Consider the following 144,179-nt stretch of genomic DNA (forward strand, 5'->3'; position numbering starts at 1 on the left):
GAATTTAGAACTTGTCAACTGAATCTTGGTTAATCTCATTTGAGTTTAAAGAGACTAGATTACTGCTTCCCTTGCCTTTCCTAGAAGTGAGGCCTAACTCAGTCTTATTTCATAGAACTTGGTGAACATAGTCTGGGTCCAAAGATGGCACTTTAAAGTAGCAGAAAGCTCTTTTCTTCAAACCTAATGGCGCCCTCAAGTGGCACATCCCATTCCAAGATCCTGAATCTAACGTCAACCCTTTCAGAAGCTTTGTTCCTTAGAAATTAGAGAAATTACTTTTTCAATGATCAAAATTATTGATTAGGCTTATTATCTTTTAAGATGACTATCCAAATTCTTCTTTATTAGCCTTTGACCCCTGGAGCACTTGAGATGTTTCTTGCTACCTGTTGCCATGAGAAAAAAACTTGGACACATGCACTGATGCTATAGAGCATGGTTGACGGTTTCTCAGAACATTCTCATGGGAAGGGTGAGTTCATTCTTAGAATCAGAGATTCATCATGAGTTGATGTTGGGGCAACATATTTTAACTGAGAAAATAGGTAAATGCTTTGAAACTAAGCATAGCGTGACCTTCTTCCTCCTACACATACAGTTTCAACAAGGCACAATGATTTATACTTCACAAGGTAGTCAATAGTGCTGAATTTTCTGGTTTCCTCTGAAGTGTCAGTGGTCAAGTTACTGGTGGGATGATTGAAACACTTTGGTCATTATTTTTCAAGGCTAACTCTGAACATAAAATCTTTGAAGCATTCTAAGTAGATGGAGTCAGAGCTTCCCACAGGCTGGCAAACCGTTCACTAACCTCCTCACATCCCCCAGTGTGATAGTGAGGCAGCTGATAGGAGAGATGGAAAGCCAAGGGCTGCGGCTGGACAGTCCAGTATCTGTTTCATGGGTTTTTATTAGTCACTTGGCCCAAAGCATCAGCTTCTTAGAGACTTAGAGCTCTGCACCTCCCCTCACTCAACCAGGCTGAGGGCTCTGGTTAAAAGTCAGCAGAGGTCTAGCTTGGCACGTGCGCACATGGTCCGGGGTCTGGGAGGGCAAATTGCTTCACACATCAGTCAGGGGAAGAATCTAGAATGAGCCTCAGGCTTACACTTTCCCAATAATTTCTGCATTTTATACAGACCCCACATAGGGGTCAAAGCAATTATCTAAGAGCTTAAAAACCATAGGAATAAGAAAGAAAATCTTTAATAATGTCTCTTCATTGTTTTGAGAATGGAGGATCAGTTTCAATTGGGTGTCACGGAGATTTATGCACAAGTAAGGAGGGTCATGGGTTTCATTGACACCTGAAGGGTTTTGTTATTGTTGCTGAGCTCGTTATTATTCCCAGGAGAGCAGAGAAGCTACCACTCCCCTAGTTACAGGAGTAGAAGTCGCTACACTGACTTGGTAGATGAAAAGGTAGATGAAAGGAAGCTGAAAGAGCCAAGAAAGAGAAAACACAAGTTTAAGTGTGTTTAGTTGGCACAAAAGAGAAAGAGTTCCCTGGGTCTCATGATCTTTCTTCAGGGAAAGAAACTGTGTACCCTCCTCTTGCCACACAGAGTTGTTTCCATAAAGTTAACAGAGTGGAAGATAGGAGAGGTTTCATCATGAGGGGAGAAGGCTCCTGTTCCATTCTTTCACATAAATTTGTGTGCATGGGGGAGGGGACAGCACCTGTAAAGAATAGGACATCCCTTCTAGCTCTTCCACGAAAAGCTAAGCAGACAGTAGGGAAGGGATTGAGACCCAGAGACACTCATTGGGATTTAGGCTCATGATTCACACTGGCCACTGGAGGGCACCCCTGTGCAGTCATCACTACCCAGAAGCCCAGTGATGATTGCTATTCATACAGATGCAGCTCCATATGTATTGCAGGGTTTCTCAACATCAGCACTCTTGATATTTTGGACCAGATAATCTTTTTGGGACGGGGCTGCCCTTTGCACTGTAGCATGTGTAGCAGCATATTTGGCCTCTAACCACTAAATGCCAATAGCCCCTGACTCCTTATTCTCTACCCCCAGTCACGACATAAAATGTCCCCCAATGTTGCCAAATATCCTTGGGGGGAAAATCACCCTTGACTGACAACCATTTGTGTATGGAGTGTTGGGTCTAGGCATCTGTCACTCCATTGTTCTAAGGCTCAATTCTCTTTTCCCAAACTCTTACTTAGCCTGGGGTCAATAGACAACTGCATCAAAAGACACAAAAATTGCTCCGACCAACATCTGCCATCCTTTCCCAGTTAAACTCCAGATAGGCTTCCAGTCTGATATGATACAGGTGTACATCCTGCCTTCTCCCTCTGCACCTGTCTGTGCCCTCTCTTCAGAGCCTCCTCCTCTAGCTCCGCCAAAGAGTGCAGACTACTAGGAGGTGAGATATTTTGTCAATTAATTTACACTACACTTTATTTTCATCTGGAATACTTCAGCCCATTATCAGGCTGAAGGATGCACATTTAAAATGAGAGAATTGCTTGAAAGAGGGTGTGCTTTAAATCTAGTAGATGAATTTCTAACAGCAGAATTTCAGGCACCATGAAATCAATAAAACGGGGATACTAATAGTCTTTATCTCATAAAGTTATCACATGGATTAAATGAATAAAGTACTTATAACAATGCCCGGCGAAAAGTAAACACTCTTAAAATACTAGTTTTGTTGTTGTTATTATTGCTATTATTATTCTCATTATCTATCCAAGAGACATGTTTGGGAAGATGTAGCCTAGCTTATTGCCTGAACTGATTTCCCATTAAACTAGCCTTGTCTCTAACATCCGACCTCCATGCTGTGTCTAGACACCCGGAACAGACCCTCCCACAGAGCAGAGCTCAAGGCTAAAAACTAATCCACCTTGAAATTCTCCTTTGAAGTCAACTTTGAATATTCCACTCATTGAACATTCAATGAGTCTAACAATCATTGAATAAATGAATGAGTGAGCCATAGAGAAAATGGAAACAAAGATTTGTGAAGCACCTACAACATGTAAGGTGCCATGAGGCTATCTAGAATATCAGACATAATTGTATAATTAATAAAGACATAGGCACTCAAATCATCAGGACACAGCAGGGCTGTGAAACCAGTGGACAGTTAGCCGCTAATGATTAGGTAGCTAGTAACTAAAGTTTTTTGGGCAGTTGTTAATTGTAGCCTTTAGTTATTCACTCGCCCATTGTCAGCTGTGCTGCTCGGGCAATATATTACCTGCCTCTCACTAGCTTCTGCATAGATAACATCCCTGATTCCTGGGTCACCATAGTAACTGATGCTTGAGCTGTTTTTCAGGAACTAAGAGTCGACCTCTGTCTGGTTCCAAGCGGGCCTGCACAGGTGTCTGATAGGTGACCTCCTGATGTCAGGGGGCTAAAATCTCCACCCTCAGATCATGTTAATGCCACCATACTTCATACCACCCTGCCCTTCTCCTCATAAGTGTTCCTAATCCTCATTTTCAGGGAGGCAGATCTGAGATTTGTTCTCCCATCTCCTCGCCTGGCTGCCTTGTGAATAAACCCTTTCTCTGCTGCAAACTCATTGTCTTGGTGATGGGCATCTTGTGCAATGGTAAAATGAACCTGGCTTGGTAACAAAAGTAGAGGAAAATATAAGCTGTATGGGAGTGATGAAGAGGGAGAGGCGACTTCCCCACACAGCACTTTGGTGGGGAAGGCACTTTGGGATTTGGGGGAAAGAGCATTCTGAGCCTTAATTTTGGGCCCTGGGGTGTTATTTTGAGATGTCTATTAGACATCCAAGAGAAGATGGCGAGTAGGCTTGTCTTAGTCAGCTCAGGCTGCTATAAGAAAATAGCATAGACTGGGTGGTTGAAATAACAAACATTTATTTCTCATGGTTCCAGAAGCTGGGAAGTCTAAGATCAGGGTGCTGGCAGATCCAGGGTCTGGTGAGAGCTCACTTTCTGGTTTGCAGACAGCTGTCTCCTCACTGTATCCTCACATGGAAGAGAGAGGAGGACAAGCTCTCATGTCTCCTTAATACCAGCACTAGACCCATTTCTGAGGGCTCCACCCTCACGGCCTAACCACCTCCCAAAGACCCCACCTCCTAATACCATCATGTTGGGGGTTAGGATTTCAACATATGAATTTTGGGGGGACACAAACATTCAGTCCATAACGAGACTTTTGGAAAAACAAATAAGGCTGAAACCCAGGGGGGAGGAGAGGTATGATTTTGGGAGTAATTTCCACATAGTACCATGTGGAAACCATGAGATGGGAAAACCATGGGATGAAAGAGTTTGTAGATGGAGAACAGAGGAGGCAGGGCTGAGCTCTGAGGCACTGCAGCACATGGAGACTGCTTAGAACACAAGGAGCCAACAAAGGAGGCGGCACAGGTGTGCTCACTGAAGGAGGAGGCTACCCAGGAGCCTGTGCCTCAGGGAAGTCAAGAAACGAAGGGTTTCAAGGAGGATGGAGTCGACCTGAATGCCACTGAAGGTAGGGCAAGATGAGAAGGGAGATGTGCCACTGGATGTAGGGATGGGTGACCCTGATGACCATGATAAGAACAGAGGAGCAGGGATGAGGAAGCCAGGTGAGACTCTACCAAAAGGGGTTTCCGAGGTGGGGAGGTGGAGAAAGCGAAAAGAGATACTCTTCCCAAAAGATGTCCTTTCTCTCTGTTACAGGAAGGGAGGCACATTGGGCCATAGAAACAAGGTGGAATTTGGAGTCAGGGGACTTGAATCCTAGGATGGAGATTCCTCAGCTGGACGATCTTGAGTAAATACTGTTCCACATCCCAGCATCAATTTCTTCATCTGCAATGTGGTTCCACAATATTGCCTGTTCCACAGGGTGTTTTGTCTTTGTTCTGGTTTTAAAATATTAATATACCTTTTAGGTCTTTGATCTCAGAAACTGAGCATAGCTTCCCTGCCCAACAGATTTTCCTGAGGAAGAAAGAGCCAACTCACGTACTCGTATCGTAGGAATCAAGATTTAGTTACTCTCTTAGAATATATCCCCAATTTGATCATGAGGACTTCTTAAAATTCCATGAAAACAGACACTGCATAATACGCTTAGAAACTACTCATTCGGGGCCAGCCCTGGGGCCAAGTGTTTAAGTTTGCACGCTTCGCTTCAGTTGCCCAGGGTTTCACCAGTTCAGATTGTGGCCATAGACATGGCACGGCTCAACAAACCGTGCTGAGGCAGCATCCCACATAGCACAACCAGAAGGATCTACAACTAGAATATACAACTATGTAGTGGGGGCCTTTGGGGAGAAGAAGGAAAAAAAAAAGAAAAAGATGGGCAACAGAGGTTAGCTCAGGTGCCAATCTTTAAAAAAAAAAAAAGAAACCACTTATTCATTTATTCATTCATTCAACAAATAGTAACTGAAAACCTACTATGGCCCAAGCACTCTTATTGGCACTGGGGTTACTGCGATGTCCACACCAAGTCCCCGTCACATGGAGTTCCCACATAGCACGGGAAGGCAGGCAATAAATAAGGACGCATATACATCAAGTAGAGACAAATCCTATGGAGAAAAATAAAATAGATTAAGTGGGAGGGAGGTGTTATTTCCCGTAGGTGACTGTGGAAGTCCTCGCCAATTAGAGGATGTTTAAGCAGAGACCTGCAGGCAGTGAGAGAGGAGCAGCATAGGAGAGGAAACCGCAAGTGTCAAGACCCTGAGGAGGGAATGCACACAGGGTGGTCAGTTAGTCTGGGGCTGACCTTTCCTTATGACTCATATTTGGTGTCTTGTGACCCTCAGAACTTCCAGTTTCACAAACTGTTATTTAGAGAAAGGAAGTAAAGTCTAGTAAAATGATAGGTTGCTATCATTTGACTAAGAAGCATTGCAATCTCTTTAAAAAGTATATAATTGCCACTCCTTCCATATGGCCTTTTGAAGTTTGCTAATGCAGGACTACAGTATTTCTCATTCTCTAGTAATCCCTAGATGTCCCCTCCCTGGCCTATCACAAGGTCCCTCCACCCCCATCAATGTATCACAAAGTCCACACCCCTCCCGATGCATAAGGCAGTTCTCAGGCGCTGAGGGGGCATGTCTTAGGATATGTGGGGTATGTAAAAGAGAGGCTGTCATTTTGACATGTTAAGGATCTGGGCTGTGGTGTTCACCCAACTTCTAGACACTTCCTTCCCTCCTTCCTGCAGTGCAGACCTCATGGTAAATTCTGAGGCTGTCGTTTTTTTTCCACAGAGGAGTAAGCAAGAGGAAGGTGGTAGAGGGTTGGAGGTGGACACAGGTCACGTGACCTTGCAGGGCATTGGGAGGATGTTGGCTTTCCTCTGAGAGATGCCTAAAATTGCAACCTATTCTTGTCTTCTTACCTGTGTATCCCAGAAGCAGCACTGATAGAGGTCATTGTCCCTATGCTACCCAATTATCAAAGCTTTCAAATCTCTTGAATCCTAGTCTTCCACTTCACCTAACTAGAAAAATCCCAACCCTGGGTCAATACTATACTTTGCCTCCTCTGTGTCTGATGCAGTGGTCTGCACTGCAGGAGAACATGACACAATTGAGTAGGTTGAAGAAACACCAATCTGTCTCTCTATAAATATATAATATACAGTCACCATACAATTTATTGCTCCAACTGGGACATTGTTGAGAGTGAACGGATACTACGAATAATTATACCAGGACAATAGGCATAAACCAGGACTGTCTTGGACACACCAGGAGTAATGGGCAACCTGCTTATAAACAATTTTACATAACCAAAGGGAAGGGAAGGACAATTAGACCAAGAATAATTCCAAATCTTTAGGCCCATGTTGAACCCACCTATACTTAGCAGACACCTTTCATCCCATTTCACAGAGAAAATTGAGGCTCCCTGCGCTTTGCCTTATAAACTTGACACATGCCTAAGTTCATCCACCTTTCCTCTCCTCTTGTTCAGGACAAATCTCCTCTTGTGTCTGGACCCTGTTCTCTCCTGCCTCTTCCAGGACCCGCTTCTAGCATCGCCTCTCTCTCCTGTAATCGCCCATCTCTCCTTCTCTATTTTTCCCCATCTGAAAGCAAGTTGCAATCCTAAAAATCCCTTTCCTGATATTATGTTCCCTCGCCACGCAGTCTACCTTCATTCCTACTCTACCTAAACTCTTTGAAGCACCATCTGCACATGATGTCTCCTCTTCTTTGTGTCCCATTCATTCAGCGCAGTATAATTTCTGTTTCCTGCTGAGTTATTAGAGCCACTGTCATCAAGGTTAGCTTTATCCAAGTGGCCAAAACCACTGGACGATTTTCATCTTTATCTTACTTGAACTCTCTTGATGCCTTTAGCATTCTTGAGCATTCCTGATGAATTCTCCTGTATCCCTCAGCCTCCATGAAACTAGACTTCCCTGGTTCTCTTGGTGCCTCTCTGAGGCTGCTCATTTGTCCTCTCCTCCATGGTCAATTGCCACTACTACATTACGATGAACTAATACCGTATGAAGATATAAAATGCTTGGCTGTTCCTACTTCCTGCAGATGGCACCAGAGACACAGGATCATGAGGGAGTGGGCCAAGAAGGGGCTGTGGAAAAGCTGGTGATGCTCTTTACTTCTGACTTGAAAATCCTCGCTGCTCTTGATGAGGAGGAGCCACGTGGCCGTGGGGTCTTTCAGCCTACATTTTTTTCAAGTCTCACCCAGTTGTGGGGCAAAGGTAAGACTGAGTCGCATGTGTAAATTGCGTAAGGCGGATGCCAAATGCAGCAGTGAATGGTTCTTTGGAAAGCAGAGTTCAACAATTTAAAATCAATTTTCTGTTCTAAGATAGCCAAAAATAGTTTCTTGTGGCTTCTCGTATTTCTTTAACTAGGGTTACTAGAACGTGGCTTTGTGTTAGAAATGCAAGTTTGGCAGAAACGTGTCCTCCCCTAACGAGGCTTGGTGCCTGTTGGTATTGTGTCTGAGCCCCAGGGGCTGTCAGCGGGGAAGGGTGGCGGTGGCAATCTCTGAGTTTCTAGTTGCTGAGAAGTCCACAGGCGTCCTGTGAACACATTAAATGGCCACAAACTACCCTGGAGCTTTGGGGCTCAGCACAGGGCTTCCGTGTCGGGTGTGACTCCATGCGGGTCCTGTGGGTGGGCTTGTGGGGAGCAGCTTACCACTCAGAGCTGGCTGTGTGGACCCCTCATCACTTGGTGGGTGGCTCACGTCAAAGCCCATGGCCTGAAGAAGACTCTGTTCTGAGCACAAAGCAGGAGACGAGGCAGTCAAAGTGAAGGGTTTACCAGTGTGGGAAGGTTACAAGACTTCCCATTGTGGCTGCAGACAAGAGCCGCCTTTGTTGCTCTGTTACTGAAAGGCCTCTGTACAAGTTCGTTTGTCCAAGGCATTGTGGAATCTCAGAGCTGGCAGGGACCTCAGAGACCAGCTAGCCCAGCCTTCTCATTTTTTTTTAATATAAGGTTTGCAGTGCAGATGGTGGTTTGACCCTCACAATTACAACAACGTATGTGATTTCAAAATTTTTTACATTCCTTCAATGTTAAACTATTTGTCGCTGACAGCAAAATAAGACATGATAACACGAACGTCTTTTGAAGCTAAATTCCTCATGTGTGTATCACACCTTAAGCTTTCGGGTCATCCCCCGTTCCTTTATTAACCCTTTGCCAACTGACTCCTGTCCACACTGCCTGCAGGAACCGTTCTGCCGGCATTCCCAGAGCCCATTCTCACGCTGGAGCCAACAAGCTCTTCCCAGGCACACTCGTTCCTTGAAACTCTTCCCTCTTTTAACTTCAGAGACCTGCACTTTCCTGGTCCTTCTCTCTCTTTGACTATAAGCCAGACTTCCAGTGAATTTAGGTCCCATGACCAATCCCTGGATAAACTGAAATCAAGGTTCAGGATGCTCCTAAATTCCAAATCTCTGAGCTGAGGTCTAGATTCTAGAAGTAGGTGTAAGATAGGCCATCAGCCTGACCCACAATATTGTCCTATTACCAGGGTGGCTGAAGGAATAGTTTGAGATACTAATTTACAGTTTCTGTCTTTGTGGGCACCGTTTCATTTGCCGTTCAAGGAGGCAGTTATTTTTGTGCCTGTGAATGCCATTCCCATAAGGGTGTTGGCTTTTTGGAACACAAAAGCTACGGTGATGGGCAGGCTCTGTCCTCTTCCCCCTCCTGCCTCCCTCTGCAGAGCCCAAAGCAGAGCGGAGAGAGGAGATTCCTCTCCAGACTGAGAGATTATCTTAGACTGGAAAGATGGGGATGAGAGAGAAAAAAAGAGGGGGGACCACCAGGTGGGGGTGGGGTGGGGAGGCTGGCCAAGGATAGAGGAGCTGCATGGAGCTGAGCCTGTCCTTGGACCTCCCAGCCTCCACCTGAGAGGACCTGCCCAGTGCCTGTGCTCTCAGACCCAGTTCACTCTGTTTGTGTCAAGAGAGGACTTTGAATCACCAATGACATGATGAAGTGAGGTCCTCACTCGGCCCCCAATTTGTTTCCTCACAATTCCTAGGACACTCATTACTCAAGAAAGGGGTGGAGAACTAGACACAGAGTGAGGGTGCTGCTGGTGGGGAAAAGCCCACGTGTTCTTGATGGGGATAAACTGAACAACTTGAGAAGTTACACAGACTCCTGACATTCTGAGACACCACCCTCCTCCTTCTCAGAGCTCTTTCTTTTTCCTCTTATCCCTGGAACAGCAGTTGCCTCCAGAGGAGGAAAGAACAGAGCTGGAAGCACCAGGGCTTTGTGTCCTTTTTCCTCCTGGGCTCTTACACCACCTCCGTTGATTCATTCTTCAAAGTCCAGCTCAAATACCAAAAAGGGCTCTTCCTCTCCTCACGTTCATCACATGTGGCCTTTTGTTCTAGTTAAGGCCGTTTTAGTGAGGTGCTCTTCCTTGCAAACAAACTAGTGTGGTAGAGTAATATTTTTTTAAGAGAAACAAATCTCTGCCTCCCTCCATACCCAGCTATTTCCTTTTCCTCTTGGTCTTTGCGAATCTTTGAACAGCATTCTTCAAGGAAGGGATAGCTCCTTTGCTTAACGGCAACAGGAATAGTTAGCAGTCCAAAATGCTGCCAACCATCGTGTGCCAAGTGCATTACAGGGATGATCTCATTTAACTTTACAACATCCCTATGGAGGTAGGTACTATACCATGTCCATTTTTCAGGTAATAAAACTGAGGCACAAAGGTTAAGTGACCTGCCTTGCTGAATGGGGGAGCTGGGATTTGAACCTCTCACCACTCACCCAATAGGAGTTACAAAGCCTGTGTGAACAGCTACCTCCCTGAATGACGGGCTGTGACCTAAACTGCTCATTAGCTGTATTCTTCTTCCCTCCCTTCCTTACAGTTATTATTTGGGCCTTGGGGGCTCTTTGACCTACTAGGGGAAAGGGGACTGAAAGACCTTAGGCTCCTGCAGAGTCATACTGGCCCCACTCCAATCCTCCTCTGGTTCGCAAGTCCCCTCCGCTCCCCCACCAAATACACCCCGGCTTCAAAAGTATTAGGGGAGGGTTCTCTTTCGGGGTAGACTCTCCCATCAAGTGTATATCTTCCTATGAGTCAAGGGACAGCAGAAGACATTTGCACTTTCAGACTTGGAGAACACTTCCCCTTTTCCACTCTGAGTAGCCGTCTTGAAATAGTTGCACTGGGGCTAGATAGAGCTCTCCTCTGGCCCAGATGGAAGATGCTGCATGTGCTCCAGGCCACTGTACTCCTGTCAGTCTGGCACAAGCTTTGTGGGTCTTGCAGGGTAACAAGGGACCTCCTGGTTGCTGGAGGTAGTTGATTCAGCTGCTGTGATATTGTGACTTACAAGAAATATATATTTGATCACCACCCACAGTTCCTGGCTCAGAGCTCCCCAAACCCTTGAATTTTCCTAGGTGATAAGAGCCATAAAGGTGCCTTTGGTTAGGTTAATAGGTGACTTTTGCACCCCACCTAAGGATGGGGGCTGGTTGCCAGGGAAACCAACCAGGTGATTAGAGGCTGAGAACTTTCAGTCCCACACACCCGACTCTGAAGAGGGGAGGGAGCTGGAGGTTGGAATCAATTGCCAATGGCCAATGATTTAATCAATCGTGCCTATGTAATGAAGCCTCCATAAAAACCCAAAGGACGGGGTTCAGGGACCTTCTGGGTTGGTAAACACATGGAGGTGCTGAGAGAGGTGTGCCTGGAGAGGGCCTAGCAGCTTCTTGCCCCTTCCCACATTCCTTGCCCTGTGCATCTCTTTCATCTGGCTATTCCTGAGTTATATCCTTTGAAATAAACTGGTGATCTAGTAACTAAAATGTTTCTCTGAGTTCTGTGAGCTGCTGTAAGCAAATAAATTAAACTCAAGAAGGAGGTTGTGAGAACCTCTGATTTATCGCCAACTGGTCAAAGTTCAGGTAACAGCCTGGCTTGAGACTGGCATCTGAAGCATAAGTGTGTGTGTGTTGGAGGTGGGGGCGGTCTTGTAGGACTGAACCGTTTACTTGTGGAAACTGATGCCACTCTGGGTAGATAGTATCAGAACTGAGTTGAGTTCTTGAGACACCATCCTGCTGGTGTCCGAGAATTGTTTGTTGGTGTTGGGAAGCAGCCCTCCGCCATCCCCCTGTCCCCCCACCCCCACACATATTGGAAATGGGAGCAGACACCTAAAAGAGCTGGAATTGCACTGCTCCCTTTACAAAGATGTTCAGCTTTTTAAGAAATTCAGAATCCTTGACAGACGCCCTAAAGAGATCCTGGACTCTTAGATAACTTCCTAGAACTCAGAGCTCTTAATCTCGGCAGGAAACTCTAACGAGTCTTTGTTTTCCCCTTCTTCCTTTGTTCTGTTGACTTCCCAGGAGACTTGAAGCATCCTGAGATATTCTTCTAACTACTGGTATTTCTGAAACTAGCAGTGACTTCTGAGAGTCTGCCTCATTTTTGAACTTCAACTCTTGCTGAGGTCACAGCCATTGCCTCAGAGAAATTGGCTCAAATTGAAACATCTTTAAACTAGTCTGGGAGTAGGGCAGGTTCCATGAGAATTCTTAGCACTCCTAGATAGCCCCCTTAACGTGGCCAATGCAAATCCCAGTCTATATCTCAGATTTGCAATAGTGGTAACTTTATTTTTGAACAATCAAACTCATGATTTCATATCCTATTTTGCTGAGTGGCTAAAACTCCATCTTGGTCTCTTCAGTGTCCCTCCCTTCTTACCACTCAGCAACGGACTTCCTGGGTTTGGGGACAGATAGCCAGGAGAAGTTGTCAGAGTGATAACACTGGTGGGTCCTAAAGAAAGGCAGGGCCCCATGGAAGCAGTACAATCCCCACATCTAGATTTATGGGCCCCAGAAAGACAGTAAGACCCCAGGAGAGAACATGTCTGTGTGGTTAGTCTTGGCAGCCAAGGCCCTACCCAGCCTCACAGAGAGTAGCTACACTAGGGGTGGGCTGAGAACATTCAAAGTGGCTTGGGAGAAACAGAAAAGGTTGCTGGCACCTGACAGGGCCATTCAGGTGGGAATGAGGCTGGCTCTATAGAGTCTGTGTGGACTGACATCCAAAGACCACATGGGGGGAGGAACGTCTCATAGGGCATCAAGAGCTGATAACTGCCACACTCTTTCTCCCAGCCATCTCTGTCTTGGCACTACATAAGTCCCATGGAACTTCAACACAACTTAGGGGTGGAAGATGCAGGGGAGAAAACCTCAGTTGACTGAGATACAGTTTTGCACCCACAGCAAATTGGGAGGTCAAAACAGAAACCAAGTTGAGTTTTGGAAAAATATAGAAAATTGTCATTTATGCACACCTGAATTCGTAGAGTTGTATACTAGCTGTAGTGAAGTGTGGATTTATCAAAAGAACCCAAAAGAATCTCATGGAAACAAAATTCAGGAAGTACACCTGGGCTTCATGGGAACAAGAAAGCCAATAGCCAGCTGCTGGCTATGGCTCTGACTGTCCCTTCTAATCAGATTTTCTCTGACACATGGTGCCAATCTCCGTCTGCAAAGACTGAGACAGAAGCAGTTGCTTATCTGCTGACTCATGGTATCTCTTCCTCCATAACTTTGGCGGACATGGGTCTTTGACTGGTGCTCACTAAGGAACCATCTCCACATGACTTACGTGTCATGTGACTGCCACAAAATCATTGCATTCTTAATATCTCCTGGTTGATAGTTTGAGAAAGGATTAACTCTGACACTCTTATTCCCCAAGGTCACACCCTTTAGACCTAGAACTCTGACTCTGGTCCAAACACATGGGGTCGGACGGTGAGGGGTCACGTAAATCAGACGTGGCTGCTTAAGCCGGTCACATCATCAAAGACTTATGGGTCAGACAGTTTCAGAAAAGAGAGTTTTGGATCCAGCTTCTAATTCACCTTTACTAAAATTAGTGCTGTATATGTTTTATATGCCTCTCTATATTGTAACTTCCTTGAAAGCAGGGGCTCTAATTCATGTCTGTTTGCACCATGACATCTTTAGTGTGCCTTTTGCATTTGGAAGAGTGAAAGGAGCATTTGTTGAATGAAGGCACATCTCTATATTCAACTTCTGTTCTCTGTATCTTAATTTTTGAGTGAACAGTCTTCAGGTTAATACATGAATAGAATAATGTTGCTTGGCCCTGGCAAGTGAGTGCCAGTCAAAATGACTAGATTTGAGTGTGACCCTTATGTGGGCAGGTTTCCTGACCAGACACTGTGCAGAAACATCCTTAGAGTCATCATATTTAGAACTGGGCTTTCCCTAACTGAGGATCTTAATTTTTCATTATTCTAGAGCCATCTTAACTGCTACAGAAATTGGCTAGAAACCACAGTCTTTGAAGCATTTAAGTGACACATAAGAACTAATTTAAAGTAGAGGAGTAAGTGGCATTCTACAGGGAGATAATTCCTAGTCTCTTTTTGACACTTGGAGCGATTTTTATAAATTAAAAGCTCCAAGTTTATTAGCAATCACCACCCTGATGTTAGTAAAGAAATTCAAACCTTTCGAGTTCCTCTGTGCGCTAATTAAAAGAGCTCTATTTAAAGGGCAGAGCTGTGCTGATGCCAACGATGACAAATTAGAATCATAAAATTTTGAGCCTGAAGGGAATTTACAGATCATTTAATCTAACCCTTTCACTTTATAGGGGAAGAAATTGAAGCTGGCACAGGGTAAGTGACTTGTCATATAGCTAGGGGCAGAGCCACAACTCCCACCCATCCAGTCCAGGGTTCTTCAGCCCCAAGAAAATCATCACTACTATGGGCAGTGGCAGGGTGCTGGAGATTACTAATAGGGATAACATGAGCCATTTTTAGCAGTATATATGGCTAAGCCCACAGAAGGAAAATAAGACAGTCTTCCATCCTGAAGGAAAAATAAAAGATGGCTCATTCTTAGGAGTCTGTGTCTAGCCAGGGATGCTCAGAGACTGACCAGAGAAGCCCAGTGGGCCTGGCTGGGCTCCCAGGTATAACAGTGAGTAGAAGAAGGCCTAACCTTATAGGAGACTTTTAGAACTTTCTCTGTTGGAGTTTGCTTTCAATGAATAAAGGAGGTTGGTCCTCCCAGGGCATGTTGGATGTTTGTGCTGACTTATTTCATACTTGTAAGTTTTCTTCTTTCTCGGAGTGCTCTGGATAAAGTTACTTATCTCTTGAATAAATGTTCAACTTCAGTTTGATAAAGTATGCACTGTTGATATCATAGTAAAACACTGTAGAGATTCTTAAGAATAGATTTGTACGGCAAAATGTGGCTTTCCTTTCCAGGTGAAGTTACTCCACTCAAATGATACAGCATGAGTAAGACAGAGTGAGTAGGAGCTGTTTTATAATGTTAGGCCTCTTCTCCAGACTTCATCTTAGGACTTTGTATAACGCAAATACTTTAGCAGAGAAGTTTTGTTTTTTACATTAATCTTAAAAATAAGCTTCTACACTTATGATATATCATCTGTAGAACACATTTGGAAGAAAGACAATACATAAAAAGGCACAATATAAAATTACCAAAAATATTACATTATGAAAAGGCAATTCCAATTTTCAGTGAAAGCAAACAGTTCTGAAATCTTTTTTGAAATACTTTCTTTGCACAGTTACCAGACTGGTCTTTATAAAACACAGAACTGATATGTCTCTTTCCAACTGAAAACCACTAATGCTTCTTCACTGTCTGCAGAACAAGGTTCAACCTTCCTAGGATGGTTTGTAAGGCCCCCCGTGGAATGGGTCCCTGCCCACGGGCATCCCGTTGATCAGTCAGCCACTTGCTCCCCAAATGTTTGTTGAGAATTTCTTGTCATCTATGCGCCCACAAAACAGAGTCAAATGAAACCAAAGCTTCCCTCCAGGGAGCACCTCTCAGGAAGTGGATACCCAGCCAGAAATCTGGAAATTAATCTGGATTGTCCTTTGTCCTCCACTTTTCCCTCCTCGGATAGTCCTACTTTTAAAATGTCTCTTGAACCCACCCACTTCTCCCTCTTTGCTTCCCTTCACCCTGGCCATCCCTTTGAGTCCATTCTCTGCATTTCAGCCAGAATCATTTTCTAAATTGTCGTCTGATCATGTCATTTCTCTGTTTGATCTCTTTATGGCCCTTTTTGGATAGTCTGAACTCTTCAACTTGGCTTCCAAAGCCATCATTTATTCAGTGCCTACATGTGCCGGGCACTATTGCAGGCACTGAGAACTGAGCAGTGATCAAGACTCACAAAAGCTCCTGACGTCAAAATCTCACATTTTTGGGGGTGGTGTGGTATTGGGGCTGAATAATAACAAGGAAAACAAATAAAGAAGATAATTAGAGATTATGATAAGGGCCTTGAAAGGAGTAGCCAGCCACTGGTGTGTGCATTTGCAAGCATGTGTGTGCGCACACGCACTTTAAATTGAAAGTTTATGGAAGGCCTTTCAGATGAATACAATGGCATTAGCCTTCTGACTGTCCCCTGGCCTTTCACACGTCTGCAGCTTCTACCTTTGCCACCTGTCCTTTCAAACCTCTGTAGCTTCTACCTTGGCTGCCCACTCCTCACACTGTGCTCAGGCAGAAGGGACCTGTGGTTCCTTGCAGTTAACTCTTTCTTTCTCTCTTATCTCTCTTCTCTTTTTTTCTCTCCTCTTCCTCTCCCCTATCCCTCACCAACTTTTCCTAGAAACCATTATCTTCCTTGAATCACCCTTACTCCACTCCCCTTGACTAGGTGCATCAGTTAATATTTCTCAGTTAATAAGCAAGCAACTGTAATTGCTTGCTTAGCAGTCTATCTCATTCACCATTGAATCCCCAGAACCAAACACTTGGTGTGTTTGTGGATAGAGTAAGTGCACATAGGATGGGACACTTATATCCAAGGAGAGACGCTTAATAGGTAGATTACTCCTTCTCTCCTACCCCTGCTGGGCCCCAGATAAGCTTCTGTTGTACCAACTTTCTAATATCATTTGGATGTCTCTTCTTTCTGAGCAGCTTTCTCTGATGGATTGCAAGCCCTTTGTCTTATTAATTCCCTACCTCCAACTCCTGGTTGTACTTGGCACACAGTAGGTGGTCAAAAACTCAAAAAACCCACAAAACCAAAATCAAACAAAAACTCAGAAAGATGTAGTTTGGAGGAAGGAATAGGAACCAATTCTAAGGTAGGTAAAATGAATAAAATAATCACTCTCCTGGGAAGATGACAGAGAAACACAAATGCTTCCCTTCCATGAAATGTATTTTACCCACCTTACTGCCAAACTGTGGCTTCCACCCAACGGTTTCACCTTTCATGCAAGCACACAAAACCAGGAAGTTGCTCTGATCTTTGTTCAACTTGCTTTGCTACATGCATATGATGCTGAAATCCCCCTTTCCCTTGCTGCAGGTGGAGATCTTTCTTTTTCTAGCTACAAGTCTGACTTGTGCTTCTATTTGCTTTTTATTGTTATTTTGAGGCACTTACTAGGGGCCACAAAAGTGGGGGTCAATTTGCTGGTATGTGAGGACAGAACTGGCTTCAGGCTATCAGACTAGAAGTTTTAAACTTGCTTCCTTGTTTTTCCCCTGAGGCAAAGGAAATTTCTAGCCACCAGCTGGGACTGGAATTGATTTAGTGCCAGAGAGGTGAAACGTGGGAAAATATATGGATATTGTTTATGAATGTTACTTAGTCATTCTCAGCAGTAGAGTTTATGATTTAGAAAACATTTCCTGGTTTTGAAAACTTAACAATACAACCTCAAAGTCTGTCAAAATTGGAGTGGGGGGATTCAGTAATGGGAAGGCCAGGAGGACCAACATGGATAACTAGCGGGTTTGTAATTGCTTGTTTCAGCTTTATGACCATATCTCTACATTCTGCTTTTCTTGAGTTTACTTATTAATGGCTGTTTTTAACTAGAGAAAAGGGTGCTTACGCATATCTGAGAAAGTCCATAGGGATCCTATTCATCTCTGAATCAGCTTCCTTTCTTGGTAAAAGCAGTGGACTAGTGGTTGGGAATGCTTGGTTTTTGTCTTACTCTGCTTCCAACTGTTGACTCTACAGAAGTCCCTATGCTTCTCTAGGCCTGAACTTACTCAACTGTTAAATGTGGGTCTATTAGGTTAGTTTAGTTTGGTTCAATAAATGCTTGCTTGCTTGCTACCTACCTATCTTAGGTTCAGTTCTCTAGAGAGAGGCTTAGGCAGGGATTCCTGTGCAAGTGAATTACTGAGTGAGCACTGCCAGCAAGGAACAGTAAGGAAGTCAGGGAAGCAGGATAGGGCAGGGGAAGAAGCCAAGCAAAGATGTTGTTACAGCTGATCTAATCTCAGCCTGATCCCAGAGAAAGCTCTGGAATATGAATGGCAACACTGAATTCTACATACTTCATACATCCCTTTCAACCCAGTTTTTGTATAGGTAACCCTCCAGGGCAGGGGGTATAGCTTCACTGGAATTTGTCGATAATGTGGTTAATCAGCTGGAGGATGGGTGTACATGCCTATTACAGGGGATCTAAATGGGGCACCAACAGAATCTGTTATACACAGTGTGCCAGGCACTGTGATAAGTATTGGAGAGACAAAAGTAGAAGAGATATATGGTCCCTGATCATAGGAAACTCATGGAATAGTGCAGAAGATAGAAGAATAAACAAGTCGTTTCAATACAACATGATAAATGCTAGGATAAAGTGATGCATAGAGTGTTGTAGAAACAAAGAGGAGATGCAGACATTGCAAGTTCCTCAGGAAGCAGACTCTAAGATGGTGATTAATATGCAGGAACTTTATTTGGGAATGTTTTTGGGATCAACATTTGAGGAAGGGAAAGGAAGAAAAGAGAAGGGAGCTGGATTGCGAAGAGAGGGGAGTCAACCTGCAATGTAGTCTCAATGGAAACCTCAGCTGAACTTGAGGGGAGTTCTGAGGACGCTGGGGGCTATCTGCCAGCAGCATTCATATCAGCAGTGTAAAAAGCCCTTTATTCCTGAAGGGTGGTGCATCATGGACTCTACCACAGTCTACCCCTTGCATCACCCGGATCCTCTTCTTCATGTAAATCCAGGGAACAGTGCCTGGGTGATAATCTTCATGTTCCTCCTTCTCCGTTGTAGATCCCTTTACCCTCAACTGACGTCTCTGCTGGTCTCAGATGGTGTGATTCAGACTTTCATTCCTGAGGGGTCTGAGCTCTTGTCAACACGCTCTTCTTAGGACAGGGTGACTGCACTTCTGTATTTACTGCCAAAGAAGTACCAAGAGGCATCCAAGGGGACCACATGGGCACCCAACATATGCCTCTGTGGACTCATTGTGTAACAATTACCTGCCAAGTTGGGGATGACTCCTGTCTGCTAAGGAGACTGAAATGTTCAGGCAGCAGCTATAGCTTATGGTACAGAGGGAATCTTGTCATGTCCCCTGATGGAAGCTCTCCCCTTTGAAAACTAAGGGCTTTGAAACCATAGATTTATGGTTTATGGGAATGGAAACACAAATACCTCAAGTGGGTCACTGAGAGTGATGGTGAGCAAGGCCACTTCCAATCTATCCCTTGTTCTCAGATCCATATATTATACCTCCTGGAGACATGGTAGGAATTATACAAAGATCTTTAATTTAAAGACCGTGTAAAGATCTTTCATTTAAAGTGTGTATTATGTTCTGGAGGACAGAACCCCACCCTGATAGGGTATTGCTTCTGAGCTGGTGATTCAACTGTTCATCAGGCTGTTCCAACACTCTATCAGGCCTGCAGTTGCAGTGGTGTAGTAGGTGATAGGACCGGTGGACCCCATAGTCTTAGGCCCATTACCACACCTCCTTTGGAGTGAAGGACGTGTCTTGGACTGATGTGATGCATTTGGCATCCTGTGTTAGAGGCTCTCAGACAGTGGTGCTGGCTGAGGCCCTATAGGCAAGAGAGGCAAATATATACCCAGAATATGTGTCTGTGTTTGTCGAAATGAATCACTGGTCATTCCAAAGAGGAAGAGTTTCATTGAAGTCAATTTGCCACCAAGTGGACAGTTGGTTTCTTCAAGGGAGGGGAACATACTGGGGACTTGGTGTTGGACTCTGTGGGGGGCATGTTGGGCATTCAGCAGCTGCGGCAGCCAGGAAAGCCTTGGTCAGAGGGAGCCCATGCTGTAGGGTGCACGCAGACTCCACTCTTGCCACTATGGCTACCTCATCATGCACCCTTTGTGCCAAAGTAGAGGGGGCAGCTGACAGAGGCTGGCTAATGTCAACTGACCAAGTCATTTTGTCTGCTGGGTTGTTTGGTGCCTGTTCTGTGGTGGCTGTTTTCTGGCAGACATTAACATTGACAAATAGAAATGGCAAGCAATAGGATATATTGGAGTATATGAGGAAGCCATTTGGTGTAAACCTAATTCGGCCTGATCTTGTTTCTCCAAAAGGGCCTGACCGAGGCCGTTGAGCATGCATTGTATATCTGCTTTAGACATTCCCTATGGCAAGAACAAAGGCTCTTAAGATAAAGGTGCAACTTCTCCCCACATTGGCATTTCCTTAAGGATAAGCATCTTTCCTTAGGCTAGGAACTGATTGCTGCACTCACCTTTGACCACCATCTCACCTGTGACCACCCAGCTCGAGACAACAGACTGCCACCCTGCTGTGTTCACTGAGACAGCAGACCTACCTGCTGTTCCCATCAATTGCTGTGCTGACAGAGCAGTCTCGCTACTATTGTAAAAGGGACATTTCGATCATATGTGAAACATCCTTTTTGGGGGTATATAACTACTCTCTGCACCCCAGGCCATGGTCCTCAGATTTTAGCTCAGAATAAACTCTCCCAAATTTTCATTTATATATTGGTTATGGATTATTTTCGTCGACAACATGCAGTATAAAGATCTTCCCACTTCATAGTGACACTCATGCATCTGTCCCAGACTTCCTGTCCTTGCTCTTTCAATCTTTTTCGTTCTAGGCTCCTGTCCATGTGCCCGAGCCATTTGCCACTACCTGTGAGCCTTTATATATGCTAACCTCAGGCCACTTCTCTCTCCATATAAAGCGGATGATGAGGTTTACCACAAAATCCTCTGGGAGGATTTTCCCTCACTAGTGTTTTTCTTGCCTAAGAGGAGCTGTATTAAAGCTTGAGTCCGTTTGTAGCTTGCACCTATATGATGATGCTGATTCAACCATGAACCAAGCTCAGGTGTTTTGCTCCTCCATCAGCTGGTAATAAGGGATCCTCCGTGCAGCCATAGGTGTGAGCTGAGCGGAAGGTGCTCGTGCGAGAATGGTGGTGACATGGCGGTCTGGGCTACCCTTTCATGTAGCTTGCTTGTGCCTTCTGGTCCTCTTCATGCTTAATCCCAGACGTACCACTGCCATCCCTTTAATCTCTTCTTCCACCATCTGTCATAGCAATTGTGTCATGTTTGCCTCACTTAAGAGTGGGTCAGTACATTTTCTATGCTTCTAGGAGCCACCTTAGTAGGGAGTTCACACCATTTCCGAGAGTCTTTGCCAGTGTGTTATATCCTATATCCCTGGAGAGGACTTCCAAATCTATAAACTCTCCCTTATTCAACCTGATGTTCTTGGCCCCTTGACCCATGTGTGTTCTCCCAGCTACAGGCAGTGCTTTCTGGGTAGGTCCTGCAGCTCCTGTAGGGTCTCATCCTTTTCCTCCCATATCAAGCTCAGCATGTCCCTAAACGGGTTACGTGGTGACTTAAACTTTGTTTGTTGTCTAGCGGCCAGCAGGAGAGATGCAGACACATCTTCAGGGGTCACCTGTTACTTGTGGGGAGAGACCTCTGCATCCTCTAAGCAAGGGGCGTGCCAGCCTTACTAGAGAAATAGGCCCCTTCTGCAGGGTTCAGAGGGGTCTAGGGACCTACGATATTTGAATGCATCAACCCAGATGCCCCTCTTTCCTATGTCAGGGTTCCACTCTTTTCCAGCCAGGGCCTTATCCTTCTTAGAGCAAGCCTGTCTTGGTTGGGACTTGAACTTTATTTGGAGCTGATGACTCTGACTCCTGGGTGGAGTCTCAGCTTCCTCTGCCTTCTCGCTATAGGAGGTGAGAAGGACTTTACATGCTACCAGGGAAGCCCTCCGGCTTTCACACTTAGCTTGTAATAGTCAGTTAATCTCTCCTAGGTTTTCCTTATCTTTTCCCAAAGGTTCATTCAAACTTAGCAATAGACACCCAATTGCATTGTCCTCAGAGTTATTATTTGCCCTGTATTTTTCATGGCTTGATATTTCCTACTGGCTAAAGGGTTCCCTTCCGCTGTTACACCAGTTTACTACCAGCAATTTGGGATTAACCCCTGTAGAAATTAAGGAAAGAAGCATTATTGGGTAGACGGAGAAGTCGAGATGCAATTCAGTTTCATCAGAAGCCTCAGCCATGCCTCTTGAGAGTTCTGAAGAGGGACTGACTCCTCAGAGCCGTCCTGAGTTGGGGCGAGAGAACACTGAGCCTTTAGGCCCCACGTTGGATCTGTGGGCCACCTCAGGGAGCAGATGTGGTCTTGGGCAAGGCAGCTTTCTTTGGAGGGTCAGTCCCTGAAGGGAGATGACAATATAAAGTAAAATAGTCATTACGTAATAAATTTATTAACTTAAACTTCTTTTAAAAAGTTTTTCCCTAGCATCTTTTTATGGTGAAAGCTATGTGGAGCTTAACATCATAGAAATTTTCTCTGAGTTAACTCTTCAGTTAAAATTTCAAACCAGCAACCCACAGGGACTACTTTTTCTTGTAGCTGGGGAAAATGACTACTGTATAATAGAACTTCTATCAGGAAACTTATGGGTAAGATTTTAAAAAGTCTTTGAAAACATATAAGCATTCAATTACTGGAGAGAAAAACAGTGGAGGAAAAAAGAGAACAAAATAGCTATCCATTTGATTACTATTATTTCACTAAAATAAAATCATGTGCTGTTTCTAAGAGTTGGTATCTTCTCCAATTTTACCAGCATTTCTTAAATATTCTCACTCTGAAATCTTTTTTTTTCTTTTGTGCTGAGGAAGATTCACCCTGAACTAACATCTCTTGCCAATCTTCCTCTTTTTGCTGAGGAAGATTCGCCTTGAGCTAACATCTGTTGCCAATCTTCCTCTATTTTGTGTGTGAGTTGCTGCCACAGCATCGCCACTGACAGATGAGTGGTGTAGGTCCACGCCTAGGAACTGAACCCAGGCTGCCAAAGTAGAGAGTGTTGAACTTAACCATTAGGCCACCAAGGCTTGGACCTGAAATTTTTTCCTACGTGTAGTTCATAAATATAGAAAAAGTTTTCATGCCCATGTTTCTCTCTCTCTCTTTGTGAATGGCCCTGTTTTCTCAATAAAACACTATGCGATGAGACTGATTAATTGTGATTCTTTCTCTTTCAGGTGAGAGTGAATTTGAGTCCAGGTGAACAAGTGCTCCTTACTGAGCAAAGGCTTCGTATGAATGACTTGCTTTGGCATATAGTGGAACTGTACTATGTTAAGGATAATCTCTCTCTGGTTATTGATAAACATTGTGAGACAACTGGCCAAATCACTGGTGGGATGCACAATTTGCACTTTCAATATGGTATCTATGTAGCAGGCCATGGTGGGCTTGATGTCCCTTACCTAGATGGAGCGCTCCCCAATTTCTGTGAATGTATGGAGGATGTGGTGTTTAACCAGAGGGAGATCCTTACATCCCTTAGATCTTACCCTGGTTTTGAGAAGGTTTGTGAGGTGTCACAAGGGTACAGTGATGAATTTTTTCCAGGGGAGGATGAACCCATCAATTTCTTTAGCTCCAGATCCTGTGTCACCTTCCCAGAATGGAGGGTGCAAGGGGAGGGGCTACTGGAATTTGCTTTGCAGACTGGAACTCAACAAGCCTTTCAGTCAGGAAGAGAAGGAGATTTTGCTGCTTTGGGAATAGTTAAAGGTCTGTTGAAGTCTCATGTAGGAAGGAGTGAAAGTAATACTCGGCTCTCTTCCTTTAGCTTATTTAGTGACAACAAGTGGCACGTTATTCAACTCAGATTCACTGGAAAGTATCTGGACTCCATGATAGATGAAGAAGGGGTGAGGACGTTGCTGCCTTTGCAAAGCAAACTATTTGTATCTGAAGGCCCCCTCTTTGTGGGAGGTCTTGATAACCATAAGGGAGAAGAAGTTAAAAGGTTAGAACTTGCCTGTGTGCCTAGGAAATCTGCTCAAGGGATCTCTTTCAAAGGGTGCATAAGAGGCTTAGAAACCACCCCAGAGAAGAGAGCATTAAAGGATGCCCTTGTTTCCAAAGATATATCTGCTGAGTGTAAAATCAAAAGTAATGAGAATGTAAATCACTCCATAACGACAACAGCAAACCTACCTCAGTCGGAAGTTCCCCTTTCCACTGCCGTTCCTGAAGCAAGCAAGCCTTCTCTGCAAGATGTGAGTGGCTGTTTCTTGGTTCTGAATAACTTGGAGGTTCAAGAAGCTGGGCAAGCCTTACTGGAACAAAGGCATGTGAAGGTGGATGTGGAATTTAAGGATTTGGGTGTACATCATTCTCAAATACTATTTAAAGAAAATGCCTATTCATGGGCTCCTTCAGTTAGATGTTTCCCATGAGCGAGAAAAGGAGAAGGCTTTTACTACATTAGATTTGGGGCAAGGAAAGGTTTGGTATGTCCATGATGGTTCAGGAGAACCTAGGGATTATTTCACGTTTTTGGTCTTTTCCAACAGCAAGAAGGAAGTGCTGTTATATCCGCAAGGACATGTTCCACGTGTGTTATTCCAGTTAATCATCTCCCATACCTTGAGCTTCCTGAAGGAAACTTGCTTCTCCTATTTGAGAACTCTAAGAGAAGACTGACTCCAAATATGATACACGTGTCAGACCCTGACACAGACTCCTCGAGTCTTAGTCTTTCAGTTCTTGGCAACTTCAATTCAGGTCCTGGGTTTTTAGAAAACACCAATGATCCTGGGAGAGCCATTAACGGTTTCACACACGGGGATTTAAGAGGTGGCAATATTTTCTATGTGCACAGGGGCCATCAGAACTCCTGGATCCTTCTGAGAGCAAGTGATGGAGAGCTGGTTAGCAATACAGTGATGCTACGGGTCATGGCTGTTCCTTCGGACTTTGAAGTGGTCAACAGAACTGGTGTGGTTGTACCGCAGAGTGGCATGGTTCTGATTACACAGAGTAACTTGTCAGCAGAAGATAATGGTTGATGCCGTGAGATGGAGACCCACTATACTATCACTTGTCCACCTCAATATTGACAGATTCAGTAGCAGGGGTCAGGTGGCGAATGGAAACAAGTCAGTACCTTTTCTCAGCATTCCATTGATTGGGGTCAGGTCCGCTACCATAAGATATTCAGAGAATTGCAGCTAGAAAATGTAACGGATCACTTTAAATTTAAAGTTAACATAGAAGGGAAAATCAGTGAAGAGCTGATGTTTCCTGTTACCGTACAATAGCTAAAGTTTACACTTCTGAAAAATGTTCCTCTGGAGATCAGTAAATTAAACAGACAAGTATTGACTTCCGATCATTTGCAGGCTGTGACAGAGGGTGTGGAAACAGTTGAGAGGGAACTACATTTTAAGTTACTGACCTTACCTGAAAAAGGAAAATTGCTATGTGGCAATAAAATTCTAAAAAACAAACTTGGTGTTCAGCCACCAAAACATTACAGACTGTAAGATAAGTTATGAGCCACAGGAGAGGCCCAGGGAAGACACACAAGATACTTTTAGGTTCTTGATTGTCGCAAAACACATAGAATTGAAAGATTATACTTTCATAATAAACTTTAAAGCAGATAAGATGCATATTATTGTAACCAACAGGATTATTTGTAAAAGAAAGAGAAGGGAAATTAATTGAAAAGTCAGGATTATTTGCTCAAACCTTGAATAATCAGACCTTCCAATACAAAATCACCAAGAATCCTCAGCATGGGAAGCTGAAACTGATTGACTTTCCAGATTCTCTAGGAAGTCTTGACAATATCACCATATTCATTGATCAAGACATAGTGAACGAGAGGCTGGTGTATGTCCACTATGACTCTGAGGCTCACTGTGATGAATTCCTTCTTATGGCCTCCAGCATGAGACTAGGCCAAGAGGGAATGATGAGGGATCTTGACACGGAGCATTTGTCTACAGAAATCAAAGTCACCATTTCTATCAAGTTAAAGAATGATGAGAAACCAGTGCATGTGGTAGATAAGGCCTTCTGTGTTGTGCAGAATGGCCAGTGCTTATGGACTCTGGCAGATCTCTGTTACCATGACCCTGATTCAGATTTTGATGATGGGCAACTGCTCTACACTCGGTGGGGCATCCCAAATGGGGACTTGGTGTGAGCCAGTGCCCCCACTCAGAAACTCTACCAGTTCAGGCAAGACAGCCTGCAGGAAAGGCATGTGCTCTTCAGGCATCAGGGTGCAGAGTTGGCCTGCTTTGTGCTGTTTGTGACAGATGGCGTCCACTACACATTGTCCCTTCTTGAGGTCAGTGTGTCAGACCCCTACGTCCAGATAGCCAACAACACAGGGATGCTGGTACAGAGAGGAAAGGACAATACCCTCACAGCAGCCAATCTCAGTGTCACCACAAACCAAGATGTCAGAACAGACCATGAGATCAAATTCCACATCGTGTGGTCCTCAAAGCATGGCAGAGCGCTGGTCGACAATTCAGTGTCCCACTCATTTTCCCAGCATGATGGGAAGCAAGGACGTGTGATTTACAGGCATGATGGCAGTGGCAACTTTGATGTGTTCAACGTGATGGTAAAAGTTAGACACATATTTACAAGTGGGTGTCTATGTATGAGTGTACTTGGAAAGCCACCGACATCACACCCAGATTCTGCACAGCAAGACCCTTGTAGTTGAAGAAGGAAAACCAGTAAAACTGAGCAGAGGAAGGCTCTAGGGACGTAGTCGTCCTAGCACCAACCATTCTCACTCTCTCAGAACCACAGAGGAGAACGATCTATTTGTTTGCTTCTGAAAGTTATTTTTGTATTGATTTCTCTCCTGGTATTTGGAATGACTTCTTTAAAAGTGTAGATGGCACTGAGAAGAAAAGCCGGAAGACTTCACTGATATTACCAATTTTCCTGTAGTTGGAAATGGAATATAAGTAATACTAAGCCTTATTTTAAAGCTGCGTGCACATGGGCACGTGAATATGCGTGTATGTTGAGTGTAGGAGGAACTGGGAATGAGGAGGGGATGTATATATTATAGTAAATTAAGAGATCATTTATCATAGCGACACTGCCAATATTTCCTTTCAACTGAGTTACATTCGTAACGTGATGAAGCAGCGTCGAAAAACTTAGAGTAACTTAAACATAAAGAGGATTCCTAAAGCATCAGAGGATACTGCATTACACAGTTTATTTCCTTAGCTCTGAATGTGGCCTTGTTTAGTTTCCTGAAACTGATGGATAAAATTGGCCTAGCCCAATGGAAAGCCATGGGTGAGACCTCACACCAGAGGCCACCTGGTTTCCTGGGGCTCCTACTTGGAAATTTCCAGCAGGCCCAGACCTGCTGATCAGAGTTAGGAGAGAGTGTTCTTTTTAGGGTAATACTGTACACAGGGTGCATAAAATGTGATTTATGACAACTGGCCACAGATGCAGGCTTTCTGAATCTACCTTCAGGACTGCAAACAAGTTTGTTTGCTAAATTGAGCCAACAACATCAAACAGAAATCAATTCAGATCAGAAGCCGTTTACTAAATAATGAGTTTTGACCAAGGGAATACCGGGCTCACTAGCTTTTCTCAATTCTTTTTCAGGATCTTAGAGAGTTTATGTGTAAGTTTCACCACAAGGTGGCATGTCTAGTTCAGTGGCTATAAATTGGGAACAGTTTTGAGATGGATTTTGCAGAATCAATAAATTCAATATATATTGAAAATGCCGAGCTAGTTAAAGTGGGAGAGAAAAACAAATTTTCCTCTTGAGTCTTGCAATTTTAGTGATTCAATTGCTGTGTCCACCATATTTTATTCCTTCTCCTTGGACCATTTTATTTCTGTCACCTCATCTTTCTGAGTCCTGGGTTTATTGCCACTGTGAATGATGCCTTGTTAATATGTTAGTAGCTATTCAAGCACTGTTGACCATTACTCATCTTTACGACCAGGGCTGAAATTCAAAATACTGGCATGATCACCGGAGCAGACCCAGTTTTAAACTGTGTATCAACCCTGATTGTAACTTAAGCCATTTGTGGACATTAATAGAAAAAACTTTGATTCATCAAGGGTCTTGACTCTTACCTATCTTAATGTGTTTTTGTGTTTGTGTGTTGTGTATGTGAACTCAAGGCTGTGCGTGAGGATAATATTCCTTCAGAGGCACTGTTCATTGTCAGAACTCTGCCAATGCACGGATACTTCCAAAAATCTTTACCAGAAGAAAGCAGCTTGGGTGAAGATGAAAAGTCCCGTTGACATTTACACAATAAGGTATTGATGATGGTAATATTTGTTACATGCAGACAGCTCTTGACCAACAACAGGACCATTTTTCACTGGATGTGATGAATGGTTTCCAAGCTGTGAGGGGAGTTGAAATCTGTCCCTAAGTGGATTCCTCTGGAGGTACAAAATATCACAGTCCAAGAAAGTGGGTCCAAAGCACTTCTGGAAGATTACCTCAAAATTCCAAGCAAATATTTTGAGGTACTTGACTCTACTCAACTCAAACCACCAAAACATGGTCATGTTGAAAATTGTCATTTTCCAAGAGTAAAGCTAAGGAAATTTACCAGGAAACAGGTAATAGCTCTCAGTTAGTATATTTGGGTATGTTGGATAAGAGAAGGAATTTGGCTATTTATTATTTAGATTCATAGACTCTTGGGAGTGATGGGGCTTCAGAGGGTATGTAGTTCAACCTCCCAACAGATGCCAGAAGGCCTTCCCCAATAACCCATAGAGAGGCCATCCAGCCATTGTTTGAATATCTTCAGGGATGGAGAACTCATTACTTCCTGAGATGGGGCCTTTCATTTTACAAACACTCCAATTGTTAGAAAGTTCTTTATGCTGAGCTGAAATCTGCCACTTAGAAACTTCTGATGCTGCTGGAGTGCATACTGTGCCACGACCTATCCAAAGCATAGCCCTGGGGCGGGGACAATTGCAATTCGGGCAGTGGCCAGCACAGACGGCAGCGGCTTCCAGCACCGGGAGCGCGTCGCCATTCACTACCGGATGAGGTAGAACTTACAACGAACACAAAGGCCTCTTCCGCCGGGGCCTTCTGGGCCTGGGAAGCGACTCCGGTCCAGCCTCAAGTCTTACTCCGTAGCCGGCACCTGCTAAGTCCCCTCCTCCTGTGATGGCCCAGGGCCTGTCCCCATTCCCGGGAAGTCCCTTCCTCCTGTGACTACCCGAGCCTGTCCCCATTCCCGGGAGGCCGGTCACCCCCATGCGCTCCACTCCTTGATCCGCCCCATGCTTCGAGGGCGTCCAGCCCCGCCTGGGCTCGGGAGTCGCAGAGATGCTGGACTTCCTGAGCCTCATTTCTAATTGAGCCCTGTTTCTTCATCTGCAAGGGGAAACCTAATCTACCTTTTAGGTTTTGATAAAGAATTAGTGAGCTAACAATTCGTGTAAAGGATGAAGCATAAGATCCAGCACATAATAGGAGTCTGCCCAATACGTGGAAGCTGTTATGTTTTGGGCCCTTTGGGGGAGTGTGGACCCTAAAGTCCAGCCTCTCCCTGCCTAAAGTGAATTTTATGAACACCTCTGCATAAGGGGTATTTCTGCATTCATTTATTTGTTCAACAAATATTTATTGAGTGTCTACCCATCATGTGTTGTGCTAGGCCCTGGGGATATAATAATGAGCAAAAGCAGACCTGGTCTTTGTACGCATGTTATAACTTCAATAAAAAAGTTTATTAACAAACAAACAAAAACAAAAAAGCTTAGCACTATCAATGGCTAAAATGGCCCAGGCCCTGCAGTCCAGCATCCGGACATAACTGCTAGTCTGGTGTGCAATCAGCATAAAATACCCAGAGTCAACTCCAGGCTGCTGTCAGGTTTCTTTGCTTTGGGCCAGAATGGTATTATTGTGAGACTTTGCTTTATCTGAACAATTTCCATTACTTTCTTCTTAAATATTGAAAAGTAGCTTGCAGACTCCCATCATTTCCTTTATAAGCTCCTAGGAATACACATTCTTCAGGTTGGAAACCATTAACAACCACCTGGCACCTTTGGGTATCTTTGCCCAGTTAGCTAAGAACTCATGTGCACTGCTTCATTTTGCTTCTAAGGATTTCAACTCATCAACTGATTTCTAACCACTTATTCTGTTCAAGTTACTGTGTGAGGAAACCGTGACAAGTAGACACATTCCTTTCCGTCAAGAATGCTGTGGGGAGTGAGGCACATGAACTTTAATGTAAGGTATACTCCTCTTATCTTTCACATAGCATTTTCACAGTGGTGCTGTGAGAGTGCAGACATGGCACATTTGACTCAATTGAAGAGATTGGGGAAAGCTTCACCGAGATAATAACATTCAAGCTAGGCTTTGAGAAGAGAGAGAAAGAGCAGGGAGCTAACAGAGGAGGAAACAGAAAGAAAAGCAATGCAAGCAAAGTAAGAGCATGGCCAAAGGCATGGAGGCATTGAAGTGAAAGGCATTCTGGGGGACTGGGGACTAGTCCACAAGGCTCGCAGATGAGGAGTGGTAGAGAGTGCTTGGGGTCAGAATGTGGAGAGTCTTGAATTACACGTCAAGAGGGTTAGACTTAACCAGGTGGCATTAGGGTGCCATGGGGAGAAGCAGAGAATTCTGAGGGTTAGAAAAGACCTTAGAAATAAGAGCTTCGCAACTGGGGACCCAGAGAAGGTGATTCTTTAGTGACTCCATGCAGGCATCTCTTAATCATAGCCTCCCTCTCAGAGGCTGGACAAACCACCCAAGATAACCACTCACTCTGGTGTGAGTTGAATTTAGTACCATTCACCTTGTGCACTCTAAGTGAGGGACTGAGTGCTAAATTTTGGTTCTGTCTTGGCCAATTCATTTTTGACTATGCTTTGTAAGAAGTGTGTATTTAAGGATAGTTGGCTGAGATCTGTAGGTGGAGTATGTGTGTTCCCTGTAGTATCTATGTTATCATGTAGCCTTGTTCACAGTCAAGGTTGTGTGTCTCTGCTCTTCAGGTGGCCCCTTCACACTTTCTCTTCCTATGTAACTCCTGAGGTCTCCAAGTTTTGAGACATCATCATTTTCACTTACAGTGACACTAACCCCTAAGTGGCTATGGCCTTTAGTGGCTTGGAGAAGGAGATTCCCTGGCCATGTTTGCCATTCATTCATTCATCAAGTAGTTTTTTAGTGTCTATTATCGGGCCAGTTCTAAGTACTGCAGACAAAGCAGTGAACTAACCCAGCAATAATCCCTACCTATATGGATCTTTTTTCCTGGTGGGGAAAGAAAGAGGCAGAGAGAAACAAAAAATAAATAAATAAGTGAAATAAGTGGCATGTTGAATGAAGATTAATGCTATGGAGAAAAATAAAGCAGGAAAAGGAGATAAGACATGCTGGGGTCTTCAGTGGTGTGTGTGTCTGTGTGTGTGCGTGTGTGCATGTGTGTGTGTGTACTGATGTTCAGTTTCAAATAAGGTGGTCAGGGAAGGCCCCATTGAGAAGGCATCATTTGAGTAGACACCTGGAGGAGGCAATGGATGGATGAGCTAGGTGGATATGGAGGAAGAGGATTCAGCCAGGGGGAAGAGCAGGCAAACAGCTCTGTGGGGAACAGCAAGGAGTTTAGTGTGGCTGGAGCTGCACACAAGGGGGAGAGCAGTAGATGAGGTTAGGGAGGTCCAGCATGGGAGGGCCTTCAACTTCACCTTTGACCCTGAGTGAGATGGGAAGCAATAGAGGAGGCAGGAAGTGAGCAGAGGAGTGACGCAAAATGCCCTGAACATGATTGGTGGTGGGGAACCAAATACTTTTTAATCTTTTAAGGTTTTCCACAAGTTTGTTATATCCTTTAATTTTAGGTCAGCAGATTTTTCTAGTGTTAGACGTCTAGGAATGGACACACCCCCACCAAACCCTCTCTTTGCCTTTAGAGTAATACCTTTTAAATGACGTGTAATTTTTGGGAGTGCCACTCCATTGAGGAAATGATGCATTTCTCCAGGAAAGATACTAAAGAGGCAACTTCTATTCAAATGCCATGTTCCTAAATCATATTAGGTTAAAATTTCTGCCACCCTCTGATTAGTGCTATCTTCCATGTTTGTTTTCAAATAGCTTAAAACAGCATGTTCCAGGAACACGTGATCAGGCCTAAGGTCTGAAATTTGTCTGCCCATGGAACTCAAAAGAAATTCTCATAACACTTGTGTACAAGTGGCCACAACTTTCCCTTGAGACTCTTCATGAACTTTTCAACTCTTGTCAGAAACACCTCTGAGAGATCAAAAGTTTCTGCTCAAAGGAAATGAGCCATAGGAATGGGCAGTTGAACGGTTAAAAATTTTGGCTGTATTTTATCAAAACAAACACAACCTCAGAGACTTTTTCAGAAGTTCAAGTACTCCTGTTGGGCTCTGGAAGTTCTCTGCTATTGTATGTTTGGGTCACAGACTCACTGAAATCAAGTTCTGTTCTAGCTTTAAAATTCTCTTGGTCTCTGATTTTGATCCTGTCCTCTTTGGTATTTCCACCAGAGCCTTAAAGACATGAAAGGCATTCTGATCAAATTTGTGGTTATTACAAATCCAAGAGGAATAACTAATTCGTTGGATGACCATTTCAGAGTGAAAATTAGAAAGATGAAATCTAACAGAGATAAAAGTAAATGTTTACATCGGGTTTAGCAGAGTGAGGGAAATTTGCCTTGATGGAATAATTTGGTTCCAATATATTTCATTATATTCTGCCCACAGGCGATGTATGGTAGCTAGCCATGGGTAGCATCTGTTAAGAGATACACCAAAAAACGATTGTATTCGGAAGGAGGAGGAGCAGGATTAGGAGGTAGCAGGTATAACCTCTCATACAAAGAACATTTAATGCAATAATGCATGCTTAGCTCAGAAAAGAGAAGCTCAGGGAAACTGAATAGTTGCTCTGGTCCATATATCTCCATATGGACGAAAGAGTGGAAATCCAACAAGTGGGTGGAAGCTTCAGAGCCTAAGCCTAACATTCTGAATTGTCCAACAGAGCAATCCACAACTTCAAAGATTAGTCGCTCTAAGCAAACAAACAGAGTCTGAATTTTAATGGGTGTCGTTCTGTTGGAAGAAAGGCTGGATTATATCACTTACCTACAACATATTTTAGTGTTAGAAATAGCCTTTGAACTGGAGTCTTCTGATTACCCGTCCCTCATTGTCTTTATGACCCAACATTGCTCCATCACTCTGTTCCTCCTTAAACTTATTTCTAGAATGCAGCATTCATAAAAACTATACCATCCATTGTAGTTTGCACTCTGATTGTCAGAATCAAACTTCATGAGATGAACATGTGCTCCTATGCTTTAGAGGGATATACAAAATTAGGATTTCTTTTATAGCAATTTATTCATATTTTTAAATCACATTTCAGTTAAGTTGGTGATTTTTTCTATTGTTGATTATAGGTGGAAAATGAATTGATTTACTATGTTCATGATGATAGTGAGGAGCTTCTTGACAATTTCACCATCTTTGCAAATAGCTCAGATCTTGGAAAACAGAGTTTGCCCCAAACTCTTTTTGTGGTTGTTGAATCAGTGAACGATGAGGCTCCAGTAATAACAGTCAGTAAAATCCTTCAGGTAAGTGTTCCATGCTCTTTGATTTATCATAATCACATTAGGGCTACTGATTTGATTTTCTTTTGTATTATTTCTAATTTTAAATAATAAAACATATGACTATGTATGCATAGTTGACATATTCCTACTGGTTTTACATAAATGTTAGTTATTACCAGGCCATCCTGTTGGGCACTGTCAGGAGATGATGAATCACGATGAGTTACCGTCATATTGTATTTCTTGAGTGGGTACCTCTCACGCTGTGTTCCCTGTGGCATGGCCTTTTCTACTAGGTTTGACAAATAAAAATGGCAAGCAATAGGATATATTGGAGAATATGAGGAAGCCATTTGGTATAAACTTAATTTGGCCTGACCTTGTCTTTCCAAAAGGGCCTGACCTTGGCTGTAGAGCATGCATTGTGTATCTGCTTTAGATATTCCCTATGGCAAGAGCAAAGGCCCTTGAGATAAAGGTGCAACTTCCCTCCCCCTCCCAATGTTGGCGTCTCCTTGAGGATTAAGCTTCTTTCCTTAGGCTGGAAACTGATTGCTGCCCTCACCTGTGACCGCCCAGCTCGAGACAATAGACTTGCCTCCTGCTACGCCCTCTGAGATAGCAGACCCACTACCTGCTGTGTCCATCAAGTGCTGTGCCGACACGGCAATCTTGTGACGATTGTGGGAGGGACATTTCAATCATATGTGAAACACCCTGTTTGGGGGTATATGGCCACTCTGTGCACCCCACATCTTGGGTGCCCTTTCTTCCTTTGGGAAGAAAGGCCCCGGGCCATGGTCCTCAGATTTCAGCTCAGAATAAACTCACCCAAATTTTCATTTATAGATTGGTTATGCATTATTTTCTTCGACAGTTGGGAAGGTGTTTGCACACAGGAAACTGCTATGAGGCTGGTAGCTCGGGGGTTAAGGGAGTGGACTCTGTGGTAGAGAGTTGTGGGTGTGAATCAGCTCGCACTACTGGCTGTGTGACCTTGGGCAAGTTATTTAGCCCTAATTTGCTGTTGTATAGGTGGGCTGAAATGGAGACAGAGTTGTGAGGATTAAATGATAAAATGATATAAAACTCTTTCATAGTGCCTAACAGCTGGTTAGGGCTTAATGAATGGCAGCTATTATTACTAAAAAACTCCAAGACCACACCAGTTTTAGAATAAAATAAAGTCACAATACAGTCATGCATCAGTATTTTGCTGGTTCTGGGAACTTCTATCACCCTTCACTCTTTCTGAGAATCCCCTGGGGGTGGTTCTTTAGCACTTGCAGATAAATATGTCTTGGCTGCCACATAATGTCCACCATTTTGGTTTTCTCCTATACTGGTTTCCTGTTGGGGCTTTCATTGCCCACACAAAGGGGCTGATGTACAGGAAGCCATCTGGCTCTGATGGCACCACCTCCTGCCATACCAGCACTACCAGCGCCAATGCCAGTGAACCCATTGGTGCCAGTTTACACTTAAGTATCCCAAAGCTTTCATTTAATAAATTTTCCTGGTTTTAACTCACCACTTCTTGCTGTTTCTTCTTCTAAGGACGTGGGCACGAATCCACTATTCTAGCGTGGAGAATGATTGTAACTATTATAATAGTAAGTGCTCAAAACATGTTGGCTATATTATGTGCCAGTTACCGCTCTAAGGGCTTATAGCTCGCTGAGATGTGTGTCGCCATTTCCCTCATTGGACAGATGAGGGAATTGCATGACAGCTGAATGACAGGCTCAGGAGAGAGTGACAGCATGGGAGTCTGATGGCTTGTTCATGCTTCTGTTCATGGTGTCCAGCAATGTCTGACACACAGGAAACAAGAAATATTTGTTAAGGCAGTAAGTAAATGAGAATATAAACTGTCAATCCTCTCCCTACCCGCCACCCACACTGGCCCATGTTTCAGAGACCAGGCTTTTGTCTTGGCTTGTTATTCCTTTGGTATGGCTGCATTTCTGGGAGAATCCTTGACCCCTCACACAAATCAGCCCCTAGTGGATTCATTCATTAGCTATATCCACACATGGGAATCTGAATGTGTTCACGTTCAAATTTAGCTGAGACAAACCTTCCTACATACATATTGGGCAACTTCAGCCTTGTTTACACCACCCGTGAAGGCAAATAGTTAATAATAGGTTCTTTAGAAGTTTAGAGGAAGTTGATTGACCAGAGAAGATGCAGAAGAGGTAGATATGAGTAGAGGTCCAGTGGTTCCACCTGCTCATGGTACCTCCCTTGGGTAGAGGAGAGCTTGAAAATGCAGTGGGGCATTTTTTGTTGTCAGATTGACTGAAAGATGCTACTGTATTTAATGCCTGAGGGCCAGGGATGCTTAATATCTTTCACTGTAGGGGACAGTCTATGAAATGGAGAAATGTCCTACTCGAAGTGCTGATAGTGTCCTGTTGAGAAACACTGTTACCCAGGGGTTGCCAGATTACAGCCCATGGGCCTCATCAGACTGCTGCCTGTTCATCTGTACACTGTGCAAGCTAAGAGTCCTTTTTATAGACGATCATTGGCAACCAATTTGATAGTAGAGAACACTAACTTTGAACTCATGTAAGCAAAATGTTATCTCTCAAAAAGAAATTCCATTCTTCTCATATTGCAAAAAATTGTATGTTCTTATTACAATTTGAATTTTATCAGTAAAAACTTGTGGAAATTAATTTTTTTTCTTATTACATAAGTACCTATATGTTATCCTCAATTTTGCCTCATGACCCACAAAGCCTAAAACTTTTACCTTCTGGTTCTTCCCAGAAAATGTATGCCAACCCCTTCTGTAGACCAGCTCTATGCAATAGGACTTCCTGTGATGATGAAAATGTTTTGTATATGTGCTGTTCAACACAGTAGCCACTACTCACATGTGGCTACAAAGTATTTGAAATGTGGCCAGTATGATTAAGGTATGGAATTTTTAATTTTATATAATTTTAATTCATTTAAATTAAATTTAAATAGCCCCATGTGCCTCATGGCTATTGTATTGGGCTGTGCAGTTCCAGGCTCTAAGGGGAGATTCTGACAGGCAGAGGCAAGAACGTACAGGGGATAGGGAGAAAACCAACCCAGTTGGAGTCGAAGATCCGTGTTTTACGGCATAAGATTGGAAATGAGGGCCTTGAATACTGTGAAAGGATTTGGACTTTATTTTGTGGCCATGGGAAGAATATGCAGATATATTCTATCTGTCTAGAAGGCCTGGGAGAATGGAGAACTTTCAAAGCCACTTCATCTTCATAGTGTTTAAAAAGGGAAAACAGAATATCGTGTTCATTGTTTGAGGGAGTCCCTCTCCCTTGCTTCAGACAGCCTCTCATTCTTTTTGGAGTCTACCTCCAGATTCTTTCCAGAATTGCCTTTTAAAGTACATTTGTTCTCCCCCCCTCCATTTCTGAAGCTCATTATAATCGTGGCTAAAGGGTAGGAAGTCTATGTAGCAGTCTCTGAATGGCCTTCTGGCTGAATTTAGTCATGGGTCTTAAAGACCCCATCACCGTTTTTCATGAGTGTTAGTTGTTGCATAGTAACCAACTAATGTAGATCAGTTGAGCTATAGGAAACGTATTTATGTATTATATATTACAGAGTGTATATAATATTTATGTCTGTATGTATCATGTTTGTTTTACGTATTTTTATATATAGTCCTTCTGTTGAAAAACAGAGGATCAAGTTGAACCCTAACAGATGACGAAACAAGCCCAGGGAGCAGTGGGGAGCCGAAGGTACTGTAACTGGTTGGTTATAGGGTCTCCTGACTTCTACTCCAAGAATCCTTTGCTCCTGCTTTCTTCTACCCTGTTTTTTTGGGGGGAGGGGGCGGTGGAGTGGGGAGTGGTTAAATAAACCATTTAACTAACAAAACAGTGGATAGGATTGGCGCTAGTCTAAAACAGTAGATCTTAAATGTTATTTTCTAAGTGGTAAAGGATCTAGACCACCGAGCTACAAAATGGTGCAGCAGATCCTCCATGTCTGGGTGGTGGTTGACACAAAGAGAAAAAGGGCCTTTGGTGAGAGTGGTGGCCAGGCAGGTGACAGCGAGGGACAGGAAGAAAGCAAGGAGAACAGCACAGCAATAAGGAGCAGTAAGCCTTTGACCTTAATTTATAAAACACCCCTGTGCCAATTAACTGATTGCGCAGGCACACCAGGGAGCCCACCTGGGGCTAAGCTAAGCAGAAAATTTTACATTGTTAAAAATCGCTGGGGTTTTTTAGATCTATTTTTATTTGCTCATAGAAATTGGATCTAGGAATAGGTTTTTTAGTGCTTTTAGTTATCTTCTAGCTTATCTCATTATTCAGCCTCTACATTTTAAGTGAAAACTTAGCGGTGTTTATACCTTTGGAACTTGTCACTTTATATCTGTAGTGTACCTCACAGTCATTACCCAGGTAGCCTGGGGACGGTATGTTCTAGCGGGTCAAACTTGTAGGCGCCCCCCTGTGTTTTCAGCTCCTTTTCTCCCTCTCCTCACACAGATTCTGGTTGTGTTAACACCTTGTTGTCACATGCCGTCAGGTCCTCTCCGACTCCTGGCAACCCTGGGAGTGAGTGATGTCTGCCATGTCCTGTCTTAGACAGCCATCTTCAGCTCCTGTAGACTCGTGCCTGTGGCTTCCTTCATGGAGTCAAGCCATCTCATATTTGGTCTTCCTCTTTTCCTGCTGCCTTCTACTTTTCCCAGCATTATTGTCTTTTCCAAAGAATCCTGCCTTCTCATGAGGTGCCCACAGTAGGACAGCCTCAGTTTTATCGCTTTTGCCTCCAGTGATAGCCTAGGTTTAATTTGCCCTAGGACCAACTTGTTCATCTTTCTGGCAGCCTAGGGTATCCGTAGACGTCTTCTCCAACACCATATTTCAAACAAATCAATGCTTTTCCCTGCCAGCCTTCTTCACTGTCCAGCTTTCACACCCATACATAGTAACAGGGACTATGAGGGCGTGGATAATCTTGGCCTTGGTCTCTAATGACACTTCCTTACTCTTGATGATCTTTCCTAATTCTTTCATTGCTGCCCTTCCGAGTCTCAGTCTTCTCTTGATTTCTTGGCTGTATTAATACCTACTGAACTCATTCTCAGCAAAGTGATCTGAGAAGTAGGTTGTTGGATAGAGTGAGGAATTGTACAGAGCTATAAAAGTTTACGTTTATTGTCTGCTTACCGAGTAGAGTACTGGACATCTTCCATAACTGGTGTGATTTTCGTAGCCATACAAAGGAACCGCTGTGATTAATCTCCTCCTTAAAAAGTGGGAGCACAGGGAACGTGTGGACTTGAAGCCAAGTCTGTCCATGTCTGACTCTCTCCACCATGCTGTGCTGCTTTCCCCCATTACCCCTGACTGACTCAAGCTCTCTCAGTGCATCACGTAATCAAGGGCTGTCCTTACAGTAAGAAAAAAGCTCCAAAGCTGCTGTGCCCCTTGCTCCTACTAAAGTGGACTTTAAGGGAAGAGGCCCACAGCAGCTGTGTTGACACATATGCATCTGCACAGGAACCTTGGTGGAGGATTTGGGCGTTTTGTCATGTGATGCAGAACCACAAGAGGAGAAAGATCCAGCGGAGGGACCTAGGATCTAGAAAGCTACAAGAGAAGAGCTGGAGTTGGCTGAAGGAGAGAAGACCAAGAAATAAGGTAGTAAACTCTTAAGCTTCTTTATGAAAAGGAATTGAAGCCCCATTGTAGGCTTGGCTTTCGGTTCTAAGGTGCCATCCATTAGAAGATGTACCATCAACTTAATAATAGCTTTACTACATTTAAATGTAGGCATCAATTTAAATATACCCATCAAACTGTGATGGGGAAAAAGTGTACCTTAGACTTTGTCTTTGTCTTTGTCTTTCCTTAAAATTAGGGAAATACAGTCTCTGCCAGGAACGTTGAGCTTGCTCAGGCAGTTTGCCCAGACTCCCTCCCTCATCCTTGATTCCAGTGTTTCTATCAAGAAAAAAAGGAAGAGTAGCTAGGGGCAGGGGCTATTGCCTTTATTCCTACCTTCTTCCCTGGATAGGTGGGTCCAGGCCAGGAAGTGGGCTACTGCTCAGTTTTGATGGATGTAGTCATTTGATACTGGCTCTTTCTGAGTTTATTCATTCATTTATGTGATAAGAAACTCATTCTCTGCCTTGAAAGTTCTGGATTAAAGTTAGGAGACCAGAGTTTAAGGTTTAAAAACTGCCCAACATGAGCAAAATTTCTCTGGGCCTCACCTTCCTCAATAGCAAAACCATGAGCAGGTTGTGGGGTGAGGAGTGTGTGTGTGTGTGTGTGTTTCCCTTGGTCATCTCTCAGTCCGTCCCAGTTCTAATGTCCTCTGGTTTTTAGGACTGTAAACCTTGCTCGATATTCTCTGGGGGAAGCTGTGCTTGGCCAGATGGAGAGGCTGTAGGGCCGCCATTTTCTACTGGATGGATTCACTCCAGTCTAGACTAGGGGAAACCTTTTCTCTCCTCTTTGAGAAACACATGAATAGTTTTGTTTTTAAAGTCAGTGGGTCTGAAATCTGGAGGTGACTAGGCACCACTGTGGAACACATTAACTAGTCACATAAAGATGTAGAAGTTTTGGCAGGATTTGCTTGATTGTTTTAAAATGGCAGAAATCTTAAGAATTTGTTTCTTCAGTTGTAGGTAAAGGTCATGGTGCTCTATCAATGAGAATCTCTCCATACTCAGGTGTTCGGCTCATTTGCCAAAACCGATATTTTTCTTTGTTTAAATTATAGCAATTGTGAATAGAGCCTTTCGAGATCTCACTGATTTTCAGTCATATGGTGCAGAATGTAGTTGCAGGTCTCCTTGAGAGTGGGTGTGTTACCCACTCTGGGAGGTCTGATCACCCTCTGGCTCCCCAGGCTTCTGGAAGCAGTGTGTCACAGAGGCTTCCGTGAACAGGCAGCAGAGAGAGCCTGCTATTCTCCACCCCGTGACCCTGCTTTATTCTCCTTTTACTGCCCATCACTGTCTGATATTAAGCAAATAATCTACTGTTTGTCTCCTCCCATAAATGTAAGCTCCATATGGAAGGGACATTGTGTTTTCCCTGTGGTACCTCAGTGCCTGGCACAGTACCTGAGACACAAGTATCGAATGCCTAAGTGCCCTCACGGAGCTTCTGCTCAGTGGGGGAGGCAATAAAATGATGTGATAAACAGTGATGATCTGCTGTGTCTTTCTGTAAAGCATTTAAGGGGACAGAGAGTTATGGGGTTAGAGAATGGTGACATTGCAGGGAGGGGGTGAGGGAAGGTCTCTCCAAGGAAGGGACATTTGAGTGGAGGCCTGTGTGTCAGGAGTTCCCGAGACCTCCCCTGGTCAGTTGATTACCAGGGACTCATAGAACTCAGCATATTGTCAGACTCGGATAAGATTTATTACAGTGAGAGATACAAAGAAAATCAGCACAGAGAAAAGGCATGTGACTGAAGCCCAGAGGAAACTAAGGCAAACTCCAAGTCTCCACAGTGAAGTCACACAGGGCGCACTTAATTCCTCCGGGAACAAGTTGTGACAACACACAGGAAGTATTGTCTACAAGAAAGTTCCTTAGATACTGAGAGCCAAGATTTTGATTGGGGGTTGGTCTGGTGGGCACCTGCTGCCTTGTATGTACCAGAATCCCAGACTCCCAGAAGGAAAGCAGGTGTCCAGCACAAACCACATTCTTCCTGCAAACGGTTTAGATACAGTGAGCCACTCTTATCATTCAGAGCAAGTTTTATATCAGTTCAGGAAACTGTTTCCCTCACACCAGCCAAGGGCCAATTTTGCAAGCAGGCCTTTCCAAGGAAAGTCAGTTTTAAGTCCGCCGTGTTTCCTCTTTTTTTGAATACAGGATGGGGGTGGGGGTGATCAGGTGGGAGAGCAAGGAGCCATATGAATGTTAGAGGGAGGAGCATTCCCAGCAAAAGAATAATCCAGAGCAAAAGTAGTGAGTCTGTAGAGGGCCTGGTGTGTTCAAGGACATGAAAAGCTCAAAGTGACTGGACCAGGTGGAGAGTGGTAAGATATTAGGTTCCATGGTGAGAGTTGATTTCTGGGCATGAGGACCCCGACGCCTGACTGTTTTGTTCCATTGCCCTCCAGAGATAATGGTGGGAAGTGGGCCAGCATTTATGGAGCCCCTGCTGTAAGCCAGGCTCAGTTCTGAAAGCATCACATGTGATTTCTCGTTCATTTCTCTCAACAACCCTTGGCATAGAAGGAGGATCACAGTAGATGTGGGGAGATGTGGGGCAGAGAAAGGGTAAGTCGCCTTGCCAGGGTCGTACAGTTAGTAAGAGAGACAATGGGATTTGAGCCCAGGCTGTCTGAGCACGGAGTCCGCACTCTGCTATCCACAGTGGGAGGGATCTGGAACAGTGTTTTAAAACTCAGGTTGCAACCTATTAGTAAGCTATGAAATTAATTGAGTGGATCAGGACCACTATTTAAAAAACAAATTCAACAGAATAAAATAGATATTATTGGAATGCACAGTGTGTAATGAGAGTAAGTATTGTTTTATGAAACTTTTCCTTCAGATGCATATATAAATATGTTGGATTTTAAACATGCACACATACAAATATGCATATGTGTAGTAAGTTACCATGTAAAGTGTGTTCCTTACTTTGGGTGCTAATTAAAAAATATTGTAAGCCACTGATCTAGCAAAGCTAGATGTTTTTATATGGATAAATCACTTTTTTTATCACTCTTTTGTTTCCAGGACCTCCTACAGGTTGAGTAAAGTCCTAGGAGTTCGTTTACAGAAATTTATATTTACCAGGGCCCCTAGAAACAGGTATAATAGGATTATAACAGAATTGATGTTGCCTATAACAACCCCCCTAATACCCCTTTATCAGGATAGTTTCCTATGTGTCAGAGGTCTCTGTGTCGGGGGGGCACATCGAACTGTTGTCCTCAGCTTTGAAGTCTCCCTGTGACTGCCCAGCGCCATAGCCCCGCCTGCCGGGTTAACCTGCCTGCCCAGACGCTGCCCAGCTGCTGTGTTCTCTCCGACAGGAAAGGATTTGAGATGGAAGGACAAGGTACATTGTCTGCAAACCTGGCTGATTTACTTTACGATCTGCTACTGTGGCCCAAAGTCATGGTGTGAAGGGGAAATACAGAAAAGGAAGAACAGAATAAATTATAAAATTCTAAATATTTGAAGACGGGGGAGTGTAGACTAGGGCATATAGTTACCATAATGCTTTCCTTTTATATATAGTACAATGTGAATGAAATTGCTTTAAGGATTTTAGAATAATGAAATCTTGTGCACTGAAATTTTATGATATAATCACAGTGTCTATTATCAATCTCAGCATAATTTAGACTTGATGAAAAAGGGCCAAGAGGCAGCCAGGAATTGGTCTTGTTAGTTTTGAGGGCCTGTATAGGCAGTTTATGAAATCTAAGACATCCTTTACTTTCTTCCCTTAATTATTTTTTATTGGAGTATGAGATCTCTATCGTATTCATGAGAATATATAACTATGGCAGATGAGCCTAGAAAACTTCCTGGAAATACTGTGTGGGGGGACATATTGCAAGGTGTTCTCACAACTTGGTCACTATTAATACAATTAAAGAATTGTCACACATCAGGCTTGTTAACTTTCTGAAAACTAATGTGTAAAGCGCGTGTCATCACAATAGCAGAGCTGTGGGAGTGCGTTCTCCAAGAACAGGCAGTGTCTCCAAAGCTATGGTTCCTAGTTACTTCTTGCCAGGCAAAGGTTCAGATGTAGGGGATTATTTCACTCAGTGGTTTTTGTAGATTTCAGAGCATATCAAATGGTACTAATAGCCATCATTTACATGATCGTTAACGATAGCCAATGCTTACGTAGCATGTACTCTGTGTGTGGCATTGTTCTAAGCACTTTACTTGTATGTACTCATTTCATCATCAACAGCTCTATGGGACACAATTTTTATTGTAAGGATGAGGAGTCTGAGGCCCAGAGAGGCTTAGACACTTGCCTGAGGTCAACAGTGGAGGAGCTGCTGGCAGGCAGGAAGTGGCAGAGGTGGGAGGCAAAAGTTTGCTTGTAACAATGACATTCTACTACCTCATCCTTCACAGTTATAGTTCAGAAGCCCAAGGACCTGGTGAAGCAGATAAAATGAGTATCACTCTTATTCCCACTTTAAAAAAGAAAGAAAGCTTCAGAGGTTAAGTGACTTGCCCAAAAGAAGCAAGTTAGACAGTGGCAGAGTTTGGGGCAAAGGCAGTTCTAAATATGAATTCATAAGGTCTCAGTGTTATTTAACGTTCTCCAGAGAAACGGAACCAAGAGGGTGTGTGTGTGTATAACGAGATATATATATAAATATATAAATGGATGGATATACCTCCCTTTATATAGAAAATAAATACCCTTATTTGTATAAATGGATTTATTATAAGGAATTGGCTTATGTGATTATGCAGGTGGGCAAGTCCCAAGATCTATAGTGTCAGTTAGCAACTGGAGACCCAGGAGAGCCAATGGTTTAGTTCCCAAACATGGGCCAACAGGAGGAGCTGATGTCCCAGTTCCAAGGCAGTCAGGCAGGAAAGAATTCTCTTTGCTGGAGGGAGGATCAGCCTTTTTGTTCTACTCAGGCCTTTAATTGCCTGAGGCCCCCGCGTGAGGGAAGAAATCTGCTTTACTTAGTCAGCTGATTTAACTGTTAATCTCATGCAAAAATGTCTTCGTAGAAACACCCAAAATAATATTTGACCAAATATCTGGGCACCTTGTGGCCCGGTCAAGTTGACACATAAAGTTAACCATCATGGTCTCCAGATTCTATGCTGTCTTTGATTTTTCAAACGGCATTTTCTCAAGACCTTCCGATTATCCCACAGGACCACTAGCTCTCCTTACTTGTCATCGGAGCTTGGACGAGGTGGCAAGAAGGGTCCTCTGCAGTCTAATTGGGAGAAGGAAGTGGGAGTGTAAGAGGTAGGGCCGCTGATAGCATCTCAGACTCTGGATGGGAGTTCAAAGGCAGAATCTGAATGTTACCCACTCTCTCCCCGCATTTCAAGTCCACTTCTTCTTCTGAAGTGCTTTAAACCACATTTCCTTAAGCCATAGGACTTGTGGCTGGCAGATCCCCAGAGCCATTCACTGGTAGGAGAGATGATTTCTTTCTTTCTTTCTTTTTTTTTTTAGGAAGAATAGCCCTGAGCTAACATCTGTGCCCATCTTCCTCTACTTTACATGTGAGACACCTACCACAGCATGGCTTGTCAAGCCGTGCCATGTCCACACCTGGGATCCGAACCAGTGAACCCCAGGCCGCTGAAGTGGAACCTGCACACTTAACCGCTGCGCCACTGGGCCGGCCCGAGGAGAGATCATTTCCATCTTGACAAACTGGAGTTAGGAATTGGAGTTAGACCACTTCCAGTGAATCCTTTGCATTTTACTTTGAAATATGTTCTACTGAGTACTTTTGTGTTCAGGCAGACCAATGATTTTTGCGCATACCTGATAAAATATATGTGTGTCCACAAGGGGGCTTCATTTTCTTACTTTTCAACTTTTGCTTTCAATAATACTGTACGTTTTGTTTTGATGGTATTTTTTATACCAAAAATAGAAACACTTGCTTGTTTCTGATAAACACTTGTCATCAGTAAAAAGAGAGCTAGGGACAGTAGAAGAATTAGGGGAGCACAGTCTGAAATGATGACTGACAGAGCAGAAGGGTCGAAGGGTGGGGTAGTGAATTCATGAATATTTCACACTCCCTCCTATGGAACTCAAAACAACAGTCTGGGGTTTTAGATGGATAATAATTAAGATTATACTGGATTATAATTAGGTTTATAAATCCCATTAACCTGCTGTTTAAGTTAAAGGTGAATTAAAAATATATTATCCTAATTAATGTGTTAATTTTTTCAGATATTTATTCCTTAAACCATTATTTCTTTGGTTTTGGATTACTTTGAATTCTGAATTCAAGTTTGGGGGCCGTTGTTTTTCTTCTCCCCATCTATCTGAAGTTTCTATTACCAATGACTAGGAACCGGATGAGGCCTCACCCAAACTAATGGAGCTGTTAAATGAACTAAATTTGGTTTGAGTGGCGATGAAGACCTGAGGTTACCAGCTCTTGTTTTGAGTGGCAGGTTTTCCATCTGTTTTGGAAGATGGTATTTTCCAGAGGCAAGAGGGGGCAAAAGCAGTGTTTCACAGAAGAGTAACTACAATGGAAAACATGTTTCATCCAGCTTTTGTATGCATGGTGTTGGAAAAAATTAGTATCTGCGAGTCACGGGAAGAGGAATGGCGATACATTTCCAAATCAGTCTGAGTTCTTGAAGAAATGGGAATCAGATACACGGATGGATTTTAAAATGTAAAAAGTGAAAAACTAGAATGAGCGGGCTTGGAATTTTGTGAAACAGTCTAATTTGTGTATTTTATAGAAACTGTAGCTTTTCCGTGGAGTAACTGAAGGCCAAAATTTTATAATTTAAACCTTAAGTTGATTTGCATTTCTGACAGATATTAAAAAATTGGTGTACTTAGAGTTTAGGGCTGAAAAATCCTGAGTGGGCATATTCAAAACGCCGAGATATAGGAGCAGCCACTGACAACACAGTGACTAAACAGATATCTACTCACCACAAATTGTGGAGGAATGCCATGGGATTAAACAAAGTCTGCAGTACTCATTACAGAATGGCCCCTAGATTAGTAATCGTCACACTCGGAATGACTTTTAAGAAATATTAAAAAAATCACATCCATCCTTGGAGCCAAATATGATGAGGAGGATGGGTAACATAAAGCTAATATTTATTGAATGCTTACTCTGTACCAGGTGAAGCTTGTTCTAAGTACTTTACATGTCTTAAATCACTCATTATACAAAATAGTTCTATCATTCCTGGTTTACTGATGAGGAAATTAAGGCACAGAGAAATGAAAAAGTGTGCCCAAGGGTACATAGCTAAAGTGGCGTATCCTGACATGAAAATGTAGGAACCCTATATACTTTGTGATCTCCCTTTCTCAAATTCTGTTTAAACAGTTATCAGATGATGAGTGGGCGTAAATTATTTCACAAAATGCCTGTTCTACTGAGGAAAACAGTCCTTAGAGCAGAAAGATGATCTGCTAAGTCATTTAGGATTGAATTTCTAAACAAGTTTGGTAACAAGCTCGGGAGATAATAAGGTTCTAGTCAGAAAGCAAAGAATGCCACACAAGCTTAGGAATGTCATAGTGTTTCTGTGGGGAAGACGTTTGTAAATACAGATAGCAATGTAAAAATTTAGTTAGTGCTAAAGCCGCCCATTTTTAGTGTTAGTGAAATATCATGTGACTACATGATTATAGAAACTCAAAACAGCCTAATTCCATCAGATGTGCTTGGATGTCTAAGTAAGTATTTTAAACTCAGCGTGTTCAAGACTGAACTCCTGATCTTAACTTCCCAAAGCCACGCTCCCTGCAGCTCTCCTCATTTCAGTTGATGGTAACGCCATCCTTCTGGTTGCTGAGGCCTGAACCACGGAGTCCTTCTTGCCACCTTTCCTTCTCCCACACCTCACCACATCTAAGTCATCAGAAACTGTCGGCTTTACCTTCGACATACCCCCAGAATCTGACCGCTTCTTAACCACCTCTACAACTTTGACCACTCTCTTCTCTCATCTCTCTCCGGGATCTCGCATTAGCTTGTAACTGGTCTCCCTGCTAACACCCCGGCCCTCCCACAGTCTATTCTTGACACGCAAGCCACAAGGATTCTGACCTAAATCAGACCAGGTTACTCCTCACATGAAGCCATACGATGATAGCCCATTGCACTCAAGTAAAAGCGAGAGCTCTTACAGTGGCCTTCAAGACCTTCCTTTACTTTTGACTCATCTCCTTTTACTCTTCATCTTGCTTCTCCTGCTCCGGCCATGCTGACCTCTTTTTCGCTCCTCAAACAGATGAAGCTTGCTCTTGCCTTAGGGCTGTTCCCTCTGCCTGGATGTTCTTCCCCAGATATCCATGTGGCTCCTCCAACACCTTCCAGTTTTTCTCAAATGAGCCTCCTACTTAACATTCTCCTGCTCCTGAGCCCCTTATCTAGCTTTATTTCAAATTTTTTCATAGTGCCTGTGACCTTCTAACAGACTATATCATTCATTTCTTTATTGTGCCCATTGTTTCATCCCTGTGTTCCTTCATCCTCTCCTGCCGGAATGAATGCTCCATGAGGCAGGACTCTTTGTTTTGTTTCCTGATGGATTGCAAGCACCCAGAACATTGCCTGGGACACAGTAGATGCTCAATAAATGACAAATTGTTGAATTAAGACATTTAGGCAATTTAGATAGATTTTAAATGTAACTGGAAAATAGAGACTGTTACTCTGAAACTATTGTAGATAAGCTATCAGCACAGCCAATGTTGCAAGGCCATAGAAGCCAGCTTTTTGGTTTCCTGCAAGAAAAGTAAGATAAAGGAGAATTTTTAAAATGTGCAATGTGTGTTTTTCCCTCAAATATTTATTTATAAGCTGATGAAATCTTTTGCTTCTTAAAACAATCAATAGAAATCCTTAAATCAGCCCTATGAAGTAGATTTTGTGATTTTCTGAGATTCCACATAGAATCTTAGCATATGCTTCATACTTAGCACACGCCAGGCATACAGAAGGTGCTTAGTAACCATCAGCTTTTATTGTTACTATACTTTATATAATGCATTATATATGCATTAAATAGTGCAATTAATTATTAGGTATTAATTTAATTTAAGTAATTAATTTTGAATAAATAATTATGAACAGTATTTTTTATTGAATCCTCATAGACCTCATAAATTAAACAAACATTGCAACATGCCCTGCATTTCATCTGGCATTAATTATGTGTCTGTTTTGGATTAAAAAACTTCATGCTTTAAAAACACTGGTGAATGCCTTTAGTTTTTAAATCTTCCTGCAAGGTCCAGGATATCATTGCTATCCAGTTTACCAGTGTGAATTGGTCTTTGCAATTGGAATTGTTTCTCCTCTTTTTAAGGTGTGGGTGAATTCTGTCACTGACATTACCAGTGGTGACCTTTGTGCAGGGGATGGGGACTCCTCCCCACAGGACCTCACCTGCTGGGTCACTCCACCCAGCAGTGGGCATTTGGCTCTCAAGTCCTTTCCTGGACGAAGCATCCAGAACTTCACCCAGGCTCAAATCAATGAGGGCCAGCTGGTGTTTGTACACACCATTCAGTCACAGAGAAAAACACCATGAAACTCAAATGCATTTCAATCAGAGGTTAACACGATAGTCACACCTCAGAGTTGCTGACAGAAAACCACAAGCCATCTAAAAACTTTCCAGACTCTATTTTTTAAAAAGTGGCATGTTTTACTAAGGCTAATAAGAGCAGACATTAGAGAGTAGCTGTAACCGATGCATGGCGTTCTCACATTGTCATATAAGGTCTATGCTCAAATAGAAGCTTCTCAGGGAGCCTGTTCTTGACCACCCGATAAACTAGCACCTTGCCCTCTGGTGCTCTCCATCCCTACCCTGACGACCCAACACTGATGTTGCTTGCTGTCTGTGTTCCCCATGAGTGTCAGTGCTACAGGAGCAGAAGCTGAGTTTTGTTTGCTCTGGTATCCTCAGCACCTAGAACAGTGACTACAACATGGGAAGGGCTTAATAAAAATTTGTTGAAAGAATGAAATAATATTCAATGCCTATCATGGGCCAGGTAATGTTCCAGGTGCTAGTGATACATTAGTGAACAAAACAAACATAACTGTTGAATGAATGACGACATGAATGAATGAACAGATGAGTATAACCATAATTCTAAGAGACTCTGATATTAAAAGGCTTTTTTTTCTTCCTTCTGTTAATCAAAAAATCAATAAGCCAAACAGCCGCAGTAAATCTGCAGAAGGCGCAGTCCAGCCTGGCTTTGTGTCTGGGTTGCCCTTGTCAGTGGACTGGCAGGAAACAGCCCCTGCCCAGCCCGTGGGAGGAAATGGAGGGAGCATGAGCAAGGCACATAGAATGGGAAAGCCAAAAGTCATATCTTTTCAGCCATTTTGAACTATCTTCTTTGAAAATGTAGAGAAGAAAATAAAGATAAAACATCTTCTAAATCCAAATGCAGTAATTTCCTGATTGTCTTTGCAGTTAATGCAAAGAATCCCCAAGTAATTTGAAAATAATTTACTATGTGATGCTCTCATCTAGTGGTAATGAACCTGTAGCCTGGGGACCTATGGGGTTGCTTTTATTGCAACAATATCCTAAATCTACTCACAGATGTGCTGAAGCATGGTTTCTAGACTGAGTGACCTTTTCTATATATCTGTGTTCCCATTTTTTAAATGTGTGCAGATGAGCTGATTAGTAAAAGACAATTTATTTAAAGAGGCACTGAGTGGATAGGAGGTTTCTGCCCATTATGTGTGGTTTTGATTAGAAGATACCAAAACTCCAAGTATTATTAGGTGAAAGACTAGAAAGTTTTTTTATTTTTATGAAAAGATTACCATATTTTCAAAATGGAGAAAACTGCTCTAGAGACTTGCACAAGGGAAATTCCGAATTTCTGAAACTATGCAGTTTGCCATGGAAAGGAATTATTGATTCTCTGGCACCTGCTAGGCCCCAGGAGGTGCAACCACATGATCCATTTCATTTAATCTGCGGAAGTTCTCTTAGTGTGTTGGGAGTAATGACCCCATTTTAGAGATGAAGGAGTTTAGGATCAGAAGGATGTAAGTTGGTCTGACCCTAAAGCTGGCCTTTCTCCACCAGCTGCCACCCGCTGAAGGGCAGAGGAGGCTGAGGAACTGAAGTCGCTGTTTGCAATCAAGGATTCAAATAAAAATTAGCTCTCTGGATTGATTTATTTGTCAACTACCAGGTCAGTATTGGCTTTTGGTGAGTACAGAAAATAATTTCTTCTAAAAAAGCAGGAAGGAGTGTTCAAAGCAAGCTCTTAGAGAGCCAATCCATTACATTTTCTAAATGGATGTGGAGGCAGTAATAGCCCTCAGCGCGGCTGGAGCCCAGCCGCAGATGGGTCTGTAACATGCTGAACCAGCTGGTCCTCCTGCTACATCTGTCCCCCCACCCCCGTCAGCCACAAACAAAGGCTTAGGTCTAATTAGTCTCTTAGCATTTTGTATCTACAAAGTGCTCTGCCATTAATCTCATTCACTATTCCACATAACAACCTAAGTAGGTTGACACAGCCATGATGTGAGAGGCTAAGTGATTTAAGGTTGCCCTCTGAGAGTGCTGTCAGGAGAATCCGAGTTTCACAGGGGAACATCCACAGGTCACCCGACTTTCATGTCTCCCTCCTTTCTTCTCTTTGCTCATAACTAGCATGACAGGGCATACCCAGTATACTATTCTAGGATTTGTTTTGATATATTCCTTTCGATTCCATTTCTATCATTTCCGGATTCATGAAATGTTCAAAGGGCCTAATGGCAGAAAGCATTCTCTCCCTAATTTCACGTTTCAGTAAATACAACTTTCAAAGTGCTATTTTCAGCAAAAACAAGCAAACAAAAATTTGATGATAGGCCCCTACTCTAAATCAGGCAGACTCAGAATTCTCTCATTTTAAATGACGACTCTTGAGTGTATTGGGTAATTTTTTAAAGTCTGTAACCCTTTTTTGTGAGGAATCAGAACTCTGTGGTTTTGCTTAGATAACAGAGACTTGTGAGACTGTTAAGCTATCGATCAACCCTTTATTTAATGGTGTTATTAAGGGAGTACTTGCCTGTAATTGCAAAGTCTGACCATGCTTTCTTTGTTCCTTGCCACATATCCCTGAGGGAGACAAAGAGACATTTCTACCCATCACATGATGCAAAAACCTCTGGGCCTCCAGATTCACTGCTGGGTGAACATTTTCAAAGGGTGATGGGAATGCGGACATCGGTTCTGTACACGGTGATCTTGCCCAGTGCTCTGGGAGTCAGACTGGTAACTGGAGTGGGAACTGGATCGATAGGCAGCCTGCCTCAATTTCTGTTATGCACGGAAGTGAATTTATAACTTTACCAATATCACTAATCCCTTGACAGAAGCGTGAGAGTAGAATTCTCCTCTTGCAGAAATTTAACAAAAGTGGGGCTGGCTCTTTTCCCATTCTCTCTTTCCGCTCTTAGCAGAAAACAGCTAGTTTGAGATAGATGAATATTAGAAATTAATTTGGGGCAGGGGCTAAGTCTTATTTACTTTCCTTTAGTTTTGATTTTCAGTATTATCAAATAAGTATGATCAATATTTCAGAAATTGCTAGGGCGTGTGCGTATGTGTGTGTTGCATGCATGCATTACTTTTCCTGTTATAAATTGATTCCAAAATAATAAAATGTGGATGATGAATATGTTTTAAAATTTAAAAAGAATTTCTTGGAGGTGACATCTTTGCTTTCTTTTATTGTGTGATGGGGGAGGGGTGGGGGAGAAAATGCATTTTAGACTTTTATTGATGTTCGTTTGACTTCGTGTTCTGGCAATATGTGATTTGGTGAGCTCAGCGCCTATATTAATATGCTCTCCAGTTGTTAGGGTGGCTGGGCAGGGGGTCAGGTGGGAGAGAAGGTGAAAGTGGGTGGCTTCTGCAGAACAACCAGATTGACCCGAGTGTCATTTCTTCTTTGAAGGAGCGATGTCAGAAAGCTTTCATTTTCAGGTCACTGACGGTTTGAACTTTGCACCTTGACATGAGTTCAGCATCACAGCTCAAGCTCTGATCATTAGCTTAGAAGTAAACAGAGGACTGAGCATCTTTTTGCCTTGAGTGAGTGTTTCGGTTTAAATGTTTTTCAATTTATTTAGAAAGTTCTACCTGCATGGTATAAAGTATCTTTTACCAGAGAGGGATACCAAGAGCAGTTCTAAAGTCCCAGAGAGAATGCTCTCTTAGTGGGAATTTAGCAAAGGCAAGGCTGGGTCTTTCCACCCTCTCTCTCTGTCCCCTCTGCGGTTCCTCAGCAGAGGGCATGTTGGTGAAGGGCGATGGGGGAGGAGTCACTGGAGCAGCCATCTTTCTGGTCCATGTACACGTTTTTCTTGCTCTCTCCTGAGGGTCCTTGAGAAGCAAGGAGAGCTAGGCTGTGCAGTGACCATCCAGATCTTGGGGTTCTCTTTTTCTGAATATAAAAACCCTGTGCATCACGGGACTGTAAGGATTCCCCTGAGTGCTTGCTTCGGGGCCCTGAAGCCTCTGTACTGCTGTTTGCCAAGAGTCTCAGCCGGGCTGAGATGGAAAGATCTAAATGAGCATCTCTGGCTCGGTACTCTCTTTGCGGGAATAAGGAAAGATTTACTCAGTGGCAAGAGTAATAAAAAAGGAGGAAAATAAATTTAAATTTATTGTTTCCAGAAAAAACTGCACTGATGTAGACAACACATGAAACCATAAAATTTCTATTACAGATAAAAAAACACCCCTGTGCATCGTGACTCATTTAATTGATATGCATTACCAGTGAAACATAGATAGAGAAGGACACTATGCATTTTATTAGTTATGGTTACTCTGTGGTCACTCTAGCCCATTGTTCTCAACCACTGGGAAGCTTTTAAAAATACCAGTGCCAGGGCCTTACCTTACACCACTTGAATGGGAGTCTCTGGGATGGGGCCTTGGCCATCATAATACTTTTTAAGTCTCAAGTGGTTCTGAAGTACAGCCAGATTGAGAGCCATGGGCTAGGCACTGTGTTCATCTTTTAATCCTTCCATCTAAGTGAAGTAAGTGATATAGGCACAGGAAGCTGGCAGGATTTGTGGCTTAGGGAGATGATGTAATTTGGCTGTGCAACCAGTAAACGATGGATAAAGCTCGCTTGTTCTATATTAGACCTAGAAAGAAATCACTGTAACTATTAAAAAAGATCCAACAAGTTTGAGGAGACATTTTGAAATTTTTAGTTGTTTTAAGCATTTGAGTTCATGAAAAGAAACTTTATCGAAATCCAGTGAAAGATATATTAGCGTAGATTCTTCTATTCCAAAACCTTTTATGTTCCGTAATATTTCTCTGAGAATAAGTGTGATGCTTCTATCAATTTTTCAAGGCAATTAGGGTGCCATTTAGAGTTTAAAAAGTAAGCAAACTACTGCACCCTCATAATCTGAAAAATATAGTAATCTGTGAAATAAAAAGTTCTAAAATCAGAGTAAATCTGGTTGCTACAGAAGACTAAATATCTTTCATTCCACTGGCTAAACTCTGGTTTAGTAATTGAAGACAGTTGTATTAGAGTTATAGCCACCACAGCCTAGAAAGTTTTGAGTTTCTGATGCCTGTTTTGCTGAATATTAGTTCAGCATGAAAAGTATATTAAAGTGGCCAGAATTCCCGTCACCGTTGTAGAACAGTGTAAAACATCGAGTTTTCATAGCCCTCTGTTTAACAGTTGAACACAGCCCCGAGTAACTTCTCTTTTCCCTTTCCAACGTGCCCTGCGCCCTGACCAGGCCTCCCTGTGTCCGAGAACCCTCCACCGGAGCTTGCACATTATTGTCAAATCTCAAAGTGAGCCGCTCCTTTTTCCTAGCTCCCCCACGCACGTTAGGTCTGTTATTCTTGGTTTCTGTGTCACTCTCTATCTCCAGACTGTGACTTGTTTCAGTTCCAGCTCCTGGCCTGTAGGAAGGAAGATAGACTTCATGTACATTTCCGTTAGGTGGCTCTTATATTTGGCAAACTCTCAACTTGGGTGGGTGTGGAAATGAGAGCTGTGGAGTCACAGATTTTAGAGTCAGGATGGACCTTATGGGTCTCCTGCTCCCGTTGTTCTTGACATTTTTTCCTATCCTAACATCCCCAAGTAGCAGTGGCCCGCCCTGTTCCATATCAGAATTCCCTGTGTGTGTGTGGTTCCGATGACCACATTTCCTCGTCCTCTCTCCAGGGACCCAGTTGAGCCTCGCTCAGCCCGGCTTCTGCAGCAGCCACCAACGAAGTTGGTCCCATTTGTTTCTGTGACATTTAGTCCCCGGAAAGGAGTTTTGTAACCAGTTTTTCACCTTGAGTGCTTCCACTGAATGTGTTTATCTCTAGTGGTGTCATGTAAGAACACACTGCGGCCTCACAACTGAATTTTTCTGTGTATACAAATTGTACTTGGTTTTTTTACAAAGAGTGTTGAAGAGGGGTTGACCTTGAGAGTTTTGTCAAACTGGTCTAGAATATAAGCTTGCACAGACCACAGTTAAGTAGTCCATCAGTGAAGGGCGTTCATAACAAACTGTGTGACTTCAATCCCCTTGAGGTTAGGTCGTGATATGGAGGCAATGGCGTCTTACCAATAGGCCATCTGTCCTCCGTGGCAGGAATTAAGGAGAAAAGGACAAAGAAGGAAATCACGGCATGTTGTTAAAGGGTTTAGAGCAGAGATTTGTAAAACCTTTTAGTCGGCTGGTCTTAAAACACCCAACTGAATATTCTAAGACTTAGTGAGAGTAACCAAGAACTATAAGAAAAGATTGTCAATCCTCAAAGAAACAAGAGACTTACACTCAAAGGTACGCTAATCCTGCAAAACACGTATGCTGAGTGTCTGGTGAGTGGTGGAGACCGGGTGAGCTCTGTGAGTTCAGGGCAGGGAAATTGCCCGGAGGCTGGAACGGTCAGGGAGAGCGTGTTGGCCAAGACAGGTCTTGAGCTGCCCCTGCAGAATGAGTAGCATTTCGACATGTGGCAATGAAGAGGGGTGAGCATACCAGAGAGGACAGCATAGCTGCAGAAGGTAAGACCGGGGAAGAGGTAGGGTGTGTTTGGAAGGTGAAGAGGAGAGTCTGTTGGATTTGTTGAATGATCCATCATATTCTTTTCAAACTCAGATATCATTTCGGCCCTGAGCTCCAATTAGTACGGTGGAGGCAAGACAGTGTCAACCTTAAAAATACTCACTTCAGAGTCAGTGAGACCTACATTTGACCATTAGGCAAGTTGCTTAATCTCTCTGAACTTTATCATCCCTTCTTAGTGATGCAGAAACAAATATATACTTCTTAGCATTATCATGATGTCTAAAAGAAAGGGCAGGACTATGTCTCCTGGTGTATCTCCACTCCTTATTGTAGGGCTTGTCACATATGAGGCACTTAATAATGTCTGTTGAAGAAATGCACAAGGCCTCCTAGCCTGGTGGCCATGAAACTCTTGCTGTTACGGTAGTGGTTGTTTTTCATGAAACAAACACAATAAGATATAAGTATGTTTGAGAAATGCTGCATTTAAAAGGAGGATTAAACAGATTTCTTTACTCCAAGACTTAGAGTCTGATTTGCTCTTCAAATCTCTAAGAAGTGCATGTGGAGTGAGAGCTCGCCAAACAGATATGGTTTTAGAGCTCTTTTGTTACCGCACCCCTGGAGGACAGACATTCAGTGGGATATAGATTTGGGTGGGACCTTAAAGAAATTCTTCCCAAATTAGTGCCTGGAGTTCATGGATGAAAATATCAATGCTTGGATGAAATGCGGCGGTGTGGGGGGAAAATGATATTTGGCTTTTGGTGAATAGGGCTGGACAGTAAAAGACGCTTGTCAGGCATTTGCAATGTACGGCCAGCTACTCTTGCCAACTGAGCATGCCCAGGGTGACTGCTGAATAGGAATTAAGCCCTCGATACCCTGCTGGGTTAGGTAGCTGGAGGAGGGAATGAGGGATTGATGGACCTTGGCTGAGAGAAAAGGATTCTTGGTCTGGAACATCTCTGTTGGGTCCTCTACCCCCAAAGATGAATGGAATGATATATTTTAAAAAAAGAATCCCTTCCACCCTCCCATCCACCAAAGGTAACCCTGGAGGTGAAGGAATAAGTGAAGAGTTAGGGTCCTTTATAAGAAGCAAATAATTAAGAAGGCACAGTGGAGAAAAGTTCTAAAGAAAAACTGAAGGTAGAGGAATTGGATGTTGGGGTACCCAAAGACTGCACACACGAGAGACATAACCCACCTGACAGGAATCCACCTGATTTCATGTAACACTGACTAAGACTACAGAATAATGCCTCTGGGCTTGCTCCGGCTGACCTCAGACCCTGGGTCCCCAGCTCCAGAAGCTGGAAGGTGGCAGTGACTGCAAAACTTTCCGCAGCAAGAAGTGAGAGAAATGTGGGAGACATTTACACACATCACATGAGTCCTTTTGTATAACAACCAGAGTTGTGCCAAGGCAGTCTTGAACCAGGGGCAGAGCTGTGCTCCTGAAGCTGACATTCCCAGCACTCCTACTTCACTGCCAGGAGCCCCAGGACCCAGTCCATCCCAGAGGCTCAGGCATTTTATTTTATTTTGTTTTGTTTTATTTTTCAGCTTTATTGAGGCATAATTGGCAAATATAATTGTAAGATATTCAAAGCGTATGTGATGATTTGATACATGTATGCATTGTGAAAGCATTCCCCCCATGGAGTTAATCAACACATCCATCACCTCATATATTTACTCTTTTTCGTTTGGTGAGAACATTTAAGTTCTAATCTCTCAGCACAATTCAATTATAATTCGGTGTTATCAGCTATAGTCACCATGTTGTACATTAAACCCTCAGGCTTTATTTATCTTGTAACTGAAAGTTTTTACCCGTTTACTAACATCTCCCTATTTCCCCCACCGCCTAGGCCCTGGCAACCACTTTTCTCTTCTCCGTTTCTATGAATTTGACTCTTTTTTTTGAGATTCCACATATAAGTGACACCATGCAGTTCTCTGTCCGGCTGTTTTACTTAGCATAATGTCCTCCAGGTTTATCTATGCTGTTGCAAATGACAGGATTTCCTTCTTTTTAAAGGTTGAGTGATATTCCATTGTATACGTCTACCACATTTTCTTGATCCATTCATCTGTTGATGGACACTTAGGTTGTTTCCATACCTTGGCTGTTGTGAATAATGCTGCAATGAACATGGGAGCACAGTTATCTTTTTGAGATAATGATTTTGTTTCCTTTGGATAAATACCCAGGAGTGGAATTGTTGAATTATATGGTATTCCTATTTTTAATTTCTTGAGGAACCTCCATACTATTTGTCATAGTGACTGCACCAATTTACGTCCCCACCAACAGGGCACAAGGGTTCCCTTTTCTCCACATCCCTCACTGGCATTTGTTATCTCCAGTCTTTGTGATAATGGATATTCTAACAGCTGTGAGGTGCTATGTCATCATGGTTTTGATTTGCATTTCCCTGATGATTAGTGATGTTGAGCATCTTTTCATGTATCTGCTGGCTATTTGTAAGTCTTCTTTGGAAAATGTCTATTCAGGTGCTTTAGCCATTTTTTAATTGGGTTATTTGGTTTTTTTCTATTGAGTTGTATGAGATCATTGTATATTTTGGATATTAACCCCTTATCAGATATATGGTTTGCAAATATTTTCTTCCATTCCATAGGTTTGCCTTTTCATTTTGTTGCTGCTGAGCAGATGCTTTTTAGTGTGATTTGGTCCTACTTGTCTGTTTTTTTTTTGTTGTTAGGAATTTTAAATGGAGCCTCCTAATTGAAGGCTCAGAACAATCCTTGGACATTTGAAAATCTTACCCAGAGCTGGCTTCCCCTTGGGTCCCACTTTTAAGTGCCTAATGTGGTTTAAACACTGCAACCAGTAGCCTTCGCTCTCCAAAGCAACAGAGGCTGAGTAAGGAAAGCAAAATGGATGTCATTCAGGAGGCTTAGTTATTATTGGGTGGTTGATTCAACTTCATAAACAATTTATAAAGGGCTTACTCCAAGGGCTGCCCTGCAGAGGCCTAATGCTAAAGCCCTTTAGCAAGGGCCAAAACCGAAAAGATAAGATTCTGGGCCGAGGTGACTATGTGAATCTCTCCCGCTACCTGCCATCCTATAAGGTTGGGGATATTCCCTGAATCACTGCAGAGTAAAGAGAGGTGTACTCCAACCTGTGCTCCTCAAATTGTGGTCCACAGACCTTCTGGTCTGTGAACTGATAAGAACGGAAAGTGAAAGAAGTGTTTAGAAAGTTTTATAGCAATTTGACATTGCTGCAACATTTTATTGTATTTTGTAAAATTAGCCCACAATGGATTGGAGGGCGGACACTGATCCTTCCTGAGCGTTTGAGAAGTACTGCTCTAAGCTGAGGGTCCTCAAGCCTCTCTGGCCTTTGGTTGCCAATGAGGTCACAGTAGCACACACAAGCCCTTCCCTCCCCGCAATGTCAGTGCAGCCTGCATGTCTGGGGGTCCTCTGGAGACGTCTCACGTTTGCTTAAGAGCCAACCTCTCCCCCCAGGAGTCCCCAGATGGACGCTCCATTGAGCACCTGCAGCCACCATCAGGTCAGGACGCGCCTGCCCTCCCAGGGGAGGGTGCTGTCTCTGGTTCTCTCAGTGCACACAGTCAGCTTCCACTTCCTGCTGAGTTGGGAGCCTCATGCACGGGCGTTGCCTTCTCTTTCTTGGAATCAGTTAGATACCCAAGACCAGGTAGGGGTTGAGGACCCCACCTCCTCTGATTTTCCTTCCATCTCCAGCCCCAGTAGTAAATCACGCCCATAAATAGATACCTTGAGGATCATTAGCGCCTCACAGCCCAATTTCAAATTAGAGCTAGCCAGTCCACCCATATGTAACCATGTGTGTTTTCCAGAGATTTCAGGGGTCTATAAAGATCATTTCATTAACTGGCAGCCTTCATATGCTTTCTCCTTACGTGTGTGTTTTAAACTTCTCTTAGGTTCCATGGAGCCCCTTTCATCTCACCACCTGAGAACTGTGACCAATGACGTGAAAAGTGCAGGAAACAGAACTATAACTTTTACGATTGTAAGTTCCGCCAGACTTAGAAGATTGGTGCGCGTGAATTCTGACAACAGCACAGAGGACGTTTCCGTGTTTACTCAGAATCTGGTGAGTCCTGCTGTCGGTGCAGCTGGGCAGAGCTGGGCGTCTCTGCGGGGCCAGCCCCTCGCTTGTCTTCATCCTGTTAAGCCAAACAGACATGCTCCTTTGCCCAGGCAGTTACTCATTTCAGTACTGCTGGTTTTAAAACCAGATACTTTGTAGTGAGCACAGGATAGACACAATTGTCAGAAAACACTAAGCAAATTCAAACCGTGTCTAATAAATAAAAAGGGATCCTTTTATCACTAAAAATGGATTTAAAAGGAAACTCAAAGCAGAGTTGCATGAGTAAATCCTGCAGGATATGTCTGTGTACATTTAGATTTAGTACATAAAATTATATCCATTATTTAACATACTATAGTTATATGTGTATATATACATATGTATGTGTGTGTGTATTTAATCTGTATCCAGAGCCATCAGTTTTAAACTTCACTGGTACTTTACCCCCACCACCTTCCACATGCCTTTTTATTTTAATAGATAAACCTTCAAACCTTTCGATCTTTTTCCTCCTGCATCCTAGGAATTTGACTGACTGAGCATGTTTGCTTATATGTGATTTCATTTTCTAAAAGTCTACATTTCCCAATGGTCTTCTTGAATATAACTGTTTCTCGTTTGCCATTCCACCTTCTTTTTCTATTCTTAAACAGTGTCCATGGATCTGAGAGCTGATTTGGCTATAGCTTTACATGACTAAGGAATAAAAAAATCTGAAGTCGGGTTTAGAGGAAATAGCAAGAGTGAACCACATGTCTGCCTTTAACCGTTGAGCTGTTTCTCTGCAGTGGGATGTGTAGGATTGAATTTGGCTTTTGCTTTGCAATCGCTTCTGTCCGGGATGCATTTAAAGGAGCAGATCATGAGGCTAGCAAAAGCTCTGAGTGTGACACTGAGAAGAGGAAGGGTGAATTCTGTAGTTCACAGATGCACCATAGAGGAAGAAAGAAAGGATTAGGATGGAAACTACCTTCTGTGGGAGCTTAATGTGTCCCAAGGCATCAAAACCAAAATACAAACTGACAAGAATGCTATTGGTCATGTAAAGATGCCTTACCTCTAGCCCTAGTTCTTAAAAAAATTTTTAACAGTGATCATTTCAAGCATCAGTTTCCACTACTTTTCATTGCAAATATATGGTATTTTAGATGAATTTGGTCTAAATAGGCTTTAGTGGATATGGTAGCCAGGATGCACTAGGATGTGCTGCAGTAACAAACAACTCTCAAATCTCAAGGGCTTAGTAACAAAGTGTATTTCTCATTCCTGTTGTGTGTGGGCTGTGGGTCGGCTGTGGGTCTGCTCGACATCTCTCCTTTATTCTGTGATCCAAGTTGAAGGAGCAGCTCCTCTCTTGGGCGCTGCTGTGTTTGCAGCAGAGGGAAAAGACATCACGTGATGACTCTTAAAGTTTGTGCTCAGAAGTGCCATGTATCACTTGTGCTCACATCTCATTGACAAAAGAAAGTCACGTGAGCAAGCCTGATGTCAGTGGGCTGGGGGAGGATAATCATCTCACAGGGAGGAGGCCCTGAGTAATTGGAACAAGAGAACAATCTGCCACAGCCTGGTAATCGGGAAACTGTTTATAATACATTTAGAGTGTGACTTTTCCTATGAAAACAAACCACTGTTATAATACAACACATTTGTAAACAGGAACTAAAACCCCAAGCTAGTTATAAGGCCCAGGGAAGGCAAAATTGATTAATTAAATTAACTGATTAATTAAAATCCAATTATTTTAAGGTTTTTCTTTTTTCTTTCATTATTCCTTCTACTTTAAGAATGAAGAGGCAAGTATCAAGAAAACATATTAGCAATGGCAGGTATTAGCCATAACAGGTGATGTCTTACATAAGGGACTGGCACAGGGGTGTCTGGGATGAGGGACCTTTGACCCAACTATTGGTCCTTGTAGAGACAGGGGCAGGCTCCACAACGAGGGGAAGTGCCACAAGTCAGGTGTGGTAAGAGAGGGGTTCCATCCTCCTTCTCGGGGTGAGCTCTTCTCACCACCCACAGCCCTTCCCTCTGCAAAGCAGGCACGCACTGTGCCAGTGGCCCGGCCAGTGCTCTGACTCAAAGGACAAAAGAGAGCTCCTTTTGTTGTATGCAAGGCCTCAGACTGTGTACCTTGCCTTTTATGTGAGTACACTTCTGAATGTGACAATTCCTGTGCCCCTAAAGCAGCATCTAAGAAGTGTTTAGAGTCTATAGAAATTCGCCCTAGCAGCCCGCACTCTCTGTCTCTGGTGTGAGTGTGGAGACAGCATATCATTTAGGGACCAGGTGCCCCGTTGCTGCTCCTTGGTCTACTGCTGACTACTCGTGACTGAGGACAAGTCACTTGGCCTCTAAAGTCAGAAGATCTAGATTAGCTCCGTGAGTTATGGCAAATGACACATCTTTTAAACGTCAGTATCCTCATCTGTAAAATGGGGAAAATAGTAGTAAAGATAATTGAAAGCATTTTGAACATTCACCATGTCTCAGGTGCTGTTCTAAGCTTTTTTCTGTACTACTCATTATCTCACTTTACAGGCTTGGACCTTAAAGCACAGGGAGGTCAAGCAACTTACCCACAGTTGCACAGCTTGGAAGTAGCAGAGTCAGGATTTGAACCCAGGGCCTCTGACTCCAGGTCATGCTCCTGTCCACTAGACTGTACTTTCCTCTTGAGGGTTGTGTGTGGATTAACCTGGATAATGAATACAAAATGCTTAGCACACTGCTCCACACATAGCAGACATGAGCCAAATGGTAGCTAAGGCTGCTATTATTATCTTTTTGTTCTTGGAAGTGTGAGAGGTCCTTTCCTCTTATAGTAGCCAAAAGACTAGTTTCACAGGAGAAGGCAATTTTCTGGGACACTACGACTGGCCGCTGTGTTTACCCTAATACGCTGCAGTAATTTAATAAATGAAACGAGGTTGGTGGAGGAGAATGACATTTGCTTTACTTGGTAGCCCACTTATTGTTTCCCTTTGGGGGAGAGTCCCTGGTGTTCTGGAATACATTTACCTGAATGAGGATGAGAGGAGGGGGCTGAAGAAAACGTTAGGGGGCCTCATGCCTGCATCGAGCACATCATTCTTAGGCAGAGCACAGGCTGGAGGCAGAAGGAGGTCTGGGATTGGGGGGGGCTCCAAAAACCCGCCCCAGTGGCTCAGAACAAGGAGGCCCCAATGGAAGGACTCCTCACCAGAGCAGCTGAGAGCTACTGTAACAAAGTTGAGATGTTTCTGCAGGATATGTTTGACTAAAGTTCTATAAATAAATTTCATTGGGATACCCTGTCTCCTCTTCCGCTTTAACAGTCATAAAGAACATCCATTACATGGGGAGAAGAGAGGGTGTGTTGAGAAAACTCTGCAAGGATAGAAACCCAAATGCTAACTCTGGCACTTTCAGCGTGTGTGTTCTGAGTATGAACACCACATTGTGAAACTAAAATGAGAAAAACTTAAAGCAATAAATTTATATTAAAAAAGAGCAGGGTATCATCATTCAATTCAGTACAATTGGAGATAGCCAGAAGGCATTCCAATTCTGTTTAGCTTGTGTGTTCAAAAACGCACATTTTTATTTGTGACTTGCGAAGAGGAAGAAACCTATTATTTATTTTCCTGGCTTTCCCCTTTGCAGAGCCTGTCTCCTTTTTCACATGCAAACGGAATGTGAATCTTTTGCTAAAATCTGTAATTTTATGGCCTCTGTCAAATAGGAGCTTGGTCAACTCTCAGCCGTTTTATGATGCCTCAGATTTACTACCCAGCAGCTCCAGAACATTTTAGGAAGTAAAAAAAAAAAAAAAAAAAAATCGTGGAGACATGCTTTGGAGATGGTGAAGATGATCAAAACCTTCTCTCTGAAATTACTCAGTGAAGACAGTTATTGTGCATACATTATGTCCTCTGCAATCTGGTTGGTGAAAAGAGAGATTACTCAGGAATCGATTTCAATTGTAAAAGGAGTTCAGAACCACCCAGCCCTGTACACATAATCAAATGTCTGCGATTGTTTGTTTGGCTTCCTAAACCAGTTTTTCTAATTTCAAGAGTCGGTTCCAGCCAATAACCTGCTAAGCATCCAACTGAGAGAGTGTTTTAGGCAGTTGATGGTCGAGTCTTCTGTCACACCTTAACCTCAAAGGACTAAATTGTTTCCAGCCACTACCATCCTCAGCTGGCGGAGGCAAAAGCACTGTGTCATTTGCACAGAAAACCCACACCCTTTCTTGCTTTTGATGGCTAAACAAAAATGACCATTTTAATCAGTGACTCTGGATGGGTAGAGCTTGTGAAAGAAATCTAAACATTCTCCATTATGCCTAATATCATACTTTGACAAGATAATTGTGGGGAAAACATTTATTGTATTACAGCTCAAACTATTTTCTTATTCCAGAATAAATTCACTGTTTTTTCAAACTATACCATGTCGACCTACCAAGATAAACAAGTAACATTCTTGTTTTTCACCATAATATGACGTCTATCTAAAAGGGAAAAGCTAAACCACAAAAACTTGGGCTGAAAATTTTATATCCTGAAGAATTAAACATATGAATCCACAGAGACGATGAATCATCAAGTTCTAAAATGAAATGAAAGCTTTTTACAGATTTAGAGAAATTATTGTTCATTTCAAGGAATGTATGAACAAAGTAAGAATTGGATTCTATAAGGCACTGATCTCTGCCAAGTAGAGCGCAAGGCTAATTGAGTGATTTTCATTCTAGTGCTAGCTTAGATCATTCAGGATCATTGAAAAGTGGAGTGTTCTGGTTTTGAGGTTTATGACGCCTGGCCTTGTTCCTTCTCCCTAAAGCCAATAATTGCATTTGAGCCATTGTGCTGGTGTCGGGGAAGATCATCCATCTTAGTCTCTGCTGCTGCCGCTGCCGCAGAGATACAGGTTTCCAGGGCCACACTGAGGAAATAGTACGATTGATTCTGGGTTAGGAGTTTTGTCTAATTACCTCTTCTCCCAGAGTCTGGGTTTATTGCTCAAGACAACACCTACATTTTAAGAAACTCTGAACACATTTCCCATAAGATAGAAATTAATTTATTACAACTTAATGGAGAGCACAATGGGGTCATTAAACTTTGGCCCTTTAATTTTCTGAGTAGGGAAGGATCAGCGTCTTTGTGTTTCTGATCACTGCCGCCCCACCCCCACCCCTGCTTCTTGGGGTCTCTTCAGTAGCGAGCTCAGTGGCAACCAGACTCAGGAGTCATTTCACACATTTTCCACCAGCTTTTTGTTTTGGCAATTTTGGTTTTGCTGTTTCGGCTCACTGAATTAGGTGCTAATGTATTTTTCCATGTATAGGAACTATTGTATTGCACTGTCACTTAGTTATCTATTCGTTGTTCAAACTGGAAATTGGCTGATGGGTCCTGGCCCAACGGCTTTGAATAACCAAAAATGTCCCGTTCTCTTAGAACTGTTGGCTCTTTCTTTGAAAAAAGCAGATAGAGCTAATTCCCATTTCAGTGAGAGTGGTTTATCCTTTCTTCTTGTATTAATTTCCAATGGCTGCTCTAGTAAATTACCGTAGCATGGTGGCTTAAAATAGGAGAACTTTATTCTCTCACGGTTCTGGAGGCAGGAAGCTGGAGCTCCACTTCACCAGGCTGGTAGCAAGGTCACAGCAGGGTCTGGGTCCTGCTGGAGTCTTGAGGGGAGGATTCCTTCCTTGACTCTTCCAACTTCTGGTGGTGCTGACTGCCTTTGTTGGCATGTGGCTGCCTCATTTCAGTCTCTGCCTCCGTGGTCACATTGCCTCCTCCTCTTCTGTCTGTGTCAAACATCCCTCCACCTCCTTCTTGTAAGGATGTATGTGATTAAAGTTAGGGCCCACCTGGATAATTTAGGGTAATCTTTCAATCTCAGAATCTTGATTACGTCTGCAGAGTCTTTGCTGTATAAGGTAACATTCACAGGCTCGAGGGATTCAGATCTGAAATCTTTGGAGGGCGTTTCTAGCCTACTACACTCGTATCTAACGCAGGCAAGATGTCCCTACTACCTCCTGCTGTTTTCCTGATGAATCACCTTTTACACAATCTCATTTGGTAGGGTTTTTTTTTTCTTTTTTGAGGAAGATTAGCCCTGAGCTAACATCTGCCAATCCTCCTCTTTTTTCCAAGAAATACTGGCCCTGAGCTAACATCCGTGCCCATCTTCCTCCACTTTATATGTAGGACGCCTACCACAGCATGGTGTGCCAAGCGGTGCCATGTCCGCACCCGGGATCTGAACCGGCGAACCCAGGCCACCCAACCGGGATGTGCGCACTTAACCGCTGTGCCAGTGGGCTGGCCCCCAATCATTTGCTAGTTTTATGGAAGGTCTCCATGCTTGTAATGGCATAAGCCCCATGAGAATCTCTGTTTACTTCTATATAAATGTGGATTTGGACCTCTCTGCCAGGTAGGGCTGTAGATGAATGTATTGTTTGGCTCCTCGAAAAGGTTTTTGTTCTAGTATTTTTATGCAGAGACTGACCCAGGCATGGCGGAGCATGGATAATTATTTGGACCTGGTTTTCAGTTGTTCATTTCTGATTTGCAGAAATCAGCATTGAGGAACTCAGGTTTCCTAAAATGCCTCTGCTACTCATTCCCACTAAGAGGAATCACTCCTGGGACTTAACGGAGTCCCACTTTATTTAGCGTGCTACCTGGGCACCCTCTAAACCGTGGCATCCTGGCTGCCATGGACTTCTGACCTCTTCTGGGAACCTAGAACCCTCTATGCCAGGCTGCTCTCGGCAAACATAATATTGCCCATTGTGATGGAAAGAAGAAAGGGCGCATAGAGAGGAAGCATTTCTCTGAGCTCATCCTTCAGGAGCGCAGGATCTTGTTGTCTTCCGAATCTTAGCTGTGAGGACATTTTGGTAAATTCACACAGAACATTAGGGACTAAATTTTTGAATTGTTTGGCCTTCCAGAGTCTCCTTTCCCCATGAATATCTGCTCCAGATAGAGATTTTTTGGCCAATTCCCTTTCCCCTGCTCCTTCTGGCCAATCGTTGTCCTGTCCAGAGACTTGGACCTTTGGCAAAGCTATCAGGTTGTGGAGAATCAAGTGAGTAGACTCCATGTCTCCCTCTCTGCCTTCCCCTTCTCCCAGCTGATCCTAGGATAATTCGATTACTCTCCTCTCCAGTGGAAGTTTCAAAGCTGTGGTTGACTATGAGACCCCACTGTGGGAAGGATCAGTATAAAGCTCTGGTTTTCTTATCAGAATCATAGGGAGCTGTATTTAAAAAGACCCTCAGAATCAAGATATGCTCCAGAGCATTCTAGCCCTGTCTTTTGGCCAAGTTTGACAATTTTATTCTCATAACGCTCAGTCCTGTCCACATGTAATTTTGTGGGTCTGTGGAATGTCTACATGATTTTAGGGAAAAAATTGATTCCATGTCACAGTTGATACCACCAAGTGTGGTATATCAGAGCTCCTGCTTCATCCCTGGGTTCACCCAAGGGCACTGGTAATGGCCCTGAGCTCTCTGCCTCCGAATTTAAAAAAGCTTAGCCTTAAGAAAGAAGGTAACTGCTAGTCACCTTTGGGCCAAGAAAGGGATTGCCTTCAGCCTGGAGCCAGGTGAGAACTCCTTTCCCCTCAATCCTATCCTCTTTCCCCCAGTGTCTTATGAGGAAGTCTTTATCTGATCTGTAATGGCAGTTGTAAAGAAGAACTGGAATACTGCTTGTCTTTAACTTGCCATTTCTAATAAGTACAGTACAGAGAATGAGCTATTTCTTTGAATCATTAGAAACTCTGGCCAATAGTGACTGTATCCTAGCCAGGCCAGACCATAAAATGGCATTTGTCAGCCCTAGTCCTACCTACCAACTGATGTTCCACGTTATTAGACTCCTTCGGGTTGGAGTGCATGTCTTGTGAATTTCTTGGTTGCCTGAGTCTCACTGAGTTTTCCACACTCTAGCATCAGTGTAACGGCAAAAGCATGAAGTCTGGAGTCACACGGGACTAGGTCAAAAACTGGGCTCTCCCACTTGTTGGCTATGGGTGAATTATTTAAATTTTCTGAGCCTCAGGTTTTTTTTTTAATCTGTTAACTGAGCATAACAGGCCCCCTTAAAACAAAATTAAACCAAATGAGTTACATAATGTGCCCAGCAGGGTGCCTGGCACATATTTAGACCTCAATAAATTTAGGTACTGTCCATGTGTTTTTGCTAAATAAATGGGTAAGAAATGTCTTGCACTGACTTATTTCTACAGCTTCGTTATATAAATATACACTTTATAATTAAATTTTGTAAAGCACTTTTTAAGTAGTTTATTTATTCATTAAACAAATATTTATTGAAATGCCAAGTATAGATGGTGGGCTAATACTTATCTACAAAGCAACCAGAGGTAAGCTCCTGAAATACGTGCCAGGATTCCAGACTACAAATTCTTTTGTTTTTAATGGGAAAATATTTATTTTATTAGGCATGTTTTAGAACTTCCTGATTGCTTGATATTCTCAAGCCATGATTCACTATAAAAAATGAGTATAGGAGGGCTGGCCCAGTGGCATAGTGGTTAAGTTTGTGTGCTCTGCTTCAGCAGCCTAGAGTTCGCAGGTTCAGAACCTGGGCAAGGACCTACACACTGCTCATCAAGCCACGCTGTGTCAGAGTTCCACATACAAAAAATAGAGGGAGATTGGCACAGATGTTAGCTCAGGGACAATCTTCCTCATCAAAAAAAAAAAAAAGTGAGTATAGCCTTCCATCTTAACCAGAATCCCCTGTTGTCCTAGTAAGAAATTGGTCAGTGAGGACTTATATGCTTTCTTGAAAGACCTAGAAATACCCAGGGCCTGCCATTTTGTACATTGATGTAAGAATAGACTGATTAGGTCAAATGCATATCTGTAAATGAGATATTATTCTATATTTTAATGCAGACATGGAGGCTCAAAACGATGACATGACTTGCATAAAAGCCACAGAGCTGAAAGTTGGTAGCATTCATATTTGAATTTAGGTCTGATTACTCCAAGGTTCAAATTCCACTGTACTCTTCTGCTTCCATTTTCATATTGATAAGCATTCCTTTCCTCCTCGGAGAAAGAAGAGTAGTAATTCAGGCAGTTGGAGCCGAAGAGGCCCCAGTAAAGTGCTGTGAGAGAAAGAGCTCCTATCTGCAAGACTAGAGATCTGGCTTCTGGTCCCAGCTCTGCTACCAACTACCCTGTGATTGACAGGAGGGAGAGGAGTTCCCGAAATTCCCAACTTCTCTGAGCATCTCAGCAGCCTCTCAGCTGTCAACTTTAACCCATCACAGAAAAGTCAGTAGGACTCCTGGCCTTCTTAGAACCAAATCCATCTCTTTTGCCTCTGACAAATGTTTTTCTTTGTGGTTCTATAGGAATCAAGGATATGAGATCAGAAGGTTTAGACCTCAGAGAGCCAAGGGATGTAATTATATTGTCCCTCTAAATGAAAGCACTACCATCAGAAGGTCTAGGATTTGGAACTACATATCCACCCATTTGTAGGCCAGGTAGGAATACAGCCTTGTAAAAGTCCTAGAGCAATGGACCAAGTTGCAGGTGGGGGGGACCATGTCAGGATAGGAAATGACCATTTGTTGCTTTCAGATTGCTCAAGGCATTTGTGGGTTCCTTCCCCAATTCTGCGTATACTGGATCATCAGAGAAAAGGGACTGTTGATCCATTCTTGAAGATGATATAGTAAAACACCACAGGATTTACTTTTTTAAATTATTATTTTTACTTAACTTTTTATTTTAAAATAATTTCAGACTTACAGAACAATTGCAAAAGAGTACAAAGAATTCCCATACACTTTTCATCCGTATTCCCCAAAAGTTATTTAACTGCCTTTCACTTATCATTTACTCTTCACACATGCGCACACACACACACACACACACACACTTCTGAAATTTTGAGAGCCAGGTGCAGACATGATGCCCCCTTACCTGTAAATTCCTCAGTGTATGTTTCCTAAAAACAAGGACTTTCTCTTTTATAACCACAGTATAATTTTCAAAATCATGAAATTAACATTAGTACAATGATGTTATATAATCTGTAGACCTTATTCACATCTCACAAGTTGTTTCAGTAATGTCCTCTATAGCAAAAAAAAAAAAAAAAAAAAAAAGAAAAGAAAGAAAAAGAAAAGAAATTCACAGCATAAAACATAGCATTTTGTTATCAGGTGTCTTTAGTCTCCTTTAACCTGGAACCATTCTGTAGTCATGTTGACTTTTGTGACTGTGCCCTTTTTTGAAGAGAACAGGCCAGTTTTTTGTGGAATGTCCCTCAGCTTGGTTTTTTTTTTTTTTTTTAAAGATTTTTTTATTTTTTCCTTTTTCTCCCCAAAGCCCCCGGTACATAGTTGTATATTCTTAGTTGTGAGTTCTTCTAGTTGTGGTATGTGGGACGCTGCCTCAGCGTGGTCTGATGAGCAGTGCCATGTCCGCGCCCAGGATTCGAACCAACGAAACACTGGGCCGCCTGCAGCGCAGCGCGCGAACTTAACCACTCGGCCACGGGGCCAGCCCCTCCCTCAGCTTGGTTTTATCTGATGTCTCCTCAGGATCAGATTCAGGTTGTGTGTTTTGGGCAGGAATGCCATGAGAGATGCTGACTCCTTCTCAGAGCTTCGCCTCAGGAGGCGTTGATGCTCACGTTACCCTGTCATGGATGATGTCTTCTTTCATCACTTGGTCAGGTGCTGCCTTTCAGTTCTTCCCCACTGTGAAGGTAACTATTGCCCCCTTTGTAATTAACAAGTATCTTGGGAAAAAATACTTTGTGAGAAGGTATTTAAATATCCTGTTTCTCAGCACAATTTAGCTCACTAGTTTTAGCAACCATTTTAAGGTCCTTGCCTGGGACATATATTACTCTGGTGATGGCCAAATGGTGATTTTTCTCATTCCGTTTTTCCTTCTACATTTTTTATTGGAATTCTACACCACTGAATTTCTAATGACATTCCAGAAAGACTTTATCTGTAAAAGAGAAAATATCTGGGCTAATCTAACTCCCTAGGAGATAAAACCTACACTCTCCCCTCCCCTTAATCCCAGAGCCCAGGTACTCAGCTAAGTGGCTTATCTGTCTATATTTAACACAGTGGAAATATACAGAGCTGTTGGAAGTTGTTCCTAAGGCTGCTTTCTATTTGAGGTAACAAAATTCCTAACTCTCTCTGAGATCCTTCTCTCCTTGAGTTTATGCTACACTTTTTCTCATAAAGTTTTGGTCTTATTCTCTCTTTCCCAGCCCTCTCCCAATACACACACACACACACACACACACACACACCCCTTAGAACCTGACTTTTAAAGCTGGTGAGGCAAAAGCTGTCCTCTAAACATTAAAGACTCTACTCACCTCAAACCTCTGTCAGGGCACAGCTGCCGAGTTGACATTCTGCAGGCCCACTCACTCCCTTTACTTCTAGCTCAGGGCTCCCGATTATCTGCTATCCAGACTTAAAACTCAGACACTCAAGATGAATCTAATTCAATTCTCTCTCTCTCCAGTGTAAAAGGAGTCAACTGGTTGTTCACAATTTCTCATTCTTGAAATGCCTTTTAAAAATAGAACCTATAACAGACCTCTCCCGCCCTAGGCTCCTGAAGTACAAAGTTATGCTTGGGACTTCTCCCCAGTTACTTCTCTCAGATTTCTGACCTTCATCTCAACTGTCCTCATCTGTAAGAACCATTCTTTCCCTGGAATGTTCACTCTCCGTACTGTATACATCAGAAGATCCTTAGATTATTCCAATAACTTGTTGTATATTTTTCAGGGAAACCAATTTTTACTTAAACCAAAGATGCAATGGACAAGATTGGCCAGCTTCCAAGAAAACCATTTCTCCTGGTTAATAGACTATTTTACTTTTAATATTAAGAAACTGGATATTTTTTGCCTTATAGTATTACGCCTCTCTCAAGCAGAATGGGCGCCTTTTAGGAACCATCTTCCCGTACAAAATGCATGGCACAGTTACCTGTTCCTAGGAGGAGGGATACATTTATAACTGATCTTTTGTCATAAGTCTTTAGCTGGAAATAGAAATGGTAGAACTGCTAAATAAAACTGCCTTCTCCCAGAGGAACTTCTGGGGAATTAAGTCACTAGTTAGTACCAGAAATGACTACCTTCAGAGAAACTCTGAATTTCTCCTAAGTGACCTTGCTTCTTTATGAGGAAATGTTGAGAAATGATATTTTCTTCTCCCCATTTAAAATCCCCAAATGACAGCATTTTCTTGCCTTGTCCTTGAATAGGATAAGGAACAAAAACTCTTCATTAACAGCTTTTGGCCAGTCTGGGAACATGAGGCTTATGTTCCATGGAAACTCGCTAGATCAAAGCCTTTCTGGAACTCTGGATCTAGGGACATCCACTGTAGCAGCATTGAGCCACAGCGACAAGTCACCAAACTTCTGTTAACTGATACGGTATTTCCAAATATTGACTAATGAAATAGACTCAACAGCTCTGTAAATTATATGATAATTTATTCTAAGTACTTTGGACATAGACACAAACACCTTGGCAAAACACACCTGTAAGTTCAGATATTATAATAGATAGCAGGTAAGAAAAAGATGTGACCTATAGGAATTCAGGGTTGAATATTTTATCTCTAGCCTTCTCTTCTGTGGCTATAGTTTTAGAAGTTTCAATCACTATTGTTGGAGAAAGGACTACCCACATGGTGTCTGGACAACAAAACACTGAGGGGAACAACAAAACACTGACTTTCCGTCAGTTGAGTTAGAAAGGACATTGATAAGCAACAGGCATTAGAGACTTAGATTAAATCTTGAAAAACACCATAAGCAAGGTGGGAAAATTTGAACATCAATAAGAATAGTAATTGCAATGGAATGAAATATATTATATATTAAAATTCACAAGTTTATAACGATTCCAAAACAAACAAACAAAACAGAACCAATGGTCATGTTTGGAGATTGGAGCCAGGGGACTCATTTTTCTAAAAGTTGGTATAAAGGGAAAGAATCAAGTACTTATCCCATCTTTCCTGCTTGCACTGTGCCTCAGTCTAACCAAATCACTGATGGAGGAATTTTATAGAAGAATTTCAGATAAGAATGAAGAAAGAATGATAAAATAAATAACATCAGTGATTTGCCACTGCAAAAATAAGGGATTTAGGCAATTGTATTAGTGACTCTGCAAAACTATTAGGTGACAGGCTAATGGAGAACTTTAAAATAGATGGATCAACCTGGCAGCACTTGAATTCACCTATCAATCTTAATATATCCGAAAGAGAAGCAACCCAATGTTATTTTGTCTTGTGATGAGATGCAAGAAGAAATATACCATACAGCCTGTAAATCATTCTTAACAAAAACTTGCACCTGATTCTTATTAAGCTTCTAGATTTAACTACTAGTATACTGGAAATGTAGGGATGGAGGAACATGTTAAACAACACCATAGAGATGCAGTCAGCCAAATCCAGAATGTCGGAAACTCTACAAGGCAAATAACCCAATTTCTGCAACAAACAGATCACAAGAAAAAAACTAGAGACAGGGAAGCTATAGATTAAAAGACATCTATGAGAAGCATCAAACAAATGTGATGTGTGGACTTTAGGATCCTGACTCAAGCAAAGCAGTTATGTGAAAAAAAAGACACGCACTAGATCATCAGAGACATCTGAACACCAATTGGATATTTGATAGTATGAAGTAATTATTTATAATATTTAGGTGTGATAGTGGTATTATGTTTTTAAAAGACTCGTCTTTTACCAATACTTATTAAAGCCTTTACAGATAAAATTATGTCTTTAATTTGCTTCCAAATAATCTACTGGGTAGAGAAGTGGGTAGGAGTGTTTATGACACACGACTTGTTATGAGTTGATAGTTATTGAAGCCATCTGATAGGTAAGTGAAGGTTCATTATATACTTTCCATAATACAAATACCTTAGCATTAGTCCTCTCAAAATCAGGGTGCTTTTCTTTCTCTGATAAATAGATCGTTTTTGTAATAGAACACCTACTTTTGACAAATCAGTTACTACATTTTTAATGTTCCCGTGTTCGCATATATATGTGCAATAATTTGAGAACGAGTAAAACAAACCCTGAAGAGACATGTATCTCCTCCAGGCAGAATTCATGTTAATCCTCATACTATCCCTGAAGCCAGGGGCTGATTTTTCTTACCGTCTGGCCAGGTCAGTGAACAGCTGATATTATACCAGCATGTGGACTGTGAGCCCCCTGGCTGGACTGTGGAAGACTCTTTCACATTCACAGCATCCTCCTCACCAGCAGCTCTGGGCCCTGAAGAGTTTCATATTACTATTTCATATGAAATTAATGAACCTGGTCAGCAGAGTTGTCTGCTTGCAAATAAAGGTAGAGCCACCAAGATGTGGTCAGTGCCTTATCTGTAATATTAAAGTATGGACAATTTGGAAATAAATCTTTCTGTTTTTAATTGTCAATGCCATGATACCAACCATTGAAATAAAACTTACGTGGTTATAAAAATTTGTTATTTCTTTACACGTGCTCTTACTCTGGGCCTCTTCTCTTTCCTCTCCTGAGCCTTAATAGTTGTAGTGGGGGAAGGATGGCAAATTAGCATTAAAGAATTTTATTTGTACCTCCAAATGGGGACTTCACCATGCCCATGACCGAAAACTGTTGATAGAAAATGAAAATGACAAATAGGGAAAGTTCTTGAAAGGAAAGGGGTATTGAAAGCTGCACCTGTCTTCCTGGCAAGGGAAAGTCCAGTAGGAGGTAAGCTAGGAAATTAACATTTTACAAGTGAATCTCAAGGTTTTAGAACCCCTTGCCTGAAATGTTGACTTAATGTGGGTGTGTGTATTTAAATTTTAATGTTTTCATATGCTTTGGGTGACAATGCTAATTTAGGTCCTTGAGCAACCAAGGTTTTTTGAATAGTCCACTGTGACAGGCAAATTCAAGGGAGAAAGAGCTTTATCGTGGTCATCTGAAAGTCCTAATGAAATGCCACTTTGTTCTTTAAGTTTAACAAGGGCTGCTGTTGAGGAGGGATACAAAGTTCTCATTGACCAATCTAAGTTAGATGCTTCCAACCTCTTAATGAAATTGCCCGAATCTCAGCGCTCTTCCTATGAAATCTGGTTCCAGGTTACATCTCTCCCTCATCATGGAGTCCTTATGGTTGGAGAGATAAATACTACCAAAGGAAAACCCAATTTCTCCCAGTATATAATTAGTAAATTTGCAATCACATACCTTCACGATGACTCTGAATCACTGGCTGATAACTTTACCTTTGCCATTTGGCCAAACCAAAAGAGCAAGCCCACCACCAAGCCAGAGGCTGACTTTCTCAAAGAGATGTTTAACATTACCATCTCTCCTGTTAATGATCAGGCACCAGAATTAAAGACAAAAGGGCTTTGGTTGAAAGTTCTGCAGGGCAAGAGGTTGGTTGTGGGACCTGAAAAACTGAAAGTGGAAGATCTAGACAGTCCTCAAGAGGAGGTCAGAGAGATCATCCGTAATCCTAATAATGGCTTTTTGTCAGTGGCTCACCATCCAGACACACCTGTTCACCATTTCACACAAGCTGACATTGATAACTCTCAGGTGTGGTTCGTATGAGATGTAGGCCAATCCTTCAGGGTGACTGATGGCTAACACTGCCCACTCTACAAGCTCTTCCGCCTGGATGTCATCTCCATCTTCATCACCCTTGTGAACCTCATTGACCTACTTCTCCCACACGGCCAGACAACCATCCCTGTCACCAATGTTCACCTGTCAGCAGAGACCAATGGGAGGAACCCTCAAATCCCTTACAAGGTAACATGGCCTCTCCGACATGGGCATCGGCTCATTGAAAACCAGGTGGTCAGCTTTGGACAGGGGGATCTGGATTCAGGAAGGTTCTCTTACCACATGACAAACTTCTCTCCCTCAGAGGACCAGCTACAGTTCTCAGTATTTACATCAGAAAGCAACCTGACAGGACAAACACTGAGCATCAGAGTGCAGCCTTTAGTGTGGATTATGTCAGACCTGACAATTGCCAACAGAGTGGCTCGTCAGCTGAGAAGAAAGGACCTCGATGCTACTGAACTTGCTAATAGGACTAACAGTGATCCCAAATTTGAAGTGACAGAACCCCAGTCCATGGAAGACTTGTATGAAGAGTGGGCTGTGGCACTATGATAGAAGATGCTACTCTATTCATTCAAAGGGACATTGACCAAGGACTGTTGATGCTTGATCCACATGCCAGTCTAACGGGTACCAATATGCTGAATGACTCTTTCACTTTCTTTCCTCCAGGCAGACTACATACAGCCAGTGATAGGTTATCTCCCCTTCACCATAGTGCCACCGGACCCCTTACTTTTGCAAAATTTTACTCCTGATGTTTCTTTATTAGTCACTGCAGGTAACCGTATGACTTCAGATCTCAGGAAAAGCCTATGGTTTCCTCAGGACCCACAACACAGTGAGAAATTCTGGGGAAGCAGGCCCAGACCAGATGGCAGGAAGCAGATCCCTGGGGACACCACAGTGGAGAAGAGCCTACTATAGATGTCAAAGCCTCTTCTACCAGGGTCATTGGGCCACTAGGTGCCACCAAAGCCAGCCTTGGGGCACCCACCCAGCCCAGGGAGAGCAGTTACTCTCTGATGGTCATTGTACCTATGGCCACAATGGTCTGCCTGTTGATAGTAACTGCAGTGGCCTTTTGTGTCTGGCTGCTGGGCTGGAAGGTAGAAAAAGCAAAACCTCTTATCAAGCCCCAGACCAACCAGGAACCCACACCCCCAAGTCCAAGGCCAGAAAGGAGCATCACTGTTCCCACCGTCACAGTGATGTCCCTTCTAAAAAGCTCCAGCAGTCCCCCAGTCAGTCTGTCAGGGCCCCGCGATATGAGCACACGGCCTCTCCAGTCACTGAGCCAGTGGAAGAATGTGCTTCTTGGGAGACACGGGTGAATCTGGATCCTGACATGGTCAAGCTCTGCCTACAAACCAACCCCACACTGAAGCACAACCAGTGCTGGGTATAGACTGAGGGCTCTTGTTTCTTACTGACCACCTACTGTGTTCCAGGTACCACTATAGGCACTGGGATAGTCAAAGGCGAAGAAAAGCTGGTTGGATCCATTACAAAAAGCCTGGCCCTGCCAGTCACTCAGTGCTCAGTTATGGCCCCGCGTTTAGATGTTGGCGGGTGATTATTGTAACTTCTGTACAACACTCATCTTATGGGCTGTCCACAATGGGCTTTGTATGTCCTCTTCTGGACCTGACTCTCTGCGTGTACACAAAATGTTGTCAATATTTACACCCTTTACCGAGGTGCTACAGAACATGCTGGCCCAACTGGCAACAGCGGTATTAACTCAGGCACTAAAATTAGTGGCGGAAGTCTCCGAATACTTTTCACTGAGGATTCGCTCTCTCTGAGTGAGTCAGCAGGAAGTGCAGGAACTGTTTCAGCAAGGAGAAGAGGTAATTTCTCAAATCAGTGAGTTTGTTTTTAGTGTTTTTCTGTAATGTCTTTTCCTCCTTGGAGTCTCTTGTTTCCACTTCCTGATGCAAGAAATGCTAGGTGCTCCGGAGAGCAGGGCAGCCCGGCCCTCTTTGAAGTTATTCACCGAACATATTATGTTTCATCAAGAGGTTTTGTCTATTTTGATTTGTAAAATCAAACCTACAGTACAGGGGCCGACCCGTGGCCAAGTGGTTAAGTTCACACGCTCTGCTTCAACGACCTGGGGTTTACCTGTTCAGATGCTGGGTGCAGACCTGCACACCACTCATCAAGCCATGCTGTGGTGGCATCCGACATAGAAGAACCAGAATGACTTACAACTAGGATTTACAACTATGTACTGAGGTTTTGGGGAGGAAAAAAAAAGAAGAGGAAGATTGGCAACAGATGTTAGCTCAGGACCAATCTTCCTCAGCAAAAAATCATACCTTAAAAAAAATTTTTAAAAAAAAACCCGTCCAGTACAAATATTGTTTGAAGCCCTAAGGAAAAGAAAAGTTTCTTAAATGCTTTTGTGATGCCTCAATTTGGGCTGACTGTACAATGAATGGAAATAATGGCATATTTGTATTTGACTTGTCTAGTTGAGCCAACCATTGGAAGACTCAAGCTTTAGTTTCTTTAACTGTAAAATGAAGATATCAGTATTTTTGTTAGTTAGGAAGGCTTTGGGTTGCAAATCACAAGAAATCCCCTATGAGTGGTTTAGGTTGGGGATTGGCAAACTTTTTCTGTGCAGGGCCACATGCAAAATATTTTAGGCTTTGTGGACCACACACGGTGGTTTATTTTTACTTTTCATTTTTTAACATCCTTTTAAAAATTTAAAAACAATTCTTAGTTCCTGGGTTTGACCCACAGACCATAGTTTGCCAACCATTGTTTTAGCTAAGCAATAAAAGTGTTGAATTATTTCAACTAACAAGCAGCCTGAAGGTGGACATTCCAAGATTGGTTCATCAGTTCAAAGACGTCATCAAGGACTGAAGCTCTTTTGTTCTTTCTGCTCTACGTTCCTCAAGCTGTTGGCATTTTGTTTTTTTGTTTAGTTCCTTGTGATTGTGAGATGGCTGCGGAAGCTCCAAGCAATACAGTCACATTCAAAGGCAGAAATCCTAGTGGGGAAAGAGAGTTAGGGCAAAAAGACTTTTTCTTAGAAAAGATCTTACTTTTTTAAAATTATTTTTTAAAATCTTCTAAGGGAAGTTCCTTCCCAAACATTTTTCCCACCTTTTCTGTTTCATTGCCTGGAACTGAGCAACATGATTCCCATCCCTTGATCAACCATTGGCAAAGGGAAATGGCGTTCTCATGACTCATGAGCTCCCCTGGGACTGGGAGAGGATTCTGCCTTGTCAGATCTGTAGATCAGCCCACCATGTAATTCGGGAAGGTTGGGGGAGGGGGGACGGTGCTGGAAATTAGATAAGCAATAAATGGGATCTTCTAAAATACTTTTCAAGTTTTGAAATACTTGGGAAAGAAAGATTTGATCTTTCAAACTGGTGTTTCCTTTAATGTCTCTTTTTCATATTTTAACGATTTTCTTAAAGCCAGCAGCCAGTATTTCTAGGGTGGGGGAGGAATTGCCTGCAGGGGGAATTTGGCAATGTCTGGAGACATTTTTTGGTTTTCACAACTTGTGCTGCTGGCATCTGGTGAGTACAGGCCAAGGATGCTGCCACATATGAAACAAGGCAAAGGATGGCACCCACAGCAAATAATTATCTGGCCCAAAGTATCAGTAATGCCAAGGTTGAGAAAACCTGGTTAAAGCCATAATGAAGAGTTTTCTCGCATACCCAGTGAAGAATTAATAAACCCATTACCAAGTCTAGGCAATAACTATATTCTAAAAACAGAGTGGAAAGATGAAAATTCTATAGTATGTTTGAAACTCTGATTGGCTAATGGTAAACGTGAACAGTTTTTCAATAGGGTGTGTTAAAAACCAAACATAACTTGAGGGCAGACTCGCTTCTTCATATTCGCTGCCTAAGACTTTGTCTTCTATTAACAGGTGGAACATATCAGGAGAAAAAAAAATGAGATAGGGTGTTTACAAAGGTAAAGATGAGGTCAAAGTGTCCCCAAAAGTCCGATGCCTCTGATGTGTTCCATATGGAAAAGACTTTTTTCTCACCCTCTCCCTTTTCTGTTCCTCGGGATTGCTTTTCTCTCCCAACCCAATTTTAACTGCTCTTTGTGAAAACAGATTTCACAATCTACAGAATAAATGGAAGCTAGCATATTTGGGCCTAGAGACAACTGTGTGTGTCTTAGATTCCTGGATCTAATGCCATGGACAACTGTCACTGAAGAAAAGTTCTCAATTCTTTTTCCAAAAGTGATTCTTTCCTTCGTTTCTGGGTTTCTGAATTATAGATAGCCCCTTTCCAGTGATTTTGTGTTTGATCCCTTTAGAAAGGAGGAGGAACTAGGGTTTGAACCCAAGGTTCACTTGATCACTGTGCAACTCAGAATTGTCTTTAGGCCTGTTCTAAGCAGCCAAGGACTCAGAAGGAACAGAAGGACAGTTTATGCTTGAGGCTGCACACAGAAGGTAAATGCCCAGGAGCATCTTTGCATCCAGTAAGTGGGTTTTGCTCTCCCTCGACTGGGCAAGGAGAATGCCTGTTCTTTGTGGAAGAGCCAGACATTCTTGGCTCCATGACCCTGTTGGCCTCTTCCTTGCTTCAACCATAAGATCTGTGGAGCTAGGATTACAAGCCTGCCAAACAAAAAGTTTGATTTCTCCTTCTCTTTTTCCTGTTAACTCTGCAACTCCAGACAAATAAAACTGGTGTCCATATTGGAAGGAGAAACATGCTGACGCTTTAAAATGATAATTCACACTGCGAGTCTGCCTGCCAGAGCAAGAACATCAGTGTGAGGTCCATGTGTCAAGACTCAGTGATTAATCAAGTAATTAGTATAGAGCTTGGAAAGTTTTCTTCCAGAGAATCTGGAATATTCTACCAATTGCAGATGGGTTCAATTAAAAGGAAACAATTTGGTGCTGGCTCAAATAAAGCATAAAATAAAAAGTTTTGGCAAAGCCTTGTTTAGTGTTGAAAATCAAAGTTTTGGAAATTGAAAATCAGTCTGAAATGGTTTCTCCCATACACAGAGCTATAACTGCATAGCCTCAATTCTTTGTCGTAGTGAGTTCACTGCTTCTTAACAAATGACTGGTGAATAATAAGTGGATACCAAACGTTAATATCAGAAGAGTGACTGATTTTTGCTGGAGAGACAGTATACTTTGGGGCGGGCTGGGAGTGGAGGGCCTAACGTTTTTCCATGTCTGGATGCCACGGCAGAATCTAATCTTGCAGAGACCCTGCTCAAACACCTGGGTGCACTTCCTAAGAGTCCTGCAGTAAATAGGTGCAGGGGGAGTGACACAGAAGCTGTCCTTACGCTCTGCTTCTTCAGATTTCTGGGGCTGTAGTGGGTACGTTTGGAGGGTGGATGGGAGGTAATGGGAGGGCATGGTATGCAGGGATGACGTTCCTTGAATTTGGGGATGGGACTGTGCTACACACATCCTGCCTCTTTCAGAAGCATTGTAATTAATAATGAAGTTTGGTTTGGCCCCGTGTAGGGAGAGATGTAGGGACAAAAGCAGGCAGAGAGCCCACAGTGGCATGCTAAATGGTGGAGCCTTTGGCTAGGATGCTCAAGAACACCGCTGGCTGCTTCACAGAGGCCTGGAAGAGGCTGCTTTCTCGTAGTGATCCATAAATATTTATTAGGCGCTTACTGTATGTGTGACACTAGATACTAGGTAGAGTAGTCCCCCCTTTTTTGCAGGGGATACATTCCAAGACTTCCAGTGGCTGCCTGAAACTGTGGCCAGTACCAAACTCTGTAATGTTTTTTCCTGTATATACATACCTATGGTAAAGTTCAATTTATAAATTAGGCACAGTAAGAGATTAACAATGATAACTAATAATAAAATAAATCAATTATAACAATATACTATAATAAAAGTTACTGTAGATCTTAGCACCTTTAGCATATGATTTTTTCCTCTCCTTATTAAGTCGAGAACTTTCAACTTTTCACTTAAAGGAAGCACTTTATGGCTTCTGTTTGGCAGAAACTGAATTGCCAGAATCACTGCTCTTGTGCTTTGGGGCCATTTTAAGTAAAATAAAGGTGACTTGAACACAAGCACTGAGATACCATGATGGTGGATCTGATAACCGAGACTGTTACTAAGTGACTAATGGGCAGGTAGTGTATGCAGTGTGGATATGCTGGACAAAGGGATGATTCACATCCCAGGCAAGACAGAGTGGGTTGTCGCGAGACTTCATCACACTACTCAGAACGATGTACAATTTGAAACTTATGAATTGTTTATTTCTGGAATTTCCCACTTAATATTTTCAGTGGAAAGCAAAACCATGGACAAAGGGAAACTACTGTACTGCTCCTGGGTACTGAAGATGCAGGATATTGTCCTGAAAGGAGCTTTTTGGTCTGTTTTCTCTTATATGTTCTTCCAGAATCACACACGCAGTGCCAGGAGAGAGGAAGTACAGAAAAGCAAGGACAAGGAGACATAGAGGGGAGGAGAGGGCTTCGTGTTTTCACTTGAAGCTTTCCTAGGTGAATGGGGCCCATCCAGGGGTGCACCAAGAATCAGCGGGCTCACTGGCCCACCAACATGCACATCTCTTAGCCCAACCCTGCACCACCTCCCCTCAGGGTGCTGCACTCGTGTTCTCACCAGGCCCAAGGACACGGCACAGTGGTCAAACAATGGACTCTGAGTTTGCTTTGGATCCTGGCTCTCCACTTCCAAGCAGTGTGATTAAGTAACTCATTTGATCTCTCTGAACTTTCGTTTCCTCAGCCAAAAAATGGGGATAATATCAGCACCTATCTCTTTTGGGTTTTGTTAAGATTTAATGATGTAATCACCTGATGTTACTATCATCTTCCTCCTCATCACCACCATCATCATCACCTTTGCACAGTATTTTCAAGGCACCAGGCACTATTCTATCTGCTACAAAGGAATTTTCTTACCTATGGTTTCAATGAATTTTAAAAGAACTAATACATTAAGTCACTTGAGTAAATTGGAGGCTCATATTCTACCCCCAAAGCAGTGTGTTACCGACAGTGGAATTTCAGGGGGTGATTTAGGGATAGATAGGGTGTTTTAAGAAGGGGAGCTTCCCAAAGTCTCATGCTTTACTTGGCAGGCAAGACTTTTTCCTTCATCCTTAGACGGAGCCTTGGCAAGAAAATGGATGAAGGAAAGGGCACTCCAGGAACACTTGCGAGCGGCGGGCCCGGGCTCAGAGGTATGGATGGTTCTCTGTCTTGTAGGGAGCGCTAAGCCGTTGATAAAATACCCTGCACCATTCCCGTCTGTCCAAGCAGGATCAAACCCCTACATCAACCGGGTCTTTCATTTTGAACGCTCACTTCCTCTTCTTCCTCCCAACCCCAGTATTCTCAGGCCTTCACAGGCTAGTGATTTTCTTGTTAAGTCCAGGATTGGCCAAGGACTGCCGCTTAAAAAAATAATAATATCTTTCCTTAACAAAATAAAAAGTGCTACATACTATCATTATAATTTCATTTTTGAAGTAAGGACAGACTCTTATAATCAAGAACTTTATGGAAAAAATAATCAGCTTTCTGAAAAATTCTCTCCTTTGCCCAGATTTGACTTTGGCCTGGGAAAACCTCAGCACACAGCAGCAGGGTCAGGAATCCCGCTGTGGAGGACGCACTTGTGGGTGAGTGGTCAGAGCTGAGAGAGAGGCGGGGAGGAAGGAACTCAGCTCCTCAATGTCAGTCCTTAGGAAGATGGGGTCCGGAGTCCCTGGTACTTGTGTGTGTGTGTCTGTGTGCATGTCAGGGGAGAAGTAGCCGGTGAGGGGTAATTTGCTATGTAAGAGTCTAGTTACAAGGCCAGCTTCGTGGGCATATACAACCAGTGCAGTCACACAGGGTCCACTCTCAGAAGGACCCCGGGCTTGGCTTAATGTTCTGCTGTCACCATATTGAAATTTTAATAATTTTTGAACAAGGACCCCACATTTTCATGTTTCCCTGGGCCCCACAAATTCTGTAAATGATTCTAGACCTCGCAGAATTTAGCTGATAGTTGCATCAGACACCTCTTAATCATTGTTTCAAATTCTCTCAACTTGGCTTCTTGCTGTAGTGATGGCTGTGGCTACCAGTTCCAGGCATGTTGACAGTCATAAATGGTGCGGCATGTGTGTTAGCCTGGGTCCCTCTGTCTCCACGGCATGCCTGTGGGAACTTGTGCTTACACAATCAGGAAGTAGAGAGAGTTAACTCCCCTTAGAACAGCCCATCCAGTGGCAAAATGGGGATGACAGTTACTTCCTCCTTTCATCCCACGGGTGAACAGTCCTAAACGCATTCTGTGAGGCTTCTCAGAATGTCCTGAAGATTGAGCACAAATACGTGGGTGTGTGGACCCTCTTCCTGCCCTGTTTATCATCCCTCCACCTCACTCCTCCTCCCATTCATTCACAGATGAGCTTTTGCTTCTGAGGAAACCCAGGCTAGAACAGCAATTCTCATTTCCCTTCTATTGTGTGTCCTATGACTATGGTCTCTGTGGCTAGAGGTCCATTGCCTCATGGCTGTCTCATGACTCTCAGGCACAGAGTTGCTCTCTGGGTTATTTACCTCCAGGGCCCACATTCTGCAGGACCCTTTATCTGCTGCAGCCAACGTCTGCTGAGACCCTGCTGTCCACCTACAGTTGGGAGCCAGGAGGCCTTGTGCTGGTGGGAGACCCTGGCCCAAGGCTCCGATCTGGAATCACGCTGGAGAGCCAGGCTTTTACCAAACCACCTTCTAGTTGAAAATCTCCTCACTCTTCATTATAGTTTCTCTGCTGGTTGTGTTGGGTCCCAGAAATAATAACTCATTTGCCATAACTTTTAGTAAAAACAAGATTTACTACATTTTGTAATATTTTAGAAAGGCTCCTCTGCATTTTATTTCAGCACTGCTCATGCCTTCGCGAAGCAAAGGCTACATCAGCACTTTTTAAATAACAGCTTTATTGAGAAATTATTTAAACACTATACGACTCACTCAAAGTACACCATTCAATAGTTTTTAGTATATTCACAGAGCTGTGCAGCCATCACCACAATCAATTCTGAACATTTTCATCACCTCAAAAAAAAAGCCCTGTACCCAATAGTAGTCACGCTCCATTTACCCCCAAACCCTGCAGCCCTAAGCAACTACTAATTGACTTTCTGTCTTTGTGGATTTGCCTAGGCTAGACATTTCATATAGACAGAATCACACAATACATGGTCCTTTGCAACTGGCTTCTTTTACTTAACATATTGTTTTTGAGGTTCATCATGTTCTAGCATGTATCAGTTCCTTTTTATGGCTATATAATGTTTCATTGCATGGATATATCACATTTTATTTATTTATGTATAAGTGAATGGATATTTGCGTTGTTTCCATTTTTTTAGCTACTGTGAAAAATGCTGCTAAGAATATTCATGTACCTATTTTTGTGTGGATATGTGTTTTCATTTCTCTTGGATACATACCTACAAGTGGAATTGCTGGGTCATATTGTAATTCTGTTTAATCTTCTGAGAAACTGCAGGACTGTTTTCCAAAGTGGCTGCCACATTTTACATTCCCACCAGCAGTGTATGAGGGTTCCAGTTTTTATAAATCCTCACCAAGACTTCTTACTAATTGTCTTTTTGATTTTGGCCATGCTGGTAGGTGTAAGGTGGTATCCTATTGTGATTTTTATCTGCATTTCACTGATGACCAATGATGCTGAACATCTTTTCCTGTCCTTATTGGTCATTTGTATATCTTCTTTAGAGAAAACTCTACCCAGATCCTTTGTCCATTTTAAAAATTGGGTTGTCTTTTTATTCTTGAGTTATCAGTGTTATTTATACATTATGGATAGTAATCCTCATCAGATATGTGATATACACAATTTTCTCCCCTCCCCTGGGTTGTCTTTCTACTTTCTTGACAGTGTCCTATGACACAAAAGATTTTAAATTTGATGATATCTAATTTATCTATTTTTTCTTTTGTTGCTTGTACTTTTGGTGTTATATCTAAGAACCATTTCCTAATCCAAAGTCATGAAGATTTATGCCTATGCTTTCTTTTAAGAGTTTTATAGTGTTAGGTCATAAAATTAGGTCTTTGACTCCTTTTGAGTTAATTTTTATATATGGTTTATATAGTACAAAGTAGAGGTCCAACTTCACTCTATTGCGTGAGCATATCTAGTTGTCCCAGCACCGTTTGTTGAGGGACTATTCTTTCCCCATTATTTGTCTTTACTCGTTTGTCAAAAATGAGTTAGCCATGAATGTGAGAGATTATTTTTGTACTCTTAATTCTATTTCATTCATCTATATATCTATCCTTATGCCAGTAACACCCTGTCTTGATTACTGTAGCTTTGTAGTAAGTTTTGAAACTGGGAAGTGAATTCTCCAAATTTGTTCTTCTTTTTCAAGATTGTTTTAGCTATTCTTGGCTGTTTTAACTTCCGTAAGAACTTTAGAATCAGCTTGTCAATTTCTGCAAAGAAGGCAGATAAGAGTTTGATAGAGATTGCATTGAATCTGTAGATAAATTTGGGGCCTATTACATCTTAACAATATTGGGTCTTCTGATTCATGAACATGGTGTGTCTTTCCCTTTATTTAGGTCTTCTTTAATTTCTTCCAATGATGTTTTGTTGTTTTCAATGTACAAGTCTTATGCTTCCTTGGTTAAATTTATTCCTAGTATTTTATTCTTTGTGATACTATTGTAAATGGATTGCTTTCTTTTTTTTTTTTTCTGCTTTATTTCCCAAACCCCCCTGGTACATAGTTGTATATCTTAGTTGCAGGTCCTTCTAGTTGTGGGATGTGGGACGCCGCCTCAACGTGGCCTGATGAGCGGTGCCATGTCTGCGCCCAGGATCCTAACCCTGGGCTGCCTCAGCAGAGCGCGTGAACTTAACCACTCGGCCACGGAGCCAGCCCCTGGATTGCTTTCTTAATTTAATTTTTGTTTTGTTTATTGCTAGTGTACAGAAGTACAATTGATTTTTGTATATTGATTTTGTAACCTGCAGCTTTGTTGAAATCTTTTCATTTTAATTGTTTCTTAGTGGATTCCTTAGGATTTTCTGTAAACAAGATTATTTCACTTGCAAATACAGACAGTTTTACTTCTTCCTTTCTAATCTAGGTGCCTTTTATTTAATTTTCTTGCCTAATTACCCTTGCTAGAACCTCTGGTACAATGTTGAATAGGAATGGTGAAAGTAGACCTCCTTGTCTTATTCTTGATCTTAGGGAGGAAGTTTCACTCCCTCCCCATTAAGTATATTGCTAGCTATAGGTTTTTTGTAGATGCCTTTTATCAGGTTGAGTAACTCTCCTTCCATTTCTAGTTTTTTGAATGTTTTTATCATGAAGCGATGTTGCGTTTTGTCAACTTTTTCCCCGTATCGGTAAGATGATCATGTGGTTTTTGGCCTTTAGTCTACATGATTACATTAGTTCATTTTTAGATATTTAACAAACAAATCCCACTTAGTCATGGTGTATAATCCTTTATATATATTACTGGATTTGGTTTGCTAGTATTTTTTGAAGATTTTTGCATTCTGTTAGCACTCTTGCTATAAGCTTCTCATTTCAGGGACATGAGCTCAAACAGAAGAATGTGTATTGAATAGACATCATATTATTTTTATCTAGGAAGGTTGATTTTATTGTGAAATAGAATGGATTTGGGGATTTAAAATATTTGAGTCTGTGAGGAAGAATCTGAAATATTTGTCTTGGTTTAGTGCAGAGCTCACATTGGGAAAAGTAATGGCATTTGAGTGGGCCTCTGGGACAGGAGTATCCACCAGAACTATGCTGGAGAAGTTGACTATATACTGTTCTAGACTGGGTGGCCATGTCTGCTGCTGCCCCTATCCCAGCTCACCCAAGATGATTGTTGAAGGTTAGATTGTTCTAGCAAGCTGGAAGAGCCAGGAAGCATCATCCAAACTTTGTTTACTTCGAGAATAGATATCCAGGCATCACAGGATGTTAAAATGGAAGATTTAGCCAAAATACCAAGAAAATATCACAATTCAAAGTAAAGAGCTTCACCATGATGAAATATTTTCAAAAGAAGTGATAGAAAACAGGCTAGATGACTCTTAAACTCCTCCTCCACACTCCTCCTTTTCTTTGGGTAGAAAAGAGTCTGGAATTGGAAATGAGTGAAGAATTTTAGAGAGAGCTGTTCTCTTGCTATGAGTTCTACCACACCTCTGCCCTCAAAGGAAGGGATTGAGAGTACCTGCACTTTTAACTTAAGCTTAGGGAAAGGAGTTTCAAGGGGTCTACATAGAGGACTTGATATATGTCCCCAGTATCTAAGGAACCCAGAATAATCTAAAGGATGAGGGAGAGACCTACTAGTTGCTTTGATGGTACAACAGAGAGGTGCCCATGATAGGAGGTCAGCTCTTCGAGAGTCTGTCAGGTTAATAAGTGAATACATGAGTGTTTCCTATGGACCAGATGTGGATTCAGAGAGCATTTGCCTTGCCAAGAAATTGCAGATAAGAGATCTCCAAAATCTCTGAAGAACCACATCAGGGCTCATGAGAAAAGTCAGCTCTAAACATGTGCAAAAACAAAGATCACAAATTCTAAACTTTATGGCAGTACCAGGTGAGTAGAAACTTTTCTTCTCCCCTCACCTACTCACCCTTACTGTGCTTCAACCCTGGAAGGCTTGAAACCATGATTAGTCAGAGGAAGGACAGATATGAGGGAAGAGAGACCCTTTCCTTCCTTGACTTTGAGCCCAAACCATAAGAGGGGAAGAAGCCTTAACTTACAGTAAATTTGAAATTTTGACTATTACATAAGGCTGGCCATTTTAATGCTGACCTGAAATTGTGATTTATGACTTGAAGTGCCTCCAGAACTGTGTGTATTACCCACCAGTGACAAGAAAATTCTTGAGGACTTCCCCTACCCTTGACTGGCAACTCAGCAGACTGGGCCCCACAGAGCTGATTGAAAGAGTCAGTGGAAGACAAAAATGAAGTTGTTTTCTGCTTATACTACATGTACTGCTGGTTCAACATGATGTTTGCAAGAGAATGATGCTTTCTTTTTATTACAATCTCACCTTCGCTACAGGGCTGAGTGTCAGATGCTGTTAAGTCTTATTCTGAATTTGGCTTCACTACAATAATTCCCTATCTACATTCTGCTTCCTGCAAGGGGCCTTGTCTAACCACTCCAATTAGATGATCTAGATCACCATAATGGACATTTGTCCTTCTTTCTGGCCACGGAGCATTGGAACCACCTTCCCATGCCTGGGAAATCTCCTATTTCATGAAGTAGAGCTCCCATCCCAGGATAGAAGCTGATACACAAGGGAGTCAAGTCCCAACCTCTCTGCAGCTAATGTGCAAACATAGCCTGCAATGGGAGGAAGCAGGCTGTCCAGACTCCAGTCTGGTGACAGACGGTGGTAGCAGAAGTGACATCCTGTTTCTAGAGGCAGCAGTGACAGAGAAGAGGGCCCGGTTTTGTGGTGCTGGTGGTGAAGGCTGCAGTGTCTGTGCCCAGTGGGGACCATGGAGTCTTTGCTGGCTCAGTTCTGCAGCGTAGGTTTGGCAAGTTCCTGGCTCTGTAGGTACCCTGACTGCTTCTCTGGTGCTCCTAGAGATTCATTGAGCTGCTCAGGAGACTTCTTTTTCTGAAATAATTTTAGATTTACTAAAAAGCTGCAGAGACAGTGCAGAGAGTCCTCATGTACTCTAATCCAGCTTCCCCTGGTGTTAACATCTTATATAACTCTGTTACATTTGTCAAAACTAAGCGATTTCCATTGCTATGACGTTATTATCAAAACTAAGTACTTTATTTGGGTTTGACCAACTTTTCTACTAATGTCCCTTTTCTCTTCCAGGATCCAAATCAGGACACTACTTTCCTTTTGGTTGCCATGTCTCCTTAGTCTCCTCTCATCTATGACAGTTTCTTATAGTCTTTCCTTATTTTCTAAGAGCGCTGGTCAATTATCTTGTAGTCCGCCCCTCAAGTTGGACTTATGTGATGTTTTCTCATTATTTGACTGAAGTTATGGATTTTTGGGAAAAATACTACAGAGGTGAAGTGCCTCTTCCCTTCAAGGGGTAAATATCAGGAGGTACATGACATCCACATGCCTTATCACTGGTGATGGTAACCTTGATCACATGGTTAAAGTGGTGTCTGCCAGGGTTCTTCACTGGAAAGATACTCTTTTTCCCTTTATACTCTATTTGTTAGAAGGGAGTCACTAAGTCCAGCCCACACTCACAGGGAGAGGAGTTAAGTTCCATCTGCTGGAGGGGACATATCTTCTTATATTGTTTGGAATTCTTTTGTAAATAGGATTTGCCCTTTCTCCTCCATTTATTTATTTATTCATTCAATTCTTAATCTAGCATCAGAAAAGGGCATTTGTTAATAAAAATTCAGGGAAATTTCTTAGAACCTAATGGCAGGAAAAACACGCAGCATGATAGGGTCTGCAGAGATATTAGAAACCAAGACAAGGAGACCACACGGAGAAAACAAGAAAGATGCTTTCTGTGGGCTGCTCTGTTCCCTTGGCAGTAGACTGCCTTCTGCCACAAGGTTCTCAGTTTCTTTCCTCTCGGCTTCAACACCAAAGCCCCTAGATGGCCTCAGCTTCTCCTTTGTCCCCATGCTACATTACCCTTGCTCTAGGGCATAACATCATCTGACTACAATTGCAGGCCGCCTGGTTCAAATCCTCAAGAGAAAGAAACTCATTTCCTCATCCTGGCCTATAGATTCATTCTTCCTGGGCCATGTGTCCCCTTGAATTCAATTAGCTGTGACCAGCAGTGGGGTGGAATTACTTGGTAAAAAATCACAATCACTTTGTCACCTCTTTATAGGAGCTCTAAGGAGCAGTCAATTCTACGAAGCAGAGTGTGGTGGGCTGGCTCTGCAAAATGCTACTGCACCTGCCTTCAATTCTTCTTGGAATAAGAGTCTACTACTAAATGACTTGAGAGGTTGCAGTCATTTCAAAGTCTACAGATGGGCTATTGTACTAATACACAGTGCTCACCAGTGAGCCTCTCCATTCTCTGATTTTTTGTAGTTTCTGCCTAAAATTCTGTTAAGCAGATAATATACAGCTGCAGTAGTTGAAGCTTTGGTGGGGGGGCTTATCATGTCATTCTCTCAGCCTCCCCATTCTCTCTCCAGGGGCTGCCAAGATCCCCTTCAGAATATGGTTTAAGGGAGGTAGACCAGATACATGATTTACTTCTCTGGGTCTCAGTTTCCATGTTGAAAAATGAGAAGTCACTGCTTTCGTATATTATTCTCTATGAGACTATACTGAGGGGGCCCTGGGAGATTCCGACTTCCTGTCCCTAAAAACATCATAAAGATGAATTTGGTAATATATCCTTCAGGGTCCCAGAGGGCACATCCAAATGGGTCACTGAGAATCATTTAACAATGGATTCTACAGAGATGTGGGCAGGGTTCAGGAAAAGTAACAAGTGTGGCTCAGTACCTCCAGGGTTTGTAACTGCAGGGAGCCATCACTACCCTTTAGGCAGAAAGGACAAAAGGAAAGATTAGTTCTTGGAGCGTGGAGAGAGTGGCTGTACGGCTGTGGCCTTCAGGAAATGGAGGCAGCCAACCTTAGAGAGCGGGAGGGAGAGGACTGGGGGAACAAATACTCCATCTCACCCTTTTCCCTTCTTCTGATCTCCCAGAGCTACCATTCACTGAACCCAACCAGAAACCAGAGGGCCAGGTAGCTCTTGATTTGGGAGCTACCCCATTGGGAGCAGCCTCCCAGAGCAGACAGCAGGGTAGAGAGGGTGGGAAACGGATCTGGAGAAACACAAGGAAGGTATTCAGCATAAGACAGACAGATGGTTTGCCGCCAAGCTGGGCCTAGAACCCCACTTTGCTGACTTGTATCATCATTCTCTTTCCAGCTCATCACCCTTCATTCTCTTATTTCCTCCTACGCTCACTCTAGGCAGGCTGCTCCAAGGTTCTTTTCATGGTACAGATGAAGGAGCAGCTTAGTTTTATGGACTAGGAGGGCCCCATTTTGGCCTGCATTTCTCACACTCTGCAGGACTGAAAGACTTGGACCTTTGCTCCTGCTTTTCTTGGGTTTCCTCCCAGCTCTGGAAGCCAGAAGTCTATCTTGTGACCCTTCTGTCCTGACCGCTGGTGGCCTTCTTCTAGATAGAGTGTTTTGCTGAGCCACCCCTCCTGATAAGCACAGGAAAGCCCCCAGTAATTTTTTTGTACAATGGAAAAAGAAGCCTCAAATTGCTTTCTGAGTAAGTGAGGTTTGCATTCTTCCTGGAAAGAGTTTTCTTCTCTGAGGCTGCTACTGCCACGGTCAATTGAGAACTAGGAAGCTGCTCTCAGAAATACTCGCCTGTGCTTTGGAATGTAATTGAAAACAACTGTTGTACTTCTGCTGAAACATGTAGGGAGTTGGAACCAGCACTGGCAGCTAATCAAGGAGAGGGTCGGGTGGCTGGGGGGGGGGGGGGGTTGGGGGGTGGGGGGAGTGGAGAATGATTTGGAGGAGGGGAGGGGAAGAAGGTGGTTGGGTTGGGGCAGGGGAAAAACAAGGTTTATTGGTTAGAAGAAAGGAAAATAATCTGAGGTTTTCACGTAGAATAAATTTCCATCTGATCTGCCCTGATGGCAAAATCAGTTTGTGGATGAGAAAAGCTGGGTGACTTTTTAGAGTGACAACATAGTCTCAGATCCCAGAAATAAGAAGGCTAGTCCAGAGTGGGACTGAAACCCTAGTCTCTTTAGAGCAAGTCAATTAGAGATAGGCATTGTCATCCCTGTTTTAAAGAGGAGACGGAGAGGCTGGGTTCACAGAGCTAGAGGGGGTGGTTCACAGAAGATACAGGAGATATGCTCTGAGCTTTCAGAAGGAGAGCTCCCATTACCTTTCAGTTATCAGTCTCACTTCAACAAGGAAGACTAGAATAGTCATCACAACATACTCTTTACCTTCTGTTTCCTGTAGGCCCATCTTCTCTACCTTTAGACTTTCTTCATGAATCATAATTTTATTTCTATGCAAATGGCTCACGCCAAGTGCAGATGTTGGCTGAGCCTCTGCCAGCTAGAACCACACCTGGAATGAGTCCCTCCCTAAGCAGTGTACCTTCTAGCTCTGCAAGAATAGGGCCTGGGGGTTCCTCCAAGAGCTCTGACATCCATTCTTCCAGTGCCTTGAAGAATATAGAGAACTGGAGGCTAAGTTCAGAGGATAGGGCTTGTAAATGCCCTGCCTTATTGGAGATAAAGCATTTTCCCCACCCTATTGGAGACAGATCAGAGTTGATCACATTTAGAAGCATGAAAAAGGGCATTTTAGGTAAAATTACAAGAGTTTCTTCTTAGAGCTGTTTATGGTCGAAACATTAGGAATGAATGTGGACTGAAGTGAAGTCTTTCCGGGGAGGTATTTTGGCTTGGAGTCTGGGCCTCTGAGGAATCAACAACAGGCTGGGCCACGGATAGGTTTCTGAGGGGGCATCTCTTCCTTTTCTGGTTTCCCATAGAACTCCACGGTCCCAATTAGTGCCCACTGTGAACAGTCTTGTTCTTGTGGAGCTTATGAGAGGCACATAACAACTGATGCTTAGAAAGTTCCAGGCATGTAGTAAGCACTCAGATGTTTTACATGTGTTAACTCATTTAATTATCACAAACACTCTATGAAGCAGATACTACTATAGTATGTCAGTTTTCTCATTTGTAAAATTTAGATAAAGAGGCTAAGTAACTTGCTCAAGGTCACACAACTAATAAGTGCTTATAGGAATGTTGTGATGTGCCGCTCAGATTCCCCTTCAGGAATGAAGGACTTACACCTCCAGCTGCTGGGACTGTGGCTGCAGACAGCCCTTAGCTGTCAGCCCTCTTTGGAAATGGCATGGGCTGAAGAGAGCCATCAAGCCCAGGGCCATGTTCGCTTCTCGGGGGCAGCCCACATCCAGGGGTTGACTGACACAGGAGTATAAAGGCTCAGCCCCTCATTCCATCTCAGGATGATTCTAAAGGTCCACCTCAGCTTCAGAATCCAGAGGGGTTGACTCAGGCCTTCACTGAGACTACATTACAGCTCAACTTCTCCCTCTGCCCAATCTTGCTTATTTCCTTTTCCTTCGTGGTAGTAGATCCCAGGAGTACTCCCTAATAAATCTCCTGCATCTAAACCCTGACTCAGAGTCTGCTTCCTGGGGAACTCAAGCCATGACGGTGCTACAGCTGCAATTTGAGCTTTGTCCATCGGCTCCACAGGCCATGCTCTTAACCAGAGCATTCTACTAACTCTAATAATTAGAATCAGGTACTACCACCCCATGGTAGTGCCTAGAATTCAAAATGCTATTTGAAAATACGATGCCTTGCTCATAACAGATACTCTGTTTGTTTGTTAGATGGGAGGTATGTCTGGCGTATGGACTAGGAAATTAGGAGGATTGCCCTGTCCCTGCATATGTTTTCATAACACGAGTAGAGATTTATTGTCAATCTTACTGAGAGTTGAGATCCTCTATGGTTTTCCAACAAGCCTCTCAGAGCATGAGTTCAGTGAACGTTGGGCTCCCAAGAATTGCCAGCCTCCTGAATGACACCAGGAGGGGCAGGCACTAGACGAAGGGCAGAAGCCACCACTGCTTTCTCTACTAGGGCTTTCTAGGTGTGGAATCCTTGGTGAAATGCTGGGAAATCATCCATGTGCTGTCTTCACAAGACTTCTCATAGAATTGGGTCTTTCTGACCTGGAAAGAACATTGTTCATGCAACCCCACTTCATCTTCTACAGATGAGGACACTGAAGTATGGAGGAACAGAGTTTCCCCAGCTAACCGGTGGCAGAAATGGCTCTGGAAACTTATGCCTGGACTGCCACTCAAGGGCTCTTTCTACTGCTCTGCTCTTCCATTTTGAAATGTCATGAAACATTTCCAATAAGTGTGCCAGAGACAACAAGTGCAGTGTTTATTCCACGTGTTCCTCTAACACTTTCTAGCCTCCTTTGCATCTAGGTTGGAATCACGTGACCATCTGGCATTGGACTGTGAGTAGAAATGGAGTATGTGCCTCTTCCAGGCTAGTGAGTTCATATTGCTGCCCCTTCTCCGTTCTTCGTGCGCTCTATGGAGGAAAGCTTGGAGATCACTTGGAATATACGGCAAAGCTACAAGATGAAGGAAGGCCTCCCTACTCATATGAGACTTTGTGTGGCGTGAAACAAGCCATTGCTCTCTGAAGCCACTGAGATTTCAGGAGTTTGACTTTTGGCGCAGCTAGCCTCTGCTACTCAAGTCAATGGGCTTTTGCTTCTGGGCCAGCTTACCTGAGCAGGACATGATGAGAAAGGTTTGGCAACAGCAGTCTGCCATTTGTAAAAAATTCGATAAGTGACACTCATCACTTAGACATTTGTTACTCAACTCGGAGGCAGAAGGTCTGAGGGAAGGCAGGAGTTCCAAGGCTGAGAAAAGAAAGGTAGCTGCTGATTGAATGTGCCTTCCCACTCTTCTCCAGGAAGTCAGGTTTGCCTGGAGACAGAGAAAGCTGAGTTAAGCAGCTTTCGCCTGTTCTGCCTTGGTTCTCCTTCGACTCCTGGGATGGGGTGCGGCCATGATGCCTTTTCACCCTGAGCCCACCTGCATCCCCTCTCACAAGTGCAGTAGGAACCGGTAAGAGGAACTGAGCCAACGCAACTTCTCTATGAAACCTCTGCTGCAGACCCCACCTCATGCCTCCACCTGCAGTGGCCTCTCAGGACCTGGCTCCGAACTGAGGACTCATGCCGCTTTCCCCTGTGGGCACAGCTGTGACTCCAGACAAAACCCTGAAATACGACAGAGGAAAGGCAGGGCATCCTCTCTGCTGGGCTTTTGGTTTTGCAGCTATCACTGGGTGACTTCTGGCTCTGGGACCTCAAATTAAAATGTGGATTGCTGGCCCCATTGTTGAATCCTGGCCAGCTGGCCTTGTAGTCCTCACATTTCCTGCCACTAAACCTGACACACTCACGGCCCTGAGGTCCACTGATGAGGGCTGGGCTGCCTGCGTGTTTCTCCCTCTGCAGCTGGCATCTTATCTCAGAGTGGCTCCCCAGTGGATGATCACGGACACACATCCCAGTGTCAGGAGGTCCAAGGCCAGGCTTTCATATGCTCACCTCATGTAGCTTTAGATAAGGCTGACTGTTTAAGGCCATGGCTGTGGTTTCATTGCATGCAGACTATTCAGAGGACAGGATGTGAAACAGCTGGAAGGTGATTCTGTGGTTGTTGATGATATAGATTATGCGAGAAATTCTGACACCTGGGCTGACCTCTTCTGGTTTCATTAGTAATAACACAGTCTCCACTGGGTTCTGGGAGATGTCATAATTAGCATAATCAGCAAATGCCCAGCTTTTTATGTATAAAACCAAGGAGATATTGTCGCAAATACGTCGTTACTTTCCTGACATTTCTCTTTTTAAAAAGTCTAATATGTTTTAATTGTAAAAGTTAAAGTAATACAATAGAAAAAGAAAATCATTTTCTAGTCCTAAATCTCTCTAACAGGTAAACAAACAGTTTGACGTATATTCGTCCATATTTTTATGCTTACATATATCCACATATTTTTAAAAACATAAATGGGATCATACTGTATACATTGATCTGTAATTTTCATTTTTATTTCATTTTAAGGCATTGGGACATTTTTCCATGTCAATGGGATCTAGCTCCTCTTTTTTTTGAGGAAAATCAGCCCTGAGCTAACATCTGCTGCCAATCCTCCTCTTTTTGCTGAGGAAGATTGGCCCTGAGCTAACATCCGTGCCCATCCTCCTCTGTTTTATATGTGGGATGCTTGCTACAGCATGGCTTGATAAGAGGTATGTAGGTCCGCACCCTGGATCCGAACCGGCGAACCCTGTGCCGCCGAAGTGGAATGTGCAAACTTAACCGCTGCACCACCAGGCTGGCCCTGATCTATCTCCTCTTTAAAAAAAAACCTATAGAGTGTTTTACTACGTGGATGGACCATGACATATACTTAATGCTCCATTGATAGATATTAGGTTATTTCCATTCATTTATTATTATGGCTAATACTACAATAAGCATCTTTATACAGTTTATCTTTGCATATCTGTCCTATAATTTCTTTAGGATAAATTGCTAGAATTAGAAATATTAGCTCAAAAGGCATGAACAGTAAAATTTTCAAATTGTGAATAGATTATCTTCCAGAAATGTTGCAAAAATTTATATTCTTAGCAACTAATGTGAGAATGCCTATTTTGCCACATCTTTATCAGCATTGAGTGTTATCATTTTGAGAGGTTTAAATAAATCTTACTTTTTAAAATGTGCATTTCTTTGTTCATTATTGAACTTGAGCAGTATCTTTTTAGACAGTAGTGGTCATTCATGTTTTTCTGCTAATTGTTTGATTATTGTCCATTTTAATATTGCTTATGTTTTCTGATATATTAAAGCTCTGGATATTTCACAAATATTAACCCTCTGTGATATATGTTGAAAATATTTTAGAATACTTTTTCATTTGTTCCTCATATTGGAAGATTTGAGTTAAAGTTTTAAATAGTTCAGTAAAAGCAAAAGTCACCAAGTTAATCTGCTTCACTGCCTCTGGCTTTGTGACCCGCTTGGAGACGCCTTCTCCACCTCAAGAGTGTACAACTGAGTACATTTTCTTCAAGTTCTTTTACATATAAAAAGAAAAAACCTATGAATATTATATCTTTCATCACATACAAATAAATTTTCCCAAAATGGATTTATTTCTTTAGGAATTAGACAGCCATTCAATACTACATATTGAAATGTGAAATATTTTATATTGCTATGTATTAAAATATTCCAGTTTCTTTAAAATTCATCTTTATGTTTTATACTAAAAACAAATTACACGTGTGTATTTTAATCTAGACTCTCTATTCTGTTTCCTTGCTCTCTTTTCTTATACTTAATTCACATCTGGTGTTTTAATTACTATGGCTTTAAAGTCTATTTTGATCTCTAGGAGGGCAGATCTCCACTCAGTCTTCTCATACATTTACCCTTCTAAATGAAAGGTAGGATTAATGAAGTTTCCCTACACCAAAAAAAATTTGCTATTAGGACTTTACTAGAACTATGTTAAATTTATAGATTAATTTGGAAAGAACTGAAATTTATATAAGATTGAATCTTCCTAAGCAGCAATGCAATATACAAATCCATTTATTTCAGTGCTTTGTGTTTTTCAATAAAGTTTTTTTCTCATGGAAGTCTTAGGAAAATATAATTCTAAAAATATCCCATTTACAATAGCATAAAGCTATTGTCGGAACTTTGTAAAATATTTAGGGATGTCTAAACTATTTCTGGTATGCACGTAACTCTTTGGTATTTAAATATTCTCTTATCTAAACATCTTCCTAAACTCTTACTAGTTCTAATTGTTTTTGAGGGATAATCATATTGCAAATAATGATCACCTGTCTCTTCCTTCCTGATGTTTCAGCCTGTCTTATTGAATATGTTAGGACTTCAAAAAAAGGTTGGATAATAGTATAAAATTGGTCATATTTATATTATTCCTGATGGAATATACAACATTAGAGGTAGCTCCATTTAAATACGTGTGTTGTCTGTTTGACAAAATCTCCTTGTCAAAATAAGCAAGTTTCCTTCTATATTTGGTTTTAAAAGTTTATGTGTGTGTTTTATCAGAAGTGAATGTTGAATTTCATTGACTATCTTTTGCTATCTATCCAGATAATTATACAGTTTCTTTCCTTCAATATAATAGTATAGTAAGTTATATTAATTAATTTTCCAAAGTACATCAAATGAATAAATGGATGAATTAAATCATCCTTGCATTTCTGGAATAAACTAATTGATTCTGATTTTTTTTGTATTACTATATTCTATTTTCTCACATAACATTTAAGATATTTCCCTGTATATTTTTATTTTTTTTATTCTTTATTTTTTTGAGGAAGATCAGCCCTGAGCTAACATCCATGCCCATCTTCCTCTACTTTACACGTGGGACGCCTACCACAGCATGGCTTGAGGAGCAGTGCCATGTCCACACACCAGGATCCGAATTGAGGAGCAGTGCCATGTCCACACCCTGGGCTGCCGAAGTGGAACATGCGAACTTAACCGCTGTGCCACCAGGCCAGCCCCATGCCTGTATACTTTGAAGCGAGACTTGTCTGCACTTTTTTAATTGTGTGCTATTTTTGTCAGATTTTATGTAAGCTTTATGCTGGCTTCATAGATTCCAAATCATTTTTTCTTTTTAAAAATATTTAAAATATTCCTCTGGGTCACATCCCTGAAACAAATTGAGAGTCTTCCTTATCTGAACATACAGTCCCTCTGTATTAGCTATCCATTGCTATGTAACAAATTACCCCAAAACTTAGTGGCTTAAAAAAACCAAACACTTATTACCTCACAATTGTTATGAGTCAGGAATTCAGTAGTGGCTTGGTTCTTAGCTAGATGGTTCTGGCCGATGATCCCTCATGACATTATAACCAAGATGTTGGTCAGGACTGCAGTCACTTAAGGCTTGACTGGTGCTGGAGAGTATGGCTGTTAGCTGGAGGCCTCTGTTCCTCACCACGTGAGTTTCTCTATAGTGCTGCTTGAGTGGCCTCCTAAGATGGCAATTGGCTTCTCCCAGGGTAAGTGGTCCTAGAGAAAGTGAAACCACAATGTCTTTCATCACCTAGCCTTAGAAGTCACATACGACCACTTCTGACATTTTCTATTGGTCACACAAATCCTGATACAATGTGGGAGGTGACTACACAAGGATGTGAATACAAAAGGCAGAGGTCAGTGGTGACTATTTTGGAGGCTACCAGAACCTCTCTTTCTTCTCTATATTTTGGACTCCCTTCTTTGAAGCAATGCTCTTGGAAATCAGAAGAGCATTATCTGTGGATACTATTGTAGCTACAACTTTACAAGAGGATGCTCAGCCTTCATCTTAAGTAACTGGGGTAATTATGTGTATACACATGCATGTTTTCAATGCTGGTGACTAGAAACAACTTTCTACCTAATGAGTCTGGATTTCTGTTTATGAATATTTTAACTCCTGTAATTTTTAATGACCCCATACTGTGTTCAAAAGTTATTTGGAAATATTGTTTAGAAAGGGTGATGCCTCTAGTGAGTAAGGATTTGCCCCAGATTTTTCTCTTCTACCATGTTCTCTCTTTAAAAGGAACATAGAGTTAAAAGATGAAACTGGGAACTTCTTCCGGGATGGTATTAACTAAGGTTAGGTTAGGTACATATAATGCTTGCTCACTTGGGAAAAATTGCCCTGTGGACATCCTCAGATAGCAAGAAGAGAAGCATTTACTCCATGTTTATGTGTATGTGTGTGTGGGGGGCGGAATTTCAGGGTGAGGGGGAAGTGTCATGTTATTTTATTTGAACTTGGCATTTAATTCCGTTTCCTTTTCTCTCTCCACTGAGAACATCACAGTATTAAAAAAATTTTTTTAATGAGACTATAAAAGTTGAGTTACTCCTTCCTCCTTCCCATTTTGTTTTCCTTATATCTATGCTACCTGCAAACAATCTCTCTTAGACTGTGTTTATACAAGTCCTTGTATTAGCTTACTTGCCTGAAATGACTTAAAAGATATATTTTTAAAACTAAGTCATCAGTTTCTATTCATTTATTTTTAACAATGCAGAGAAATTTGCCTTCTTCTTCAAATTCTTTGATCAGATACAGTTACTATTCCTCCATCCTATCCAATTATTATTCTCATAATTCAGGACTTTCCCCTGTCTACATTCTGAAAAACTTCTCTGGATTATTCTTCCTATTGTGGAAAGTACCCTATTTTATCTACTTTTCTCATCTGGAAACTTCTCCCATTCCCTTACCTTATCAACTTTGTTTCCACATCTACCTTTTCAACCTTTTTAACACTGTATTTGAACATTAATCAGGAATGGAAGAAAAGAGAAAATTTATGAAAGGGGAGCTTCAAAGTAGAGCTACTGAGTATGAAGAACTGAGGTGCAGGTGAAATTTTCTTATTTTATTAAAATGTCTCCAGTCATTTACAAAGGTCCTTTCCAGCTCAGATCCTTTGATTCTATAATCTTCGTTTATTTGTTTGACTTTGGCTCAAAATCATTTCTTGTGAAATCTTGCAAGTAGGACAGATTAAGAAAAATAAGTTATTCTTGTTGATAACCAATACATAGTCCAGATTCTCACATACTGGGGGTCTCCTTACCCCAAGTGCCCAGGGGTCACAGTGAAAGGAGAGAAGTAGCAACATACACAACTATCGACCACCTTGCGTATAAAATGATTCTGTGGTTCCTTTCCCGTCTAGCATTCCTGACTTCTATGATCAGAGTTGTTTCTAGTCTGATCACAGGGGACAGAGTGAACTGGGGCAGGCAGGACCAGAGGCTGGAACAGTGTGTTTTAGTCCTTGGTCTATGAGCTCCACAGAGTAACAGCCATTAAAAAAGCGATGTCCACCCAAGCATCTTTCCTTTGCTTCTCCATGACATGTCTAAGTGGGTCTTCCACTTCTCCACAGGATCAGGAACCTGAAGTCACCTCCAGTGAGCACTTCTTTGGCAGATGGAGCTTTTGAACTCTTGGTTTCTCTTGGAATTTTCCTCACTATCTCCATTCCTCTTTCCCCAAACATGTTTAAACATTCATCTAGCATTTTGAACTTTTTAAAAGCACTTCCACATCCCCAATAGCATTTCACATTTATAACAGTTTAGGAATGGGAGAAATTATCTTCATTTTAAAGAAGGAAATCGAGTGCCTGGCAGGTTAAATGACTCGCTAAGATTAAATACAATAACAAATATTAGCGGCAGAACCATAGCAGAAAAGTGATGAACTGGGAGCGAGGAGACCAGTATGATGACCGTATACTCCCATTGCTAATATGATGCGAACAGCGCCCCCCGCACTGTGCTCACTGACGAGTTAGAACGACATTATCCCCGAGAACTCACAATCTACTCCATTGAAAATCTTCCCCTGAAAGAAATGTTTTTGGACTATTCATCTTTGGTTCTCAAGATGTGGATTTTGGGGAAACTGAACATTTTTGAAGTTTTAAGATATGGCAAAATTAGGACAAAGCAGGTTTTCCAAACTGGTTGGAGGCAAATAGGCCAAGAGAATATGGTAACCAGATTTCGCACATCTAAAATACATTCCTATTTATGAAAGGGAAACTTTCTAAATCAGCTCAAAGCAGTACAAGATGGAAATAAAGGTCTTATGCCAAAACTCCAGCCACCACAAAGTCTGTTCAGTTCCCTCAGAGCCGGCTCAGCAACGTGACAGTGTCTCTCATTCCCGCCCGAAGGCTGTGCCCCGCCCTTCCCAGGCAGCGGTTTCTCTCTCACAGGCAGGACTCTGGCAGCTTTAAGACGCTCCACGTTCAGAAGGGAGAAGCCAGAGTGGGACGGCGGCTCTGTGAGTACCGGGAGAGGGCGTGGGCCCTGGACTCCATGCTCGGAGGCACCGCTGACGTCAAACCCTCACCTCCCTCCTGCTCAGACTGGAGCAAGCACACAGAAAACTCCCTTTTGCAGCTGTGCAAACTGTTCTTGCCCAACTGCAACACACCCACTGCCCCTACAGCTATTCCAAATCCGCAGTTTCTTTGGCCATATTCAGAGGGAAATAAGAAACTGGGCTATTTCCCAGTCGGCCCTTTTTCAGTCAGACGAAATTAAAATGAAGCCTGAAGTTTAAATGAAGTGCTCTTCCCATTTGCACTCTGGAGTTTTTCATCCTCCTTCCACCTCAGCTTGGTTAGGGCAGTGCTAGCTGAGGGCTTTTCTTCCGGTGTCTCCTAAGGAACATCCTGGAAAGTTGGCTATGAGGCTGCATTTCCGTCTAATATGTATCTGTGTTAGGTCTCAGATGTGCCTCCTTACCCTCTCTAGTGGAATGTGGACATGGAATGTCAGGAATCTATTCTAAAGGCTGGTCTTAGAGAGGGAAGGGGAGGGGAGAAAGTGAATCAAATTTGTCCCATGTCTTATGAGAACTCATTGTCACCACAGTCAGGCAATACACAGACTGCCCAGAGCTCCATCTCTATCTCTGGGGGACTCCAACCCAGTCCTGCGGGAGAGAGGAGGCCGTTTTCCTTGGTGGAAATGAATGGTGGAATGTGCAACTTTCATTGGAAGCTCAGGTGGGGAGGGAGGAAATACCCCTTCCACATCCATCTAAACTGTGCTCCTAAGAGGTTGACATCAAGAGAGGTGTTAGAGGTTTGAGGGCAGGGCAACATGGAGCTCTTGGGTGACTGTTAATCCCAAGGACCATGTAAATCCCAGTGGTTCCCAAGGGTGTATCAGAGTCATCTATGGAGCTTTCTAGAAATAAAACAGCCATGCTTCAAGTGCAGATATTCTAACTTAGTAGAAAGGGGCGCTGCAGGGCCTTAACTTTTGTGTAGTTTGAAAAGTTCTACAGTGATTCTCCTGTAGGAGGTTTCCTGTATCTGCCAGTTTTCTCAGCTGGCATGTGTATCAAAGCCACCCCTAAGGGTGCAATTCTAAAATCACTGGAAAAAAATTCTTTTAAGTGGAAATCTGCAGTACAAGGTAAGGAGATAGCCAGTTTAAAAAAACTAGAGGATATAAAGCCGGGAAGATTTATGGTATACAGCAATAAATGCCTCATTTGTAGACAAATGGAGCAGGGCTGTTATTTCTAGGAAAACTACCTTCGCCTACAGCAACAGTCAGTGAAAAAAATTAATTGTTTTCTAGCTGCAGAGATAGTATCCAGCTGGGGGTGGGAGGGAACAGGCAGTCTCATCCCGGGAGGTCGGTAGATGGGTAATGTTAGCCCCACCCCGCTACTCAAGGAGCATGCCCTGGGGACCGATGCAGGGAAATAAGCACCAGCGTTTTGAGCTCTCATTTTCAGTGGTATTAGACACCTTGAATGTGTTCTAATTGTTAGGACTTTCATTTATTCCTTCCCTAAATATTATTGACCAGACCTGCTATGTGCCAGTCACCAGATGCTGGATCCTAGAGGGACAGTGATAATGCCACCACAACTTTTTCTCTAATCATTTCTCTTCTTGCCTTATTTTGACTTGGCCTTAATTTTTCATTTAGACTCTTTCCACATGATAGAGATGTTGCATTCTGCAGCCTCCCGAGTTATACTCTTCAGCTTAGAAACTCTAACAAAAGAGGGAGCTTCTTTCCTTCAGCATCTATCAATCATTCTGAGGGCTGTGCTTGGGTCACATGCCCAACCTTGGCAGATGATATTTTCATTGGTGTGGTGTGGCCACACCAAAGTATTCATTCCATTCCACCTGTTCTTACTATGTGACTGGCACATCTCCCACGTGGGGACAGGGGTGGGATATGGGGGAGTGGGGGGAGGCAGGGTCCTACGTTCCTGCCTCTTGAATCTGGGTGGGGGCTGCAGTGTGATGGCCCCAACCAACAGAGTACTACGGAAATGATGATCTGTAACTCTTGAGGCTGGGACATCAGGAGGACACAGTTTATACCTGGCATATACTGTCTCTCAAGACACTCATCTTTAGATCCCAGCCTCCATGTTGTGAAGAAGCCCAGGTCACAGGGAGAGGCAACATATGGGTGCTTTAGCCAATAGCCAGCATCTACATGTAGACATGTGAGTGAATGAGCCTGCACATAATTTCAGCCCCCAGACTTCAAATCTTCCAGCTGTGGCCCCAGACATTGTGTTACAGAAACAAGCCATCCTGTTCTGCCCTATCTGAATTTCTGACCAACAAGCCATAATAGATCATTATTTATATTTTAAGTCACAAGGTTTTGAATAATTTGTTGTGCGTCAATAGACAAATAATTGTCCATTGAGCCAGTCTCTGTTGCCTGGCAAATGGAGCACTGTGAGCAGGGGAGCAGCTGTGTTCCTGAAGAAGAGAGATGTGAAATGTTGCTAGGTAGGCGAGATGGATGTACACCACAACCCAACAGTCATCCCAGAAGTTAATTTCCTGTGAGCGTCACTAAGAGAAGATGAGAAATTTTGTTCATATGTATATAATATATATAAAATATACATATCTGAACAATCGAAGCCAGTCATTATGATCAACAGTAAATGGGAAAGATCCTGATTTTCCTATCTAATTCCACTTGCTACCTCTTGAGCGGTCTAGTATTGTCTAGGTAACAGATGTCTGCTTCCTCAGACTTATTGTTTAGGCGGCGATTCTCAATTCAGCAAGACCTGAAAAATGAAATTTCAAAAGTGTTACAAGGAAAGTTTTGAGCACAAGTTGAATTTCAGCTATGTGACTTAGGAGGCTGAGCTTGAAAGCTGGTCTAAGAAAGAGGTTCTCTGGTGGTCTTTAAGAAGAGACCACACATGGGCATGAAGTGGGGGATCACTTTCAAGACTCCTTTGCCAGCACGGTTCCCCTCTCCAGACTCCACTCTGAGCAATCCAGGAAGGTGCTCATCTGTTTGCCAAAGGTCAGGGTAAATTTGCATAACCTCCGGCTGAAACTTAATTCCTCATTAGCAAAAGAAAATATGCTCTCTGGAAGTTCCCAAAAAAGTGTTTTTTTTTAGTTTTGCTTTTTTTTTAAGAGAGTCAACCAAAGTACATTCTCAAAGTTTGTTGTATGTAATTATTTTTATAAACTTCTACTAAAAATTCTCTTATACAGACCCATTTCGAAAGCTCAAAACACAGGAGAAGGAAACTATAAATTAAGCAATATCTAAAACATACTCTTTCTCACAGAAAAAGCAGTTTATTCAGTCAATTTAAATGACAGCCACCAGAGAAGCCAGAGACTGGCCTTCAGGATCAGGGGCGAGATATGAAACTACAATGCCTGCCTCGAGGCCCCTCCATAAAGAAAAAATAAAAACAGTAGACATTGAGACGTTGTGTCTCTGAGAAAGTCGGGCTTTGGGGAAAAGGGAAAAGGTGAAGTTCGATGACCCCAGCTCTCTGGTTGGATGGTGGTCACGGAACCGAATGCATCCTCCAGCTCCACTTCCTTTCAAACACAGAGCAATTGCCAATGAAAGAGAATACATTTGCCCTGTCCTCCTCTTAAATTAAATTTTGTCTTGTAAAGAAATAACTCACATACCTGCGCCTTATAAGTTTAGCCCTAACCTTCAACCCATTGCAGCTCTTTATTGCCCATGGGTCCTGTCCCCGTGCCACTCCATGCTATTCTCTGAATAAAAGAGCACTGCTGCCAGACCTTGAGAGTCCAAGAATCTTTCTTTCAACGACTCAGCTCGCTGAGCCCACATCATTTCTTCTGGTGGCCCGTACGGGGATCTTGCTTCACCAGCTTGGGAGCTGAAGTTCTAGTAAGTGCACTTTTCTTCCTTGTGCCTTCCTCTTTTTCAAGGGTGGATCTAAATTCACTTCTTCATCAGGAACTTTCTCGGACAGCTGTATGAATCCAAGTTTGCTGCCCACGGCTACTCTATGGGGCAAACCATGGCGTTCAGCCTGAAAAGAATCAATACCTTGAGCCTGAGGGTGATAAAGAATGAATTAATCCATTCCTTCCTAATCCTGTCTCTAATATATAAATTTTACATGAGCATGGGTCAGCCACTTAAGCCATTAGGACAGTCACCAATCTCCAAGACTCCCGTGGCAGGTTTCTTTTTTTTTTTTTTTACAGATTTTATTATTTTTTTCCTTTTTCTCCCCAAAGCCCCCCAGTACATAGTTGTATATTCTTTGCTGTGGGTCCTTCTAGTTGTGGCGTGTGGGACGCCACCTCAGCGTGGTTTGATGAGCAGTGCCATGTCCGCACCCAGAATCAAACCAATGAAACAAGGGGCCGCCTGCAGCAGAGCTCGCAAACTTAACCACTCGGCCACGGGGCCAGCTGTATGCTTAGGAGAAAAACAGCTTCCAAATTCTTTTTGGTAACAATCTTGAGTTTTGCCAAGTTAAGTTAAATGATAAAAATCTGTTGGGTATCTGGGTCATTTTTGGATAGGATGGAACACTGAAGCATTATTGCTGAACATGTCTAAGTTATCTACTTTTGACTTCTTATTGCAGAGAGGCTAAAGGATGTTTGGGCCTATTAGCAAACATGGCCTGTGTTTATGAAGTAACATGTTTCTGGAAATTATGAAAAGTGTTTAGAATGCTGATGTAAAAGTTCATAATTGCTTACCTTTTTAGTTTTTACCAGTGTCTGTTAAGCACTAAGAATTCTAATTAATATATGAAATTAAAGCTACTGGAAATTAGTAAGGAAAATAGCTCTGTATACAAGGAAATTAAAATGTATGTTTTCAGTAAAGAAGGTATAAAGATTGGAAGTATTTTTGTTTGTTGGGTTAAGAAAGATAAATTTGTCTTAAAGTACTAGAAGGGAAGAAAGAAAGCATGGGGCAAATTCTGAGTGTGAAAGGAAAGTTGTAGATGGTTTGTGAAAGAAATTCAGAAAGGAGTTTTATGCCTGGTCAAGTTGGCTAAGACGAAAGTAAATCCAATTAAGTAAATGAGTTTTAATAATAAGCTGGTGCAAAAATTAAAATTTGGTTTTCTCTCTCAAAAGGATAATTTTCTTGAAATTTTGGTCTGCCCTTGATAAAAAGGTTATAAAAGGTGTTCCTTTGATCAAGTCTGCCTAAAAGACAAATCCATGTTTTGTTAAAATAATGACTGAGGTCACTCTGTTAAGATTTTTTGACTGTTTCTGCTGTCACTTTGAATAGACAGCAGAGCGTTGTTTCGCAGTGAGTGTTATTTCCTATTTGAACAAGTGTTTTAAAAACTTTTGATGTTTTTGACAAGCTTCTCCCTCAAAAAAAAAAAAAAAATTCAAATCCTGAATGAAAGCTTTCTTTTGACCTGGTAGAAGGAAGAAAATTTCTCTAAGGATTTTCAGAGGGCCCCTGAGACTTCTCAAAGAAATCTGCTCTCTTCCTATAAGGAGGAAAATACTAAACTAATTAGGCTTATTTGGTCTATTAAATTGCAGAGAAAGCATTGTCAAATAAGTGATGATAAACTTTCTTAGGTGGTATTATTTTGGTGAATGCTATTGATATAGGTATTATGAAATTATATAACATTTCTAAAATTCTAATCTGTCCTGGTTGTCAGCCATAATTCCAGTCGTCATCTTGAAGTGTTGTATGCCATGGAAGTAGCCAAGTTTCTTTGCCAATTGCCCTTTTGAGTCTTTTGTCATTTGCAGATAGTTGCTGCTTTACTCTGATGCTTTTTGCTTTTGCAAATATGTTTCGTCTTCAGAGAAATTCATGGAAAGGATTCTGATGCAGGATTCTAGAATACAGTTTTCTGATAAACTTTCAGATGGTGAAACTGAACTGGGTAATATATTACAGGATTCTAACAGAGAAATTGACCTTATAAAACTTCTAACGGAAGATTAAGATCAAGAATCGATTATACAGTACTGTATGAACTGGCGAGGATGATTACAATTTTTTATGACTTTTGTTTGAAATGTTGATTTTTTTGATGTTTTGTTTTGTTTTCTCAGATTTAAGGAAATCTTTTTCTCTTTTCTCGTATACTGACTATGTCTTATAGCAATTTGGTGAAATTATGCCTTTGTGAGCAGAACTGAAACATTTATCTTTTTCTCTCTATCTGATCCCTCCAGAATTTGGAAACTCTTTGTAAGTGAGTATGGTTATTTCATGGCAATATAGTTATTTGCATAAGTTCAATAAGAATTGGCTCTCCTTATAACAGGAGACATTTGGAAACATTGGTTATCTTACCAAGTCTTTGACTGGAATGTCATATGTGAGAGAAACGTACAAACACAGATATGACAATACCACCTTTGAGGAATAAAGCTGACTTTCTGGAATAAAGCCAGTTGGAAATATTGGCCTGGTATCTTGTTTACAGAAATTCCAGCAATATTACCTGGTAGGTAAGGAAGCTCACTTATCTGGCAGGTGCAAGTAACCTCAAAATATTTTTGGGGACCTCGAGAATAGAGGAGTCCACCCAAATCTGTAGGTACTGCAGGCAAAATCTGATGGCAAGTCCTTGGCTTGGCTTTTCTGGCCTCGAGAAACCTTTAAAGTTCAATCTGAGATTCCTCATAAAAAGATTCCAGCAAAGCAGATTTAAAAGAGCCTATATGATCAATTGCTATTCTTGGTGTACTTATGTAAATACTTGGACCAAGTTTTATTGAAGTTACACTTATTTTGCAAACCAGTTAATCTTCATTTGACTATCATTTTTAAGAATGAGGGTGATTTTAGTGAGAAAAATCATGTTTCAGTAGAAGCTATAGTACACGTTCATGGATGTTAGATTCTAGCTCTCGTCTACAAGATTCATTTATTACTAATCATGTCTCCTTGTGGCCATCTGTCTGTAATACCTGAGAGCTCCCTGGCCACAATCAAACATTTTCCTTCAACTCTAATGCCCAAATACTAACTAGACTTGCCTTGTCACAGGTGGATCATAAACAACAAGTTCCAAAGGTAAAGTCCCCGACCTATTAACCACACAGGATGCACTATTTCAAATTTGGGACGAATATATTTGGCTCACTCCTACTAGTGGTCAACTCAGTCAAAAGGCCACTCTATGTTGGGAACAAACCAATAACGCCTGTGACACGTGGCATAATAGCACCTGACCTATGGGACAAATTTCCCATTGTATGTGTTCTCATATCATAGCCTTAAAAAATGCTAATTGGTTTGGGACTGACTGGGATAGATGGCCCAGCCTACGTTCGTTAGTCTCTAACGGCATTCATTGGTTATGTGGCTCCAACTTATGGCCTTGGCTGCCACCTGGGTGGATTGGACGATGCACCCTAGGCATCATCTGGATGCTAGTTAAAACTGCATTTGCTATATCTCCTCCTGCTAACCTACTCAACCTGTGACAATGCTGGACCCATTCTGTCTTCCACTCGTATGATCACCTTGCCTCAATTTTCCTTCCCCAGTTAGGAATTGAAAGTGTCATCTGGCACATGGAAGCCCTAAACAAATTTACCATGAAGGCATTAAATGATACACAACATAGCCTTTTGCTGCTGGATTTAGAAGTGGCTCAAATGCGTAAGGCAGTCCTCCAAAACTAAATGGCAATGGATGTCTTGATGGCAGCACAGGCAGGCACTTGTGCCATTATAGAAACTGAATGTTGTGTCTATATTCTTGACTACCATCAAAATATCTCTGGCTTCCTATCTGATATAAGCCACCAAGTTAAATCCATGTCTGACCCTACCCTATCCCTAAATGATTGGTTGGACTCCCGGTCAGGTCCAGGTCTCTGGACTACTATCAGAGCCTTATTCACTGGGTTATTCATATTGCTTGTATTGCTTACTATAATTTGTTGTCAATTTCGTTGTTTGTCTTCCACATGTCAACAAAGTTTTGCCTCCTGGACCACTTTCCTTCAAATGATTCTGTCATCTCCAGAGAATCTGTATACCTTGTCAGCCTTGGACTCTGCAGGCACAGCCTTCTGTTCCATTGAACTTCCTGCCTGTACCATTATGGCCCCATTTAGGGACAGCTCTATGACTTTGTATAGCCAGAAATAGTTACAGAAGATTGACCATTGTCCATATCACCAAAAGATTTCAGGGCCAAATGGGTTTGGGGGGGTTTATGATGAGGATCAAGGCTGCCCCAGGGAGAGAAGTCCAAGGCATCCTGCCCTACATACCAATCTATATCATCCTCTGGGAAGCATAGGACATACTGACCTGATCCGACCTGATTCCTATCCAAAGTTGTAGGATCACCCAATAACCAGACCCCACCTGCACTGATACCATTTAAATGACTTTTTTACATGATCTTTCCTCTGTCTTGTAAAGAACTAACTCACATACCTGTACTTTATAAGTTTAGCCCTAACTCTCAACCCATTGTACCTCTTTACTGCCCCTGGGTCCTATCTCCATGCCAGCAGCTCTTCACTGCCCATGGGTCCTGTCCCCATGCCTGCAGCTCTTCACTCCCCATGGGTCCTGTCCCCATGCTACTCCATGCTATTCTCTGAATAAAAGAGCACTAATGCCAGACCTTGAGAGTCCAAGAAATCTTTCTTTCGACTCCTTGGCTCACCAAGCCTGCATCACATTTGAGTGGCTTAACACTGAGCATTCACACTGTTGTGTAACCATCATCATCCATCTCTAGAACTTTTTCATCTTACCAAACTGAAACTCTGTATCTTTCAACAGTAACTGCCCGTCTCCTTGCCCCAGCCACTGGCGACCACGATTCTACTTCCTGTCTCTATGAATTTAATTACTCTAGGTACCTCATGTAAGTGGGATCGTACAATAGTTGTCCTTTCGTAACTGGCATATTTCACTTAGCATATTCAAAGGATGTGTCAGATCCCTCGTTTTTAAAAGCTGAATAATATCCATTGTATGTATGTATCACATTTGGTGAGTCTTTTAAGGAGATGGATTATCTTCAATGATAATCCTCAGGACAGACTTTGTGGTTTCTATAATCTTTTCAGTATCAAATATTTGTTTAAATATGACCTTTTTCTTCTATGTTTTATCATTATAACTGGTTTCTTTTTCCTCCATACATCCCTTCTTTCGTTTCTCCCTTTCTTCCTTCTCCCTCTCTTTCTCCGTGTGATTGATAGCAGGTGATACATACTGCTTGTATCATAACTATATAAATACTTATCTCTCCAAGCATATTGTCAGTTTCTTGAGAGCAGAAACCAAATCTCACCTTTTGGGAGGTCCTGAGTAAAGTCGAGTAAATGCTCAGCAGAGGAAAGTTGAGTTTACCTGAGTGGCATGATACTCAAAGTAGACAGCTAAATAATGATCCCATTCACAGATTTCTTAAAACCAGCTAATCAAAATCCAGACCTGTATGTCTATCCACGTGTTAGATTTCTATGGCCACCATAACTAATTTCCATCAACTTAGTGGCTTAAAACAACACAAAGTTATTATCTTCTAGTTCTGCAGGTCAGAGTTTGATATGGGTCTCACTGGATTAAAGTCAAGGTGTCAGGGGGCTGTGTTTCTTTCTGGAGGCTCCAGGGGAGTATGTTTCCTTGCTCCTTTGGGAAAATTCAGTTCCATGTGGTATGTAGGACTGAGGGCTCTGTGTCTTTGCTGGCTGTCAGTTGGGGGCCGACTTTTGCTCTAAGAAGCTTCTCTCTGGACTTTGCACATAGCTCCCTGTATCTCAGAACCCCTAAGGGGGCATCAAATCCTCAGGTTGCCATCTCTCTGACCTTCCTTTATTGTTGTATTTCTCTCACTGCAGCCTGGAAAGACTCTACACTTTTAAGAACTCATGTGGTTAGATTGGGCCTACCTGGATAATCCATCTTATGCACCATAATCTTAATCACATTTGCAAAATCTCTTTTGCCATATAAGGTAACATATTCACAGGTTCCGGGGATTAGGGCATGGACGACTTTGGGAGCCATTATTCTGCCTACCACAATTTGTAAGCATCTACTCCAGAGCTCCTTGTCCCTGATCTCCCAGTCTTTCTCTTTCTGGGGCCCTGCCTAGCCTGTCAAGTCATTTACCCTCCCCATGGGTCCATATATGTTCTAGCTTCAAGTTACTCCTCCTTCTACGCAAAATGAATGACCAGTTGCACTGCCCAAAGCTCTGCCCATTGGGATGATTTTCCCTCCCCACTGTCTTTCAAGGCCACCCCTAAATGGGGCTATAGTGCAGGTTTGATTTGTTTTTAAGTGTGCACACACATACTGAGCTGCCCATTGTGAACCAATCTCAGCCTTTTTCTTCCTCTGTTACCTGGTCCTAAGGGATCCCATATGTGATCACAGGTGTGAGCTGAAGGACAGGTGCTTGTGTAAGAGTAACAGATGAAATGGGGATGTGGGTTATCTGCCTATACAACTTGCTTATATTCTATAATCCTACCTGTGGTCAATCCTGATGCAGCACTTCTAGTTTATAATGGATTGCCACTGGCCCTGCCTGACTTCTTGCCTTGGTGGGCTGGACCATATGATCAAGTGCTGGAGTCTGGACCTACTACAGAGCATTTTCCAACTCTGGGCCCCACTCAGAGCTGGCAGGCTTTCACGTCGTTCACTCTACTGTTTGGAGCAATACATCTGCGTAGAGAATATTCTGCTTCTAGAATCTAAAGTGGCCAATTAGGTGTTGTACTTCCCTCTTCATAGTTGGAAGTGCAAGAAGCAATAATTTTTCCTTTACTTTGGAGAGTATGTCCCAGCTTGCCTCAGACTAGAGGGCACCTAAAAATTGTACTGATGTAGCACTCCCTGTAATCTTCAAAGGATTTATCTCAAATTCTCTGGAGTGCATGTATTTCACCAAGGCCTCCAATGAGCTAGCCACTTTGTGCTCATCTAGTCTGATTAATATGGCACCATCCATAGAGTAGACCAACGTGAGCTTCTATGAGATGTCCAGGTCTTTTCAGACTATTTTTTAAGAAAGAATGGGAGACAGTGAACACATATCATTGTGCATTCCAAACGAATGTGAAGCATCAAATTGTTTTTTCTAATAGGATTGTAAAAGAATGTGTGACCCCATATCGTGAGCCTGAGAACATGCTAATCTGTTCTAGCTGTCATAGCAGCTGTAATTGGGGCTACTACTCAGTTGAGTTTCTACTAATCCACTGTCATCCTTCAGTGTCTGTCTGGTTTCTGCAGGGAGTAGACTGATGAATTAAATGGAGATATGATGACTACCATCTTTACAAGGGGTGGAATAGAAAGGTGGATGAGGAAGAGTTTATTGATTTGGGAGCTCTCTCCCAGAATACATTCTAAATAATCTGGAGAAGACCCCAGGAGATGGTTTGAGCGTGATGCTAGGATGGCTCCTAGAAGGATGGTAAAGGAGGTGGCCCAAGCAAATGAGGTAAAAAGACCAGAGATTGCCATGGCATGCAGTGAAAGGGGAACTAAAAGGCTCAGAGGAGACGGCATGCTAGAGTGGACATACTATGTAAAGCTGGAAAGCCTGATTATGTCAGGACTTAACCCTGTTTATTGATCTAGTGTCCAGGAGGGGAGTAGGGGCAGATTCTGGGGTCAGGGAGATGCATGTTGTCTTATGGGAGAAAGACCTCTCCTTTCTCCTCAAGTGAGGCAGATATATTATCTTTTAGAAAGGAGTAAGGGGGCCACTTGTGCAGGCTCAGAAGGTTAGGAGAAATCTGGGCAGTGAATATTTTGGGGAGCATATCTCCAGGTGTCCCCATGCCACGTGTCCAAGTCCCATTCTTTCCCAGCCAGTGCCCTGACCTTGGCAGAGTACACTGTTTCGGTTTGGAGTTAAACCTTCATTGGAGCTCAACTGCTATTTCAAATTCCTGGGGCTGCTTCTCAGCTTTCTCAGCCCTCCCACTGTAGGAGGTAATACATCTTCATATGCTACCAAGGATGGTCTCTCTGGTATTCACTCTTAGCTTATAATTGTCAGCTAATCACTCTCTGCTTTTCATTATGTTTTTTCCAGATCATTGAGTTTATCAATAGCCATCCACTTCCATTGTACTTAGAGTTATTATTTCCCTCATATTTCTCAAATACTTGATATATATCATAAGCACCTCCCAATGAATTCCTTTCCACCAGTTCATCATTGGTTGAAAACCTCAAGAATTGCATTGCTACCTAGTATCAGGCGCTGTCTGTTGCTCATCTACTGTCAGCAATGCGGTCTATTTGCCAGGTGGGTGTTGGATGATTCAGTTCCAAAATCTTGTCTCAGTGCTTGACACTGAGGGCTTCTGCCTACAGCACTCTCAGCGGCCGGGAAAGTAAGTGCTTCATTCCTGAAGACTGGGTGGTGCATCACAGGGTCTCAAGTAGTCTTAAGCCCCTATTACAAATCAGAGCACTTTGATCCAACTTCAGAAAGAGCCTGTTTCAGGCAAAATCCTTCCCCCGGAAGGCTCTTGTGAAATAAAGGTAGATCCGTGACCTTCATTTCCTCAGAAAAGCCGTACCTTTTGGTAGATTATAGCTCACAGACAAGTAATCAGTTAATGGTGCTTATTAGATGCCTACTATGCACTCAGTCACTCTACTTAGCATAAAGAGAAAAAAATTGTGCAAGTTTCTAAATATATCTTTAAAGAAACATTGTGATTTTTGGTTACTATTGCCAATATTTAGACTGAGTTTTGAAGTAGTCATCCCACTTCTATTAAAGATTAAAGAATTTTTTTGGCTCATAGAGGACACTGCTTAGCCTTGACAAAATTTTCAAATAGTCTAGGGTTCATGCTGGTAGTTCCTCTTGGGCAGGCCAAAGACGCGGATTAAACGTACATTGGCCAGCAGTGGCCCTGGGAGAATATCTGGAACCCCGGTGGTCTCTATTCCTCTAGCTTCTCGGAAAAGTAGGGAGTGAGTGTGTGGTAGAACTGCTTCCTAGGGACTTTCGAGGAGCCAGACGTTGTCAAGTCTAGTGACTCCTTCCTCTCCTTCCGCTTGTTTTATTGTTCTCTGATGCATCCCATTGCCAGCCCACCCCACACCCTGAGACACAGTGGCTTGCCTAACAACTTGAGAAAGTAGACAAGGTCCTCCAGGGGTGCCTGCTGGTACCATGGCCACTCTTGTAGACAGTGACCACTCAGAGGAGGCTTGGGAGTACCTCCGTCTCATAAGGATGTTGTAGTTTTTCACCAGGTGGATCTGCTCCAACTGGGGAAGGAATTCTAGAGGCAAGAATATTCATTCTCTACTAACTTGTCATTTGACCATATTGTTGGCGTTAATCTGCCTGCTTTTGACCAAATGACTCTTGACCCATTGCTTTTAGCTGGTTAAGTTTCTCCTAACTTGGACCCATTTACCCTTGGCTTCCCCATTGTCTGAGTATATGAAAAAATAGAAAAAATACTTATTCAAGTCATCAATAAAAATATTGAATAAGACAAAGATCTCTCTATGCCCACTCCCATTCTCACCCACCTCTCATCCACTACTCTTACTCAGAATATTCTTGATGATTGGTAAATAAAGTCCTTTATGGAAATATCCAAAGTCTAGTCTTAAAGTCGTCACAAATGGAGGAGTTTGAAAAGAAAATGAAGAAAAATTGACCTTATCTGCTGTTTGATTATTTGGGATAGTCTTTGAATAAAATGAGTTAATACAGTAAGCACACTTAAATAGCATTTACTGAATATTTGCTATCTACTAGAAACTGTTCTTTGTATTATTATCTTATGTATTGGAAGTTTGGCAGCTGACATGTTGTCATTTCCACCATAAGTACATTAAAATGTACTGAGTAATGGATTGTGTTTAAAATTCAGTTATCACAACATGAGTAATTTTATTTACTTAGATGCTAATTTGATATTTCAGATTGTTGCTGCCTGAATAAAATGACACTATATGGTGTAAAAAAAAAGTCTAGAAAACTGCTGATGACTCACATGAAGTTAGAAAGTGTGTGAATGCCTAGCCACAGTGGCTATCCCTTGGGATTTTCTAATTCTGTGAAAGGAATACTTTACTTACTGCCCTAAAGGTATTTCGTACTTGGAGCTAATGTCCATCTCCTAGAGGGCTAACTTATAAGCAAAAGTCACTTCTATCAGACCAGCTCTGTGGGAAGGTCTGAAAGTGGAACCAAAAATCTGGATGGACCCTTCGGAGATCTACCACATATTAGCCGTGGGATCATGGTCAGGCTGCTTGAACACTGAGCCTTAGTTTATTCATCTAGGAAAGGGAGATGGAAATGTTTACCTCTCAGGGTTATTGTGAGGATGGAGTGGGAAAATTGTATGAAAAGCATGCAATAAATGGCGGATCTCTCTACTGTTATTGCTTTTACTAGCTGGAATTTCCAAGAGAAGTGCCTGCAGGAATAAATTCTCTTCTAGTAAACTAGCCCCTCTCTGTGTCTCTGATTCCTCATCCATAAGATGTGAGTAATAGTGGTATTTATTCCAATGGCTGTTGTGAGGATTAAACAAGCTAATAGATGTAAAACCCCTTAGAACAGTGTTTGGCACATGGTAGGCCCACTATTAAGGTCCATGTGCTTTCAATTTAAACTAAATTTATTTGCCCAAATCATAAAGATATAAACTACTTTTCCTCCAAAGGAAGATTTGATTCAGTCAAAGTATTGTATCATCTTTTCCTACTCGTTGGCCACAGATTTCACTCTTTATAAGTTCTCCTTAACTGGAAGAAACCAGGTAAGCTGGTTTTCTGGAAAGAAGCACCAGGCTTGGTTGTGAGTAGGGGAAGGCTGGATCCAATGTGGCCTTGGGCACAAATGAGAATAACATCCCCGCCCTGAGCACCTCTCTGGGTGGTTTGAAGGTCATATGGGATAATGGCCGTGAGGAGACTCTTGTCTCCTTGTGTGTGGTATTCTTAGTGTTCATGAACAATGCTTGGCTCCTCTCAGTCTACATAAGTGACTCTCAGGCTTTTTCCATGACTGCTGGATTGGATGTGAATGAGGTAGCTATTTGGGGTGTTTCTGAGGTCCACTAAGGGTGATAACTCTGGAGGACTTAATCTTAACCAAGCCACTTAATAATCAAGCCACTTAACATGAATGCACAAAATAGTTCAGAAAATACCATGGAAGGATGACTTAACCACTTAATAGAATCACTGGACACTGAAGCTTAGTGATGAAAAGGATTTTAGGGATTGTGTCTCTTATGGGCTGAACTGTATCCCCCCGCAAATCATATGTTGATGTGTTAATCCCCAATACTTCACAATGAGGTCATTAGGGTGGGCTCTAATCCAATATGACTGGTGTCCTTATTAGAAGAGGAAATGTGGGCACAGACACGTACAGAAGGAAGACAATGCCAAGACACAGAGAGAAGACGGCTATCTACAAGCCAAGGAGTGCTGAGGATTGTCAGAAGCTAGGAAGAGACAGGAAGGATCCTCCCCTTAGAGCCTTCAGAGGGATCATGGCCTTGGTGACACCTTGATTTTGGACTTCCAACCTCCAGAACTATGAGAGAGTACATTTCTGTTGTGTAAGCCACCCAGTTCGTGGTACTTTGTTATGGCCACCCTAATAGACTAATACAATGTCTCAATAACGTTCTTCTAAGAAGCTCTAAATCTGTGGAGCCTGGAGTTGGGGACGAGGGAGTGAGGATTGAGGAGGAGGGGACAGGCTCCACTCTCCCCTTCCTCAACCAATGCAACTCTGTGTTTATTAATACTATCTATTGAACTTCCAAAGAAGAGTTTTGTTTCTACTAAAGATCTGCAGTGAAAAAGAAGACGGAAACTACTGCTCTAGTGTAACTGTCAATACTCCACCCCAGGGATGCTTCACCGTTTTCCTCTCCGAGGTTCCCTGGGTGCTTTCACTGCCAGCAAACTGCACCTCAGTCTTTGACCAGGGGTAGCCCTCAAGCTGGCACCAGAGCTCACTTTGCCTACACACAGAGAAGCGGAGCAGGGGCAGTCCATAATCAGTGACTGACTTATGGGAGTATAAATACTCCAGCAGCCTCGTCTCTGATCAGGACAGCTCTGAGGTGGGACCGGCACTATATCCAGAGCTTCCAGCAGGACTTGGCTTGACCCCTTGCCCTTGCTTGGCCTTCTATCCTTTTCCCTCCCTCTTTTCCTCCTCCCCTACAGATTTTCCTTGGGAACACTACTGAGTAAATCACTTAAATATAGGGTTTCTCAACCCCAGCACTATTGACATTTCGAACTGGGTAATTCTTTGTTGTGGAGGCTGTCCTGTGCATTGTAGTATGTTTAGCAGCATCCCTAGGATCTACCCACTAGATGCCAGGAGCACCTCTCCCCTTCTCTCCTCCTTCCTCCACAGCCATAGGATAAGAAAAGTCTTCAGACAGTGCCAAATGTCTCCTGATAAACAAAATCACTCTTTCACAAACCACTGTTTGAATATTATGAACGTGGACCTCCAAGCTCTAAGAACTTGCTAAAGTAGAAAAGCTGGGATTAGAAAGTAAATTTCCTGATTCCCAGGCCAAAGATTATTTCTTTCAACTAGACATGTGTTTCCCAAACTTGCCTGATTTTAAGTGTCACTGGTGTATGTGTTTGGGGGTGGGGCAATTGGTTTTAAATGCAGATTCCCAGGTCCCTCTCCTGAGAATCTGATTCAGAAGGTGTGGAAGGGGACACCTGGACTGTGGGCATCAGTGATTCTTTTGATCAAGCATGGTTGGAAAACTGAAATGTCAATTCTCAGATTCTAACATCAAAAGGAACCATTGAGCGTATGATGTGTATGTGAAGTGCATGTACAAAATATTGATATATACACAAAATGTAAATTCCTGGGACTTGTACTCTGAAACTTTGATGTTTTTAATAAAATTCTGAAGTTTTTCAAATATAGGTGAAGCAATTGTTATAATACTTTCCATTAAATTATTTGTCTGTTAATACACACACACAGTAGTATCTTTGGATACATGTTAAGTGAACTTCTCCCTCAGCTGACATCAGGATTCCCTGAAAATGTATTCATAATATAGTTGTTATCTCTAATACTTATTAATAATTTGTGTAATGTTAGTATTTTTCTCTAAAGCACAAACTCACGAACTTAGGGCCCACCTTTACCTTCTATCTGGTTATATGCCTCGAGTCAGCACCATACGTCCCCTGAGTGAGCGCTCAGTAAACCTGTGTGAATGAATGACATTAGATGGTGGAATAAGCAGAATAACGACCCCTCAAAAATGTCCACAGTCTAATCCCCACGAATTTGAATAGGTTCAATATGAATATGAATATATTCCCTAGCAAGGGAGAATTAAAGTTTGCAGATGAAATTAAGCATACTAACCAATTGACCTTAAAGTAAGAGGATTATGCTAGATTGTCCAGGTGGACCTAATGGAATAACAAAGGTCCTTTAAAGTGGGAGAGGGAGGCAGAAGAGGTCAGAGACAGAGAGGGATGTGAAGAAACTATACTGCTGGCTTTAAAGATGGAAGAAGGGGCCGTGAACCAAGGAATGCAGGCAGTCTCCAGAAGGTGAAAGAGGCAAGAAATGGATTCTCCCCTGGAGCTTCCAGGAGGATCGCAGCCCTACAGATACCTTGATTTTAGCCCAGTGAAACCTATTTCAAACTTCTGACCTCTAGAACTATGTGAATATATTTGTGTTAAGCCACTAAATTTATAATTTATTACAGCAGCAATAGGAAACTAACATAGATGGTAATGGATATGGTGGGTGTTGGTAGCATTTATTGAACCCCTACATTCCAGGCACTTTAACTCTGTCCTTCCTTGTCCTTATATAAAAGTGTTATCCCATTTTTGCAGATGAGACATCAGAGGCTCAGCATGGTCGATAATGACCAAGGGTATACTATTAGCACGTGGTGAAGCTGGGCTGCAAGCCTCTGAGAGCCACACTCTTTGATGTACCCATGTTATTCAAAGTGTGATGCCCGGACATTGTCACTGATGCACGTCAAAATAAGTACAATCATGTGCCGTATAATGACGTTTCTGTCAATGACAGATGGCAGTGGTCCCATAAAATAAGTACCATATGGCTTAGTTGTGTAGTAGGCTATACCATCCAGGCTTATGTAAGTACACTCTGTGATGTTTACACAATGACTAAATCGCCTAACAATGCGTTTCTCAGGACGTATCCCTGTTAGGTGAGGCATGACTCTACAGATATTGAGACAGCATGTTTAGAAACTTTTCATGGTACTTTTTAAAAATAATTTTGAAATGTAATTTTATTTCTTTTGAATCTAGTAATTAAAAATGAGAGCTTATTTTATATATCTTTTTATTTCATTTTTTTTGTAATTTATTCTTATTGTATTTTTAAAAACTATTGATTCACCCTGGATTGGACAAAAAACCCTGGCTCCAAATCCTAGGTCCTTTGAGAAGCGCTGCACAGACTACAGTTCTGAGATTTGGGGTTGTGATAGGTCCTTACCTCTGGCTTTACTAGTCTCCTCCAAAGTGTTGAGAGTGGGGAGCCTGGCCCACAGCTGCTCAGGGTCTTCCTGGGGAGGGGGCGGGGAACGGGGGCAGCCTGGTCCTCAGAAGTGCTCTTTTCCTGAGGGCAAAGCTTTCCCAGTTCTGCTTCCCAGTCTGACCCCAAAGCCTTACAACTTCCACCTTCTCTCTTTCCATTCAATAAAGGAGTTTCTAAGTTTATTTTAACTTCTTCTCTTTCTTTGGTCAATTTTTTATGAGAGTGCATGCCCCCCGCATATTTCACATGGCCTGCATTTTTATGAATCCAAGAATAAATGCATTTTTTGGCTAACAACTAAGAAGTATTTTTAGACTCCTGGGGCTGTATTTTGGTCTTCTGCAGAGCATAATTTGAAGCAGATGCAGTTGCATGCAGAGCTCTTTAATTCTGCACCCGGCTTCAGATGTCCCACCTGCACACTGCATCCCTTGAGAAATATGTTAACACTCTCATGAAAACTGATCTGATATGAAGTGTCTCAGTCTCAAGGGATGAGCTGTCCAAAGAACAACGAGCTGGGATCTTGCCTGTTTCTTTGGGTCAGCTGTGTTTTGATCTTTGCTTTGCTGGGGAGAGGGGCTTTTGCAGTGGAAATGTTTAGCAAGCTGGTAAAGAAGAGATGGAGGCTGATCAGGGTAGGGACAAGCTTCAAGCCCAAGGAGATCACTGGGGGCGGATGAGAACCCTCCCAAACTAATCGCTGCTGTTGTCCCCCACCACTCCCAGGTCCATGACGGAGTGAGCCCGGGGCCCAGGGGAGTGTGCATGATAGAAAGAGAAAGAACCCTACAACCTATCCCACTCATGGAATCTTCCACTTGTCAACAGATCGAGAAGCAACCTGTGTCATCATCTGGTTCAACGTTCTTATTCTCCAGCTACACTCAAGGGCTACACTCAAAAAGTACTTTTATTTCAAAAGAAAGAAAACTTTGCTTCGTACCATTACTGCCTAATTGGGTGTTAAAAAGTTTCTTGAACACGTGAGTGAGTGCGACATAGATGGTAACGAAAATGTTAGGTCTTGGTAGCATTTATTGAACTCCTATCTTCCAGGACTTTATCTCTATCCTTCCTTGCCCTTAAATAAATGTATCATCTCATTTTGCAGCTGAGACATCAAAGGCTCAGAACAGTCAAGTAATAGCCAAGAGTATGCTATTAGCCTGTGGTGAAGCTGGGCTGCAGACCTCTCAGATCCACACTCTTGGATGGACCAGTGAGTGAACACTGAATGCATGAGTGAAACTGAGACCTAGGGAAGGTAAATCTCTTGTCCAACATGACAAAGTTCAGACTATAACAGACTCATTTCCATACAGTCCAGCAGGCTTGCTGTCATTACCAATACAGAGTTCCTAGAATGTTCCTGGTGTGAACTCACCCTTGGGACTGGTTTTCTCCCAGCTAGCTGAGGGTTAAAACTTAAAATATCCCAGCTGGGTGTAGCTTACTCTACAAGCAGAAATTCTATGCATTTTAAATCAAGAGGCCCTGGATCCCGGCAGATTAAAAAGTTTCATATGGCCGGAAGGGCTGAGCCTGTGTGAGCATTGTGCATTATCTTATTTCACCTTAGAAAGTAAAAGCTAGGTGGTGGAGGGCTGGCTGGGGTTAAAATGCTCCAAGGCAGAGGATTATTTCAACTCTGCTATGATTGGAGCTACACGGGCATATCTATTCTTTTCCCAATAGAATAAAGAGTAAAGTTAAGATCAATAAAAAAAAAAAATCTTGCAAGTGTCACAGATTTAAGTCACTATTAGGATCAAAATTAAGGAAATGTCAACAGCGTTCTGCGGCTAAAAACCTGTCTTCCTTTCTCTGAAGAATCATTCGGGGTTTGGGAGTAACTCCAGGAAGAATAGATGGAATGTAATTGGGATGTCGGCCTGTCAATATCTGACTGGGAAAATGCCCAGCCTAGAGTGACCGCGAGTTTCGCCTCACAGATGGGCAGCATGAGCAACGAACCAAAGCTGCGATGTAGTACGAGGAGCTGGCTCCTGTTAGCAGACTTCATGGGCAGGTGATGGGCCTCCTCAGAACTTTATCTTCTTCACGTGAAAATGATGATGACAATACTTCTGTCACAGAATGTTGTGACTAGGTTTATTAATGGTATAGATGTATGTTAATATTAATGGCTAAAGTTTTTCTAGCAATTACTATGTGCCAAGGCACTGTCCTGAGTTTTTTGTTTTTAGTCTAGCTTAGTTCAGAAGCAATTTTGGGCAAATTATTTATCCTTTATCCTTTCAGCCTTTCTTTATCAAGAATAAACCTCTAGATATTAATAACTTTACCTACCTCATAGAGTTCTTGTGAAGATTAAATGTTAGTTTATGAGCATGCTTCTTCAAGTATATGACCCATGGTAAGTCCTTAATGAATATTAGCTATTAGGATTCATTATATTATATTGTCCAATGATAACTAACACTATAATGTTGTGTTCCCATGAATATTCTCTGAATGAGGAGGGAGAAGAGGACGTTGTGGTGACTATGGGAAGCTTCACAGAGGTAGAGATGAGTTCGCCAGCTTCCATTTTGTCCCTCCCTGTGCACTCTCCATACTTCTCCCTCTTTCCCGCTCTGTGCCCAGGGAGGCTGACCTGTGTGGGCTACCTCAAGAGGCTCCCGCATCTCCTGGCTTCTCCTGTGCTCAGCTGATGCAGGGTCTCTGAGCAAAGTGGGAGAGAGGAGAGGAATTCCCCAGCTCCCTCCCTGTGGTGCTCCTGTGGGTCATGTGGCTGCAATCCTTGGTATGGCCCTCTTCACCCAGGCTTAACTGGGGCTCTGGTTAGGGCTCCTGCCCCTGGCCCCTTCAGGCCTAAGGATGGTGACAGTGTCCCTCTGTAACTAGCCTCAGGGCACAGCATTATCATTTGTGGTTTCCCTGGTCTCTGTCCACATCTTGAAAAATGGTCCCTTTATTTCCCTTCCCTTGAATTGCCCACCCAAGGCCTACGCAGTCTTTCTTGGAACCGCCTCTTGTGCTCATTCTATTACTATGCTAACACCCAATAGTAGTAGCAAACATTACTTCAAAGAGGCAAATTCTATAATTTCCACATTGGTCTTCTTATTTAGTTTCTTTTACCTATCTACACCTCTTCTACTCCCTTCCCATCTCATCTCACACGGGAGGAGAGAATAGCTGCAAGATTGAAAGCTCATTCCAGATTTTTCTAGACAGAGCAGTGGGAGGACAAGTTTTCAAGGGCTTTAGAGTGTAGGTAAAAGAGCGCTGGATGAACCTAGGCTAGACAGTTTAAGAATGAGGCCAGGAAGGTGCTCAAGACATCAAATTGAAGAAATCAAAGGACAAGTGGAAACTATGAGGCTGAAGATCAGGTGTTGGAGAGGAAAAGAGAGGAGGCAGCTGAAAATATAAGTTCAGTCCAAGGGTGAGATAGAAGGTTGAGATTCAGAGGTGGAGCAGTTCCAAGTGATGACCAGAGCCAGAGTGTGGGTGGGATCGGGTGGGTTACATGGAGCAGAGGTAACGGCCACGGTATTTGAGGAGGTCCAGGAACTGAGAGCCAAGGTGAAGGATGAGGTACCCACATGGTCACTTCTGTCACCAAGGATGAAAGCACACATTTGTACTGAAAGGACAAAGAGCTGGGTGCTGAAGATGTCAACGAAATAAGGGAGTGAACCGGGAGGGTAGCAGATGACAGCAACAGGTACACATCTTAAAGGAGGAACAGCTCAAAGGCAGTAATTCCCATCTGAGAATGCCAACTCCTTCTCTGGGCCCTAAGGAAGATTTATGGGAGAATAAACCACCTCCTGCATTGCTTGAGTCATAGTAGAAAACAGATGGCACCCTCATTTTGGGCAAAATATTTCAGGACAGTCAGAACCTGGAGTTAGAGATGAAGGACTGCTGCTTGAGAAAGCAAGAGATCAGGGCAAACAAACGTTTATTTGAATGTTAACCTAAATCTCTAAAAATCTTCAAAATGTTTCTCCCACAACTTTGCCTTCCCAATAGAACTGTTTTGATACCCATTTTTGAGCATTTGTGTAATATATTCACCTTCCCTTAAATACTGTAGTTTTGCAAGAATTTCCTGGTTTGACAATGATGATTCAGTTCTTTAACAAATAAATAAGTCCTGTAAAATTACACAACCCATTTCTCATAGTTTCCTTGAAAAATAAGAAGATACATAGCAAAAGTATGATCAAAGATATGAGATGTCTCCATTTTATTTACTGGAAAATATAGTCTGCCATTTCATTTTGTGTTTTAACTCTAGAATCAGTTTTAAGCTTTTTGCAAAGGAAAGATTGAAAATAAGAGGGATATTTAAGCAATACAAATAGATTTCGTGAGGCCAGCATAACTCTTCTGCGTTATCCTTTCAACACTCATGCCTTTGTGGTCCCCAGCTGCTGAACTTTTGCTTCTGACAGAAAAGCCCACAGTTGCTTTCTTAGAGCAGACCACAGGACAGAAACATCAGCCTTGAACTAGGGAGGGTTGTAGGACAGGATGGCTATTTCTCCCATTATCCATTCTCTCTTCTTTTCCATTTCCCCTGGATTTTTAGCTGGACCCCTGACCACCCAGAATAAACACAACATTTCACAGCTTTGCTTGAAGCTCGGTTTGACCACGTAACAAAATTTTAGCTCATGTGATGTAAGCAGATGTGGTGTGTGCAACTTCTGAGAACTGTCATCAAAGGCAGGGAACATGCCCTTCTCTTTCCCTTGTTATCTTCTTACTGGCTGGAATGCAGATGTACAAATGAAGTTCAGGCATCCATCTCAAGTCATGAGACAGAAGCTATGCCAAAGGTGGTGGAGCAACAACACAAAAGGATCCTGGGTCCCCGATGACCGCGAAGTTGCTGTATTAACTTTGGACCGTTTACTTGGACTTATTTAAGCCACCGCTATTTTGGAGTTTTGCTATTTTGGAATTTCACTATTTTGGAGTTTTGCTATTTTGGAGTTTTGCTATTTTGGAGCTGTTACTCTCAGCTAAATCAAATCCTAACTAATACAAGGTACATTATGCCCAAGTTCCACAGGTTGCCTCTCTAACTAGTTCTGGAAGCCCTCAGGGAAGACCTCACATTGTGCTTGGAGCTCATCTTTCATCTCCTTCACGGCATTTTTGTTCTGCTTCTGCTCTAGGCATTGATGGATGCCTCTGGTTAATACTTCTACCTTCACCAAGTTACTTTCTCAGTATTTAACTCTATTGGTAAACATCGCTGTTCAGGCTGCTATCAGTTCACTGTTCAGGCTGTTTTCAGTTCCATAGAGTTCTGTTTGATGGCTAAGAGCGCAGATTAGCATTTTTCTCTGCCACACACCAGCCATATCACTGTGGGAGTGTTGCCTTACCTCTTACTGCCATCTGTAAAATGAGAATAACAATACTACCCACCTCAAGGGGTCATTGTGTGGACTGAAAAAAAATAATGTTAATAAGACAATATTTAATTGGACACTTTCCATGTGCCAGGATCTGTATAAGAATATTCCATATAAAAACATTTAATAAATGCTAACACTGTGCTCCCAGGATCCTGCTCGCACTGTGCTCCCTGTAAGGATGAAGGCAGTTCTGCCCAATGCTGCCCACACATTCTACAGGCACCTTAGCTCCTGGGCTCTTCTCCGTGGGACATGTCTGAGTTCACAGGACTTTAGTCTTATGGGACAACCTGAGTGACAACTTTTCTTCTGCTCAAAAAAGTTCTTTCCTTACCTTTGACCTTGATATTCAAATAAAATGAGCCATTTGCAAGTGTCCTTGTCCCTCATGCAAAGGGAAGAGGAAAGAAAATATACCAAATATTCTCTGCAGTCCTCTCTGAGTCCTCCGGACACGTCTAGGCATGTCTGAATCCCAAGAATACAGTTTCCAGCTGAAACCTATCCACCCACTCCTCACCCCGTCCCCATAGAAACCACGGCACACATCACTTCCAAGGAAATGGGGGATGGGGTCCTGATTGTCCTGACATTTTACTATGATACAGCTGTCACATTTTTGGGACAAGAGGTCTCAAAACCCCAGGAGCCTCTTTCTCCCCAACATGTGGGCAGGCTTGTTTCTCTGCCGCCTACACTGCCATCAGTGCTGCCTCCCCTCTTCCTAAGCTCTGAGTGCACTCACTGACCTGTTTTTCTTACCCACTGTAGTTCTAGGTTTTCTGAACTTTACACTCTTGTCAGCTGTGCTCTTGATTCACTATTGTGCCCAAAGGCATGGAGGGATGGAGGCAGGAGAGGAGAGGGAGCCGGGAGCCTAAGCCAGACACTGGGCATCCTTCACTTTAAGAAGTCTCTACTTCCACTTTTTTTTTTTTAATAAAATCTTTTTTTTTTTTCCCGAGGAAGATTAGCCCTGAGCTAACTACTGCCAGTCCTCCTCTTTTTGCTGAGGAAGCCTGGCCCTGAGCTAACATCAGTGCCCATCTTCCTCTACTTTATATGTGGGACGCCTACCACAGCATGGCGTGCCAAGCGGTGCCATGTCCGCACCCGGGATCCGAACCGGTGAACCCCAGGCCACTGAGAAGCCAAACGTGCACACTTAACCACTGCGCTACCGGGCCGGGCCCTCTTCTTCCACTTTTGACATTGACTCTTTGTTTCTTATCATAACCATCAGTGTGGAAATATTCTCCAATTTGTCGTTATTTTTTTCCTCCTCTGTTAATAATTGTTTCTGCCCATACACAATTCCCCCAGTGTTTGTTCTTCTTCCTGTCTTCTCTGGTCCCTATTTTTGGCGCTGCAACCCCCCAGTCTCCCAGGTTCAGTACCTCTGCGCTGTCCAATAGCCAGGGGTGGGAACCATTCGTGTAGTAGCTGTGTGAATGATGTCTCCAGAGCTGGGTCATGCCCAGCTTTCTTGGTGGTACACAACAAGCCCTGCCCAGGCTTGCTACCTTGCAGTCCGTGTTTACTGTCTTCCCTCACCCACACCCCATCCAATCGTCCCAAGTTCTGTCTACTTTGCCCACCATTTACCTCCTGTCTGTTTCCACTGCCATCATCTTAATTCCAGCCCCAGTCATACTTATTCAACTTCCTAACTTGCATTCTTCCTACTAGCTGCTACCAAGTCCATCCTACAAAAACAGTGCCAAATTAGTCTTCCAAAAGCCAGAGAGGTCATGTCACTGCAATGGAGAGCCGGCACATCAAATGTCCTCATCTGGCATTCAGAACCTCTGGCCACTACATACTTTCCCATCTTTATCCCCTTCATATACACCATGCCTAGGCAAAGTGAACTATTTGCTAATCTCTAAGCAACAGCATTCCCTGAGTTTTGGGCTATCTGCTTTACTTAGGCCCTTCTTCTCTTAGGAATGACAAATGATTGCCTGTTGACGTTGGATTAAGCATTTAAGGCCCCCATTCATAGGCTTTGAGTTTTCCCAAATTCTCCCTAATCTGCATTGTCCTCAAATAGCTGGCATCTCCCCCTTATCTGAAATCTCTTAGGGTTTTGTTAAAAATTTCTCTTAGCCTGGTTAAACTCAAGGCATTTGTGTTGATATATTAACTATGCCTTCAAGTAGTGAATAATTCAGTAAAGTAAATGTGCCATTGTGTGTCTCATAAGGTCTAATGTAAATCTTTGTCCCTATGGTAGATATATATGAATGAGGGAGGGAGGAAGGGAAGGAGTGAAGGAGGAAGGAAGGAAGAAAGGAAGGAACAAAGAAGAAGGGAAGGAAGAAGGAAGAAAGGAAAGAAGGAAAGTTCGGCTAGTTTTCTAAATACAAATAGCTTCTAAAACAGGTTCCTTTGATTTAGAGAGGCTTTTTAGAATCCCAGAGGAATACTGTTTCCCCTCCTTGGTGCCACAAGGAAATTCTTGACATTAGACCAGATCACAAACCTGTGAAGGGAAAATCAGAAACTATGAGGAGAACCACCCTGTTTACTTTAGGAAAAATCAAAGAAACTTATTAAGAACCACATCAAAAGACTAAAGGCTACTGCCCTCTGCAACGTGGGCCCAGGGACATTAAGCCTTGTAGGTCAGACCCGTTTTTATTATTGAGGAGCTGATTAAACTAGGTAAATGTGTTTGTGGTCTCTGTGTAAGGGTTCATACTGTCGAAGAGCAGGTGATTTTTTACTCTGATGAGTCTTGGCATTGACCAGAGGCAGCTCAGACATGAGGGATAAGTCTGTCCCCACAAGGTGTCCCTAGCCTGGGAGCCCTAACACGAAGCTCTGGCCTAGAGGCCCCAAAAACACTTTGTGGGGAGGAGAGGTACAGCTCCAGTATTTGCCTTTTCCTGCTGCCCTACTGCAGAGGGAGCTGGTGGCCCTGGGTCTGGGCCTCTGAGTCTGTCAGGAAACATCAAGCAAAGTGAGGTTTACTCAAGGAAGCCTGGGGCACGTCTAAGCACATGGGGTCACTTGCCGTGGTCAGGAGGAAGGGAACTAAAGAGACAGTAATTTTGTGAGGAAGGAAGTGAAGCTTCTATTAAAGGACATTCCTTGGCCATTGTTTTCATGGTGTCTGGTGTGAGTATACAAATGTGTGTGTAGTGTAGCGTGTGCGTGTTCAGTACATATACTCCCCCGCCACAGGGGGAGTGAACTGACAACTTCTATAAAACTAACATTGCAGGGACCTTTCTCCGTGGATTTAATGAGACAATCTTCATTTCAAATATTTTGGGTCAAAACATATTTTCTGAACTGGTCAACAGGATATGTGGTCTCAGTGTTTAATGTCACGTGTCATTAAGATGTTTCATCATCTGCCCAGTTTTCTCTAAAATACTCATCAGTGGCCCCCCCAACATCCTCCTTAATCACTTGTTTAAAGTTTATCGAAAAACATTTTTACCCTCCTTAAAACATATTTCCTTAGGTTCTCTCATGCACTCAGCTTTAGTTCTGGCAGCACTTTTTATCACAGAAATCATGAAATGAAAATAAAAAAGTGGGATTCAGGTTAGGAAGGATGGGAGGCCAAGGAGGAAGAGAGAGGTAGACTGTTTTCCAAAAACATATAGACATTTCTGCCTCATGACTCTTAGATGCAGAGTTTAACTAAAAGCTATCTCTAGCTTTGTACGGCTGGTCCCCAGCATGAGATAGTGGGGTGATTGTTCTCCCCAGATAATCTGTAGCCATAAAATAACTGGCCTTAGAATTGTCTCCATTCCTGTGCTGCTCAAAGTGAAGTCCAAGGGCTGGCAGCCTGAGCAACAACTGGGAGCTGGTAGGAAGCGCAGAATCCCAGCCCCGCTGAGAAGAATCGACACTTCAACAGGATTCCCAGGTGAGCCCTATGCACAACAGCGTTTGAGAAGCACTGGTCTAGAGAACGTCCTACTTCACAGATGTGGAAACTGAGGCCCAGACAGGGTGAGGAACGTGATCTAGATGTCTTCCTTTGTGATAGGCATGTAGAGATGACTTTATTCCCCTGTAACTGAACCCGGCTTTTGAGCCCAGACTTCTGCTCTGTGGAAGAAATCTTCCTCTTGCCCAGAGTAACTTGGCAGTTCTGGATGTTCTCAGTCCTATTCGGGTAAATAGTTAACTCAGGATTGTCCCTCACTCTTTTCTCCTGCCCTTCTATGCAGGGGTGGCCAAGTCCCCAGGGGGGTCTCGTCTTCAGATCTGGAAGGGCAAGGAAGGGCTACCATGGATTATTGTGCCATTTGCCTGTCACATGGTACCTGGATCCAGAGGCAAGTGAAGCTGAAAGTCCTTCCTTCTGCTCACCTTTCCAAGTTGGAGCTCTTGGCAGGCAGCTTCTGCATAAAGAAGAGGTGTCTTCATTAATTCACACAGATGCCGGGACAGGACGACCTAGCCGAGGCCCCGCGTCAGGGCTGTTTGGTCCATGGTGGTGCTCAGTAGAGACCAGCACGAACAGAGAAACCTCATCTCCTTGTGTGTCAGCTGAATGGCCTCGCAAGGGCTGGCTGACTCATCAGAGAAGCCGTGGGGGCTGTGCAAAATTCAATGATCTTAGGGCCAGAGAACTTATAGATGTGAAAAAATGCAGGTTTCTCTTTGGATTTTGTATTTCTTTGCTTCTTAAGATACATAAATGTCTTTTTCAAGGGACCTTAATCAAGTGATAATCCTGAGTGAGTCTCAATCTCTTTGAGCAGACAGAAGAATTAGGAAATTTATAATTTGACCTTAGAGGGTAGAGGTCATCTCCTTACAGTTATTATGACCACTATGTGGCACCTACAAGGAGGATTAAATACATCCTACCAGGGTCTCGTGCCCCTGCCTAGGTCATCCGGGCCCCAGTTTGGTCTAATGCAGCCGTAAGCAAGCTGAGAAGGTCAGGCCTAAATAGTATGTGGGGTGATATAGTAGTTTCTTTAGTGGAATTAGGAAGATTTGGAATCACATATAAAAATGTTCAAGGACTTCAAGCAATAATATTGATATTTTACATTAAGGTATATGAAAATATCTTATGTTCCATGTGCTTATAACATTTAAGAGAACTGGGCCTGTTAGAATGAAAGATAACCTTTATAACTCCAATTTGAAAGCATAGTTGAGTAATTAATTTTAATTTGTTATTTTTAAGGAAAAAAATCTTCCTGTTCTGCATAGTACTAGAACAATTAAGATAACTTAAATTCACCATATTTAAGTTTAAGTAATTCTTATAAATCTAATAAATTGAAGTGGAAATAAAGTGAAAAATCCCTTAAGTAGAAATAAACACGTTAAAATATAAATGTCATTTGAAATATTGAATGTGTTTAACTTTGTAAATGGAACCAAATATTAAACAGAGATCTCCTAAAAAGTGATTGCCCAAATAACAATATTTGCAAGACTGGCAAGCTTTATTTACAAGCCGCACTTGAAAGCTAAAGATGAAACCAGGTTTTTAAACTTGTCACCTTAATACATTAGATGTTAATTTAAAAACAGCAAAGCAGACCTCAGAATAGTGTCATCACTGCAAGACCACAGTTAGGGACACTAAAAACTCAGAGTTTCAGTGAGCAGGGCTCTGTTCTGTTGCTAAGGCCCTTGCTTCTATCAGAGGTAGAGCCGCACACCCTGACCCCAGGAGACACTTCCCAGGAGAGCTCCCGGTGCTCTCCATGTGGGGTGGGAGGGATCTCCTACGGCTGCCCATGGCCCCTGTCCCTAGACACCTCGTTCAGCCCTTCTTGTTCTACTGCTCCCACACAGTGGTGGGCAGGAGCTTCTCTAGTGGCCCAGCATCTCCTGCGCTACATCCGGGCAGCAAAGCCCAGGCCCCCTCCACCCTGGCACCCTCCTGACCTGGTGTCTTTCCCTCACCTTCACTGCCAGGGTTTAAACTCAGGAGAGAGGAGGGTTCTCACCACCTTCCTCAGGGAGCGACACACGCAGCCCACTCTCTACCTCTCCTCCCCTCAGAGGGAAGATTCTCCTCCAGGAAGGGGGGAACTCTACTTCTGCATCTAGTCTCTTTCCATCTACTGTTTTATGCTGTAGGCTCTTTTTTTTTCAGGTTCTGGGTAGTGACAGATTGTATTTTCCAAAATGGCCACAATATCTCTCATTTCACAGGCTCGTCTCCCGTGTGATCTTCCCACTCTCTCATCAAGAGGTGGAGTCTAACTTGTGTCCTTTGATTCTGGGTAAGTTAGTGAGGTGATTTGATAATAGAGTATAGTGGAAATGATGCTGGATTATTTCTCTAACTCATAATAGGTGATGCAAATGCTTCTTTGTTCACTGGAGCTCACACGTGTTTGAAGTCCTGAACTGCCCTATGAGAAGTGTGACCACCCTGACCCACGCCACATGGAAAGTCCATGTGCAGGTGCCCTGGTCTCCTGGAAGGGCAGGGCAGGGTTATCATGTATTATTGAGTTTTCCCAACTGTATTAGTTTGCTAGGACTGCAGTAACAAAGTACCACAGACTCGGTGGCTCAAGCAACAGAAATTTATATTCTCACAATTCAGGAGGCTAGAAGTCTGAGATCAAGATATCGGAAGGGTTGGTTTCTTTTGAGGCCATGAGGCAAGGTTCTATTTTAGGCCTTTCTCCTTGGCTTGCAGATGGCTGTCTTCTCCCTGAGTCTTCACTCTGTATGTGTCTGTGTTCAAAATTTCCTCTTCTTATAAGAACACCAGTCCTACTGGATTAGAACCCAACTGGGAGACCTTATTTTAACTTAATTACCTCTGTAAAGACCCTATCTCCAAACACTGTCGTATTCTGAGGTACTAAGGGTTAGGACTTCAACATGAATTTGAGGAAAACACAATTCAGCCCATAACCGGACCCATGAGCATAATAAATACTTATCATTTTATGTCATTAAGTTTGCGATGATTCATTACATAGCAATGGTAACCAGAACATAGGCCTTGGTATTCAAAGTAAATTTTGAATTTTTAGACTCAAAAAGTGTTTGCCGTTTCAAGTAACCTTTCAACACTTGTGTTTACTACAAATTTAAAACATTCATTGAGAAACCCAATTGATTCTTCTGTTCCAAGTTGTATCCACTCTCATTAACTGAATGGGGCAACAAGAAAACACATGCTAAAGAAAAACTCAGTTATTATCTCAAAAGAATGTCTGGCTACACATTCACCCATCAATATTCATGGAGATTCTACATTAGCCAGATACTGCTATGTTGTCACCAAATGTAAGAGGTCACTGCTCCAGGAAGCTTACTATCCAATGGGAAAGAGAGACACTAATTAGTCAATTATGAAGTTAATATACAAGTACTGAGGAGTGGTACATGGTGCCTTGAAGGCATGTAGTAGGGATTTGACCTAGTCCAGAGGTCAGAGAAGACTGATGCTGTGGTGGCAGGCAACATGGCTCAAAAGCAGGATGGAAACAAAGCCTCTGTAGTTGGAGCCCAGAGAGCTGGTAGGACCCTGCAGGAAAGGTGGGAAGGACCCAGACCCCTGCAGGAACTTGCAGGCCATCCAAAGCAGCCATCCACTGAAGGAAATTTGGGTCGGGGGAGAAGAGAGGGTTGTGGTAACATGGTCAGTGCACTCCCTGCATGCTGAGTCACTTTGATAGAGTATGGATTGGAGAAAGGGAAATCAGTTAAGAGGCTTTACTCAAGATGAGAGACGAAATACGTAAGATGAGAGATGATGCCCATTTTCTTCGGGGGTGGTGGTAATGATGAAAAAATGGACACATCAAAAAATATATGTCTAGGAGGCAAAATCAACAGGACTTGGTGATGGGTTGGCTATGGTTGGTACAGGAAAGAGAGCTCATCAAGAATGACTCTTGCCTTTCTGCTCTTTTATCTGGGTAGATGATGGTATCATTTATTAAGATAGAGACCACTGAACCAGGTTTAGGGAGGAGAATCATCAGTTCAGTCTAGAACTACACTGCCCCACATGGTAGCCTTTAAACACATGTGGCTATTTAAATTCAAGTTAATTAAAATTAAATAGAATTAAAAATTCAGCCCCTCAGTCACACTTGCTACATCTTAAGTGCTCGACAGACACACGTGGCTAGTGGCTGCCATAATGGACGGTGCAGACATAGAATATTTCCATCATCATAGAACATCTATTGGACAGCACCAGGTCTAGAGAGATTGAATTTGAGAAGCCTTGGAGACATCCAGGAGGAGCTGTCAAGTCAACAGTTTATTATGTTGTTCTGGAGCTCAGTGGAGAGTTCTAGCTGGAAAACTAAATTCCATCCACTCATTTTATCAAATATTCATTGAGACCTTAATATGTTTCATTCACTGCTATGTCTCTGGTATCTAGAATAGTAACTGTCACAATGTCTCACGGAGCTCACCCTCTAGGAGGCATGAACAGATGATAAATAACAAATACCAGACGGCAACATGTGCTAAGAAGGAAATTAAGGTAGGATAAGTGGGATCGAGGGTGAAAAGGGGTATGGAGCTATTTTGGTTTTAGTGATCAGGGAAGTTCTCTCTGATAGGGTGACATTTGAACTGAGACCTGGAAGAAGTGAGATAGAGCCAAGGCAGAAGGAAGGAGGGTGTTCGTGGTTCACCTGCCCATGGAGGGTTTTGGGTCTTGGGCCTGAGTGAGATGTCCTGGAAGAAGGTGTGGGCTGAGAGGAAGAAAGAGCTTGCTTACTGATTGGGTAAGAAAGGCCAAACCTGCAGAGGAGACAGAGGAGAGGCAGGAGGAAAGCGAGGAGAAGCTTGGGTCATGGAAGCCAAGGAAGGAGAATGTCCTGAGAGGGATGGTGTGCCAACACCTCTGCCGCTCCGCTGTGGGTTGAAGGTGCCCTGGGCCTGAGTGACACAGAGCCAATGGTGATGTTGGCTACTGCTGCTTTGTTAGTAACAGTGTGAGTATGTGTGCGTTTGTCTGTGTGTGTGTAGGTCTGTGTTTCTGAGTGACTCCAGACTGGGATGGGTTGAGGAGTGTGTGGTGGGTAAGGAAAGCCAGACCTGAGTCCAGACAATTCTGGAAGAAACACAGACATGAAAGTAGGGAAAGGAGCTACTGGGGCTCAGGGCAGAGTCCCGACCAGACACTAGGTCTGTCCTCACCTCCCGTCAGTCTCACAGTGTCTGTTTCAAGTTAGAACTACGGCCAGTAGGACTCAGAGGGGAGGGAATGTGCTCGTCCCTCTAAGTCATTCCTCCGAGTTAGAAAACAAAAGCAGTAGGGACAAATGTGGAAATGTTGCCCAGAGGGGAGAGGAGGCAAGGACTAGGGGTCATCTGAGATGCTGGACATTTATCACTCAATTCAGTCATTCATTCAACAAATCACTGGCAGAGTTTCTAACTGCATCTATGGAACAAACAATAGTAATAATAGTACTTACTGAGCATTACCATGTGTCAGGCTCTGTTCTGAGCACATATAACTCATCTAATCTTCACAACAACCCTGTGAGGAAGATGTCATCATTAACCCATTTTACAGATGAGCAGACCTAGGCGCAGAGAGGTTAAGTGACTTGCCCAAGGTCCCACATCAATTAACTTGTTAAGCTGGAATTCAAACCCCACTAAGAACAGGATGCTGTGGGGAGGCATTGAAGGACAGGTACCATCCATTCACCTGCTCAGCAAGCACTTATTAAGTACCTACCATTGCTAAGTGCTGGGACCACAAGGATAAACTGAACCTAGTTCTTCACCTCACATGGCATACAGTTTGGTGAGGGAAACTGATGCTTAAACAGGCACCAAAATACAGTGCGATAAATGTCACAGAGGGGAAGAGTGCAGTGTTATGGGGATGCCACACCCAGCTCAGGGAAAGATTTTCCAAGGAAGAGATGGAGAATAAACCAAATTCTGAAGGAGGTGTGCAGTTGGCTTACAAGGTCAGGGGCTGAGGGGAGTGTAAACGGAGCAGAATAAAAGCCATATCCAGGGGCCGGCCCCGTGGCGCAGCAGTTAAGTTTGCACATTCTGCTTCGGCGGCCTGGGGTTCACTGGTTCAGATGCCGGATGCGGACATAGCACCACTTGGCAAGCCATGCTGTGGTAGGCATCCCACGTATAAAGTAGAGGAAGATGGGCACAAATGTTAGCTCAGGGCCGGTCTTACTCAGCAAAAAGAGGAGGATTGGCAGTAGATGTTAGCTCAGGGCTAATCTTCCTCAAAAAGAAGAAAAAATGTAAAAGTCACATCCAGGTTGACAGAACAGCTTGGCCTGAGGCTGGTGGAGAAGGAGAGGAGGGAAAAGTCCAGAACTCAGGTGCTCTTTAAGGAGATTAGGCGTTGACGTTCCAACTCAGCTAGTAGTTAGGGGGCCGCTGAGGGTGACAGGAGGCCTGGTTATCAGGTGGGGAAGTAGTGGCACCAGAGGTAGTGAGTGAAGTGCTAAAGACAGACCTTGGCTGCTTCACAGTGACAAAGATTCTCTCCGTGACCAAACTCTAGCCAGGCTCCTCTGAGCCCTCTTCTCAACTAGGCCTCAGCCTTGGCTAAAGACTTGAACAGATACTGACATAGTTTCTAGCAGCTCGAGGCCACACCCCTAGGATGACCCTAGCCCCCTTAAAGGGCCTCCTGAGAAAACTCAAGGCTGCCGAAAGAATCGACTGTTCCAGCCAATACCTCAGCCACCCTTTTTTAGAGCTTTTACTGAAAAGGGCTTGCGACTGTGACTCCTTCCTCTGTCTCTTTGAGGTAGACATGTGTCTCCTACAACTCAGGAGTGTCTTCCCAAGGACGTGAAAGCCAGTCCTTGAAATGTCGTCATCAGACGTCTCCCAGTCTCTGTGAGAGGATAGAATCCTAACTTTGATCAGCACCATCGAACAGACACAGCTGGCCTAATCGCATTTACAGTGTTCAACCCTCTGCAATTTTTCACTTCCCTGACTCTACTGAGCCCCGCTCACCCCCGCCTATCCTCTCATTCTCTCATTAAGACTCCCAGTCACCTCTGTACAGATCGAAGTTGAGTTCCGTTCACACTAGACGCTTTTCTCTACTGCAATAGTTATTACTGATTCACACGTGTCATTACTACTTTAACTAGTGTCCAGCTTTGTTTATCTCTGAAAACGGTTCAACTCAAAACGAAATGAGAAATCACCAAGCTCACTGGGCAGCATTATTTTAGCTTGTGTACGGCCGCATACAGCCCGAGTACCTGCTCACACAACCCCTAAGGCCTGAAGCACAGAGGCCGTGCACACTGGGCCATTCACCATGCTCTTTCGACCTCCTTGGCCTGACACGGCCAGTTATACCTCTGTGCAGAACAAGAAACTGCTGACTCTCTGAAAACAGAGCGCGTTTATAAACAGGAAGCTGAGTGTGTGACCACAGACATTCGGCATCTGATAGCAATTGCTGAATGTGGCAAAAAAAAAAAAGTTTGAATTAAAAAAAAAAGTCTGTGCCACTAAATTAGAACTCTCTAGTTCATGGAAATACAATCCTACTATTGATCATTTATTAAATACTTAAATAAGGGGAGCTCTTATTTGGTCAGACCAAGCTGGTGAGTCAGGCAGGCTGCAAATATTGATTGAATTCCTTGGAGTGTGTGGTTTTCCCTTTTTCTTTCTCCTCCCTCCCCAAGCAGAGCAAAAAGGCTCAATGGTGAGGGTTTCGTGGCTGGACAGAAGGTATTTGTTTCCTTTTGGGTCCTGACAGGCGGCGCGCTCCTCGCAGGGGCTCTGTGCTCTCGCGAGCGAGCACAGTCTCCAGCGGGAGAGATGCACAGACACTGGAAGCTCCAAACCCTGCCCGCAGCGATGCCCACAAAGCGCCTAGCAGCTGGTGCTGAAGTTAAAGTGGAGAAGTGCTGGCATCAAGCACAGCACAGCAGGTCAGAGGACTTGCGCTTCTCTGCTCTCAGCAGGAGGGAGCCGCTCATTTTCCCTGTTTCATTGTTGTTGCCGTGGGGATGGGTCTCAAGAAAACTGACCCAAGAAGGCTGAATTCAATGGCCAAGGAAAGAACCAGGTGACTGTCCCTGAAAGGCCTTCTGGGAATTGGCACCATTGCCACCTTTGTCATCAGGGCAAAGGTACCCGAGCGATGTTTGGAATGTCTCCACTTCCCGTCTGTGAAATCAGCTTGTGGATAAGAACAACACAGTGCCTGGTACATGTGAAGTTCTCAGCAGGCAGCAGCTAAGGGCTTTATGTGCACAGTTTTGTTTAGTCTGCACAATAACAATAATAATAGGAGATAAGTGTCAGCAGCCCTATTGGGATAATAACATCCCTCGGGAACCAGCGAGAGGCCGAGTCAGGCCTGTGAGCCCAGTGGGCCTGGTTTCAGAGCCCAGCCATTTGCCCATCTCACTGCTGAAGCTCTAGAGCAGGCTGTCCCCCCTACTTTATGTCTGCACTGTAACTAGAAGTCCTGATCGTCGGCTATTACCTACAAAGGAACCCTCGTTTGGTAGGTCTTCAGCTGCCCACGGAGGAGCAGAGAGCACTTGTCCTTCTATTATTTACAAAGAAAATGCTGTGTGGATTCGCAGCAGCAGTGGGTGTGTCCGAGTGCCTTGGACAACACATTAATATTGACATTCATAACAATGAACTTTTATAGCGTATTTATTGTATGCTGATTAGTGTGTATTATTAACTCCATTTTACAGATGAGGAATCTTGAGGCTCAGAAACGCTACATTGGATTTCAACACAAGCAGCAGACTCCAGACCCCCTGCTCTCAACCATTTTGCTACGCTGTGAAAGAGCTACGCCTGGAACACTGGGGTTTTACTTATATAAGGAGCAGCCTGCTACTTCTTCTGTTTCATTAAAGCCTGAAGAAAGGGCTCCGTGAGCGATGACAATCACTGTCCACTAAGATTGGAGTTGTCAGAAGCAGCCCCTGGCATGGGTTCCTCTGCAAGTGATTAAAAAGGAAGTGCTCCCATGGGGAGTCCAGCGAAGTGTGTGGGAGACAGACAGGAAGGAGGAGCAAGCCAAGCAGAGGGGCGATGTCAGTCAAGGTCCTGAGGAGGGAGCCTTGGCAGGGCCGGTACAGGACTACGATGCGTCGTGTGCGGGTGGTGCACCCCAGGGGCTGCGGCATCCACTTATTATCAGGTTTAGCTCCTCTGAGTCACAGCAAACTCCATCTCGCAGAAACAACATGGAAGTGTCTCTCCCCTATAACAAAGCCTGAGACAAGCAATCCGTTGTAGTAGGAGTTCACAAACCATGTGCCACACCAAAGCTGACCCTGCCCCTGTTTGTGTAAGCCTGTGAGCTAAAAATTCTTTTTATATTTTTCAGTAGTTGAAAATAAATCAAAAGAAGTATGCTATTTTGTGACGTGAAAATTACAAGAGATTCAATTTCAGTGTCCATAACGTTTTATTGAAACGCATATTGGAACTCATTCATGACGTGTTATCTATGGCTATTTAAACTCTAACATGGAGTTGTTGACCAGTTGTGACAGAGATAGTACGGTCTGCAAAGCTGGAAATATCCACCACCTGACCCTTTACAGAATGCTTGCTGACTTGTTCTGTAACATCAAGGAACCAGGATTCTTCTGTTTTGTTGATCTGCCATCCTCAACATATGCTATCGCCTCATGGCCTAAGATGGCTACTCAAGCTCCAGCCACTGGGTCTGCATTCCAGCCAGTGCAAAAGAGAACAAAGAAAAGTTCATTTCCTTCCTTTAAGAAAACTTGTGAGAATCACACTCTTTATTTCTGCTTTGTCTGGCCAGAAGTTAGTCTCCTCACCGTATCTGGGTGTAAAACCCTATTTTAAGAGGCTATGAACCCAGCAAAAGAAGTGGGATTTCATTAGTCATGAAAAAAAGAGGAAAATGTATGTCAGGGGACAATTGACAGTTCTGCCTCACCTTGAGACAGTTTGGAAACAAGGGAATTTGAAAGAGCAGTATATCATTATAGTACAAGGCACGAGGTAAACCAAATTGCTCTAACTTAACCATTCTATAGATAGGAGAGATAAGGTGAGTTTTACTTAAGCCAGAGTGAGGATGATAACTGGGGAGGCCTTTTCCAGAAAGGAAGAAAGTGTCCTGAAGAAGCATGCTTTTCAGTATAGTTTATACCTCTTAGAACAGAGATTATACGGTAAACACACCCTGGATACACACTCATCCATTTCAAAGGGGTATTCAGTTGCAAATTATCATGACTCTGATGTCGGAAGGGAAACTTATTTTAGGAGTACTAATACAGGCGTTACCGATAGGGTGATAGGGCGTTACCAATAGGGTGTTACCGGCTTTGTAGAAGAGGAAGTATGCATTCCTATTTTAAGAGAGGGCATTGTTATTTTAATTGTTAAAGCAGATGCACAATGTATGTTTAATAGGCCGTAAGTCAAGCTTTTTAGTTCAAGCTGAATCAGTTTTGAACCCAAATATTTACCCCATATATCTCAATATGTGAAAAACCTCCTGTCAGCATATAAGTAATATTTCTTCTCTCCTTACCAATATTCATTTCCCTTAGTCCTTAACATGGTGTAGCAAATTGGTTAAGTACCCTATCTTCCTTTCTTCTAGCCAGCTCTTTATTCCTACCAAAGAGAATGTATCCTTCCCAAAAACTTTATTTATTGTAAAAATAACATATCCTCAGGAAAGAAATGTGAGAGTTCTTTGGAGAAATGACTCAATCCAAGTCTAGGACAGAAAATCTGCAAGGTGAGCCTGCAGTATCTTTTCACAGCAGAAAACAAGGAAGTTATCAAGAATTCTGGGGCCATGAACACAGGTTTCAGGAGCCGCCTTGAAGGGTGCCCACTGCCAAGAGAGGGAATAATTTGAGCGTCAATAAGAATACCTCAAATGGATTAAAACACATCAAATATGTTTGAATCCATGACTTAGTTCACAATGAAAAAATCGCATTTGTCATCTTCACAGGGACTAGGGAACCAATTCGTTATTCTGAAAACTGTAAAGAATCAAGCATTTAACCTGTCTTTTCTGTATTGTTCCTCAGGGTAACCAAATAGTTGATAAAGGAAAATGTCTCTTTATAGAATTATTTCAGCTAATAAATAAAGAGTGATAGAATGTCACCATTTTGCAAACCTCTAAGCAAATAATGAATCTCGGCAATGCTTCTCAACAGCTGCTAACACCGTACAAAGAGAGAGAACCAGACATTATGTGTCTCCTGGTGGAAGCACACCCCATTTCCATGAAGTATGGTTGCCAAAATTTGACCCTAAATCTGGTTAAGTCTCTGGACTTAGCCACTAACCAGCCTCAGGGAGAGGCTATGAGGTGACAGAGGACTCCAGATAGAACCCTGGGACCATTCCCTTTGAAGGAATAGGTAAAAGAAGGACAAATCTGAAGGGTACTTAGAAAAGAACAGAGAAGTAGGAGAAGAATTCAGGAGTACAGTGTCATGGACGCCAAGAGAAGATAGTGTTTTAGGAAGAAGGAAGAGATAACATAAAATGTTGCAGAGAGGTTGGGAAAGATAAGAGCTGAAGAATGTCCAGTTGGACTTAGCAACGAGAAGGTCATTTGTGGCTTTGATGAGAAAGTTACAGCATAATAGTGGGCACAGAAGTCAGTTACCAGTGAGCTGATGAATGAGAGGGAGATGAGGCAGAGGAGAGAGGCAGGTGGAGGACTCCAAAATTTGGTAATGGAGATAGAGACGATATTAGTGTCTTAGGGCTGCTGGAACAAAGAACCACAAACTGAGTGGTTCAAACAACAGTAATTTATTGTCTCATGGTTCTGGAGGCTAGAAGTCTGCGATCAAGGTGTCAACAGGGTTGGTTTCTTCTGAGAGCTGTGAGGGAGAAATCGGTTCCACACCTCCCGCCTAGCTGCTTGAGGCTTGTTTGCAATCTTTAGTGTTCCTTGGCTTCTGCTGCATCACTCTAATGTCTGTCTTCAAGTTCACATGGCATTGTCCCTGTGCACATATCTGTGCCCAATGTCCCCTTTTTTTAAAGGCAACAGTCATATTGGATTAAGACCCACCCTAATGACTTCATTTTAACTTGATTATCTGTATAAAGACCCTGTCTCCAAAATAAGATCACATTCTGAGGTACTACATATGGGTTAGGACTCAAACACTTTTTGGGAAAGGCACAATTCAAACCATAATGGAGACTATAGTTTTTCGAGTTATAAATGTAATATATGTTCACTGTAAAAAGTTAAATAATACTGATGTGTCTAGAGTAACAGTAATAAGATTTCAATACTAAGTTAAAAGAAAGAAGTGGCTATGAAGGAGGAGAGAGATGGGGCAGTTGCTAGAGGGGAGGCAGTCTGTTGAAGGTCTTTGTTTAGTTCAGGATGGAAGTGACTTGAACATGTGGAGATACAGTGGGAAGGAGCTAGTAGAACGTGAGAAGTTGAAGATGGAAGATACCATGTATTTGGTGTGGTGTGGTAAAGTATTTTGTGGGATGTGTGTATATGTGTGAGTGTGTGCTGTTTCAGTGGGCAGGGATTTTGGCTGAATCTAAAGAGAAATCTACACCTGTCATGTTGTATGGGGCCGGCTGTCCCAGAAGTGTGTTTGCATGACTTTGTTTGAGTGGAGAATGGGGGCTGCCAGGAAGAATTTGTATGCAGGGATGCCTAGGGAGTGAGGTGGAGAGTGAGAGAGGACAGCAAAGAGGACAGTGTGGGAGTTACTGGCTGCTCCCCAGCCTGACCCCTTGGAAAGAAGGGCTAGAAAGATAAGCCAAGCAGGGTGGCTTTGTCATACTTTGTGAGGTTCAGCATGACAAGAGCAACATCCAGACCCAGGTGATGCAGAGGTGGGACGAGGAACGTTCTCCCATTTCTCTGTGGAACTCAGTACAGCTTAGTCATAGCGAAGACTGAAGGGTTGGCCCCTCTCCACTGTTGCAGTTTACACAACAGTAGATCCAGGAAACAGGACTCTAGACAAGGAAATCTGACTGCCACAGGGCCGGGGTCCTCTGAGACATCAACTCACATGCTTTGAGGGAAACAGACACAAGGAGGAGCCAGTGCACATACCCATGCGTGGACTGTGCAGCAGAACATGGGACACACCCCAGGAACTCATGGAAATAATTGTATGAGACCCAGTAGGGGGAATGGATAGCCTCCTCACCCCACTTCAGACACTAGTCACAAGTCCAGGTTGTCAGCTGTGCTTCTGACCAACCAGCTATGGATCAGAGTTTGCCATCGACCCACTCCTTGGGTTCAATTAATTTGCTAGGGCAGCTCACAGAACTCAGAGAAGCATTTTACTTACTATATCACCAGTTTGTTATAAAAGGATATAACTCAGGAATGGCCAGATGCAAGAGATGCATAGGGCAAGGTATGGGGAAAGGGCGCAGAGCTTCCATGTTCTCTCTGGGCTCATCACTCTCCCCACATCTACACATGTTCACCAATCCGGAAGCTCTCTGAACCCATACTTTTGGAGGCTTTGCTACCTAGGTATGATTGATTAAGTCATTGACCATTAGGGGATTGACTCAACCTCCAGCCTCCTATCCCCTCCCGGGAAGTCAGGGGGTGAGACTGAAAGTTCCCACCCTCTAATCACATGGTTGGTTCCCCTGGAGACCAGCGCCATCTTTAGGTGGGGTCCCAATGTCACTTCATTAACACAACAAAAGACAACTTTATGCTCTCATCACTTAGGAAATTCCAAGAGTTTTAGGAGCTCCGTGCCAGAAATAGGGTCAAAAACCAAAATCTGTTTCTTATTATAAATTAAAATATCACAGGAGGCCAATGAGTGACTGTAGTTTATTCATACAATGAAATACTATAGAAAGTTAAAATGAACAAACTAGATCCACATATATCAACGTGAATAAATCTCAAAACGTGTTGATAAGAACAGCAAGTTAAAAGAGGAAATGTACCATATGATTTCTAATATTTATATAAATATTTAAAGCATACAAAACAATGGTATATATCACTTACAGACATATCCATATAATGTAATGAAAGTGTAAACATACATACATGAAAAGAAACATACTAACTTCAGAGGGCAGTGGTTACCTCTGGGGAGAGACGTAAAGGATAGGATGGGGTACTCTTATCTGTACTTACTGTTTTCTTTTTCGAAAAAGAGAGAAAATTGATTCCGAAGCAAATAAAGCAAAATATTAACATCTGTTAAAATGGGTGCTTGGTACATGAGTATCTGTTAATATTTTCTGTACTTGGCTGTATATTTGAAATGTCATCATCTAACATTTAAAACTTTAAAAAAAAAATAGAGTCCTCTCCATACAATGATGTTTCAGCCAACCGGGGACCACGTATATGATGGTGGTTCCATAAGATTAGCATCATATAGCCTAGGTGTGTAGCAGGCTGTACCATCTAGGTTTGCTAAGTACGCTCTGTGATGTTTGCACAATGATGAAACTGCCTATCGGCGCGTTTCTCAGAATGTATCCCCGTTGTTAGGCAACACGTGACTGTGAGACAGTATCACTGGGTTTGTGCACAGGAAAAAAATTTTCAATTAATTATATTGTTTTAAATTTATTCAGAGTGTGTAGATACTACAGATATTATAAGAATAATTTTGTTAGAATATGGCGTATCGTGTCTCTCTTTTTTGTGTATTTCTAGTCATAATTAGTCTCAATACATTCCCCTAACATTCACCTCCGTAAACAGCTGAAAATGCCTTATTTAACTGTAGACTTTATATTTTCATTAAGTGTGATCACTGGGATTCTATTTGTCTT

The 144,179-nt window shown here is 42.8% G+C and overlaps 3 long non-coding RNA genes across 6 annotated transcripts; 1 reads left to right on the forward strand and 2 right to left on the reverse strand.

Moving 5' to 3' along the window:
- Positions 1 to 3,849: 3,849 nt before the first annotated feature.
- LOC123286070 (uncharacterized) lies at positions 3,850 to 8,269 on the reverse strand. 3 transcript variants are annotated; one of them, XR_006528290.2, is made up of 3 exons: positions 8,151 to 8,269; positions 5,411 to 5,544; positions 3,850 to 3,972 (listed from the first exon to the last, which is right to left on the reverse strand). It is a non-coding gene; the product is annotated as an uncharacterized lncRNA (long non-coding RNA). The 3 variants fall into 3 exon arrangements; XR_011506474.1 differs by having other exon boundaries at positions 3,852 to 3,979; XR_011506475.1 differs by lacking the exon at positions 3,850 to 3,972 and adding an exon at positions 3,986 to 4,866.
- Positions 8,270 to 27,635: 19,366 nt separating this feature from the next.
- On the forward strand, positions 27,636 to 47,796 carry LOC139046410 (uncharacterized). The gene is made up of 6 exons (XR_011506473.1): positions 27,636 to 27,982; positions 33,151 to 33,327; positions 36,088 to 36,236; positions 36,979 to 37,058; positions 38,838 to 38,978; positions 44,500 to 47,796. It is a non-coding gene; the product is annotated as an uncharacterized lncRNA (long non-coding RNA).
- Positions 47,797 to 56,656: 8,860 nt separating this feature from the next.
- LOC139046411 (uncharacterized) lies at positions 56,657 to 70,823 on the reverse strand. 2 transcript variants are annotated; one of them, XR_011506477.1, is made up of 3 exons: positions 70,631 to 70,823; positions 61,799 to 61,917; positions 56,657 to 57,240 (listed from the first exon to the last, which is right to left on the reverse strand). It is a non-coding gene; the product is annotated as an uncharacterized lncRNA (long non-coding RNA). The 2 variants fall into 2 exon arrangements; XR_011506476.1 differs by having other exon boundaries at positions 56,657 to 59,289.
- Positions 70,824 to 144,179: the final 73,356 nt, after the last annotated feature.

The sequence above is a fragment of the Equus asinus genome, chromosome 10 (assembly GCF_041296235.1).
Source record: "Equus asinus isolate D_3611 breed Donkey chromosome 10, EquAss-T2T_v2, whole genome shotgun sequence".
Classification (NCBI taxonomy): Eukaryota; Metazoa; Chordata; class Mammalia; order Perissodactyla; family Equidae; genus Equus; species Equus asinus.